This window comes from Urocitellus parryii, chromosome 2, assembly GCF_045843805.1.
Source record: "Urocitellus parryii isolate mUroPar1 chromosome 2, mUroPar1.hap1, whole genome shotgun sequence".
Taxonomy (NCBI): Eukaryota; Metazoa; Chordata; class Mammalia; order Rodentia; family Sciuridae; genus Urocitellus; species Urocitellus parryii.
The window spans coordinates 223164684-223269553 of NC_135532.1; the positions used below are offsets into that span (position 1 = coordinate 223164684).

General features: G+C 55.1%; 1 protein-coding gene across 1 annotated transcript; it reads left to right on the plus strand.

Annotated features, from left to right (window-relative positions):
• The first annotated feature begins 11521 nt into the window (after positions 1 to 11521).
• Umodl1 (uromodulin like 1) lies at positions 11522 to 63270 on the plus strand. Its single transcript, XM_026379429.2, has 22 exons — positions 11522 to 11597; positions 14199 to 14441; positions 20996 to 21157; positions 22533 to 22651; positions 23496 to 23682; positions 25239 to 25379; positions 31725 to 31979; positions 34672 to 34784; positions 36179 to 36398; positions 40001 to 40138; positions 41312 to 41532; positions 41674 to 41878; positions 43227 to 43484; positions 45237 to 45349; positions 47645 to 47858; positions 49983 to 50120; positions 51077 to 51396; positions 55497 to 55642; positions 56117 to 56353; positions 56567 to 56726; positions 58319 to 58403; positions 63089 to 63270. The coding sequence occupies exons 1-22, from the start codon at positions 11522 to 11524 to the stop codon at positions 63268 to 63270; spliced, it is 3933 nt and encodes a 1310-aa protein (XP_026235214.2).
• The last annotated feature ends 41600 nt before the right edge of the window (positions 63271 to 104870 follow it).

Below are 104870 nucleotides of genomic sequence, written 5' to 3' on the forward strand. Positions count from 1 at the left end.
CTCCTGGACTGAGCCCAAGCCCTCGGAGGACTGACTTTGGCCATCGTCCCCCGCGTGTTTGGATCTGTCACAAATAAACAGGTGCTGCGTCTGCACAGTGACCCCTCAACACTTGCCGTGGCCTTTTGTCTTCTCTGGGGAGCTGCTCCACGGGCAGCACCAAGTCCACTCCACCCTGCAGCCCCTGCCGCATGTGTCTGGTCCATCACCTGGGTAGACATCGGTCACCAGTCCAGGCAGGTCCACCAGCGAGAACTTGCGCTTTAGCTGGGGTTATCCTGTGGGGGAGGCTGCAGGGTGGGCATCAGGGGGCCCAGGCCTTGCCCATGTCCCTCCATGTCCCACCCTGTGCACATGGGTGTTTCCTGCTCCCTAGGGAGGAACCAGTGGGGAGAAGGAGGGGGTTGTGAGCCTGGGTGGCCAGAGGCCTCAGACAGGGGAAGGAGGAGCCAGGAGAGCCCAGAAAGAAACAATGGAGCACTGCTTGGTAGCAGGATGTCCATTGCACCACAGGCACGACCCTGAAGTGTCGCTGGAGCAGGAAGACACGTCAGGGCCTGGTGCCTGGGACGTCTGTGTGGGAATGCTGGGCAGCAAGCAGGCCAGATGCAGGTGGCGTGGGGGCTCTGCCCTTCCTCCCCTTGTGTGGTAGGTGGCAACACTCTGGTGGTTCCTAGGCATGAGGGCCAGTCACAGATGTCTCCACTGGAGTTCCGAGGTGCAAAGACAGTGATAAGCTTGCAGGACAAGACCCCAGAGTTGGACCTGTGGTTGAAGGCAGCCGGGGAGCTCTGTGAGGGACAGACGGGAGGCACAGACTGGCCCAGCCCTCCAGCTGGGCTGAGCCCACCGCCCCTCATTTCCCCTCTTCCTTCCTCTCTCCCTTCCTTCCTGCCTTCCTCCCTTCCCCTCTCAATTCCTTCCTAAAAAGATACTGCATTCCCAAGAGGATACAGTGGATGACCAAAGGCCACCCATAAAATTAACCAAGGGAGAGACTGAATCAGGTGGTGTCTTGCATCCCGAGGTTTCAGTTCTGGAATGCTCCACAGAGCTCGCTAGGACCCTCCCTTGGTAGGGTGGAGGTCACCATGACCTTGGTAGGGTGGAGGTCACCACGGCTGCAGTCTTGGGGCTGGCACGAGCAGAGCTGACCGGGCCAGCTGCCTTCCTCCTGCAGGCCAATGATGGCCCCAGGGAAGAGAGGCCGCAGGAAGACTCTCATCTGGGAGGCTGGACAGAATTTCAGACGGCCTGAGCTCACCTTCTTGCACCCCCAGTTTGCCCAACAGTGGCCTCAGAATCGTCTGGGTGATCTTGAGGGCCAGTTGCTTGATGTGTTTGCACTGGTTCTGGCATCCAGAGGTGGGGTCTTCCATGAACCAGATCTCGCTCTTGGCACGAGCATCGCTGTTCATGGTCCTGAGGGCTCCTTCTGGTCTCCTGGCTGCCAGTGGCCTTGGGTCCTTTGTGTGCAGTTGCCCACTCTCTGCCTGCTCCCTGGGCCCTTTCCACTCTCTGATCAGGACACTCACTGGGGGCAGGGCCCACCACAGTCCAGGATCACCGTCCTTACCATAATCATCTCTGCCAAGGCCCTCTTTCCAAATAAGACCACATCCTGTGACTCCGGGTGGACATGAATGTCCAGGGGACACTCTTCCAACCCACTGCCGCCCTCGACTGCCTGCACTCTTCCTTCTTTCTTCCCCCCAGTCTGTTGGTCTTCTCTTTTCTGCTGAGTGAGTCCAGCAGGCGACCTGCCAGTCTCAGCTCGGGCATGTGACCCCTTCCTTTGGGGATGGAAAAGCATTCTCTTTGGCCTCGCCAGTCAGCCAGACATTCCAAGCTGGTCTTTCCATTTGGGGCTTCTCATCAGTTGGTCTATTGTTTATACCAACCCCAAACCATGGAATGCTCTTGGTAAACACTCTCCCACTTACTCTGAAAATGCTGGCCCTGGGGCCTGAGACCCCCTTCCCCAGGAGAGCCGCGCGGGGCTTTCTTCACAGATTTCGGGGCTTTGGGAAAGGGCGTGTTTTTCCTAACTCACTTCAAATGCCTTTCTTAACAAACCTCTGAACCTTTGGAAAATGGAAAAGCAGTAGCTCATCTGGAAGGAAATTCCAAGTTTTAAGAACCTGCAACCAGATCCTTGGCATCCGCGGCCGTCCTTGGCGGGCATCTCTGGCCTCCGGGTGCGTCTCCAGCCGAGACTTCTTCATCTTGTTCCGTTGGTGGTCTGTGTCTAAATTCCTGCTCAGAATTTTTCCAGTGGGTCTTCTTCTCCTCCAGAAAAAGTCCCATGTGTGGTGCCAGCCCTGCGTCCGGTCCCGGTTCTCTGACGTCTGACCGTTCCGCGTGGCTGGAAACTCGGAGCAGGCGGTGGAGGGGAAGGCGGGCAGCGGCCGAGGCCGGGTTTGAGTGAGTCATTGCCAGTCTTCATGGCGTAACGGGGAGTCGTTCCAGGTTAGCGGTTTGTAAAGTGGTCAGCTCCAAGGGGAACAGCCACCCCTGAGGAATTTTAAATATACGATAACATGACATCGAAGACCAAAGGCGCCCCAGGGCATGGGTTTCTCAGCAGGGACCAGCAGGCTCACACTCGGATGCCCTCAGAAAGCAGGTGAAGAGACCTGCTCAGAGCCACTTTCCCCACTTGGGATCTCCATTGGATGGACACGCAGCCTGTGTGAGCCGTTACTGCCTGTCCCTCTGGCCACACTTGTCCTGGGTGGCCACGCTGTGGTTCGGCTGAGAACTCTGCTTCCTGAGGATGAGGAGAGTGGGAGAAGCTGCCTGGGGACATTTTTATGTGTGCCTGTCTCTGGGGATCCCCTAATGTGCTTGTGAACTGACCCCGGACTCTTTATGCAACATTTTTTGAGCACCTGGTGCATACCAGACCTGGGCTGGGCACCAGGAGATGACCTTGGGTCATGATTCCCCTTCCTGTGTTGTCCCATCCTTCAGGGCAAGGAGAATCTTGCCCAGGATGTTGTGAAGGACAAAGGACAAAGGGGACAAGGACGTGAGGAGCCATGTGCCTTGGGTATGGGGAAGGAGCACCTGTAGGTGAGGACATGTGGGCAGCCGGGAGGAGTCAGTGTTGGAACTGGGTTGATTGGATCAGCACTTGTCCCCTGTTGACAAGCCTGAAGTCCTTCGTGAGTGTTAGCCTCAGGTCGGGCCCTAATGTGAAGCCTGAACTTGGTCTCTGACCTCAGCTGGCCATGGACCTGAACCAGTCCCTGTGGCTCAGCTCTGCCCCTACTCTGGCTCTGTGAATCTGCCCCTTACCCAAAGATCCCTGGATGACCCTGGCCACTCAGCCTTCCAGGCTCGGGGATCCTGCCCCACCACCCTGGAGGGCCTCCCTGAGGCCAGCTCCTAACCCAGCCCTGCTTTCCCTCCATGCATCTGTGCTCTGAGATCCACACTGTCACACACTTACCACCACTGGGCCACTGTGAGCACCAACCTAGCTCAGGCCTAGTGTCCCCTGCTGTAGTCCCTGTGGAAACAGCTCCTGCAGTGCTAGCCCGCTCTGCTCTGGGTCCAGCGTGGCTCACCCTCGACCCCTCCTGCATGTCTTCCTGAAAGTTAGCTAATGGCAAGGCATCTTTGGCTGAGACTTCACACTTGGCTGGTGACTGGCATTGCACATGTCATAAGATAAGCATGATCATAGGAGGGAGCAAGGAAGCTGCTCCTCCGGGGAGCAGGGATGACACCGGGGTCCATGAATGATGGCTCCCAGTGCCAGCTGCCAGTGAGCCTCATGGTGCCTTGTTTGCAGACGAGGACCCAGGCCAAGACCTTCCAAGGCCACTCAGAACGTGAGAGGTGGTCAGGTTAGACCTGCATCCACGGGGTTGGCCGGTCCTGCTCTGTCCACACACCGTGGCCCTGCTGTGCTTCTCAGAGCTGGGTGATCACCTGTCCACCTGCTGTTGAAGTCATCAGGTCCTGGAGGAGCTGCCCTTCCTCTGAAGCTACCGTCTCAGGTGCAGAGGTTGGGGACCTTGGAGGGCTTCCCCGGGCAGCGTCCCTCGTCACAGCTTCTGGGCAAGGCAGTCCAGGGCTTAACAGTCCTCGCCATCTGACCTGAATTCCTCCTGCTGTAATTCAAGTCAACCTTCTCTGACTTGGCCCCGAGTGACACCGAGGCCTGGGTCCTTTGTCACTGCCCCCCACCCCCTCTCCCTAAGTGCAGCACCTGTGCACAGGCACTGGAGGTGACTGAGGCCTGCTATTGCTGGCACTCTGCCTCAATGTCCACTTCAAGAAAGGTGCAGCTCTCAGACGCCGCCTGGTCCTGGGGACCTGGCGGGAGGCAGGGGAGGGCTGGTCTAGCTTGGTAGTCTGCAGCTGCCCGAGAGCCTTGTGCTCCTGGCTCCAGCTCCGTTTGTTACTGTGTGGACCAGGCTCCCAGCCCCTGGGCCTTTGAGGCTGTCTCTCAGGAAGGCCCTGCTGACCCCGTTCCTGGAGGTCCCAGCTTTTGTGCCATGGGCTCTTGGGCATGTTGGTTGTGGAATTATGTTCATTGTCAGTCTTTCCCCTGGGGCAGCCACAGCAAAGTGCCAGAAACAGGGACCTAAATAACAGGGAGTTATTCTCTCCCACTTCTAGAGGCTGTTTTCAGGGCTCTGCTCCCTCTAGAGGTATGAGGGGATCCTTTTGCCCCCAGCTCCTCTGGTTGCTGGCCATTCTGCACCCCTTGGCTCTCAGCCCTGCTCCAGGCTCCTCCGGTTGTCACACAGCCTTCTGTCTGGGTGCTATGTTCCTACTTCCCTCTTCTATAGGAACCCAAGCCACACTCCCAGAGGGCCACCCTACTCCAGTGTGGCCTGGTCACACCTGAAGAGGCCCTGATCTCATGGAAGGCCACGTTCACAGGTACGGAGGTCAGGTCACAGACACATCTTTTGGGAGCCACAGTTTGATCACCCAAGGCTTCCAGGGACTTAGTGAGCCCACCCACGGCCGACTGCCCGGGAGTGCCCCAGGAAGGCGGGCTGAATGCTGAGGAAGGCGTGAGCCCCGGGGCAGAGCGCTGACCCCCCCACAGGTGGCAAATCAGCTCCTCATCCAAGAGAAGTCCCGCCGGTGCCGCCATCGCCCCTTTTCTGGTGTATTCGATCTTCCAGTGTGGGTGTTCTGCATCATCGTCTCCCCACCGCCACCCTTCCTCCAGCTCTCGCTTCCTGTTTTCTGCCTCTCCTCTGAGCTGTTCCAGAAGTTGAAACTGCCGGGGCTGAGCCGACTTGAGAAGGTGTGCTTTCTTCTTTGAGTGAGAATCAGCGAGGGAGCAGTCTCCTCGCTCCATCCCACACGCCCTGCAGCGCGCACAGGGCACAGCTCCTGACCACTGCGGGGGCGGGCGGTGTCCTCCTGCCAGCCCCCTTCACTGTGGGCAGGATCAACCTTCCCAGCTGCACCTCCAAGGCGGCTCTGGGCTCGTTGCAGCAAATGCACAGGATTGGTGTCACTCTAACCACATCAATTTAGGCTCCCTGCACTGCTGTTTTGCAGGACCCGTTGCCTCTGCCCACGTGGGGCCTTGGCAGGCAGTGGGCAGACGGGGCAGGTCTGGCTCTGGATTACCCCCAGAGTTGGGCTTCTGGCATTTTCTCTCTGGCCTGCTGAGGCTGCTGCCCCAAACCCTGGGACCACACCACAGGGATAAAGGCTTTCAGACTCAACTAATGTTCCCCAAACCACTCACTGTTGACGTTACAAGAGGCAGACTGTGAGAGACGGTCCAGATGGAAGTGGGGGAGGTCTCGCAAACAAGGGGTAGGGCTGTGCTCGGCACCGCAGGGACCCTGAGCCAGAGTGGCCGGGATGGTGCTCCAAGCCCCATACACACCTGTCCTCGCAGGCCAGAGGAGGGCAGACACCCTGGATCAAAGGGAGGACCTCACAATGTGGCTGGCAGAGAGGAGAGCTGGGCGGTCAGAGACTCCAGGGATCGACTCTCTGATAGCCCGTGGAGATCTCTGCTGAGGCAGCCTGCCACGCACACCACAGCCCCAGCACCCCCAGACCCAAGGCCACGGCCAGGTTGGTTCAGATCAACGCGGGTCCTGATACACCTGTCAGCCCACAAGTCCCACAGGCACTGAGCATCTCCCATTGTTCACCCCAAGTGAACTGTCCTGGAACTGGGGGCTGGCCCCATGTGGAAGAGGGGAGGTGGGGCTGAGCCAGAGGTCATGGTGGGAAGACGCCATCCCAGGGTACCAGGACTGAGAGGAGGCCACGCCTCTGACCAACAGGGAAGCATCCTGGGGCCCCATAACAAAGCACCACAGAGGCTTCAACAACAGAGCTCTGTTCTCCCGCAGGCCTGAGACCAAGGTGTGGGCAGCGCTGGTGCCCCTGGAGGCGCCAAGTGCATCTGTCCCTCTTGTCCCCTGCCTTCTGGAGTTGCCGACCCTCCTGCCTTTCATGGACTGCGGACGCACCTCCACTCCCTGCCTCCTGTCCCTTGTGCATCTCGTCTCACTCTCCTTTCTCCTAAGAGGACATCCATCATTGGACTTAGGGTCCACCTTAATCTGGGATGGATCACAAAGACCCTGTTTCTAAATAAACTCACGTTCACAGGTGCCCAGAGCTAGGGCTTGGACATTTTTTTTTGTAGGAACTATTGTTCATCTTGCTACTTAGGTGACCTTGACCAAGGGCGTCTCCCTTCCATTTTCCATTGCAAACAGTCCTGGGTTGACTGGGCCAGGGCTCTCAACTTGCAGGCCTCTAGAGTCCCCCCAGATGCCACCCTGAGATCCCCAGGGCTGGGGCTGGGCATTGGTATTTCTTAGAAATCTTCTCAGTTGTGACTGCTCCATCCTGGTGTCCACAAGACTCTCTGGTGTAGGTGGTGAAGGCTCTTCATTCTAAGAGACGCCTGAGTCCAAGGCGAAGTGGGACAGTTAGTCACCAAATCCCATCCATCCCCAGGGCAGGTGGATGGAAGCTTTTGGACTTGACCCCCGTGGAGATATTCGTACCTCTCAGACCAGAGGCTGGGGCATGGTAAGCCTGCTTTCTATTGCTATAGCAAAATACTGGAGGTTGAGTTAAAAAAAAAGGAGGTTTATTTAGCTTACAGTTTGGAAACTGAAATCCCAAGGCCAGAAGCTCCAGGTATTGGGCCTCTGGTGAGGATCCTGGGCCACACACAGCATGGTGGGTGGCAGCACTTGGCAGGAGCATATGCAGAGGAGTCACATGCAGAGACAGGAAGAAAGGAGGGGCCTGGGAGTGGGCGCCTCACTTCCACAAGAGCCTGCTTGGTAGGGCCTAGTCCCTGACCTGCTTCCTGAAGACAGACATGAATCCCCTTAGGGGTGGAGCCCCATGGCCCAGCCACCTCCCACCAGGCCACTCCTCTTGGAGATCCACTGCCTCTCAACACCAGCCCCCAGGGACCGAGCTCCAGCACAGGAACCTCTGGGGGCACAGCTGGGCTGAACCACTCCATAGACTCCGTGATTCCCGCCTGGCCACTCGCTCCCCCTCTCTGCAGCCGCAGGGTGGCCTTGTCCAGGTGGAGGGTGTGCGCCCAGCTGGGTCTCAGAGCTACATCCAGAGAAGGAGGGTCTTTCAGAAGCCGTGGGGCACCCCAGCCTCCTCAGGGCAGAGGAGAACACATAGAGAAAGTCGTCTTACCCTCCCGTGGCGTGGGACACCTGCTCCAGGCAGCCTTGCCTTGCCCTCCTCCCTCAGGTGCCTGGGCCTCTCCCTGAGTGGCTCTGAGGGTGCAGGTTCCCTCAAGAGCCTCTGGAGGACACAGCCAGGGCAGGTGCCACAGCTGTCACACCAGGGCCCGGGCTGGCATCTGTCCCCCACTCCCTGTATAGGGGATAGGGACAAGAGGTCAGGAAAGAGGCAAGCTGACCCAGAAGGGAGCCTGCGTTGACAGGAGGATCCCCAGGACATCTGTGACAGCCTTGTGGAGGGGCTGGCGGCTACCTCCTAGGTGGCCCCCATTGTTCCCCAAGAAGCCCCGTCTTGGTGCCTGTGATCGCCGGGGAGCTGCCTGCGGTGGGCGGGAAGCCGGCTCAGCTTAGTCCAGGCCTCCTCCGAATCCAGACTTTTCCAGTTTCACGAATCTGCTGTCTGGCTTGTCACTGCCACTGTCCTATCCTGCTAGTGCTTCATGGAAATGAGCCCCGACTGCTGAGCTCTCGGAGAGGGGACTTCTCCTGCCTCCACCTGCATCTCCCCTGCTCCCGGACTCCAGTGGGACAAGGGCATCTGCAGTCAGGACAGTGCAGGTGTCTCCAAGTCCCCACTTCCGCCAGGACACTCCCTCGCATGGAGCTGCTGCCGGCCCTGCCTCTCCTGTCCATTCCTCCTTCCCTCCAGGCTGGCGTCCCCCACCTCGGCAGCCCTCCCTCCTCTCCCAAGGGAAGATGGCTGTGTGGTGGCCTGGTGACAGGATCCCAGAGGAGGCTGCAGGCTACTAGTGGTGCCTCCTCACCCTCCCAGCCCTGGACCAGTGGGAGGACTTCACGTTGGCTGTGCTCGTCTGTCTCTGGGACATGGCTGCCATGACCTGGAACCACCATCGGGGCGGACACACTTGAGCCACAGGGTGACGACACATGTGCCATTTTGCATTGGTGTGTGGAACCTCCGTGAGCACACACAGGTCACAGCACTCAGACCCCAGGGGAGGAAGGGCCATCAGGGAGTGGGACCCATGCTCTCCCTGTAATGGAGGAGATGAATCATGGCAGCCTCTGCTGAGGCTGTCCAGGGCCGGCAGGCCCTTCCTCACGTCTGTGCGTGTGTGCAGATGTGAGCGAGCAGCATGTGTGTAAACGTGCACGAGCTAGCATGAGTGCTGAGTGTGAACACCTGTGTGAGCTGCGTGTATGTGAACATTGGTGGGTGTGAAAGTGAATTGTGAGCATGTGTCAGTGTGTGAGGGAGCTGGTGGGACCGAGCCTGTGTGTGTGCATGGGTGTGTGTGAACCCTTCAACTGCACCCCGTGGCTTCCCCTGTTCTCCTGTGTGTGGACACTGGGTCAGCAGGACACTGGGCTGTCTGATGGACATGCTGCTCTCTGATGGACACATCCTGGCCGTGCTGACTCTAAACAAGACCATCTTTCCCTGCTGGCCACACGGTGCAGCTGCTTCACCTAACAAGGCAAAGTGGAAAGTCCCCGCGGTCATCTGTGCCTGAGCATGGACTCACCGAGCACAATCACACCCTCACTCACACACGCTCACTCACATATCCACACCTTGCACCTGCACACACACTCAAACATGCTGACACTCATGTATACTCACACACTCACAAACACACACCCATACAGTCACACACGCATTCTCATGCTCACTCATACCCCTCACACCCACTCACTCACGATAACACTCTCACGAATAACACTCACTCAGTCACGCACACACCCAACACATGTGCGCACACACACACACACACACCTTTTGTTGTACCTTTATGGAGCAGTGATTGACAGGAAGACCTGTTAGTCAACAGCTAGAAACTTAACTTGGTTCTATTTTGACGACAGGCATTTAACGATAGAGAAAGCATGAGGACATTCCAGACTCCACCAAGTCCTCAGTGCCACGTCCTGCCCTCCCTGTGCTGGGCTGGAGGGTGCAGTGCTCTCTCTAGAGGGACCGGCAGGCCGTGGAGTGGAGTGGGGTCCCCTCCCTCACCATGTGCCTTCCTGAACCGCGGCCCCCTTCCTGGAACCCACCTGGTGAAGGACCTGCGCTGTAGGGTGGTAGAGAATTGCAGGGAAAAGGAGTTTTACACTTTAATGTTGTCCCTGATTCACCTCCACATGCTATGGAGACTTCCTGTATGGTACAAACTTCCCGAGAGAGGGTAAATGTGGTATTATAAAGAAGATTCAGCTTGTGCATTTTAAATGTCCAAATTTACTCAGATTTTAATTAATTTTCATTTTCTTTTTTTTTAAAGATAGAGGGAGAGAAGAGAATTTCTTAGTATTTATTTTTCAGTTTTTGGTGGACACAACATCTTTTATTTTATTTTTATGTGGTGCTGAGGATCGAACCCAGCGCCCCGCGCACGCCAGGCGAGCGCAATACCGCTTGAGCCACATCCCCAGCCCTAATTTTCTATTTATTCTTCTAATGCTAATCAAATTAATTTCCTCGAACATGAGAGTTTTAGGATCGATTCTTTCTTTATTAAACTCTTTCTTTTTAACCTGTATTGCAGCACAGTCTACGGGTCGGTCCTCACGAAACTCGGGTCTTCTGTAAAGGGACTTGCTGTCCTCCAGGGAACCCCTGTGCAGGGCCCTTGGCTGTGGTTATTTCCAGCTTCTCTTTAAAGTTCTTGCCATGGCATCTGACACTCAGCCATTAGCCATGCAAGCGCAGCAGTGAGTCGTCGGGGAGATGAACCTACAGAGAATAGAAGACATGGCAACGTGGGCATGGGCATCAGGTGGAAGGCCCCGGGAGAGGACAGCTCTGTATTTAGGACACAAGGGAATTATGAACTGGACAGCCAGGGGGCCCCTGTACCTACCCTGTCGTCTTCTCCGAGAAGCCAACAGCTTTCAATACCAAGTTACAAAAAGCTCAAAGGCTTTGTGGGCTAGAGAGAGTTTGACACGAAATCTAAAAATCCATCTCACATGTAACATGACAGTTACTGAAATAAAAATGCCTCCTACAATTCCACCACCTCAACAGGCTTTCTCTTCTCCCCTTGATCTTCTCTGGGTTTCATCCACTTTCATATAAGGTTGGGGTTGACTTCTTTCTGAAGGCAGTTGTATGAACTTTTGTTTTGAGTTTACAGTGCTCATTTTATCTTAATACTGGTAAAACATCTTCATGGTGGGCATTTCCCGATTCTTTAATATTCCATCCTCTACAATAATTCATCCCCCCCCCACTTGTGGCTGTTCCACGGGTGATTTTCCATTCCAATCACGGGTAGTGAGCGTCTCTGTGAGCACAGCTCAGCGATCCCCAGGAGAAGGGGCTGGTGAAGTCCCACTCATGACTTCTGAGCTGTATTGTGGAGCTGTGTGAAGGGTGCCTTTCTGAGTCTGATGTACCACTTTGATTTGACGCTGTTTTCTCCTGCCAGTTTGCAGTGATAGGGTAAGAGAATACTTTGCAATTGGTGGGGGGACACAGATTTGGGTTTGCAATGCATTTTCTGGGTAACAATGAGATGGAACTCAGCGATGAGATTGGAGATGTTGGCCGCTCACCTTTCCTAAAAGATGCCATCTGCTTGGAGCAAGAATAGTCTGTGACATGCAGGAGCCCCCAGGGAAACAGCGGTAGCAGGCCGGCATTGATGAGCCGGCATAAGGGACTGCTCCCAGCAGATGCTCCCTCTGAAGCCATTGCCATCACCAGCAGCACAGGGGACAGAAGGCCTTTTCTTGGGGCCCAGGCGACGCAGGCCCTTAGTGCCCCTCCAAAGACTCAGACTGCTGCGTTGGAAGCCCTGGGTCCTGCGTGGCCCCTGCCCCCGAGGATGCCCATGACCCTGGGGCTGGCCCTGCTGGCTTTGGCCAGTGCTGTGGGTCTGAGCCAGGCCAGCAGCTTTACAGGTGAGGCATCTGGGCTCAGCGTGGGTGATTCTTGAGGAAGGGGCTCCTTGGGAGAGGGTCTCATAAGGATGGCACCTATGGGGACACCGTCTCTTCTCTGAGGGGTAGACCTGCTCCTGGATGGCCAAGCTGCATAAGTCGGGGAGCACCCTGCAAGCTTCCAGAAGGACTCCTTCAGTGCCAGGGTGCCTCTGGGGGTCCCGGGGATCCCTGGGGTTAAAATGTGGATTCAGAGCTGGCAGGGGGCAGGGTGGGGCCGGAAACTGCATTTGTGTGGGTGATGAAGGTGTGGTAGATCCGTGGACCCAGTTGGGGACAGCAAGCTCTTAGAGATTATCCTGGACCTCGGGGTATTGAAGTCCTTGATCATAGGTCAGGACCCAGGAACCAGAGATGTTAGGGCTTGCCCTTCGCCACCCAGCTCCTAAGTGCAGAATTACTGCCATGGAGTGAGGGGTGGGTGAGGGCACCAGCAGGAGCCTCAGGAGACACAGGGTTTGTAGAGCTGCAGGGCTGGGGTGTAGCTCAGGGCAGAGTTCACAGTTAGCACACTGGGTTCCATGCCCAGTACCGCAAACAAACAGAAACTTGTGGATTTCTGAAACCACAGATTGCAAGAAATTGAGATTCCAAGCTTTAAAATTATTTCCTCTTAAAACTCTCTCACTCAGTTGGGAGTCTAAAGAGACCCACGCTGTCTCCAAATCAACTACAGCTTCCCTGCAGACAGGAGCGGGCACGTGTGTGTGTGTGTGTGTGTGTGTGTGTGTGTGTGCATGGTGAGAGTGTGTGCACAAGTATGGGCTTGTGTGAGCATGTGCATGTGCACACACATGTGCCGGCTGGAGGGCCCTCCTGGCCATTAGCTGGGACCCATAAAGAGCAGGTGGAGCCAGGGGGCTCCCTAAACACCACGTACTGTGGCCTCGGTGGACATCTCCCCGTAGGTGAAGGTGAAACCCTCCATAGCCACCTGATGCTGGGCACCTGGGGCTTCGTCCTGCTCAGCATGGCCACCAAGTTTGAGCCCGGGTTCCTTCTGCCACTCTCTCACCCTCTCCTAGTCATATCTGAGCTTTTGGCCAACCGCCGCCCCACGACCCCAACTTCTCCTGTCCCATCCCAGGTCACCAAGGCTCTGTGCTCTCCAGAGCAGACTGGACCTACATTTGGCAGAGGAGCCACCAGGTCGCCCCCGACCCACAGAGTCCCTTGAGGAGGGCGACTGGGATGCAGCATCCCCCAGGAAGGTGGCAGCTTGTCTTCTGTGACTGGAGAGGCTTCTTCTCCGCCCTGGGGCTCCACCCAGAATAAGGCTGCACCCCTTCCATCAGCCAGTCCACGGCCGGCTCTGTCCAGTTTCTTACTGGTTCTCACTATCTGCCTGTTTGTGAGTCACCCAAAAGTCCAGGGCAGGTGTCTTCAGAGGTGCCATCCTGGGGTGGGGACAAAGGCAGTGGCTCTTCTTAGGATTATTTCTGCCCCTGTCTGTGAGTTCCTCCCAGCCACCCACCGCGTTGCTCTGGGAGGGAAATAAGTGGTGGCATTGGCCCTACCTGCAGGCTGTCGTCTAGTGGGGCGGAGAGCTTGGGGCTGAGCATCTGAAGGTGCGGCCCCGGCCAGCCCCTCCTTCAGCCCCTACCTGAGTCCAGCACACAGAGCCCCTGCTGGGAGCTATGGGAGTTGAGGGGACCCATCTCCAGTTAGGCTCACCTCTTGAGCTTTTGGGGGTTAGCACCTGAACATATTTTGGAGGAACACAATCCTCCCCAAGCAGCTTCAGTGACATGAGGTGACAGAGGCTCCCTGGGAAGAGGGGAAGCCCCAGGAGCCACCTGAGGGGAGACAATGACAAAGGGGCAGAGGGCTGGCAGATGTCACCTGTGCCTAAGTCTCAAGAACAGAGTACTCATATTGACAAAGGATGGATGGGCGTCACGTCGGAGCCAGGCTCCAGGGCAGAGATGCTCAGGGCCTGACGGGGTCAGCGGGAGGCTCCATCTAGAACAGGGTGACGTGCCCTCCGTCCTCCATGACAATAGTGACAGTTGCAGTGAGCTTCATCATCTGTGCACTTTTCACATGTGGCTCCATATTCGTTATTTATCTTATTGGATTTTATTGCACAAAAGTTGTCACTGTCTTCTGCCTGGCCCGAGCAGGCCCCTGGTAGGAGGGAGTCGCTGCCTCTCCGGGTCCCACATGCCCAGCCTGAGGCTCACGAGTCAGGTGTGCACGAGATTCTACACTGCAGAACCAGAAATGTGCAGTAGACAATGGGACGGGACCTCCTGGTTCTGCTCCTTCAGCATCTTCACTGTCGGAGCCCTGGCTGCGGGAGGTGGGAGTGGCCCCGGTGGCGGCTCACTCTCAGGAGGGAGTTTTAGCCTGCAGACAGGTGTTGATGCACCCTTCCTTTCAGTTTGGTGCAAACCCCATGTCTCTCGGTGCACAGAGGCCAAGGCTGTGGTTGGGCAGGTGGCGGGACATGAGCGGCCCTCGTGTGGCGATCCTATCCGCTGGCTGTGGCAGAGGTGGCCATCCATGTAACCCACGTTGATCTGACGCTTTGGTCCCACCTCTTTGCCCACTCCCTCATAGAAAAAGGCCTGTCCTTGCTGAGCTACCAGCTGTGCAGCTACCTGGAGACCCGAAGCGTCCCGAGAGTGGAGGCTGTCCAGACTTCCCACGTTGTCCACACGTCCTGCGGGGGCTGGATCCCATGGAGGTGGTGCCCCAAGACTGTTTACAGGACACAGTACCTGACAGTGGAGGTCCCCGAGTCCAGGAACGTGACCGACTGCTGCAAGGGCTATGAGCAGCTCGGCCTCTACTGCGTCCTGTGTGAGTCCAGGGTGCAGGGGGGTGGCAGGGCAGAGAGGGAGTCTCCGGGACTGTCATGTGCCTGCTGTCAGCACTGAACTGTTTAGGTCTTGTGCATTAGGGTCATCTGAAGGGGGTCACAGGCCCACCCCAGAGCTCCGAGTCTGTGGGTCGTGATGAAAGGCAAGAGTTGGCCTTCCCGGCCTGTTCCCAAGTGGTACGGAGGCTCACCCAGGGCCCTCGAGCTGCAGACCTGCCCGAGCTCGGAGGCTGTGCAGGCTCCTCCCCAGCCGCACAGTCTTCTCCTTTTGAAGGTCATGGTTAGGTGATGTGAGTTCCAGCTCACGTCATAGCTTGAACCCTACGGTGGGCCGGAGGGCCAGAACTCCCCCATCACTGCCCAGAGGCCACGTCCTCCTGCCTCCACCCTGCAGTGTGAAGCTGCTGCTGTGAGCAGAGGTGGCTGTTGCCAAGGCGACCAGTGTGGCTGCCAGGGCCACAGCAGGGCCAGGCAGGGCTCAGATGACCTCTTCCGGGAGGCAGTGTGAGAGGCAGGGTGCGTGGGTGGTGCTGCTCGCTCTGAGTCAGGATCAGATCAGAGTGAGCCTCCGTACAGTCAGAAAGTCCTCTCCCGCCCTGGGGAGGGCAAGTGGGAAGGGGTGCTGGCTAGGTGTCAGCAGGGCACCCAGGACACGAGGGCAGCAGCCCAGGGCAGAAAGCACTAGCTGTGGGGGCCCCGAGAAGGGCCCCAAGGGACCAATTCCTGTGGCCCAGGCCAGTATGCCAGCAGGCTGGGAGCCCCCCAGTTCCCCAATGCAGCATCATCAAGGGTGGGTGGTGGACACTTCCCCATTGTCCTGTTCAGAGGGCCAGGTGTAGAGAGGGCTGAAGGCTCTGGACAGATGCCTGTCAGACAGGAGCCTGACGAGCACCACCGCCATCAGCCTCCTCTGCAGAAGAAACAGGGCCAGCTGACTCAGGCCAGCACCAGGCAGCGACAGGCTGTCCCTGTCCATTCACTAAGTGATGGGGTCTAAGGAGTCCCTTTGTGCCCAGACCCTAGCCCTATTTCCATGTTCCTGTCTCCAGGGCTCGTGGGCAACTGTGGCCAGCCAGTCCCACCACAGTTGCTCCTGCACCACCTCCCGGGGCTGGGGTCACCTTGCGTTCCCAGCCTGTTGCTGCGAAGGCCTTGTGGCTCAGAGCATCATGGCATGGAGCTTGTGATCTGGCCATTGAAGGCTGGCACAGGCCTGCCCCGTCCCATCTCAGGGTGACAGCTACACTTCTTCTGACTTGTTATTGCTATCAGGACGAGTGAGGTGACACAGCTGGAGGGAGGGATGCAGCCCCAAGGGAGGCCGATCCTCAGCCCCTTCCCACCTCCAGCCCTGCCTAGGGCACCTGCGGCCCTGCTCTGCTCCACACGCTAATCCCCATGGAAGAGAAGACTGGCTGCTGGTGGCCCTCCCCACCACCTGCCCCCACCTTCCCTCAGCAAACCAGCATCTAGAAGGGCCTCTTGTGGGGCCTTGGCCCCCTTTTAAGAGCATGAGGACCTTTAATTAGGGACTCACCGGGGTGAGGGAAGGGTGCAAGTGTTCTAGTTAGAGAGTCTCAGGTGAGCACAGTGCTGCTCTGGGGAGCTGCAGGTGACCCTGTGGCAGGTGCAGGCAGGGTGAGGCAGGTAAGGGGTGGCTGGGGGAGAGGGAGAGAGGTGCTGTGAGGCAGGACAATTCATGGTCCCCTTGATTCCTGGAAGTGCGACTCTAGTAGCGGGGGACCCAGAGAGGCAGACAGGACCCTGGAAAGAAAGGAGAGGAAATGGGCATTGGTCAGTGGTGTTGGAGGGTCAGGCCAGATAGGAGATCCTTGCTCCTGTCACTCAGGAATAGCTCTGCCTGGTGTGAACCCAGCCATAGAGAGGCCAGGGACCTGACCAGGACTGGCAGCTAGTGGGCAGGCTGGGGATGGGGCCCCAAGTCTCTGCCCTCACACCATCGTTGTCTGGTTCACCAAGCTGCACTTGCTGTTGGGGAGCATTTGAGGTCAGTGGCCATGTGATGGTGGGAGGGGAACATTTCAGGGCACCAAGGACACTGGGCTCTCCCTGGGGAAGGTCCCTGCTGGTGCCAGGGCTTGTCATATAGCATAACCCATGGGGCCGCGGTGGCTCCCTCTCTCTGTGCGGGACCATCGTAAGCCCTGATCTCTACCCAGCTCTTGTTCAAAGGCAGGCCCTGGCGGCCTGAGGCTGCCGGTGGGCAACACATCTACACCATGGATGTGGATGGGCAGCCCAGCCTTGCCCAGCGTTCTGGGTCACTCCATGACGGTTTTGTGAATGCCCATTTGGAGCCACCCATGGTGGGTTGGCTGTGTAGAGCTCCAGCAGCCCAGCCAAGACCCGCAGCTCGGGTTTGCACAGGATGAAGCTGGTGCAGAGCTGGACCCCACGGGTGGACCGTGGGAGGGACAAAGAAGCCCAAAGACATTTTTTCCTCTGGCAAAGCCTCTTGCCCTGGTGCCTTTGCATCAGTACCTTGTCCCCAGGCGGCAGCAAAACACCACTTTCCCTTCTCTTCTCTTCCCTGGAAGCCAGCATCCAAAAAGTCATTAGCACATGGGATGGGACCTCCCTGAAGGCCTCTTCCACCTGTGGGCCCAGCACTGCTGGGAAAGGATAAGTCACATTTTTTGATTTAAACTTTAAAAAATGTAATAACAAAAATGAATACACGGCCATTGGCCATTCATCAAAAATGAACGCACAGATAATTTGGAAGCACAGTCGGAAATTACCCCAAAGCCCACCACCCGAGAATAACCCCAGTTAGATTTCTTCTGGTCTATATCCAGGGCGGGCATCTTATGGAGGATGGTGGCCCCAGACAGGGATTTCTGAAGAACACCCTCACCCCTGGCCAGGCCGCCCAGGCGTCTTCATGTCAATAAGTATTATCTACTGCCTGACTCTATGGCTCCCACACACCACCTCCGTGGACGTAGCAGTGCTTCTTATGCACTGCTTAACATTTAGTTGTTTCCCACGTTTTTATTATCATAAGTAATGCTGAACATCATAAGGGACACACACTGCTCCCCACAGTAGGATCACTATCAGGGTACCTCCTGAGAAGTGGGACCAAGCGTCTTGCCAGAGCTCACCATGTCCAGGGACTCCTGGCTTCTGCATGGCTCACTGTAGGGGTTCAACACCTTGGCAAGCTCCCCTCCTCGGGCAAGCCAGGGCCCCATTGGACCAGGAGGTCCCGTAACTCCCATCCCTCCCTGATGATAGCCAGGGCCCTGGAGGAACAAGGCAGGAAAGGATGCTACCACAGGGCAGTGGGCTCCGCAGCCCCTGGGATGTGGCTGCCTGGATGGAAATCACAGCATCATCTCGCTGAGTCAGGACTACCTGGGCTGCCGGGTGCCCGGTTTCATGGTTCGCCTTGAGTTAGGGAAGGAGAAGGAGATTCTTGAGTTCTGACCAAGTTGGAGTCATTGGTGTTTCTCTGATGGCACTGGGTGAGCCACCAGTGGAGGCAGGGAGGGGATTCCCAGTAGTCAAACGGAGGCGCAGAGCCTGGACCGAAATATCGCTGTCGTGATCAGGCGGACGAGGCTGGCAGCCAGTTTTGGGGGGTGGGCTGTATTTTCTTTAAATTTAAATAAACATGTTAGCTTAGGACAGTTTAAGGTTGATGGAAGCGGGGCAAAGAAGGCACATAGCTCCCTGCCACGCCTCTGAGCTTCCTCGTGTCACTGGGATGGTTTATTCCAGTCGAGGGTCCGGGCATGGGACTCCGTGTTTGCCTGGACTGGTCGCCCACCTTGCCTCGCCTCTCTTCTGTCCCAGGAGCCCACCTCACATTCAGACCTGGCGTCTTTTGTCCTTGAGGCCCTTGCCACTCACCGCAGGGATGAAGCAGGGAGCCCGCTCTCCCTCCTTGGCCTGTGCAGACAGCCATTTCTTTTTTCTTTTTTTTTTTTTTAATATTTATTTTTCAGTTTTCAGTGGACACAACATCTTTATTTTATTTTATTTTTTTACGTGGTGCTGAGGATCGAATCCAGTGCCTCGCGCATGCCAGGCGAGCGCGCTACCACTTGAGCCACAACCCCAGCCCCCAGACATCTATCTCTTATGCCCCAGAGCCATTGCTGGCCTGGCCCTCTCTCTGGGACCTGGAGACATTAGTGCAGTCACCTGGATGCCGAGGACACCAAGGTACAGCCAAGGACGACTCAGAAAGCAGGGAGTTACTTCAGCCATTTGAATCCCACAGCAAGAAGTGGCTACAGCAGCTTCCTGGGTACAGAGAGCCAGGGGACCCCCGTACATTAAGAGTTTCAGCTGCCCTGCTCTGCCTTGGCAGACACAGCCACCCTCGGACAGGTGTTCCCCACAGAAGAGAGGAACAGGGTCTTCTGTTCTGTCAAACATCTGTGGGGCCCCAGGAGAATGGGCCTGGGCCACAGCCCCTTGAGGCCTCCCTTAGGCTTGGCCCATCGCCTGCCTCCCACCTTCATGGGGACAGCCTCAGAGCCTGGTTACCAGTGGGACTCGCGGAGCTTCGCGGCCCTTGAGGGGCTCATGACAGTCCTGTGGGCCACTGGCGAAGACACACACCTTCTGCTGCCTCCCGGCTTGAGCCGTATGGGCTGGGGCAGCACTGCAGGGGGCATGGCCCCTGCCCGGCTGCTGGGTGGGAGGCTGAGCTCCCAGCCCTCCTGGCACCGACACTGCCTCTCTCCTGCCTTCTGCTGCCCTCCCGCTGCCCTTTTCCTCCTCGGGCTCCCATCTCAGTTTTACTCCTCCTGGGAATGAGACGGTGCCCCCCAGCCTGGCCCACCTTCCGGGCTGGCTGGGGAGGTCTGTCCCTCTGCATGTCCAGCTCTCCTGGACATCAGTGCGTGCTCCACTGTCTCCCTGCAGCGTCTCCTGGAGCTCAGCCCCTGGGCTCCAGATTCTCCCCTCCTCCCTCTCCCACTTTCCTGTGGCTGGAATGCCATCTCACTGGACTCCTGGCCCTTGCTAGGACCCCGAGAAGCCCACCATGGCCACCCCACCCCATTACTGAGCTCCTGGTCACTAGGATCACCAGTCCTTGCAGGTGGCTCCCTCTGTCCCTGGCCTCACATCACCTGTGTCCCCACAGCAGCTCCCTCCGTCCTGGCGATCCCACTTCTGCCAGGAGTGACTCCCAGGCCATGTTCACAGCACACGCTGTGCTAACAGGCCCTGGGCTCTGCAGCCACCAGCCTCAGCTGACCCTTGCGTTGATGGGGTGGGGTGTGCACTGCTAGGTGCGTCTCCACACAGGTGTCCAGTAACTTGTCAGACTTCACATGGACAAGGCTGGACTCTGAGGTCCTGGCCACTCTTCCTGCAGCATCCCCAGCTGAGGACCAGAGACAGGTGGGTGCCCAGGTCCGCAGCCTCGGGGGCTCCCTGAGGCTCCTCTTTCTCTTGCACCCCACCTTCTGCCCTGTCTGTTGGCACATCCTGGAGAGGCTTGTAGCTGATAACTCCGGTCTGACTCCTCACCTTCTCTGCCACCTGGCCTCTGCATCCCTCCTGAATCATCGTGACAGCCTTCCTCCCTTCTGAGGATGCTCCCCAGCAGGCAGAAGGGCCGCCACAATGTGGACCAGACCAGCACGTGCCCTGTGCCCCCAGGAAGCAGGAGGACAAAGGGAAGGTGCAGCACACAGGGGCTATTTCACGGCATTGGCCATAAGCGGAGAAGTTGGCTGTTGGATCTCCAGGCACCTCAGGTTTTCACTGAAGCCAAGCAGCTCCAGCCTCCAGGGCAAACTGAGGGTCACAGGAGATGGGGTACAGAGCAGGCCAGAGTAATTAGAGGGACTGGGGGTACCAATAGTGTCCCCATCATCACTAGATGGCTCAAATCTCCAGGGCCCCCACTCATGCACAGGGTCTCTGCCCCCGCTGAGCCTCCTGCCCAGCCACAGACAGACCCTCGCCTCCTGGCGACGGGGCTGGAGTCACTCTACCGGGGTCCTTTGGCTTGCCAGACGGAGGCACTGCATCTCCCTCCAGAGCCTTCCCTGACACCCCCCGCCTACCTTATCCCAGGCTCTGCTCCTGTGTGACCTTTTGTAGGTTCACTGCAGATTCCGTCCCCCTGGAACACAGTCTCCAGGGTAGATTGTCTGGGGCCACAGCTGGGCCAGGCACTGAGCACCATGCCTGGCCACAGCAAGTGCTCGGTAGATGTTCAGTGGCTGAATGAGCGAGCGAGTGGAGCAATCGGGAGAGGAAGCCATATGGGGTCCTGGAAGAGGGTGTAGAGCCACCGTCCCTGGACTCTGCAGGTCAGAGGAAAAGGAGGCCCCAGGACCTCCACCAAATCTGCCCTGGCAGCCCTATGGCCAGGCAATGGTAGAACCAACCGGGCTAGAGGTGGTCCCAGGCTCACAGCCTGGAACCTCTGGGAACTACAGGAGGGGCTCAACTCTGCATGCAGCATCCACAGCTCACTAAGGGCTTTCTTTTTTTTTGAGATTCCAGATCATTAATTGTCTCCGTTCTCCTTTCCCCTTAGCCCTGAATCGGTCTGGGGAGTTTGCATCAAGACCTGGTGTCTGCCCAACAGCAGGGCCACAGCTACCCACCTCACAGTGCAGCTCGGACACTGAGTGCCCTGGGCTTCAGAAGTGCTGTCCCTGGTCAGGGGGCCACCACTGTGTGGCTCCCACACCTCACGGTAGGGCTGCTAGGAGGAGGGTCTCACGAGGAGGGGTGGGCGGGTAGGCACCTAGCAGCAGCAGCCCCAGTGCGGGCAGGGTGGGCTCCTCCCCGGATCTGCTTGCTGGAGCACTGGGCAGAGCTGGGCTCTCGGTGCCCTGGAGTGGCGAGGCACTCCTGTCGGGCAGAGACCCAGGTCTCCTGGCAGCTGCAGGTGGGCTCCTGCATGGGAAGCTAGGCTGGATGCTCAGCAGATGTGTCAGCAACCCAACACCAAGAGCAGGTGCTGACTGGCCATGTCTGCTGGTCTGGAAAGTTCTGTCCTAACCACAGGTTATACCTAGAAGCATGGGTGGGCCAGTGTTCAGAGCTAGGGAAACAGGTGAAATAAATGTATATAAGAATCACATACAATATATAGTCATATTAGTAAGTATATAGCCATAAAGGAATAGTATAAACAGTATCAAGTATTATTAAATACTTTGTGTTCACTATACCTCTCAACGATATATTGTGGTATTTATAGTATGGTTTACATACAGTATTATATAGTATATTATGTAATATATAATTATGTATTATGCTGGTTGATATTAATAGTATAAATAGAATCCACAAAATCATGGCCCAGTGTATAATAACCCGATACATCAGTGCAACATTATACTAGCGAGGATCGCAGCATACGCTTGCATCCTGCATCTCTTTTCAAATTCCACGGCTTTGGCTCCCAGGCCTTCTGACCTGTCAGCCCCTCCCAGGTCGGGGCCAGTGGTCTTCATGGCCAACGGGAGGGAGAGGAGCTGTGGGCAGGTGATTTAGGGAGGGAGGGGTGGGCAAAGGTTGGCCTCCTGCCTTCTGGCCTTCTGTCCTCGCCCTACCTGTTTAGTCAGCTATTGTGATGCTATGAGTTAAAGACTTGACCAGAATAGCTGCAGAGAAGGAAAAGTTTATTTAGGGGCTCACGGTTTCAGAGGTCTCAGTCCATAGAAGGCCAGCTCCATTCCTCGGGCTTGAGGTGAGCAGAACACCATGGCAGAAGAGTGGGGCAGAGGGAAGCAACTCACATGATGATCAGAAACAGAGAGAAAGTCTCCACTGGTCAGATAGACTATATACCCCAAAGACACGCCCCCAATGCCAGCCCCCTCCAGCCACACCCACCTGCCTCCAGCCACCACTCAGATTCCCATCAGGAATCTATTCACTGATTAGTTTAAGGCTCTTGCAACCTAATCATTTCCCCTCTGAACCCTCTTGTATTGTCTTACGTGTGAGCTTTTGGGGGACACCTCACCTACAAACCCCAACACCACCCCACAGTGGCCTCTGGTGGCCAGCCCTGCCCTGGTCCTAACTCACTGGCATTCACCCTCCAGATGCAGGTGCAGCTCCAGAGAGGAGCTGGGTGAGCTGGTACAACGTGACCATGCTGGTGAAGGTGGACTTTGAGGACCTGCAGCATGTGGACCCTGGGCTGCAGAACCACACGCGCCTTCTGTGCTCCTTGGTGGGTGGTAGGCGGAGAGGAGCTGAGGGCGGGACAGGGAGGGGGACGTCTCATGAGTGGTTCCCAAATGACTGGCTCTGAACCAAGATGGAATTCTCAGTTTAAAGATACCAGCTTCAAGCTGGGCATCGTGGTGCATGCCTGTAACCCCAATGGCTCGGGAGGCTGAGGCAGGAGGATCACAAGATGAAAGCCAGCCTCAGCAACTTAGTGAGGCCCTAAGTAACTACGTGAGACCTAAATAAAAATAAAATAAAGGGCTGGGGATGTGGCTCAGTGGTTAAGTACTCGTGGGCTCAATCCCTGGTACCCAAAACAACAACAACAAATTACCAGCTTCAGAGAGATGCAACCTACCTGCCATCAAAGGTCTATCGAGAAGCAAAAGGGGTCCCACCTCTCTGGGCACTGCAAGGGTTCCAGGCCCCTCCTGGGCTGTGTGGCGTCCTCTCCAGGGTTCCTGGGCACCGCCTTCCCTCTGTGTCTGGCTCTGGGCTCAAGTTTCCACTGTTGAGGAGGACACCAGGATTACGGGATGGGGCCTGCCCTGATGAGCTCACCTTCACAAGTGACATCTGCAGCAAAACCATCTCCACATCAGGGCACAGTCAGGGGCCAGGGGTGCAAGTTGGAGGGCACCATTCAGCCCACCACCACTGCTGTTGCGAAGGCCGTGTGAGCCTGGTCTGTAGGGCCTTCACTGGGAGGGTCACAGTACAGAAGTCCTGCCGCAGCGCTCTCTGTGGAGCAGAACGGGGGATGTGTGTGCATGTGGTTCCAACTCCTCCCACCTCAGGTTCCCTGTTGGGCTGAAGAGGATGTCTCTCTGATGCTCTGATTCCAGGTCACCAGTGCCTTGCAGCTGCTGGACCCCGCTGTGCACTACCTGAGCTCAGCCAGACAGGACCCCTCCACCACACTGTCATGGCTGCTGCTGGGTCTGCCTCAGCTGCTGCCGGTAGCCAAGGTCTCCTCTATGCTGAATGACATTGTGAAGCGTGTCTATGAAGTGGTCAGCATCCAGGTGCAAGGTTGGTCTTCTTGCCCTAGTGGCCCAAATACAGGCTAGCTAAGGTCAGAGCCAGTCCTGCGCACTGGCAGGCAGGGATCCCCATGCCCAGTGTGTTCCTCCTGCGGGGTGGTGGTGGGCGGTGGTGGGCGGAGGTGGGCGGTGGTGGGTGGTGGGGCCCATCTGAACTCCTTCTGCCTAAGCCAAGGTTAAACTCAGGTCCCAAGCACAGGTTCTGAGACCTTCCCTCCCCGCTCTCCTCCAAGCCTTCCTCTTCCCTGGGAGGCTTCTTCTTCCAGGGGCCCCCGAGTGCAAAGCCTAGAGCACACTCCAGGAGTGTGCTCCTCCAGTTCTTGGGCTCCTAAGTCTCCCTCTGGCCTCCTTCCCACCTTCGACAAGGACGTCTTTCCCCCAGGAGGCTCTATCAGCAGAATTTGTGCACAGTTGAATTTTCACTTGCTGAGACCCTCAGCTGTGGCCTTGATTCCAGGATAAATGACAGGGTGCTTTTTAGTTGATGACAGAGGTTGGCAAAGTGTTTTCCTGAAAAGGGATACAGAGTCAATATTTTTGGCCTCGTGGGCCACATGGTCTCTGTCTCAGCTGCCCATCTCTGGCCCTACAGCATGAGCAGCCGCCATGGCACGGAAGCAAAAGGCAGGGCCAGTCCAACCCTTTCTGAGTTGGGAGCAGGCGGCATGGCCCAACTGACAGGTCCTGGGCGGGGCTGCTCCCCTCGACGAAGCTTGGTCTGGGTCGCTGAAGGTCAGCCTGAAGGAGCCATGAACACTCCGGGGATTGCACTACCTTTCTTTGCAAGGCACGGATGTTCTTGGAAACCAAGCCAGGCTGGCGCAGGGCCAACAGTCCGAGTGCTGGGGTGTCGTGCCCACGCACTCAGCTAGTGGTCACGGGAGCACACCTGGCCAGCAAGTGGTTTACCCCGCTAGGCTGCAAACCTACTGCAGGATGTGGATTTGACTGGGTGGTTTGGGGAGGGTATAAGGAAGCAAGTTTGTTCTAGACTGAAGTGGAACAGTTGTACGACTGGGTAGCTCAGTAAGTCTCATCTGTGGGATGTGAAGAAACTGCACAAAGATGAGCCTTAGAGGGAAAGACTAATGATCCCCTAGTGTGGCCGAGAGAGGGGGGTCTGCGCTTTGTGGGTGATGCGTGAGCTAATACCTGTTGGTGCTTAGAGACTCCAGTGAAGGGGCCCAGCTCTGCCTGGCTTTGTCCTGGGCACAGAGCGGCCTTGCCTGAGGTCAGTGTTCTGGGGGATGGTGTCTGCCTGATGGGAGGATAACAGGGCCACCGTGAGTGTCAGGCCCACTCAGAACATCCAGGGTGGCTCCAGTTTTCTTCCTCATTCAGAGAACTGCCCAGGCACGTGGTTTATTCTGGGGTCCATCATCTCATGACCACTCACTCGTGCTCAGGCCACAGAGGCTGCCCAGGGCTTGAGGTGCCTGGTGAGGGTGTGAAGCCCTGCCTGCAGTGGGCAGCTGGGAGGACACGTGTGGAGCCCCACGGGAGGGCGGAGGTGTGTGACGGGCCGCCCTGACCTCTCTTTCTCAGACGTGGACGAGTGCTCCTACAATGGGCTCCATGCCTGCTCTGGAGAGGAGCTGTGTGTGAACGGGGAGGGCTCCTACCAGTGCGTCTGCCCACAGGACTCCTCGGCCTCGGCTCCGCAGAAGCTGAACGGCACGGGCAAAGGTAAGACGGGGCTCCCCAGATGGCGTGCGCCAGGCTGGGGTCTAGGGGAGGGCTGAACCCTCCCTGTGCTGTCTCACCTGCCCAGGTCTCCTGGCGGTCACTCTTACAATCATTCCTTGATCTAGCAGACGACTGTCCAGTGCCACCCACTGCCCCGTTGCTGGTGAAAGGAGCAAGCACCAGCAGGCAGTGGTCGCCCTGGGGAAGCTCCCGAGGTTGGCAGGCGCGGGCTGGTGTAAGTGGGATGGTCTTGAGTCCCTGGAGAGTGAGGGCATGATGAGACTTAGGCTGGACCACAGGCAAGAGCTGGCACTGACCCTGGCTTTGCCTGGGCAATCTAGGGGCAGAAAGTGTGTGGAGTGCTGGCAAAGACACTGAGAAGGGACAGCCTGGCTCTGTCCTGTTGGGGACATTGGAGGCTGGGGTGTCCCAGGTGCTGTCTATGTGACTGGCTTCTGCCAGCCCAGGACTTATAGTAAGAAATAACTGTACACAGTGGTTCCCCCTTATCCTTGGTTTCACTTTCAAGGGTTTGCATTCACCTGTGATCAGCCACATTCTGAAAATATTAAGCAATTCATAAATGTTAAATTATGAGCCTTTCTGAGTAGCATGATGAGCCCTCCATTCCACTCCATTCCACCCAGGACGCGGAGTGCCTCTGTCCTGTGTCTCCACATCGTATGCGCTACCCACCCATGAGTCACTTGGCGGTCCTCTCCGTTCTCAGGCCTCCTGTCACAGTACTGCACTGTTTGTGCTCAAGGGATCTCATGTAACAGTCGAGTGACATCACAAGGCCGATGTCACTCTCCCCCGTTCATCCCACATGGCACTGTGCCATCTCACTTCATTCCAAGAAGGGCAAATACGATGCAGTCAGACATTGTGATGAGACAGAGAAAACATCCCAGGGTTTATCATAGCGTGTTGTTAGGGTGGTTCCATTTTATCAGTTGATCTTACTACATGGGTTCTGGAGCAGGAACCCCCTCCTACTGTGCCTGGGCTCCTTTGTCCCTGCCATTCCCTCTCCCTGCGTGCTGGGTGGTCATATCACTCCATACCAGGAGGGACACCAAGTGTCCCTTGGGGTTCAGGAGGGCTGCTGAGAGAGTGTCCCCTGTAAGAACATGCCACACGTGGCCAAGGCCCTGAGGCCTGGCTGACCTCCTGGTGGCTAGGGAAGGAGGAGCAGAGATGAGCCTGGCTCTGAGATGGGCCCCAGGGCTGCTGGCCAGGGCTGCCGTCCCTGTGAGGAATGACCTGAGGGGCTAAGGGCCTCTGGCCTGACCTTCCCTGGGCTGCATGGCTGGAGGGTGTCCCTGAGTCTGTGGCCTGTCTATTTCTGTCTGAGCCACCACTCTGCAGTCCTGTAGGGGTCCAGGGACAGTCCTCTTGAGCTGGAATGTTCTACCCACTGACAGGAGGGAGCACAGGGGAAGAGGCCTGAGCCCTCTTCATTGCTGGAAGCGTCCTGGTGCAGGGGTGGCCACTGCAGTAGTTCTGTGCCACTGCGTTCTAGTAGCATCGTCAGGCGATGGCTTCAGGGTGAGGCCCTCACACAGCCCTCAGCTGGGCAGCTACGTACCCTGTGGTACAGCCCCTGAAGTAGGTGTGGACGCTGTTGACCCAAATGTTGATAGGCAGGGCACAGCTGCATTGGCTGTTTCCATTAAAGGAAATTTGGAGTGGTAACCAATCCTGGATCTCCAGGTGAAAGAAAGAAAGGAAGGAAGGAAGGAAGGAAGGAAGGAAGGAAGGAAGGAAGGAGGGAAGGAGGGAGGGAGGGAAGGAAGGAAGGAAGGAAGGAAGGAGGGAAGGAAGAGCCGACCAGCCCAACTCTGGCAATCAATCACTCCTCTGCCACTGCAGCTCACGACTTTGGGGATCCCATTAGACCTGCACCCCACAGAGATGCACCCCACACCTTGTGTGGAACCGCAGACTCCGCAGACTTCCCGGTTGTGGACCCCAGGTCAAGAATCCCCCCTTTAGTGAGAACACAGGTTGAGATTCGGTTATTTTTACTCTGGGCAGTAATCTGGAAAAATATTAGGCTCTATTTACAGTTAGCAATGCTGCCAGCCCAGCTCCGCCGAACCCGCCAGCATAGAGCGTTGCCAGAAGGCCGCCAGCCCCTTCCCTTCCAACAGGGCAGGACAGACAGCTCCAGCACGTCCAGACCAGAGTCCGGGGAGTTCCAATGGCGCACTGCTAAGGAATCAGCATGTGTTTTAAATTTAGATGCTAATCTGAATGAGCAATCCCCTGGAATGGCTAAGAGGTACCGTCCTTGGAAAATACAGCACAAATCTCAGATATTTTTCTTGTGAAATTCGTCACTCAATTAATGACACAGGGCAGCTGTATTCTTGAACTTACCAAAACCCTTGAGGAATGGCCACAGTCCACACTTAACATTCCAGGAGCGGGGTCCACTTTGGGGAAGGCATCCGTCCCTCTCCCATTGGCATCCATCCTCAACTGGAGCCCACCAGCTGTCCAGCTCCCTGAGGAGGGGTCTCCTGAACCTGGGCTTGGCTGTCAAGGGGGTCAGTGGCAGCAGCAGCAGAGTTGGCCAGGAGCGGCCGCCCAGGCTTGCCCCAGCCAGGCTCTTGGCTCCAGTCAGCTTTCCGTGGCGTGCTCAGGATTTCAGCCCTGATCCGTCCCCCCTGGTTCTGTATTCATGAGGGTCGGGTGCCAGGCGGGCAGGCCCAGGGGGAAGGGAACTGAGTCTGACACCCACCATGACAGGCTGGAGGGTAGGGCTACTGGGAGCAATGAGAGCCCAGGCCCACAGACAGGAGTCTGAAGTGCCCCACTGAGAGGGGGGTCAGGGCCAGGATATGTCCCCAGCTATGGGGTAGGGAGAGCCCTGCAGCAGGGACCTCGCTGGATCCAGGTTGCCCCTGCCCACGGACCATGCCCGGAGTCAAGGACTGAGTGGTGACATTTGGGGTCACATTTTAAGAAGGAAAAGCTGGAATAAGCAGAGGAGGGTGTCCTGGCTAATGAGGGACCTCAAACCCAGTTCCAGGGGCTTATCCCAGAAGACAGAAGGCCAGGTGCAGAAGGAGTAGCCTTAGGGGAGAGCGCAGAAGCACGCTAGCTCAGGATGTCAGGAGTTGGTCATTTTATAGCAAAATGAGGAACTTTCTCCTGTGTGCTGTGCCAGTCACGGGACGGCTGCCTCAAACACTGCTGGAAGCAGAGTCAGGAGGTTCCTGAGTGTCCTGTGGCTGCTGTGACAAAGTACCACAAGCTAGGTGGCTGACGCAGCAGGAACGAGGTCTCCCACACTTCTGGAGGCCTGAGGTCCCAACAGGTAGCAGCAGGGCTGGGCGGGGCTGTGCTCCTGGGGAGCGTCTCTGCCTGCCCTCCCACCTTTGCCTGCTGCGGCCAGCATTCCTGGCCTGTGGTCACGTCGCCAGCCTTCAGGGCCACTGTCTTCAGGTCTTTCTCTGCTCTTCTGACCGTCAAATCTCCCTCGGCCTCTCGTAAGGACACTTGCAGTTGCATTTAGCACCACCCTGGGCAATCCAGGACACTCTCCCCATCTCTAGACCCTCAGCTTACATCCACCTGCAAAGACCTTTTTCCAGAGAGCTGGCAGTTCCTCAATCATCATCTGGCAACTGTGGCCAATGGCTTAGGAGTCAGCAGGGAACTGTCAGGTCAACAGCTCTGCCACTTAGGGCTTGACCTTTCTGGTTACCTCTATGAGATGGTGTCACAGAAGAGCCTCTTAGCTGGGATGGTGGCAAGAGGTACATGGGGCACCATGTCTGGCCCAGTGACAGCTTGGACCGAGTGTGGCATGCCTGTGTTGTTCTACCTCACAGGCTTGCAACCGGAGTGAACTCCAAGCTCCATGGCAGTGTCCCTGCACCCCTGGAGGCTGCCTGGGGAGGACCCTTCCTTGTGCCTGCCAGGCATTGCTGTGGCATCACGCTGTAGCTCTCCCTGTGTCTGTGTCAGTGTGGGTGCATAGTAGATGCTCAACAAACCTAGAGCCTCTGAAGCTGCCTCTGTTGCTGGTGGAAAGCATTTGAACGGGGGATATTGCAAGTTTCCCAAGGCAATAAATTGGAGAAGGAGCTGCACAAATATTCAGAGGTAGCATCAGCCTTAGGGGCTGCATTTCTTTGGGTGGGAAGGGATTCTCTTTCTCCTAGTGCTCATTTGCACACAGGAACACAGAAGCTGCCATCTGTGGATGCCTTGAGGTCTCACAGCCTTCAAGGTTCCAGGTTTGCAGCCTCAACCCAACAGTCCAAGAACCCTTGGCTTTTCACTGAAAGACTGAGCGTAGGTTATTAGAAGAGGCGCCATGTGCATGGTCTTCCCAGACCTCTTCCCAACACCACCCTCTGAGTCCTTTGCAAATGTTCACGTCATCTTCCTTCCACCCTGCACGGAGACACTCTCAGAAGACACTCTAGGGTGCCCTCAGTACAGGTAGGTCATCTTCTGTTGCATGTCAGTTGTGATTTCCCAGCAGCAACAAGGAGACAGGGACTGTGTGCTGCTGCTCAAGCTTCCAGACTGGCCCTGGGCCCCCACTTTCCTGTTTATCAGGTCTCAGGCCGCACCTGGTCCCCCAACCACGTGGAGGAAAAAGTGCTTGGTGCCGCCTGTCTTGACTGTACCAGCAGCATGTGCAGCAGATTTTCAGAAAAGAAGTCGTGGCCCTTCCCCAGTCTCTGAGTGAGACACGTGCTCCCAGGGCACAGACTGACGTGCAGTGCAGTTGCCGGAAGCTGGGCCGGGGCTCCAGGGACTGTGGATCTGGGGGCAGGCCTACACTGTCAGGACCCAGGCTGCAGGGAAGCAGTCAGGACCCTGCCCTCGGGGAAGCCTGCCCTGCTTCTCCCGCTGCAAAGGAAGACGTCATCAAGGGTGAACCTCAGTGTCTACGTCGACTTCTGTGGCCAAAACGCAGAAAACCACTGGGTGATCCAGTAAAAGAAGAGTCAGGTCTTTTAAAAAATATGCTTCCTGATTCTAGGAATGTCATGAGGAAGCAGTAAGAGTCTGGGAGGGTCCACTGATCCTGATCCCAGGCACAGGGAAGGGAGGCCTCGCAGCCATTTGTACCCACCACTTGGAGGAGGGTCTGTGAGGCTCCCCGAGGGGAAGGACCCACACGCAGGATTATGAAAGGCAGCCTGGTGCTTGGCTGGAAGGAGGCAGCAGGGCCATGTCACAGGACTATGACGGGGCACTAAGCTTGGTTCTGGGCTTCTTGGCAGCCAAGGAAAAAGGGGAACTGGGTTGTATTGGTTTGTTGTTTTGGTTGAGAAGAAGCGTATGCATGTGTTGGGAAGGACAGAATTTTTTCACGATACTAGAAAGTGTATATTCTATGAGTCCTTACACAAAGGGCTTTGAGGAATCGCAGAGCTTGAAAATTTATTTTCTTTACTATGGTTTTACAAAAAAATTTTTTTCCAAGTGTCCTCCTTGATGCTTTTTATAGAACTAAAATTCTGACCTGAAGACGCTGCTGCCTGCCTGCAGGCCACCTACTCTAGATGCAGTTCCCACTCCCAGATGGCTGCTGGAGAGCCAGGCTTTTCCCACCCAAAATAGAGCTTTAATTCTAGCTGAGGACCAGAATAGATGTCGGGCGGCACGTTGGCGTTTTGCTCCCTGAAGCTTGGATTTCGATAGGAAAGCACAAAGGGGTATGGAGCAGACTCCGCTGGACCCCTGAGGGCTGTGTCCTGATGGGGCCGTGGTCCAATGGATGACTGGCTGGAAGCAGAAGTCCTGTGCAAGCCATCAGGCTCATGGGAGTCCGTGTGGCCTGCAGCCCTGAGTGGGTGGAGGCAGGGTCCTGGCCGCAGCCCTGTAGCCTCGCCGGCAGTGGCCTCAATGAAGACGGTTTCTGTCTGTGCCACCGTCCCCACGGTGCTCTGCCTCCTGATAACCACCAATTCTGAATCACACTCGAGCCACACGCGCAGAGCCGTGGTGTAGACCGCGAGCAGTGGGTCGGGGCCCTTTAGCTTGGCTCAGTGACATGGGGGCTGCGACGTGAACCTCAGGCTTCTATTTGCTTTCTCCTTCCTTCATCTCAATACTCAGCACCATGAGGCCATCCAGAACTACCTTCCCCAATCCCTGGCAGGGCCTGGGCCCTTCGTGGGACGTTTCCGAGGGAGAGGGTTGCTGCCTCTTTTTTGAAGTAACAGGTTTGATTCAAGGTTGGGAAAAATGCCCCGGTGGTCCTGCCTTGGCCCACTGGACTCGGCCCTGGGCTGAATGGAGGTGGGCCTTCTTGCTGCAGGGAAGGTGGACCACCCTCCCTGAGGCTTGTGCACACCCATGCTGCCCTAGATTGTCCTCCGATCCGTGACTACGTGGCTCTCAACGTCACCAGCAGCAGTTTCCGGGTGTCCTGGGGTCTGAATTCCACCCAGAACCACACCTTCCACGTCCAGCTGCAGTGGGGTGAGCTGGTGCTCAGACGCGCCTGGACCAGTGACCTGGGCCTGGAGGTGGCTGGGCTGGAGGCCGGGGTGCTGTACGGTGTGAAGACCAGCTACCAGTGCTGCGGGGCCAACGTCTCTGCCTGGCTGACCGTCAAGACAGGTAAGGCCGGGCCAGAACTCCAGGTGACCTTGCGGACTTGTATTGCTATCCCAGTTCCGCAGTCCCCGCACACGGTGTTGTTCTTCCTGTAATCAGGCCACCAGAGGTCACTGCCTAACTGCAGCCTCCCTGTCCCCCTGAACTTCCTAGAGCTTGGCAGGCTGCCTCAGGGCCCTCCACAGGCTCCCCTGCTCCCTGCGTGTCTCCTCCAGGGCTCACTCTGACGTCCGAGGGGACGGCCCGGGGCTCTCTGGGGACCACCTTTGTGGCACCTGTGGGGTCAATGAGTGGACAGGCCAAATGCAGTAACACGAGGACGGCGGCCGTGGGGAAGCAGGCAGCTGTCCCCACACTCGCTGCCACAGGGCTGTCTACAGGTCTCCCCACCATCGGAGCCCAGCTGCACGCTCGAGTCTCCACAACCACACGTGCCCCGCTTCCCATGTGACACACGTGTGCTGACACAGTGCATACCCCTGTGCCAGGAGGCCACTTTCCCCATACCTAGGTGACACCCTCACAGCTAGAACTCAGTGTTGGGAGGTGGCTGGTGTGGCCTGCCCTGCTCTGCCTGCTCATCCTCACCCTGGGGGTCACGGTAGTATGCAGACCTTGGTCTGGCTAGGTATCAGGGTGGGCGCTCTCCCCCAGGCTGGCCTTTGTGGCTGTGGGTTGTGAGGTGAGGAGTGCATCCGAGACATTCTACTCCTGTGTCCCATGTGTGTGCCCTCATCCTGGAGCAATGGGAGCTCCAGGCTGGGGGTCAGGCTCAGAGCATGGTGAGCACTGAAATGACCTCATAAGGAGCCTGCTGGGGTCTGTCCAGTGCACAGAGATCCACGCAGCGACCACAGCTATGACTGTGGGTGAACAAGCGGCCCTGATGACTCGGCCTATGCCCCTGATGAACAGATTCAGGGCCAACCCCATGCAAAGTCATCCCAGCACACAGGGTGGGCACCCAGAGGCCCCCAAACCCCAGCACGCAAAGCCTTGACTTGGTGCAGGGTCTCCAGTTTCCCAGGACCCCCCTCCATCTCTCCAGGGACAAGGGGAGGGGCCTCTCTTTTCCCTGGAGGAAACCGAGGCCTGAGAGATGGTCACTGACCAGGGAATCTTTTCGTATCCATCTGTTATCCACACTCCTTCCAGTTCACCTGGGATGCGCCACCCATGGCCGCCCTGTGTGATGCAGAGCTCTCTCCACTGGGACAGATAGTAGGAATTTGCAGCTCCACCCACCACCCCAGGCCCTCATGAAAAAATATCTATGTGCCCATGCTAGGGAATGGTAATTCAGAAGGTTCTAGAAGACTTCTGAAGAGTCAGCCTCTTCCACTCTCCAGCCTTGATTTCTTTCTTTCTTTATGTTGCAAAATGCCTTTTGTCGGTAGAGGACTTCTAGAGTGCTCTCTTTGCTTAACGTTGCATTTCCAATGTGGCCTCTATGCCATCTGCACGTTGGGTGGGTGAGACTACAGCAGCAGTCACCCAGAGCCTCTGGATGCAATCTGGCTTCCAAGGCCCTGGGGAGGCTGAACATCCTCAGGGCTCAGCAACTGCATCTTGTGATGCTGACCAGGCAGAGGTAGGAGGGGCTCGCGTCAAGGCCCGAAAGCCAGGGCCAAGCATGGAGGTCTCTTGCTAAGATGGGGGGCCCAGCCTGGAAATATCTGGGGTTTCACATTTTGGGTTTCAGTTACCTGCAGTCAACTGTGGTGTAAAAATATGAAAGGGGAATATTCTAAAAATAATTTGCAAATGTTGAATAACTTCTATTACAGCATGTTGTTATAATTCTATTTTATTATTAGTCATTGTTCCAGTTCTTCCTGTGCCTGATTTGTAGCCTAAAGTTTATCCTAGGAGTGTGTGTGTGTGTGCTTCGGGGGTGCACTGGGCCTCCTGGGAGTTCTTGTTTGGGTCAGGGGTCCGTTCACATCCTTGGTGAGCTTTGCGTGCCCTCAATCCTGGTGTGCACAGGTGATGGAGAGCGTGATGACCTCGTTGGTCTTAAAGCTTGCTAACCGAGCTGAGCCAGGGCGGAGTCAGCTAGCCACTGTCCACACTCAGCAGCACTCAGAGAGGTAGCAGGCCTGTTTCGATGCTCCTGACCTTTTGACTGTGCACATGTCAGTTTTACTCTCATGATGAAAGTGACATGAGTCACCCTGTCCCATCTGGAGTATTTTTCCCAGCATCAGAGTAACAGCAACTTTTATTGCCCTCAGCACTGAAACCGGGAAGATTCCAGCAACCAGGGCCAATTTGTCACCCTAATTTTGGGGGCCTGGGTGGGGATGCAGCAAAGAACCTGGTTGGGCCTTGTGGTTCTGAAGAGGCAAAGGGAAGCAGCAGCCCCCTGGGGAAGGATAGTTGAAGGGGCCTTCCTACCCCACAGGTGCTGGTTGACCAGTTCCTGTTGGAGTGGACTGTGGGGTTTGCACCTGGCTCCGCAGTGTTCCTATCCTGGCCATAAGTGTGGCTTAAGTTAATCAGTCCTTTCACTCCATTGCAGATATAAACATGATAAATAAAATTTCCCAGTTTGAGCTCAATCTAAGGTTCATGCCTTGATCTATTTAAAAATATTCTTTCCTCATCAAAAAATAGACTTTCTATAAAACTGACAGAGAAGCAGGTGACTTTGAATCCCAGGATTTCAGCTATTCTGCACCACTGTCTGTCTCAGATGCCCAGGTTTTTGGACTTACAATAAGGATCGTGAACTGCAACCTGACGGAGCAGCTACTCAACTGTAGCAGCGTGGAACACAGGGACTTCTCCCGACAGCTGCTGCAAGAGGTAAAGCCAGATGTGGTCCCAGACTCCTCACCTTGTGTCCTCTGGGCAAGGACCACCCATGGGAGGGCCTTATGCCCAGTTCCTCCCCTGTGGTCATGGCAAAATCACATGTCACCGTAGCCTTAGGCAGGCAAGCCCAAATCACACAGTCATGGCTTACCGCACCCAACCCTGTCCCTGAACAATCTGTCTTCAGAATCTGTGCTTTGATTGCAAGGTGTACACCACTTGAACACACAGCTGGATCTGCTGTTGAAGCATCTGCTTGGGAACCTGTCTTTCTGCAATGGCGTAGCTTCACCAGGGAAGCATTTACCAATCATCTCAGCATCCCTTCCTCCTTGTGGCTAACAGGAGATGTCTAGTGCGCAGCCTGGGAGTCAAAGCCAATGTTAAATACTGTCTATCCGTAGATGTTTAGCTGGAGAGGAAGTGGCTTACTAAATCACCAAGAATTATGAAAGGACTGAGCTTTTACCTTTCTTGTGAATGAATAGGCTGCTGCCACAGTGTCATAAAAGACAAGAGATCGCTAGGTCAGAGACAGAGCCCTTGTCATTCCCAGAACTGCAAGTGCCTGAGCATGATGTTGGCCCCTTTTGGCTCTGTTGGGTGTACAGGTGGATGGATGATGTCCATCAAGGGGGTCCAGGTCACGGCTGAGGAACCCCACATTTAGGGAACCCAAATCTTTTATAATAGGCTGCACGTAAAAATGCCTAAGCCTTTCTTCAGAAGGAGATGTTATCTTTGTTATACTGGACAGTAAACAGAGGGAGCCACCATTACTGTCTCCCAAGGCTGCTCATAATATAAACACCCTTGGAAAGACAGTCTGGAACAAAAGAGCAGTTAGTGCCTCTGTTTGCAGGATGTGTGGAAATTTGCAAGAGCCTCACAGGATGTTGCTTCCCAGCATGCGTCTGCAGAGGGAAATTAGCTTTTGAGGGTTCTTAGAAAACTCTTTTCCAATGTTAATTTCTTTGAGCTCACAGGAACTGAGTGGCAGAAGGTAGGAGGTAAGGCTGGTGTCTTCTTTGATAGAACATAGGTGTCCCTGAGCCCTTGGCTCTGTCTGTGTATTTTCTGGAGATACAGCCCAGTAATGAGGGGAACAGCTCCAAATAGCCATGGAGACTGTTCCTTGGTATTCTTCTCTGTCAATCGATCAGTCTATCTGACTCTCACCCACATATACAAATTACCTGCATGCCCAACTTCAGAACATCCAGAGTGGATGGTTCATCTGATGCTGCAGGTCTGGAAGCTTGACTGTAGAGGTCACTCTGGGTTCTCCAACAAGACCAGGTCAGGCTCGACTGACTCAGGGAAAAACATGATTTGAGAGGTGTCTCTGCTGCCCTGTCTGAGCCCTGTCACCTCTTCTTGGCTAGGTCGAGAACTCCTTCCCACCAGCAGTTTGTGACCTTTACCGACGTGGGAAGCTGAGGATGCAGATGGCGTCTCTCCAGGTGGGGAGCGTGGTGGCGAAGCTGAGGCTCACAGTGCAAGACCCCGAGTTTCCAGTGGGTGTCTCCACTCTGGCTCCCCTGCTCCAGCTTCTGCCTTCAAGCACAGTGTTCCAGATCGACCAGCAGGGGACGGCCGTGCAAGGTACGCACGGCACTGTGCCGCCAGGATGTCCCTCTAGTGTGGTTGTGGTCTAGGAGACTTTATTTTGAGTCAATCTTTCTTTATCCAAAAGGAAATAAAGTAAAGGAAAGCAAATTTTTATCTGTTTTTCTCCATAAGAACCAGGGGCCGGGGCCAGGCCCCCCAATCTGCACCCCACTCCTCATGGCTCCAGGTAGGAGGAGGTGCCAGGGGAAGGCACTCTGAGACAGGGCTTATTCCCTCTGGATGGTGCCTCTTGTTAATTGCAGGCCCAGAATATTGAGGAAAATGGGGCCGGGGGTCCACCTGGGGGCAGGGAATGGGCATTCCCTGTGTCTGGTCAGGGCCCGCGTTGCAGGTGTCTGTGGAAGTTAACTCGTGGGCCTATTTGATTAGCTCACAAGCATTTCATTTTACTGATGTTGCCTTGAAGCAAGAGAAACAGACACACAGAAAAAGTGTCATAAAGAGAGATGAAGACAGACAGAGACATAGAGCCTCACAGAGAGAGGGAGAGAGACAAAGATAGTGGTAGAGACAGAGAGAGACAGAGACGGGGAGAAATGAAGACATAGACATGGAGCCAGTGACATAGAGACTGGAAGTGGAGGCAGATACAGAGACACAGTCAGAGACACACAGAGAGAGACAGGGCAGAGACAAGGTGTCGACTGTGAGGCCAGCTTTGCTGTTTCCCAGCAGGGCCTGGCTTTGACCCACAGTGGGACACAGTCTCTGCACCCTGGGCCTCAGCTGGGCATCAACCATGGAATGGTATCCCCCGGTGGCGCTGGGCCTAGGAGGAGCAACATTACCCCCTTGAGCTCAGTGGTGTGCTGGCCGCCCCAACTTTCCCCTGCCCAGGAGTGCAGGGGGCCATGGCACATGTACTTGAAGCCACTCCTGGTGTCCCGTGCTCAGTCTGGGGGTCACTCGGTTCACTTGGTGCCCTCAGAGATGGATGTGCTGCAGGGTCCTGCCAGGCTGGGCTGTGGGCTGAGGGCCAGCAGGAGCAGGAGTCCCGTAGCAGGGTCCTCAGTGCATGCCCTGCCCCTCCCTGAGACCAGACCTTCAGCTGAGCCAGCCCTGTCTCCCCTGACTTAGGCACCAGGGCCAGGCTACTCCAGATCTTGGTCAGATGGACCTTGAGTGTGAGGGACATAGTGGTCTGAACCATGCCCCCAGGAGTCATGGCTATTGGAACTTCAGAATGTGACCTTGTTTAGAATAATTGTTCACAGACGGCCTTAAGGCAAGGAGCTCAGAATAAGATCATCCTGAGGTTAGATGTAGGGTGGGCCCTAAATTCAAGAACAAGTGTCCTCAAAAGAGACAGAAAGCAGAAACCCACGCAGGCTGGGAGGGGGCCATGGGAGGACGAAGGCTGGAGGGCGTCCCCCGGTGAGGGGGACTCCTGGAGCCCGGAGAAGCTGTGCCAGGCAGCAGGAGGGTCCCCTAAAGCCCAGGGTCAGCTTGGCCCTTGCTGACTCCTGGATTGCAGGCTTCTGGCCTCCAGAATGGGGAGATGAACTGGAGCTGCCCGATGGGTGATTGCTGTTATGGTGGCCACAGGACACAGGTGGGAAGAAGATGGGCCTTGTGTTTCTGATATCCCCTAAGTCAGTAGAGAGTGCCCCCCCAACTGTTCCCTAGAAGTTCCAGAAGCCCCTGGACTTTGCTAAGGGCCCATGACAGCAGGCTGCTGAGCCAGCATTTCCTGCTGAGGGTCACTGTGGGGTGTCCCCCTCAGTTGTCTCTTTGGTCTATGGATGACGAGGCCGCAGGCTGTCTTTTGTCAGGGGAGGTGGCCCTGCCTTGGACAGAGTCTTCTGACTCGGGAACCAGTGGCTTCCCTGGACACGGGAGCAGCAGAACAACTAGAGGACACAGTCTCCTCCCCAGGGAGGCCAGAGCCCACTGTGGAGGTCGGTCTCCCCACCCTGAGAGAGCCCCACCGCAGGCCAGGAGGGGCACAGACCGTGCCTTCTGGGACAAGACCTGGCACTCCTGGGAGGAAGACTGTGTCTGCTCAGGTTCATGAGGAAGTAATCCTGGTGGAGTGGCCGGAACGTTCCAGGTCATTTTGGAGCACTTGCTGCCCATGGGTCAGCGTGTCCCAATCCTGATCCTGGAGGCTGACAGGAGCCTACGTGGGGCCATTAGATGTCAGGACCTCTTCTTTGCCCTTAGCCTGTCCGTCCTGAGTCTGCCACGTCCTGGGCAGGGCGATGGAGGGGAGCAGAGTGCTGCCCCTGCTCGGGCTCCTGCCCGGTCCTCACCTGCCCAGCCCACGGGTGCAGAGCCCCACAGCTCCTTCTGCAGCACACCTGCCTTCTCCTCTGTGCCGGGAGCCGGCTGGCCTGGCTTCTGTATGAGACTGAGTAACACTGCCCACGTGTGGCTCTGGGCTTCCTGTGAGCCACCAGCAGTGGGCAGCTGTGCTAGGTGAGTCACTGCACACTAAACATAGATCCAGGTGCTTGGTGGTCTGTCTGGACTGGGCCTCCGCTCCCCTCCACAGCCTGCTCCCGTCCAGCCTGGCTCCGCCCCCAGCCTGGTGGCTCAGGACAGTAGCACTTCAGTAGGCATGTGGCTGTGGCAGTACCGTGATGGCAAAGTCACCCAGCAGGCCACATGTAAGTGGTCTGTAGCTGCACAGCAGGTGACCACCTGGCTGACCTCCATGAAGACAGCATGAGGCAGACCTGAGACACCGCAGCTGGGCTTCCCCAGCCACACAGCTGCCGGAACCAAACAGTGCCTTTTCTTGGCTCCAGCCCCTGCCAAGTCGGAGCTCTGGCAGGTTGGGCTGGGTCGTTGCATTCCTGGGAAACTCCACCTGCGGCTTGATAAGCATGCACAGACCCGGGGCAGCTGGCCCTCCCTGGCCTCTGCTCAGCCCACCTCCACCCCGGGGGCACCGCCTACTTCCTGGTCTGGCTGCCCTTCTAGGAGAGGTGGCTCCTCTCAGAGCCCTCCCTGGCCAGCAGGCCCCATCCCCAGCTGACCTCTCAGCCCAGAGGTTTCCCTGTGGGCAGTGACCCACAGAGAGGCTTCTGGACTGAAGGACAGACTTGTAGGGTCATGGGGAAACTGCCCTTGACCCCAGCTCTTCCTGGCCACAAATCCAGGTGAGGGTTTGCTCCTTAGGATCTCCTCCGTGCCCGTCTGGGCTTGTGTTAAAGAGCAGGGGACCAGCACATTCTTCACTAGAGCAGGTGGAAGATGGGGTGGCAGCCCCCGGGTGGAAAGGAGGAGGTGGGAGAAAGAGGAAGGATCCCAAAGGGATATCTAAGAGCAATGCATTCACACCTACCTGAAAGAGCCACCATTCCCTGACCCCTCCCCAGAGAGCCAGCCCAGGTGAAGGCCAGCAAGGCGTCCATCTGTCGGTCGGCTCGTCAGGCTGGAGGTCAGGCTTCCAGGAGGGGCTCTTGCTGGAAGGGGCCAGCCATGCCTGACATCCATGCTGGACTCCGTGGTGTTTGGCAGACTCTGCTCTCCCCCAGGAGAACAGTCTGGAAGTGTCTGGCCCTTGTCCTCCTGATTCTGGGCCTCTCTGGCCCTCTTCTCACTGGCTCGGTCTTTTCTGTCCCCGGCAGACTGGGACGAGTGTGCAGACAGCTCGGAGCACGACTGCTCCCCCGCCGCCGACTGCGTCAACCTCGAGGGCTCCTACACCTGCCAGTGCCGCACAGCCAGGGACGCCAACCCCTCCCGGGCTGGCCGCGCCTGTGAGGGTGCGTGTCCCCAGCCCCGCTCTGGGACCTGGGGGAGGAGGGCAAGCTCTGCAAGTGTCCATGGAAATGTTTTCATTTTCTTTTAAAAACCAGAAGAAAGAGACTAATATGATGCTAAATATAGACAACAACAAATTCAGCCCGTTCTGTTCACTTTTATGCCAGCGTAGTTGTAAAATTTAATTTTAATAGATTTTTTAAAGGAAGGGAGGCAGGAATCCACCAGTCACCATGAGCCCCTGGGAAGGCAGAATCTTTCCTGGGAGGCCTCAGACTGGAGAGGGAGTAGAAGCCCAGGTGAGCTGGATGAAGGCCCGTGGGGCCTCTGAGCCCTGCTCCTCCACCTCTCGGCCCCAAGTCTTGGACAGGGGCCACCAGAGTGCTGCTCAGGGATCAGGGGGAGCCACCTGCAGACTTTAGATGCTGTGGTGATTTGCCACGTCTGCCCTGCACAAGGGTGTGGGCAGTGGAGGGGCCAGCCACGCCTGACATCCATGCTGAGGCCTGTGAGGCAGGAAGGAGGAATGGGAAAGATCCCGCATTTTTAACAGACTTGGGACACCAGGCTCTGGCTTGGTCACCTGAACACACACGGGCTGCCAAGTTCCCACTGGGGTCTCCATCCTCAGACAACTCACCACAGGCAGGGGGCTCCAGGGGGACAGGAATGGGGGTGGAGGCCAGGTCTAGCCAGGGGAAGCTCTCCTGAGACATTCAGTGTCCATCCTGCCTTCTGAGATGTCCACTGCTTGTCTCCCACTTCTCTTACTTATCTAACGTGGACATTAGAGTTGAGAGCAACTAGCACCAAGTCCCACTCTGAGTACAAACTGGGGAAACTGTCCTGTTCCCCTGGGGGTCCAGAGCCCTGGGGGTCCATCTGAGGCCTGTGAGCACTAGGCCCTGCCTCCGGCCCTGGGTCTGCAGCCCCCAGGTGGGTTCCTGTCTGCTTTGGGGGGTCTCAGCTTCCTCTTTGCAGGCAGAAAGCCCCATCTTGCTGACACAGCCCATTAAATGCCACAGAGCCAGCCTGTGTCCCTTTGGGGTCCCTGGGGAGGCAGGGAAGTCCTGTTGGATGGCCGTGTCTTCCCGCAGAGAGGACTCGGGTTGTGGGAGGAACTGGGGGGCTTTGCTCAGAAGTTCCTGGTGTCAGATGGCAGATGTGTCTTGCAGGTGATGTGGTGAGCCCCGCGGGAGGTGAACTATCTGCAGCAACAGGAGTGACAGCCTCAGCCCTCGGCACAGGGACAACCACCCTGTCCCTCAGACCCAGGCATCCATGGGACACCCTGGCAGCAAGCCAGGCCCAGACCCCAAGACCCCCACCCAGGAGAGGGGGCAGTGGCACAGTCGGGAACAACAGGAACAGCACAGGGCAAGGCGTGGAGAAGGAGGCGCCCAGTATGGCCCTGGGCCTGGGGACCAGCCAAGGGAGCACCAGCGTGGTGGCCAGCACGTCTTCCTTCAGGGGTCCTGGGCCAACCCATGTCTCCCCTCAGGGGGACACGGACAGCCCACTGGACCCCCCTGGACACTTACGGGGGAGCCCCACCATGGATCCACTCTTCTGGCCTGTGCCTGCGGAGGACCCCACGGGCCACAGTGTGTGGCACACCAACCTTCCCACTCAAAAGACATCACTGAACGCCACAAGACTGCAGGACAGGGACCCTGGACCTTCCCCCTGGATAGACCTGGTGTCGACCCCCATTCCTGCCCCCCTGGAGCCCCCTGCCTGTGGTGAGTTGTCTGAGAATGGAGACCTCAGTGGGAACTTGGCAGCTCATGTGTGTTCAGGTGACCAAGCCAGAGCCTGGTGTCCCAAGACTGGCTAAAAATGCTGGGCCATCTCTCTCATCTTGTGCAGGAGGAGACCCAGGCCCAGAGCAGTGGGACCTCAGTGGTAGTGTCTGGTCTAGTTAGGAAGGGAGATGCACCCCATCTCCAGCCTTCCCCTCTCCTCTCCTCCGCCTGAGGCCCCCGTGTGCAGCAGCTGGGGCAGAAGTCAGCCGGGGAAAGAGCCTCTGTGGCGTGTGTAGCCCTCCAATTGCTGGAGCGACCCTGAGTGTTGGGTGCCAGCAGGACCACCATCCCCAGTGTCTGCTCCCCGGCTGGCTAGAGCCCTCAGTGTGTTACAGCACACCACACTCTGCACCCCGGCTTTCCTTCACCCCACACTGTATATGCCCCAGTCCTGTGGAGCCTCCTAGCAGTTCTGCACCCCCAGCTCTTCCTCACCTGGCCATGCTGAGCCCCAGCTCTCCCATACCCCCAGCTGCCTGTACCACCCACCAGCTGTGTTACCCCCCACCCCCAGCAGATCCACACTGTGAGTAGAGGGTTTAGTCATCACAAAGCCAGCGGACAGCCCAGGAGAGAAGTTGCTCCCTGCAGTGAATAGGCCTGGGTGGTGACAGCCCCCCAGAGGCTACACTGGCATCTGCATTGTGGGTGTGCAGAGCTGGTTCAGCCCTGGACCCCAGCAACCTGGACTAACTGCTGAGTGTGAGCTCTGCCAGGTGTTTCCTCCTCTCCGCCACCTGAGCTCCTGGTGGAGCTCACTCTCAAGCTCACGTGGGCCAGGATGGTCCCATCAGGAGCCACAGGCTCCCTGTTGGAGCAGCTCTCAAGGTCAGCAATGCCTCCAGGGATGTCCACCTGGGGTCGGGTCAGGTGTGGCAGCCTTGCTGAGGAGCTGTCCAGCACCTACTGAAGAGGCCTCATTGGGGCAGTTACAGACCAAGGGCTGTGGCTGAACCTGGCTCTAGAACAGAGCCGAGCCAGGACTGTTTCCTATCATCCCGGGGGGCAGGGGTGCAGTTCTAGGGAGCCAGGCTAGGAGGCCCGGCGAGGACGCCCCAAGGGGTGCTGGGTGGTGTTGGGACGGACACTCCCCCTGCTGGCTCTCAGGGGACAAGCGTCAAGCATGGAGAAGAGGAGAAGCCCCTGGCATACAGCAGGCGCTCCACAGGTATTCAGAGAAGGACCGAACGAGGTCGGAGACGGGACTTGGTTCTGGGCGTCGGAGGTCCTCCTCTCTAAGACGCCTGGACTGACTCCACTCTGGCCTTTATATCCCACTTCCCAGCCCCTGTCCCTATCCAGAGGGTCACCGTCTCCAATGTGACCAGCACCAGCTTCCACCTGGCGTGGGTGGCGAACCTTACCTTGCACCCCACCTTCCGGCTCTCCCTGGCCTCCCCACAGAGCCCTGCCGTGGGCCTGGAGACCCGAGGCACAAGCATGACTGTGTCGGGGCTGGAGCCTGGCATCCTGCACCTGGTGGAGATCGTGGCCAAAGTGTGTGGGGAAGAAGGTGCCCGAGCACACCTGAAAGTGAGGACAGGTAAGGGCTTCAGATCGCCTGTCGCCAGGTGTTTTCACCAGGGCACCGTCGTCAGGGGAGTGGGCCCAGCCCTCGCCATTTGTCCTTGCCATTTGTCCCTCTCACTCCACTCAGTCAGCAGGACAGGAGTGGCACCTCAGGGGCAGTTGGCCTGACCATGGCCGGGAGGTGGCTCTGCAGAACGTGCCCAGTGCTGCCCATCTGTGCCCTCTGGTACATAGCAGGGAAGTGCTCGTGGTGCTGGTCTGTCCCCTCCCTCGACTCTGTGCGCTTGGCTTTAGGAGAGGTGCCAGTCACCTACCAGTGGTCCCCAGAGCCCAGTACCACAGGCGGAGGGATGGGGATAGAACTGAGATGTGCCCAGCATGGACTCCAACATGCGGGAGCAGGTCCCTATCCATAAGCACACAGTCAGATGACCTTCTTCTCTGTTCCTCATTATCCTGTCACCTGGATATTTTCGGAGCATGTGACTCACCTGTGTGAAGCTGCAGGTAGTCCTCACGTCTCAGAGAACTTCCCAAGCATTGATGCGGGGTCTCCAGGTGGGGGGGTCCCATCTTTGGGGGTGCTACAGATGACCTACTGCTGTGCAATTAGAACAGCTTAGCACTTTTTTTGGTCTAATTCAAAACGCTAATCAGCCTTGGGCTGGGAAGTGAGAGAGCAGTGTGGTTTGCAATGGTGCTAATTGTGGGAGTTCATGGCCAGCAGGAGAGGGAGGTGAGTGTTGGTTGGATGGCCAGGCAGGGTGTCCTCTGAGTCCGAGAGCTGAAGCTGGGTCCGTAAGGTTCTCCCTTTCTCTGGAGGGACAAAATGTACATGGGCCTGTGACCCCGTGCCTGAGGATGGGTCCACATCCGTTTTCACCTGTGTCCCTGTCCTGCGTCTGATGGCTTTCAGATCAGCTTGCATATGCCACCTGTCACAGCTCTGGATTCATGGCCTTCAGGTGCAGTGACAGCAATGGCCCCAGGACATGGGGCTTGGGGTTCACCCAGGAATGTGCAGCTGGACAGCTTTGTGGTGTGTATAAAGACCCAGAGCTCTCAGGGGACACACTTTAAGCCCTCAAGAGGAGAAGCTTGTCCTGTCTCACTGCCATTCACCCTGGCGTGTCGCGAGTGCTTCACAAGTATGTGGTGATGGCCTGAACAAGGAGGGATGCGTCCGAGTGCTGAAAGCCAGGATGCCTCTGGACAGTGCTCCTGGGCGCCGTCATGTCCGGTGTACTCCTAGAAGGCCCATGGAGGGCAGAGATTCAGATGGCACCACAGTGGGACTGCCACACACCTGGAGCCAAGGGGCTGTGAGGGGAGGGGACACTGACCAAACCAGACCTCGGCTCCCTGCCATGGAGCAGGCTCTCATCAGAGGCCTAGCAGAGCCCTGTGTCCTGGTTCCCTGGGACACCAGTCTGCAGAGTAGCCCTGGCCTAATTATTTGCTGGAGTCTCCCTTTGCTCTCAAAGCTGTCCTGGCTTGCAGGTGACAGCCCTGAGGGAGGCAGCTGTGCAGGAAGAGTGGCAGGGCTGAGCTGGTCCTGCCGCCCCGGGAGGCTCTCCCCTTGTCCCACGTACTCTGGAGGCCCGTGGGCTGTGTCTGCAGTGTCGGGCTGGTTCTTTCTTTGTGGAGCACAGCTTGGCCTTGGCTTGGTGTTCTGGCCAACATGGAAATATGGCCACGAGACGGAAATGACAGTCTGCGACCTGCAGCATTGCTGTTCCAAATATGTCTTTTCTCCATCCTGCAGCCGCCCAGAAACTCAGCGGCAAAGTCAGACTAGCAAACGTCAGGTTTTCAGAATCCTTGTGCAATTCAAGCAGCACGGAGCACCAGCGCTTCCTGGAGCTCTTCTTCAGAAGGGTGAGTGGGCGGCAGGCCCTTCTGTCCTTTTGGGAGGCCAAGGGCGCTCCAGCCTCATCCCACCAGGAATCAGACTTGCAGGGGACCTTTTATATGAAGGTGGCTGGGACTCTAAGCTTTGGCATGGCCCTGGTGTCCCCCAGACCAGCACAGGCCCATCTGGAGAAGGGAGACACACTTTGTCCCCTGCACATCTTGGCTTCACACGGTTTGCTATTCATTGTAGGACCCCGTGGAGCAGAAAGGCCCTCCCCTGCTTAAAAAGAGCCACACAAACCAAAAACTTTAAAAATTGAGATCTATTTCACATACTTAAAATTCACATTTTCAAGCGCACACCTTAACTATATATGCAAGATTACCTAGCCATCACGACTATCTAATTCCACATCATTTTAACATCCTTAAGAGAAACGCTCTACCACTGTGAGTCACTCCCCTCTGCCTCCCCCTGCCTCTGGACACCACTCCTGGGCTTTCGGTCTCTGGACTGCCTGTTCTGGACTCTCTTGGAATGGAAGCTCACAACCTGTGGCGTCTGTGTCTGCTCCTTCCCCTTAGCGCCACGTCTCCAAGGTTCATTCTTGGAACTCCTTTCTGTGGCTATATTGTCCCATTGCATGGAAGGACCACATCCTGTTTGTGCAGACACCACGTGGTAGACCCTGGCTGGCTTCCACGTCTTGCCTGTTATGACTAATGCTGCTATGGCGCTAGGTCACCTGCATTTGCAAAAATTATTTCTCCTACTCTTTCTTGTGCTTCATCCCTGCTACCCCCAGAGTGTTCTTTTTTAAGGGCGTATTGTTCCCACTTAGCAAGGGGAGAGATCTCCATAGTTTTGGTTAGGGTTACATTGGTTTGAAGGAATGGTGCAGCGCTCACCCTCTCCACTCGTCTCCTCCCCCTAGTGGCAATTGGATCGGAATAGAGAGGGGTTGGCAGCACCACCCAGTGGTGGGTGTGACAGGTGATTTGGTTCAACCCTCTGCACCCCAGCTGGTAATGAGTGCTGCTGCCTCTGGGAGCTGGCCCTGTGGAGCTGTGGGGACCTGGGGTCCTGCCTCCGCTATTCCGGGATTCCAGCTCCTGTGGTGGCTCCATGGTGAGCGTCACCACCTCCTCTAGGTACAGGGGTAGTTATAGACACTGACCTTCCAGGTGGCCTGGTGGCCCAAGGAGGGACAGGCAGCCACATCTCCACCCTAGCTTTCTTGTTTAATCTTTCCCCCTTAAACTATTTCCTTCTTTGCCTGTGTTTGAGGATAATTGTTTTTTGGTTTTTTTAATCTGGAATCTCAGGATAGCAAATAATTGTATGACAAGATGTATGCAGAACATGGAAACCATGGGTAAAAGACTCATCATCCTCTCCTGGGAGGGCCTGAGATCCGTTTGGCATGGTCACAATGACTCAGGACTAAGCAGACGTCCCCACGGAAGCCAGGGGCCGGAAGAAGCCCACTGTTACATCCATATCGATAGTGACAACAGCTATTCGGGCCACCAGGCAGATGTGGGGACGGGCTTTCTGGGGGAGTTGGCCTCTGATAGGTGACAGTGGATTTGCATCTTGGGTGGCTTGGAGGTGGGGAAGTGAAGCGATGAGCTGGTGTCTTGGGCTCCTGCACTTCATGGTTCTCCGAGGACGGTCCCTGGGGTGCTTCTCCAGAGGCTGACACTCCATGAACTACTAAAGCATAATGTGAGGCTGTGTGTGTCTCTCTGGGCATTTTGACCATGGTGAGCTGGAATGGGAGAACACAGTGTGTGACATGTAATTTCACCTAAAATAGTGGAACGTAAAGGCAGCTTTTCAGAGGCGGAAACTGCGGGTCCCACTGGGAATGTTGGAGATGCGTCTGCTTGGGCTGTGGGCTCACGGGGAGGGAGAAGGAAGGGGAGGCAGCCCACAGTGTCAGGAGCAGAAGGTTGGTGGCTCCTGTGACCTCTCACTCAGGCTCCTGCTCTCTGTGTCTCTGAGCTGAGTTGTAGGTTTCTGTGTCACCTTGAACCCCATGTTACAGGCAGGGTCCTCTCCTGTGTTCCTGCTCCGTGCTTGACCTGTCCACCGGGTCTGGGGGAGTAGCAGGATCCTTCTCAGTATCACAGACTCTCCCAGGTGTTCGGGCTGGCTTGGGAACAGGAAAGGAGCGCAGAACCAACCTGTGGCCGTGACAGTTTTGCTGTGAGCTGGCCGTGCAGCGGGGCAGGACCCCAGGAGGAGCTGCCCTTAGGACCAGTGACCCATGTCCTCAGCAGGCCACTTTTCTCACATGGCTTTTACATCTCCAGGTGAGGGACCCCTTGCCAGCCACCCTGCGTCAGCACATGGACTCCGGCGGGATCAGAGTGGACGTCACGAGCATCGCCAATGGCAGCGTGGTGGTGGAGTTTGATCTGCTGGTGACCGTGGACCTGGATGTCAGGGAGGTGTCTGTGGCGTTCCTCTGTGCCCTACAGAACGCGTCTCTGCTGGAAGCGAGCAGGGACAGTGCCTCCATATGGGGTAGGTGAAGGCTAGGCACCGTGGGACCTCCCCCAGGTTCAGAACTGGGGCAGCAAGAGCCCGGCTGCTGCCTTTGGTTTGGGGGGATGTGCCCATGAGCCTCCTCTGTGGTCTTTCCGCCAAACCAGCTGGGAGTGTGGGATAGATGGGCCCCTCCTCATCTCTCTCAATGCCTCCATGACTGCTAAGGCTCAAGGGTTGGAAACATCCTCAGGTGAGCCTGCAGAGACCCAGGGATGGGCTACCTTCAGCAGTCGCTCTGCCCTGCCCCTGCTGCCCATTTTGGTGGACGGAGGGAGATGCGTCCCTCTGCGCCAGCCAGATTCCTCCCAGGCAGTCTCCCAGAAGATCCGAGTGGGGGCAGGGGGCAAGAAGAGCAGAGAGAAGAGACAAGAGGTTCTTTCCTCTGATCATGCCTGAGAAGAAATGATAAACTGGGGGCGGGGGTTCATGCCTATAATCCCGTGGCTCTGGAGGCTGGGGTTCAAAGCCAGCCTCAGCAATTTAGCGAGGTCCTAAAGCAACTCAGCAATATCTTATCAAATATCGGATAAATAAAATATTAAAAAGGGCTGGGGATGTGGCTCAGTGGTTAAGCTCCCCTGAGCTCAATCTCTGGTACCAAAAAAAAAAAAAAAAAAAAAAGAGAGAGAGATATTAAATGGCTATGAGTTACATGTATGAAAAATTGAAGACTTCTTAATTGAGGATTAATATTTTCTGACTTTTTGGAATGAGAAGAATTTACCAAAGAAAATTGGATTTCCAGAAGAGAGGCTGAAATCCTTGACTACATAAATACACAATTCTTTTTCCTAAGGTGCTGGGGGTTGAACCCAGGGCCTTGTACGTGCTGAGCCAGGCTGTATCAGTGAGTCGTGCCCCAGCCCTGAAGACCCAAATCTTCTACATCAGAAAAAATAAAGGCACCATTATAAAGCAAGCAAAATATGTTCAGTAATCTGATGAGGAATAATATCCTAAGTTCAGAGAGACCACACAAGTAGACGACAAATAGCAAGAACCCTGTAGATAGGTGCCCCAGGGTCCCAGAGAGAAAACAGAGAAGAAGACGCAAGCGACTGACAAAGAGGGTCACCTTCAACGACACGTAAAGAATCTTCATGATGTAATGTGTGAGTTCCAGTGAAGGCGCCGTGAGCAGGGGTGAGGGGTGGCTGGGGGTGGAATTTGCTCCCCTGCTCAGAAATCAGTCAGCTGTCGACACCAAGTGCTGCACAGGGGTCCCTCCACCTTGGCGTCGGAGCATCACTTCCAGGACTCTCAGGGCTCAGTTGGGACCATGTTTTTGATGTTTTTTTGGTGCTGGGGATTGAACCCAGGGCCTTGTGCATGTGAGGCAAGCCCTCTACCAACTGGGCCAGGTCCCCAGCCCTCATTTTTTTTTTTTTACAACATATTCATCTTCAGGGTCACTTTAAAAGCAGTCCTGGGGTAGGACGTGTACTAAATCATGTCCCTGGCATATGCCGCTGTCCATGATGAAGACGAGGCTTGCTGGGGTGGAAGGTGCTGGAAGGACAGGGGAAGGAAAGAGGTGGAATATGCTTGGTGTCGGTGGAGGCTGCGACCCAGGGCCTCACCCAGGCCAGGCAAGTGCTCTACCACTGGGCTGCGCGGGGCCTGGAGTCTGTCTTAAGAGACCAGGTGGAAATCAGCCAGCTCGCAGAATTGGGGGCGCTGGGTTCTGTGCTCGGCTTTCCTGTTTCCCCCATCTTCTGCAGCAGGCCTGCTGCTGGGTAGCTAAGTGGCCAAGTGTGGGGAGGAAGGGCAGGAGGCACAGGCCTGGGGCGCGGGGAGATCGGGGGCCTGGCTGCTGGCTCTCTCCAGAGGTTGGGGGACGACCCTGCCTTGCTGGCACCCTCCCCCTTTCATGGCAGCCTCTGCAGATGCACCGACAGCAGCTCCCCACCACCCCAGCAGCCTGTGCCCTCCAGAGCTGGCCACATGCACGTGGTGTGCTCTCCTGGGGTCGTTTCAGTTTTGCCTCTGAGGACCTGCTCTCCCCTCGGGGCCGTGGTGAGCCATCAGCCTGGCGATGTCTCTCCTACCGCCACCCGCGGGCCCACGATGTTTCCTGTTCTGTTCTCTAAACTCTTGCAGATTATGACGAGTGTGAGAGGCAGGAGGACGATTGTGTGCCGGGGACATCCTGCCGGAACACCCCTGGGTCTTTCACCTGCAGCTGCCAGGGAGATGCCCCGGACTTCCACGTGGAATATTCTGGAAGACCTTGCGAAGGTGACAGTGTCATGATCCCCTTTCCAGAACACCGTCCCACAATCTGTTCTTTCAAGGACTCTCATGAGTGGGCTTGTTGTCCTGGGGCGAGTTTCCTGTGTGCACGTGGGGTGTGTGTGCAACATGCTCCGCTTGGGGTAGAAGCAGGAGGCACAGAGACCGAGTTGTCTCCGACCAGAGCCTGCTCAGGAAGGGCTTGCGGAAGAGAGTCTTGGGGCTGGTCTTAAGGAGCAGCTAAGGAGGCACCTGACAAGGAGGGCAGCGTGGCAGGGTGTGTTGGGGGGTCACTGAGCAAGAGAGGCTGTTGAAGGTGGGCAAGGTCCAAGCACATAGTCGGGTGGCTGCAGGACGAGGTGCTGGGGTGTGTGGGGGGCTGCTGGAGAAGCCGCAGCAGTTTGCTCCACATCCCGGGGGAGAAGCTGCAGAGCACCAGGTGAGCCCCACCGAGGTGAAGGAAGGCGGCCCCCAGGCCAGCAGGGACCAGCAGGGCTGGGAAAGAGGCTGTGAGGCCGCTGAGTGGAGCCTGGGGCCTGGGGTCCACGTGAGCACAGGGCACTGAGGACGATGCACGCCTCGGAGGCCTGACGTGATTCCTGGTTCTCGTGGGTGTTCCAGTGGAGTGTTTGGGGCAAGAGGGAATCCAGGCAGGGGTGAGGGGCATGGGGTCCTGAAGGGAGACTTCAGGGCCCATTAGTGGCCAGCTTCCAGCCTCCGGGGACAGGTGACTTTCCCTGCCACAGGCTTGGCACCTCCCTGCATTATCCCCTGAGGTCCCCAGCCACAGGCGCCCCTTGTGCCAAGTGCAAAGCTGGCTGGCACAGCATGCCGTGTGCCACTGTGGCTCAGCTGGCTGTTCCCTGTGTGGCTGCTGCAGGGTGTCGACTCCCCAGCTGTCTGCCCACCCAGGTCAGCCCCACAGAAGCCCGCCCTTTCCCTTGGTCTCCTTGTGTCTGCAGGAAGCTCTCCTGGCAACTTGACCCAGGCCCCCAGCCCAGAGCAGCTGCCCACACCAGCAGGGACCAGGGCTGCGCTCAGGACAGGTGACAGGCCCACCCCCCAGGACCTGCGCCCGCGGCTGAACCTGACGGGTGCAGTCAGGGTGCTCTGCGAGATTGAGAAGGTGGCCATCGCCATCCAGAGACGCTTCCTGCAGCAGGAGGCCATCCCCGAGTCCTCCCTGTACCTGGGACAGCCCTCCTGCAACGTGAGCAGCAGCAACAGCACCCACGTGCTCCTGGTGGCCGGCTGGGGAGAGTGTGGGACCCTTGTGCAAAGCGTAAGTTCTGACATGAAATGCACACTTGGGTGCAGGGTCTGTGAGTCAGCGGGTCCTCAATATGGGGAGGGTTGGCGTCTGGTCTGGGGAGCCAGGCAAGACCCTGGCTGCTGAGCTGTCTGACTCTAAGCAAGGGAACCCAGCAATGGAGGTCAGGATCAGCCCAGCCTGCACCAAAGAAATAGGAAGGAGATGTGAGCTCCATCCTGCAGGGTTCTGGTGCAAAGGGCCTGGGGTCCATCTGAGTCAGGGTTCAGAGAGTTGTCCCACTGCAGGCAAGAGGGAGAGGCAGGAGTAGAAGAGGCAGGACAGCCAGGTGTCATGTGGGAATGTGAGTGTGGACAAGTGCCCGTGGGTCTGAATACACCTATGTATATGTGTGAGTTTACAAGAGTGTACATATGCACACAGTGAATGTGCCTATGCACATGCACAGATACACGTGTGCATGCATGTGCATGTGTGCAAATATGCCTGTGTATATGTGTGAGCATACAAGTGCATGAGTGTGCGCATACAGTGAACACACCTATGCATGAATATACACATGTGCCAAGCATGTGCATGTGTAAGAATATGCCTGTGCATGTGTGTTTGTGTACATGAGTGAACACGTGTGTGCATACATGTGAATATGCTACACATATGAATGAACATCCCTGTGTGCAGGTATGTGCATGTGTGTGGGTGAGCCTGTGTGTAGTGGGAACATTCACGAGTGTACATGTGCATATGAATGTGCCTATGGACATGTATGAATGAGTGTATGTGTATTAGTCAGATTTCTGTCACTGTGACAAAATACACGAGATAAATCAACTTAAAAGAGGAAAGGATTACTTTGACTCACGGTTTTGGAGGTTTCAGTTTGTGGCTGGCCCCTGTTCTTGGGCGTGTGGCGAGGCAGAACACTATGGTGGGGGCGCGTGGTGGGGCAAAGCTGCCTCGTGGCAGCTGGGAAGCAAAGGAAGAGAGAGTAAGGGGCTGGGTGCTAACACCTCCTTGGAGGGCACACCCCACGTTCTGCCTGGGGGCCCACCTCCTCAAGGTCCCACCCCTTCAGGTGGCACCGTGGGCTGGCACCTGGCCTTCAACACATGGACGTTCCAATCCAAAATGTAGCAAAGTGTGCAGGCACTGACTGTGTGTGTGAGAGTGTGTGCATGTGTGTGGTTGTGTTTGATACATCTGTGGGTGTGCACAGGTATGTCTGTGTGTGAGTGGCTGAATGTGTGTGTGTCTGAACACATCCATGTGTGAGCATGTATCTGTGTGCATGTATGTAAATCTGCATAGCTGTGTATGTGTGTGTGCAAATGTGCATGTGTGTGAATGTAGGAGTGTGTTTTGTGTGTGGGTGTGTGCATTACATGCATGTAAACATCACAAGTGTGCATGTCTGTATGTTTCAAGGCAGCGGGTAAATGTGTGCATGAATCTGAGCATGAATGGGAAGATAGGTGTAGGTGGGTCCATGTACAATTATGTGTGTGTGAGCTGAACATGTCAGAGTGTGTTGCTAACATGAGTGTGTGTGTGGTTTATGTGTGGATGTATCTGTACACATGTGTGAGTGTGAGCATGGCAAGCAAGCTGAGCTTGTCAGTGAGTGTGTGTGTGTATGGGTGAGTGTGCATGTTCACTGTGTGGGTGTGTGTGTATGGGTGAGTGTATGGCCACTGTGTGGGTGTGTGTGTATGGGTGAGTGTGCATGGCCACTGTGTGGGTGTGTGTATGGGTGAGTGTGCATGGCCACTGTGTGGGTGTGTGTATGGGTGAGTGTGCATGGCCACTGTGGGTGTGTGTGTGTATGGGTGAGTGTGCATGGCCACTATGTGGGTGTGTGTGTATGGGTGAGTGTGCATGGCCACTGTGGGGGTGTGTGTGTATGGGTGAGTGTGCATGGCCACTGTGGGTATGTGTGTATGGGTGAGTGTGCATGGCCACTGTGGGTGTGTGTGTATATGGGTGAGTGTGCATGTCCACTGTGAGTGTGTGTGTATATGGGTGAGTGTGCATGTCCACTGTGAGTATGTGTGTATGGGTGAGTGTGCATGGCCACTGTGGGGGTGGGGCTGTGGTGGCATTTGTCAGAGTGACTCCGTCAGAGGAACATGGCTCCAGGTCTTCCGGGGACCTCAAGGCTCTGGACTGGGATGTGGTCTGGGAAAGTGTCCTCCTGGGCTGCAGACCTTCGCATCCCTGTGCACATTGCCCCTTGGGTGACTCTGGGCCAGGAGGTCCTGGGGTCCACGTGGGCACCTGGGCCCAGGTCCTGCTTCCTGGAAGGCGGTCTCCATGTCCACGTGGGCCCCACTCTCTCCCTCCTCCCTCCGTTTCAACACGAAGCCTGTTTGGGGAAGGGCTGGGTCCTCCTGAGTCCAACCAAGGGCCAAGCCCCAGGCACGAGGTTGCCCCCTGGAGGAACGTGCCATCTGTGGCAGGATCTTGGCCACTCAGAGAAGATGCAGTGGGGCAGGGACCCTCTCGGGTGGGCTGGGGTACAGGGCCACGCCTAAGCCCTGTGGAGGGCCACCGTCTTCATTGGGTGGGAAAGGGGCCTCTGGCAGGGAGGGCACTGGACAAGGGGAGCCCTTCAGGAAGGGTCTCCTCTTAGAAAGGGAAGGCCCAGGTAGTCCCATGGGGTGAGGGGAGATGGCCGCGATGGCATTAAGGAGACCGAAAACTCTCAGGGGAGTTCAGCTGTGGCTCAGACCAGCGGCTGCTGGGCCTGGCTGGCAGCAGGCACGTCAGGGTGGACAGCTGTGTGAGGGGTGGGACGGAGGGGACAGTGGCAGGGGTGCGGCAGCTGATGGAGGAGCTGAGGGCTGTAAGGATGTCCTTGCCAGGGAGACGAGAGATGGCGGTTCCTGACATCAGGGCAGGAACCCAGGGTCCTGGGCTTTGTCCTTGGAGGCCTGGAAAGCCATGAAGTAATGCAAGGTCTTGTTTCCTAGAAGAAAGGGTGGGGAGGGCCACATGCCCTGATCCTCCCAACACCTGAGCAGAGTGGGTGTTGCAGGTGCACAATGACACTTAGTCCCCTGACTCTGGGCCCAGGAGTGTTAGCCAGTTTAGGGCTGAGGTTGGTGGCTCAGCAGGTCTGTGGGTCCAGTGAGGTGGACCCTGGAGGCCGGGCGGGGACAAAGACAGGAGAGGTAGACTCAAGGGACAACATGGTGGTGGGTGTGGAGTGGGCTGGAGGGTCAGGAAGGCGCGGTCAGCCGGGAGAGTGGAGGCCACTGCAGAGTGCGCATTGTGTGCAGGCTCGGTGTCTGTCCAGCACGACTGTTTTCTCAAAGCCCCCGGTAAGGAGCCACCTGCAGGATCCCACCCCCCACGCCCCCTCCAGCCCTCAACTCACACACTCAAGAAGACTCATCTCGGGGGGGCTCGGAGGGAGGCGAGCAGCAGCCTCAGGGCTGCTGTGGGGAGTGGGCCGCTGAGGGGAGCCCGGCAGCTCTCGGCAGCCCCGTCCTGAGCCAGGACTCTGCGTCCTGTGAGCGGGGGGCCCTGGCAGATGGCGTCCGGGTTCTCAGGCCCAAGGTAGCACTGGCCACAGAGCAGGCATTAAGGTGCCACCAGCAGAGGCCTGCTTCCACCTGGTGTGTGGGTGTGCTTTATATGCCAGCTGGTGCCCTCCAAGTCAGTGTCTCTTACGGGGACAGTGGAGGGGCCTGGAGATGGAGGCCTGAGTTCTCAGTCGGCTGAGCACCTGGTGTGACAGCTGCATTCAGCAGGTTCAGGGCCCGCTGAGGAAGGGAAATCCACCACCCCTGCCTGCTCCAAGCTCAGGACCTCTCAAGGGGTTTTGAGGGTCTTCAGGAGCCAAGCTTTCCCTGGGGACTTCTCTGCACCAATGCCGAGGACTGTGTGCCGTTGGCGGGTCGTGCCTCCTTCTGGGGGGACGCGGCTGGAGGCAGAAGCCAAGGCTTCCTGCTCTCTTTGGCAATCTACATCAGGAAACGGTCATCAGGGGTTTTACGCTTTTGGGGGTGAGCTTTAAAAAGAACCCCAGCAGCACCCAGAGCCGAGGCCTACAGCTCAGTCAGGAGCCTTCTGGACCCTGGGAGCTCACTTACGTCCCTGTTTGTCCCCAGAATGTGACAAACACTGTGGTGAGGACCATGCTGAGGAATGACCTGTCCCCAGAGGGGATCATCCACCACCCGAAGATCCTCAGCCCCATCCACTGTGCCTTCCAGAACGACCTGCTGACTTCCTTGGGCTACGCCCCAGAGTGGGGGTGAGTGTCGGGCCGCTCTGGCCATCCACGGCGCCAGCTCCTCCCCAGCACCTTGATCTTAGGGGTCTTTATGGTTCCAACCATTTGAGACCCTTCTTTGAGGTTGACTATATACATAAACAGTGGCTGGGGCCGGATTAATACTGTCACTTCCCCAATCCTGTCTCAGTCCAGTTTAGGATTGACCAGAGGAGCTAAGTATGCACCCCTCGTCAAGCAGCAAGGAGGCCCAGCCTCCCCGAGGCACCCCTGGGGCTCCATTCCTGTGAGGCTCTCTGCCTGCTGCCCCTGCCCAGGAGTCTCTGCCAACAGAGGTGGGGGGTCGACCCAGGTGGCCACTCTGTGCCCACAGCCCCCATCTGCTCTACTGAGGGGTTCTCATCGATTCCCACACTTCCTTGGAGTTGCTTTTGGAGGCGGCATGGGTCAAGGGTGTGGCAGAAGGACGCTCCTGAGTGCCGCTCCCTCCTGCAGCGTTCACACCATCCTCGAGGACCTCCACGGCGCTGGGAATTTTGTCACCGAAATGCAGCTGTTCATCGGAGATTCTCCCATCCCTCCAAACCACAGTGTGTCTGCCAGCGAAGACATCACCATCGAGGTGGGGCTCTGCAGACAGAACAGCCAGCTCAAGGTGGTCCTCACGGAGTGCTGGGCCACCCCCTCCAGCAACACCCGGGACCCCGTCACTTTCAGCTTCATCAACAACAGGTAGGGCTCAGGGGGTGCTGCACCCGCTGCCTGCCTGGCCTGTCACCTGCTGGGGACTCCTGGAATTCCCAGGCCAACACTGATGTAACGTGGTTCAGAGGACCTGGTGACTCCCATAGGGCCTGGGGGACGCAGACAGACACAGTCACGAGGGAGCCACCTGAGAGGCCAGCAGGGCCTGCGTGTGCTGAGACACCCCGTTTCCCCCCTCAGCTGCCCAGTCCCCGACACCTACACCAGTGTGATCGAGAACGGCAACTCCAGCAAGGCCCAGTTTAAGCTGAGAATCTTCTCCTTCATCAATAACTCCGTGGTCTACCTGCACTGCCGGCTGCGTGTCTGCCTGGAGTCCCCCAGAGCCACGTGCAAGATAGTAAGTGTCTGTGCTCCTTGACTTACGGTTGGCACAAGTTCGAATTGTTATGAGGAAGCAGCTCTGTTAATAAGAGCTGGGGCTCAGGGGCCTCTGACTGGGGACACTGGGCTCTGCAGGTTGGTATTGGAAGGAGGCAGTACAGCGGAGGCCCAGGGAGAGCTGGGGCACCTGGGGTGTGTGGCTGGCTGGACAACCTTGAGGCTGTGCTGTTCACTAGCTGTCCCAGCAGCCCAAGCCCCTCCCCCAGGTGGCCAGCTGGACACTCAGGCGCAGAAGTGCTACTTAGCCTGGTGTGGATTCTCAACATCGATGAACATGACCAAATATCAGACGCAGTGGTCGATTTTTCCTTCCCGGTGCCCAACATTCTCGCAGGGAGTGTGAATAGCTTGACGTCTCCCTTCCTCACACCATTGAATTCGCAAGGTGCTCTGCCATCCTGAGTTTCAGAGCTGTTCTCTAGACCAGTCATAGGCAGAGTGACCCATGTGTGGTCACACGCTGTCCGAGGAGGAGCCGGCTCTGCGGGCCTTTAGTTCAGACGTCGTGCGCGGGCGTCTCTCCTCTGGAGGATGTGCTTGCTCCTGGGCTCCACCCATGCTGTTGGCAGGTCGTGGATAAGAGAAGAAGCACCATGTGGCCCACTGAGTTAATGCCACCTTTTCTCAAACAGTAGACTGTCCTACGGGGAACAGACGATTCCCTGTGACAGGTGCTGAGGGGTACACTCCTGTGCCCACCTGGACCATTCGGTCCTCAAAAGTCACGAGAAGGTCACAGGCACAAGTTTCCCCAGGCAGGAAGCGCCAGTCCTGTGCTCTGTGTGGTCTGACCTTGACACAGGTCTCCCCTAGCTCCTCAGAACGGGCATCCATTCATTTCCAGGGGTGCTGTCACAAGGTGCCACAAACAGGACAGGGGACGAATCAGAAGCCCCCTGTCTCAGCCGAGGTCAGAAGGTGTCGGCAGGCCTGCTCCCTCCTGGGCCGAGAGGGAGTCTGCCCGGGCCCGCCCAGCCTCAGCCTTTCCTTGGCCTGGAGACTGATTCTTCCTCTGTGCATGTCTGTCTGTGTGTCTAGGTGTCCCCTTTTTATAAGGACACCAGCCACACAGGACTAGAGCCCTGAGCCACTGGAACCTGAGAAGGTCTCAGGGACATGCGCTGGGCTTAGGAGTCAGCGCTTTTGGAGGACACAGAGCCACCATGGCAGGCAGAGTGCGCCGACTGCCCAAGGCCCCAGCGCAGGCACCTGTCTGTAAGGCAAAGGCACTAAGAGGAGCCATGGTGGCAGCAGCCTTTGGAGGAGGCATGGGGGACTCAGCCTCCCCTGAGGCGCGGTCACTTTGGTGGGAAGGTCCCAGGGCCAGGGTCCTCCACCTCCCTGGTTGGTGTGCTCTGCTCCTCCTGTCCCAGGCACGTCCCACTATCTGGTCTCCTGCTGCTCCCATGCCCCGTCTAGACTTACCCACCAGGGACCTGATGACCAGAGGACAGAACTCTCCCAGGTGACCGCCCTCCCTGAGAGGGAGTTAATCCCCATGGTGTTGCACCACCAATTTTGACCTTTTCTCCTTTAAACAAACCACAGAGCTGCAATGAGTTCCGGTCACCGAGAAGCAGTCAAGGCTCTGCAGTGCAGCAGATGTCCTGGGGGCCCCTCGTCCGGGCACAAGGTGAGTCCACAGGAAAAGACCCCATTAACCAGCAGGGAGCTCAGGGAGCAACTGCTTCCAGACGCGGAGCTTTGCGTCTCCTAACAGACCCGTGGTCACAGAAACCGCGGTGGCTGAGCTCGTCCTTGGGTCCCGTGAGCCAGCAGGTGGCTCTCTATGTGTCACTAGCCTCCGGGGAGGCTCCGGGGAGACGGAGCTCAGAGTCAGACGCCGCTGAACAGGGCGGTTTTCAGCTGGCCCTGGGGAGCCAGGGAGGTTTTCTGGCCTGGGTAGATACGGTGGGTGAAGGGGAAGGGGCTCAAGGGGGAGGCTGTAAACAGGTGGTGTCCAATTCTTTGTGTGTGTGAAAAAGCTGTTTTCTTCAGAAGATGCAAAAAAAGAAGCCCAGTGTTTCCGTTCTCCCTCAGTACGAACCTTCCTCAGCCAATTACATCTCACATAGTCTCAGAATCTGGTTTTCAGGAAAATGAGTTCTTTTTTAATGTGATCTATCAGATCTTTTTTTGGGGGGGGGTTTACGGGGGTTTGAACTCAGGGGCATCTGACCTCTGAGCCACATTCCAGCCCTGTTTTGTATTTAGAGACAGGGTCTCACTGAGTTGCTTAGCACCTTGCTTTTGCTGAGGATGGCTTTGAACTCGAAAACCTCCCGCCTCAGCCGCTGGGATTACAGGCGTGGGCTAATGCACCAGCTTGATCAGCTTGTTTAGAAAAAGTAATGGTTTTGTGGTTTGAAGACATTTGACAGAAACAGCCAGATGTCCCCCACTTTCTTCTCTTCCCTTCCATAGTGAGAGAGCTCAGGTGGTAGCTGACTCACAACTCCCGGGAGGGAATCTGGTTCCCAGCCTCCCTGGCAGCTAGGTGTGTCCATAGGAGTGAGTTCTGGCCAGTGACAGGCCCAGGGACAGTGGTGGCAACTTCAGGGACACCCTCCTTAAAAACTAGTATGAAACTAGTAACTAGTATGAAAAATTTTGAACTTGGAATTAATAGAACTGAGTATGATTGTTAGGCTATGATGTATGAGTTGGGAAGTCTTATGGAAATTACTAAATCTCCTGAATCCCATCTGTCCATCAACCTATCATCTATCTACCCATCCATCCATCCATCTATTCATCCATCCATCCACTCATCCATCCACTCATCCATCCATCCATACATACATACATACACTCATCCATCCATCCACTCATCCATCCACTCGTCTATCCATCATCCATCCATCTACTCATCCATCCACTCATTCATCCATCTATCCATCCATCCACTCATCCATCCACTCACCCATTCACTCACCCATCCACTCATCCGTCCATCCATCCACTCATCTGTCCACTCATCCATCCATTATCCATCCATCCACTCATTCATCCATCTATCCATCCATCCACTCATCCATCCACTCATCCAACCACTCATCCATCCATCCACTCATCCACCCACTCATCTGTCCACTCACCAGTCCATCCATCCACTCATCCATCCATCCACACATCCCATGGGGCTGTAGGAGAAGCAAACCTTTGTGTGAGGCTGATTTGTGGACTTCCTGACTTTGGCCCCTGGTGATGGGCATGCTGAGCCCCATTTTCCTCACCTGTGCACTGGGAATAATAACAACTCCCACTTCACACCGAGACTGGCCGTCTAAGTTGCTGGACAGCGGTAGCTGTTGGCCATTCATAACTGGAAAGCAGGGCACTGGCACATCCAGCACAGAGAGTGTAACAGGTCAGCTCAAAAACGAGGTCTCGGACGGTCCATTTTGCTCATTGTTCTTGTTCTTTGCAGTCTTAGTTTCCCTTTGGTTAATAACTGTCACAAGACATACAGAAGATAATTTAAGCAGAATCCTGCAGCAGTGGGGACTTTGCCACCCAGCAACAGTGCATGTAGCGGCAGCACCATGGGGGCCTGCAGGGGTGAAGAGAGCCCAGAGGCCAGATGGCTTCCGGAACCTTCCTCCGTCTCTGCCTTCACCATCACCTCCACTGCTGGATCGGGGCTGTGTGAGCTTGCACCGCTGCTGCCTAGATGGGCTGCCCTCTGCTGCACCTCTTGGGCCACCGCTGCTCTCTGCTCCCAAGGAGCGGGGCTGGCTCCTTAGCAGGTCCGCTCCACTCTGGCCCTTCTTGTGTCCTGGGTTGCTGGAACAATCTCCACTCCCGGGTATGGGGGCCTAAAAACAACCGAAATCCTCTCTCAGTGCGGGGCCAGAGGTCTGGAGCCACAGCACCAGCAGGGCTGCCCTGAGACCGGCAGAGGCGCAGCTGCTGCCCGTTCCTTGGCTGGCCTTTGTCCTTCTCCCTGTGCCTCTGTCTCCACGTGGCCATCCTCTCAGCAGAATGCTCCCAGAATGGGGCTGGGCCGCCAATCCCAGTGTCTTCGCCTTCCCTAGTCCCATCTGACCTGCAGACCAGCTCACCCTGCGGCACTGGGACTCAGAGGTGTCTTGTGGTGGCACAGTTCAGCACATGGCACAGGGTAGTGATCGTGTAAGGAAGAATCCATTCTGTCCTTCCCTAGGTGTGTGCTACCCACAAATAATCTCTCACCATCAGAACTTTTGGAAATTGTGATGGCCATTGCTTTAGTAGATGGCCGACCTGTTTCACACTCGCTAGAGGTGGTGGACAGAGTAGGAGGCTGATAGTCACAGCATGCACACACAGCCCAGTGGGAGGTCTGGAACAATTACTGAGGCTGCTCGGAAGTGAGGAGGACTCTGAGCTCTGGGAGAGGCCTGTCCCTCCTGGGCCTGCTCGGGAAGGTGATAGGAGGGTCTTTGACACTTTCCCTCTCTGTCCCCTTTACAAAAGCCCTAGTAGTTCTGTGTCTTTGCAGTTACTTGAGTTCCTCATGCACCCTGCACTGACACACGCTCTGCCTGCATGGCCCACGTGCCGCTGAAGAGGTGAGGACAGGACCCACTGCCGAAGCATGTGCCAGATTGGGATAGACATTCCTAAGGGCTTGCTCTCCCCTTCTAACGTACCCTGCACGGACCCAGAGCCCTTCTTCCTGAGCTGTGTCACCAGGGGCAGCCTGGCCTGAGGACCCCACTCTGAGCAGCCTGACTTAGTGGGTCAGTCAGGAATATTTGGGTGCAGGCAACAGAAACCCAGCTGGGCGTGGAGTGGAACAGGGGCTACTGCTGGGCGGACACTCTAGGCTGGCTCTGGCCCCACAGCTTCGCAGGAGCCTGTCTCCTCTGTCCTGGTCTACAGCATCCTTGGTGCATGTGGCCCCCTTGTACCAGCAAGAGGAGCCCTCACTCCTGGCCCAAGAGGAAGGAGGCGCCCACTCTAGTGCCCCTGGCGTCTGAGTGTAGGGCCAGCTCTGCAGTTGTCCAGGGAAACGGCTGGCCAGGGCCTGGGAGCCTGGGGGTCCTTGGGAGCTCAGGGCCGAGGCAGGGGGCAGGAGGTCCCAGAGTGTTCCTGTTCCTGGGGGTATGGCTGTCATTTGCAGCTGGCTCGCTGTCCGGGGACCCCAGAGGGGGCCCTAGCAGCTCAGTGGGACAACTCTGCCGACAGCAACACACCCCACTGTGCAGTGGGAGCCCCAGAGCAGCAACCGCTTTGGGCAACGGCCCGAGATCACCACTGGTGGGAGATGGGATGGTGAGCCCCTGGTCTCCCAGAGGGCTCGTCCCCAGCCACGCCGTCCAGCTGTGCTGCGGGGGCACCCGGCAGGGTGGGGGGAATGTGGCCGCGGCTGTGACCCTGCTCTGGGCACCTCTGACTCATGGCGTGCCCACGGGCTGGGCCACCTCGTGGCGGGTGGTCAGGTCTGTCCCTGGGGAGCTGGAGTGGCTGAGGGCTGGCAGAAGCTGGCATCTTTCTCAGGCAGCGTGGCAAAGTCCACAGAGCACCGATCAGTGGTACTGACATCACAGTGCGGTGGCATGTGGTGCTTTGACCACGCGGTATAGCCACCTCCTCTCGGGTTTCCACCCAGCTCCACCCTGAAGCCAACTCCTTGCCCACCAGCTGTCTCTCTGCGCTCTTGCTCGGGGCCCTGGCTTTCTGCCTGTGGTCTGGCCTGTTCAGGAGAGTTCCTGTGGCCGGGCGGTGTGACGTGTGGCCCTGGCCTGTCACTCGTGTGACCTGTCCCACTTCATCTCTGCTGCAGCGAGTCAGCTTCCCCTCTCCATGCTGTGTTCCCTTGTGGGGATGGACCACCCTGGCCTACCATTCATGTGCTGAGAGACAAGAGGGCTCTTTCTGCTTAGTGGCTACTGTGACTGGTGCCACTGCAGACTTGGGCGTCTGAGCACCCTGAGTGTGTGTTCTCCCCTCCTGGAGGAGGCAGGTGTGTGAGAGGCTGCACCTCTCCTCTGGCCTGGAGGATCCAGGCAGGCCCAGCGCAGGCCGGCCAGCTCCGCCCTCTCAGCCAGGGTATGTCCAGGAGGCTGGGCTGGCTGAGCTGTGCTCACTGCACTCACAGGCTTTGGACCCGCCTGGTCGTGTGTGGCAGCTCATGGCACCCACAGGCCTCACCTCTGCCAGCTTCGGCTCCATCAAACCCAGGTCATGCTTTGAGAAGTGGCGGACACGGGCAGCACTTGCCGTTCGGGCCGCGCTGGACACACCTTCACCCCCCAGCAGTGCTCAGTGCTGGGCCACAGGAGCCTCCTCCGGGCCTGGCGGTCTCTCACCCGTGCCTGTCTCACCCCACAGGTGCCTCTCCAGGTGCAAAGCCAGGCCTGGGGACCGGCCACGTTGTTCTCATTGCGGTGGCCTGCTTGGTCATGGTGGTGGGGGCCGCAGCCTTTCTGATCATGCGCTACCAGAAATTGACTGGAAGATACAGCTTCAGCACCCAGGTGGACAACTTCAGCTACCAGGTGTTCTCTGAATAGGAGGCCCGCAGACCTGCAGGTGGGTGTGGAGCAAAGCACCCACGGCCGGGTCCTGCCCCCATGACCCTGGTGACGACCACATAGGCCTGGCAGTGGGAAGGTCTGTGCAGTTCCCATTTGGGGCTCCCTGAGGAGACACACCCTCTCCTCCTGGAAAAGCAACCTTCAGTGGCCAGGGAGAGGACATGGACTAGGACATCAATGATGGGCTGGACTGATGGCGCATCACTGCCCCCAAGAGTCCAGAGGCAGCACCATGCTGGGTGGTGAGAGCAGCCCCAGGCGCCAGCCCCAAATCCCAGTGCTGCCACTCCCCCGCTGGGCCGCCTGGGGCAAGCTCCCAAGCCTCTCTGTGCCTCATTTTCCTCCTCTGTAAAGGAGTGGGGTGAGTCCAGTCGCACCAGGAGCTTGAGAATTGGAAGGGAAACAGCCCAGGGCCTTCCCCAGGGTGGGTCGGGGGCACCCCAGGCCCACCAGGAACTGTTCTCAGTGATGTCCCTGGAAACTTGTTCTCACAGGGAGCAGGCTTTGTGCAGGGACGGACCCCTGTATGACCCCTGCTGTGGGACACTGGTGACTTAAACATTCAGAGCGTTGAGGAGAGGATGCCCTTTCTACTCTGTCACATGGACCTCCTCCTGGGCAGGATCTGGACACAGCTCCACAGAGCACAGCATCGGCAGGCAGCCTGCGCACCCCTGCCTCGTGCTGGGGCTGCCCGAGGGCACCTACGATGCCGAATGCAGCAGCAAGCCGGGCAGAGGGTGTTCACTGAGTTCTTTAGGGAATAACGATCTCAACAGCTTGGGCATTTTCAAAAGAATATTCCACCTGCGGTGGTGTGGAGCCTGCCGACTCCGGGGCCACTCTGTGAACTCCTTCCCTGCATGCAAGCTGACCAGTGTCCTCCTTTTCACGCAGGTCACTGTGAGTCAAGCATTAGCAGGCGTGTACTCCGTGGGGTGCTCTGTGCCAGCGTTAGGACGAGCCCCGACGGGATGACGGCCGGCCCTTCCGCCCTCAGGAGGCTGTCCTGCTGGAGATGTGGGCAGAGCGCTGGGAGAGCCCTGGCCCTCACGCCCAGCCCAGACACCACCCCTCCATCGCCCAAGCCACCTGCACATCCCTAGCCCTCCTGGGCCCTCACCATCCAAGCTGCTCCAAGTGACCTTGGCTCACTGAAGCCAGTGGCCAGCATGCTGTCAATCACAAGGCTCCTCACATTTCAGAGACACTTGACAGTCCTGGCGAGGCTCTTTTACAAATAGCTCCATCTTTTAAATGCATTGCTCATGCTATTTTTAATAGCTGTATACACACTCTGACATTTCTTCCGCCTTCCTAGCAGGTCATTTTTATTTACAAAACAGTAACGCAGAAGGTACTCTATTAATATGAAAATTGTCCTAGTGAGTAAAAACGTTGTTACATACACACACGTACACACACCACTGTTTTATGTTTGCAACGTACTCCTAGCCATGTTTTCATGTAATCCACCCTGGGGGGAGGGGGAGGTGTGCCTGTTACTCTAGGAGGAGGCAGAGAAGGGGTAGATAGGTGTGCACTTAGGGTATAAGATGCATAAAGAAGGAAATGGGTCTAGAATGTAAGTGTATTCGTCTAGGTTTTCCCCTTCACCCTCTGCTAAGAGACACTGCTTTCCCCCTTATTTGAAACAAAGTAGAATTGGCTGGAAGGCTAACATCTAGAAGTTCCGTGTTTTCCTTCCATGAACTTAGAATGATAACAGGGTCTTTGATTTCAATTCTTGACAGTAATTTTGCTGAATATAATCAATTCTCACTCCTAAACAATATTTGGGAAAGGAGCCTTTGGATTTATTGGGTATTCTCAGAATAAGAGGAACAGTCAGTAACTAACGGGTGTGGATGACCGTTTGAGCAAGCAGGATGCATTGCCTCAACGCCGAGACCTGAGTGACGGTGTGCTGGCCTCTCCATCTCAGCTCACCGGGTGTGCTCTGACGGCCGGCTCCTGGCAGACCAGGAGCACACCTCTGGTTCTGGCAGGTTCTGGCATGACCACAGTCCCTGCCATTTGCTTTTCTTGGGAAAGAGCGTGGAAGCCAGGTATTGAGCTCTGTGACTGGCTGGATTTCAGATAAAGTAGTTGGCATATTATTTTAAAACCCCATCCTTCATCTTCAGTTTTTACTTAATTTCAATAAACAGGCTACTTCGTTTGTTTGTGTTTTCTGTAATAGTGAAAACTCCATCTCCCCTCTTCTTACTTCCCACACTCAAGTCTCTGACAAGTTCTTCCTGAGCAGTCATATTGCAGGGACAGACAGGCAGGGCACCCAAGACAGCAGGAGACAGTTGTATTTGGCTGCAGCCAGGTTCAGAGGGCACAGCTTTTGCTGTAACCAATTAATCCCCTGAACCCCGAGTTCAGGGAGTTTCAGAGTTTTATGCCCAGCATGTAAGGGGAGGGGCTCAGAAGTTCAGTCTGCAGAAGTTCACATAAAAACAGCTTTTTCTCTCACTGTTCTGGGCAAGTTAACCCTTCAAGGACCACACCTGAGAAGGGGAGAGCTTCTTCTCCCCTCTCTCTCCTCCCCCTGCCAGCTGTTACCATGGAGCCCAGTTGTAACTTATCTTAGAAATTTAGACATCTCTGTGAAGCCCAGAGGCCTTGTTTGCACATTTCTACAAACTACTATACTGGATACGTGTTTGTGAAAAGCTAGTAAGGGGTGTCCAGCACCTGGAGTGCAGGTATCTTCCCGGCCAGTGGCCAAGTAAAATAGAGCAACAGGAAAACAGGAAGTTTATCTACATTGAGTTCTTTTGCAGAGACTCTTTTGCTGACAGTCCTAAAATCAGCCATGGTGAAGATTTCTGGAGAGGCCCAGTTAAGACTTTTCTGTGGAGGAGGGGGTGCCACTAGAGTCACAGTGTCCCAGGCCCTGAGCTCAGTGTTCTGGACAAAACAGTGAAAGCAAGACTGAGCCCTGCCCTCAGAGAGCACAGGGGAAGGGAGATGCTCCACCAGCAGCTGATGGGAGCCTGGGAGGAGCTGAGAGGCGAGGGCAGGATGCGGTGGGGTGTCCCTATCGGGTCCATCCACTCATCCATCAAATGATCACCCATCCTGTCCATCCATCCATGCCCCATCCATCTATCTTGTTCAACTGTCCACGTATGTGCCCATCATCGAGCAGTAACAGGGGTCTCTAATCCTGGGGCCACCCACCCACCACTCACCCACCTACTTATCTTCCCATCCACCTGCTTGTCCATCCATCCGTCCATCCGTCCATCTGTCCATCCATCTTTTTGTTCTACTGTCCACATGTGCCCATCCCCAAGCATTAAGAGATGTCTCTGCTCCTGCGACCATCCACCACCCACTCACCCACCTACTTGTCTTTTCTCCACCTGCTTGTCTATCCATCTATCCATGTTTCTCTCCACCCACCCACACACCCATCTAGCTAACCAAGGAACGCTTACCACATCTCATTCTTACACTGACATCGGGAAGAAAAGAAGAATGAGGTGAAGTCCTCGATCCCAAGTGTTCACACCCAGCAGAAGAAACCCCACCGTGACCACGACGTGCAGTAAAGCCAGGGAGGCCCCCGCAGGTGGGAGGAAGGGGAATAGGGAAATGCTCATGTGCTCAGGTGACTTCCACACGGGAGGGTCTGGGACCATCGAGTCACAGAGGCGCTGCAGGGATATTCTCAGCTTGTGCATTGCGTTTAGCTTAAAGCCTCCGGTTCAAGACTCTGCTGTCATGGCTCAAGGGACCCAGTCCAGAGAGCACTGAAACAGAGGGAGGAGGAAGGTTGGGTGTCTCTGATGCAGACATCACCCTGGGTTGTGCAATGAAACGCCATGAGACCAAACTTCAGGGCCTTGGAGACTCCCCAGATGATGCCCTCCCAGAGTGAGTGGCCCTGGGGCCACCCCATAACAGAGTGGAGATCGTGTGGGACCACGCAGATATCTTCATACTCAACCCTGTGCTAATTCCTTGGGTATGAGCATTCTCCCTTAATGGCTGAGGACTCAGAGATGTTATGCAGCTGTTATGGTTCACACATGAAGGGTCCCCAAAAAGCTCCCACGTGAGACAATGCAAGAAAGTTTAGAGGTGAAAAGATTGCATTATGAGAGTCTTACCTAATCAGCACATTAATGGTGATAGGGATTAGCTGTAGGCAGGTGGGGTCCCTGGGGGTGGACCTTGGGGTGTATATATTGTCCCTGGTGAGGAGTTCTCCCTCTGCTTCCTGGTGCCATGTCCTGAGCTGCTGTCCTCCTCCACCTTCCCGTTTCTAGGAAGGGAAGCCTGGTGAAGTACCAAGATTTCCTGTCCCTGTCCCCCTCTGCCCTGGTATCCTGCCTCATCTTGGACTGAGACCTTGGAAACCATGATCCCCAAATAAACTTCCTCCTCTAAAATTGTTCTTGTCAGTCTGTTGATCACAGAGGTGAAAGAACTGACTAAAACAGCACTTTTCCCACACACAGGACTCTGGTGGGAGTGGGATGTGCGGCAAACCCCTGTGGTCATGAACACTTGCTATCCCTCTGGCCCGAGGGAAGGGAAGGAGGCCCTCTGTGGATATTACAGTGCAGAGTACCTCTGAGGCGTGGAGGTGGTCCTCAGGCTCCCTGAGGCTGGGGGTCTTTTCCTGCTGGGTTCTGTGTCCCTGGAAGTCCTGACCCTCAGACACCACCTGGGGCCCAAGATCTCAGGCTGTGACCCACTGGGGTGGCCAAGGGTCTGATGGAGATGGAGTGTGATGGAGGTGGAGTCTTATGGAGGTGAAAGGTCTGATGGGGTGGAGGGTCTGATGGCAGAGGTTCTGCTGGAGGTGAAGGCCCCACAGAGGTGGAGAATCACTGGAACCTTCCGCTGTCCTCTGGCCATGGTGGCAACTCTCCACGATGACCACTAGATGGAGCCCTAAGCCAGGGTCTGCATCAGGGCTGCAGGGTCCCTTTGTTTCTGTAGCAACCACAGCCTGGGTTTCTCCTTCTTTTTTGCCTGGTTTGAGCCTCTTGTCTGAATCTGACATTGTTCCTCAGGCCTGCTCGGTGCTGGGCTTTGTCTCTGCTGGGTGGCGCCTGGGAGGCCTATCCACAGCTGAGAAGGCCATGCTGGACTTTGAGGGTACAACTGAGTCACCGTGAGTGACCAGGAGCGCATGCCTGGGCAGTGCCAGTGGACTCTGCTCTCCCACCTGGTTTCCAAGCGAAGGAACCTCTTCCCTCCCCATTTCTAGGAAAGGGCAGCCTGGCGAAGTACCAAGATTTCCTGTCCCTGTCACTAGGTGACAGACCTGGCCAGGGCGTTCCTTCACCTCATGCTCCCTCTCTGAAAAGAGAAGTCTGCTCCCCCAGGCAGAGGGACGTTATTAAAGATGCCACAGCAGGAACACAGAGGCTGGCCCCGGGGGCCTTGGTGCAGATCAGCCCAGAACCTGCCCTTGTTCCTGCACCCTCGCTGCTGGGGGCTATGACAGGGCTGGGGTCTTCTGGGAAACTGAGGCAGTTCTTGTGACCAAGTCAGAAAGATCAAAGGTATGTCACTCAGAGTGACAGGCATGGGTTTACCAAAGGGGTGGGAAAAGGGAGCGGGGACACTCTCCAGGGAGAGAGCAGGTCCTCTCAGAGAGGAGGGGGATGCATGCCCCTCCTGCACTCCAGTTTTATCGGGGATCCCAAAGAAGGTTCCAGAGAGTCCTGCCAGGTCCACCTCTTGACTTTTGACTGACAGCAGCATGACATCAGGCCTTCAAGTCCCCATGGCCATGGCAACTCTGGGCCACTTTGGCCTGCGCTGACGGGTTCTAACTGAATTCTTAACCACACATTCTTCCAGATTTTGTGTTGGAAGGAACTATCCTTGTCTCCCTGAGTTCCGGGTCTGACCTGTGGAAAGGGTCACAGTAGTGGACACAGGAGAGGTCACCACCCTCATCAGAGCGTCAGGCCATCAGGAGCTTGTTGGGGTGACACTGTGGTGCCAGTCCAGCCTCCTGGTGCAGGCTGAGCTTACTGTCTGGCAGCCCTGCCCTTCCCCGGACATCAGCCTGGCCTTGTCCCCTGCTTACCTGCCCTAGAGGAGGCCAGGTGGAACAGCCCTGTGAGGAAGGCCTGGGGATGGCCTGACTGTAGGCAGAGCCCAGTCCTCAGCAGAAGCCTCACCCCAGTCAGAGGGCACATGGGGGCACTGCACTGGAGGGGTGTCCTTCAGAAAGTGTCCAGGCGCCCCACCTGGTAAAGAGCCAACAGCAGAGTTTCTGGGGCAGGCAGGTGTCAGGGACCCTGTTCAGAGGCAGCACAGTCAGCTGCCAGGTCTGCAGCTGGGATTGGAGAGTGAGACCCAGCCTTGGCGGGGGCACAGGCAAGATTTCTAGCGCTAACATCTGGTGGCCTTCCGTGTGTGCTGGGCAGCTCACACACACCGCACATGGAGGTGCAGCCTCCTGTGACCCCACCCCTCATCCAGAGAAACAGCAGAGGAAAGGAGTTACCAGGTGTATTGGTCAGGGCTCTCTAGAGGGAACGAAGTATGATTATAGCAGGGGGACTTATTAGGTTGGCTCACACGATCAGAAGCTGGACAGTCCAGAGTGGCCGTCTGCAGGCTGGAGAGCTGGAGGAACCAGTAGCTGCACAATCCAAGAAGCTGAAGCTGCTGCAGTCTGGCTGGGCACAAATCACGAGCCTCTCAAGCAGGAACAAACTTTATTCCCGAACTCCACCAGCACACTCCACACACGCTCCCCAGGAATGCTCCAACTCCACCCACGGGCTCCTCCAGGCACACACCACACCAACCCGAAATCCCTCCTGCGGACCTTCCCCAACCAAAGCAAACCCTCCAGGAATCCCCAAGAGAACTCCAAAGGACAGGTTACAGTCAGCAGCTGAAACGCTCACAGGGAGGAGGCCAGGACAGACTCGGCCTCCAGTCCCTCTCTAGTAGGGCCCTCAGATAGCACTTGATTGTCCCACAGTGACGTGTGACAACCCAGAGGGAGCATTGCCAGGCAAGCCCAGGTTTACTCTAGAGGCCAGCTTCTCAGACCCCAGACACCAAAGAGGCCCAAAGCCTCAGGCATTCAAAACCACGTGATCCCATCAATCCTGTTGTCAGGCTCACCACCTGCGGTGGCTGGACCCAGTGTCCAAACACGCTCTTATCAGGCTTGGAGGTCAAGTCCAGGACCCTGCAGGAGCCAGCCCTTTAGAGGGGCAGGGTCTGAGCACCTCACCTCTCTGAGTGAACCCTTTATTGCACAGAGGTCATGAGGCCAGGCTGCGGGGAGCCAGAGCTCCCAGGAACGTCCCTCTGCTAAATTTCCATAAGGACATGTCCTGGCTGCGGGAGGCCAGTCCATCCCTGTTTCCAGTTCTGCTTCTCCTTTCAGGGCAGGAAAATCACCCCCACCCAGATGCCTAGGCAGAGCTGGACTGAGGGTCCAGGGTGGCCTGGGCTCAGGATTCCCATGACCTCTGACTATCCAGAAGCAATGAGCGCCCGCAGAGAGGCCAGGGCCCTCGGCTGCCCCAGACGTCTACCCACCTGTCACTCCAGCCACCTCATATTTCACGCCTCTCTGACTCATAAATATTGTTTTTGGAGAATCATAAATTGCCCTCAGCTCACAGAAACAAACATGCTGGTAACCCTGGTGACGGCTCTGGGCTGAGCCGACCTCAGGGGACGCAGGGGTTCATCCGCCCTCCAGGGCTTGAGCAGTGGGGGACTCCATCAGAGGACACCTCAGGCTCTGCAGGCTGGGATTCCTGGGCTCTCTGGGGATGGGTCTGTCCCCATTTCACAGCCTCTCGAGCCCCCAAACCAGAGTAGACTGCAGTGACTAGGCCCAGGCTGGTCTCCCAAGGCGGGGCCTTCAGGACCCCTGGAGTCTGGGCAGGTGAGCCAGGGCTTCCTTTCCCAAGGCCAGCCACACCTCCTTGGGTTTCTGTGTCACAAACTTGGTGCTACAGGGCCCCAGCACTGTAGGTCTCCAGACAACCCAGGCTTCTCTCCATGGAGTTCACAATGAGAGGTGGTGGGGTGGGGAGAAAAGGGGGGAGAGAGGGGGAGAGGAGGGAGGAGGAGAGGGGGGAGAGGGAGGGGTGGAGAGGGGGAAGATGGGAAGAGGGGGAGGGGGGAAAAGGGGACAGGAGACAGAGGGAGAGAGGAGAGTGGAAGGGGGGGAGAGGAGAAGGCAAGAGGGGGAAGGGGGAGAGGGAGAGGGGGAGGGGGAAAGGGGTGAGTGGGAAATGGGGAGAGTGGGAAAGGGGGAGAGAAGGAGAGGGGGAGAGGGAGAGGGGGAGGGGGCAGGGTGGGAGAGAGGGAGGGGGAGAGGGGAGGGGGAGGGGAGAAGAGGAGAGTGGGAAAGGGAGAGAGAGGGAGAGGGAGAGGGGGAGGGAGAGTGCAGGAGATAGCACAATAGCACAAACTCTCAGAACACCCAAAAGGAGAGAAAATACAATTACTGTGCAGACTCTCAGGGGAAAGTCACCCTAACCCTAGGATACACCTCCTCACAGGTTTGGGACCTGCTTTGGCCACACTCTGTACAGTCACTGGTTGGTGCTGCCCAGGCCTGTTCAGGGTAGTACTGGTCACAGAGCAGGAGTGGACACCCACGTCCCCATCAAGGCGAGAGGCTGTCTGAAACCTCGGCCCTGTGTCAGGAGACCGGGGCAGGGGGCAGGGGAACTAGTGGGCCAAGAAGCCACCAGACCTGGAATTCCACAGACCCAACCCCTAGATGGCTCACGGTGTATGTACAAATATCCCAAAATAAGAAAAAATCCCAAATCCAAAAGCAATGCTGGTCCCCAGCACTTCAGATAAGGGATATTCAACCTGCAGCACTAAAAGCAATCGTTTAAGATTCTTGGAAAACCAAGCAGCGAGCTCTCATCCTGTTTCCTGTAGGGTTTGATCCTCACCAAATGGAATCCAGAAAGTTCTATGGTCCCAGTGACCAGATGGAGGAGGAGGCAAGAAGCTGGGCAGTGAGAGACAGGACTCCTGGAGGCTGAGGGAGACAGGCAGCCTGCCAGCTGCCCCTGGTGTGGGCTGTCCACCCATTAGGCCCCTGGTTGGTGGCTGGGGACTGGGAACGAGGCGGGCACCAGGAGGCCTGGAGAATACTACCTGGTGAAGTCCAGGGAGGGTCTGCCCTCCACTGTCCTGGAGGCATTCGACAGTCGCCATGGAGATGGCACTGGGTGCCCTGCCTTACCTGCAGCAGCTGAGGGAGGCTCCCTTCCTGGTTTCGCAGGGTTCGGGCAGGACACCAGGCCACACTGTGGCCCATGCAGGCTCCCTGGTCTGGGGAGTCAGAACGGTCCAGTCATGACATAGGGGACCTCGTGGAGGACCGTGGGCTCACTGTCCACTCCATCACCAACCTTCACAAGCATCAGCATCATGGAAGGGAGTGGGGTGGGGTGGGAGGGCTTGTCAGGCCGATGCTGGGGCCAGTTGCTGGGGTTCTGAACCAGAGGTGGCCCTTGTCCTTTCAGAGGCTCGGGGAGTGCTGCCTGCAAAGCCACAGTCCTCTGCAGATTTCGACCTTGGAGGTGCAGCCTAGTGCCCCGGTGACTTAGATGGCCTGATCACGCGGCCAAGGGCGAGGGTCAGGCAGTGGGCCGGGGCCGGGATGTCAGAACCAAGGTGGAGCTGCTGTCCGCCCAAGGGAAAAGCAGATAGAGCCTGACGCATTCTTACTTCTGATTTCCTGACAGTGACCACCAGAGTCACCAGCCTGCGTGGAGGCCACCGCAGCCTCCCAAGGACGTCTGCCCAGCCTCTGCCTGCTCAGCCGTAGATGGACTCCACGCTGGGTATCGGTCACTGTGGCCCAGGAGCACGGTTCAAGACATCTGCTGCCGGCTCCTCATTTTTGTCTTGGAAAACGTCCCCCTGCCTGGACCTCTTGAGGGCACTCATAGTTCACATAGCCCACGTGTTCCCACGCCAGCCCCTGCTAGTCCCCAATAAATATTCTGTGGGCAATCTCTCTCTCTCTTTTTATTTTTTTAAGATCGACAAAGTAAGTATCTGTTGAACATCTGCTGTGTCCAAAGCAAAGACAGCATTCTAGGGAGAAACGGGAACAAGACAGCCCTGTGGCCGAGGCCCCTGGACCAGGAGGAGGAGAGGCAGGAAGCCTGCCCTCGCCCGGGGAAAGCTGCCCAGGGGGAGTTCCAAGGCACATCGGGCCCCGGCCTGCCCCAGGTGCCCAGTGCCAGCAGCAGGGACCACCTGACAGCAGCCCCTCTGCTCTGTGCCTGGACCTGGTCCCCGCCACCTCCACAGGCGTCCAGGACACTCTGGGGAATGGCGACTCCCCTGCACCCTGTCCTTCAGGCCCCCCGAGACGCGGGGGCTACGGTTGAGGGGGTTTTGCTCCTCTTTCCTCAGTGAGCCTCTGTGACAGGTCCCTGGCCCCTGCCATTCTGGGTGACATTCATGAGCACACCCAAGCCCTGGCCAGCGTGATCCAGCAGTGGGACCCAGGCGCTCACCGCCAGCCCTGGGCTCTCCACACAGCTTCCCTCTCCGCAGGGCCCTCCTCTCCCCCGGAAGCCACCACCTGACCTGCTGGCGGCAGAGCGGCCTCCAGCTCCTCACTCATCTCCACCCACTGGAATCTGTGGGGATGCCCCTTAGACTGGAGCAGCAGATCAGGGAGGTCAGCTCAGGAGGGGGAGGGAGCCCGAGGGCACGGGAAGACACCTGTGGGGGCACCCCTGGCCAGCTCTGCCCTCAGCCTGCCCTGCTGGCAGCAAGCCTGGTCTGTGGGTTTCTCTGGACTCCCAGGCCCCGGGTGGGGACTATGGGATGAGGACTGGAGGTGAAGGTATGTGGCAGGGGTGGTCCTCGGTTTCTGCTCTTTATCCCCCACTTGATGACAGTTTCCTTGTCCTTGCCCAGCTTGGGCCCTGTGGCAGTGGTACCACCTGCCTCCCCCACCTGGCCCAGACCAGACACAGGTGAGGCAGAGGCAGGCCCTGGAGCCGCCTCCTAGAACCTGTGCGTGCCTCCGCCTGGCAACCGCGATGCACTCCTGCTGCCTGCAGGCCTGCTATGGCCGGGAAAGAGCCTTGTGGGCAGGGACCACACCCCAACATGGCCTTCCTTCCCCAAGTCACTGGAGGACAAAGGCAAACACACAAACACCAGGGCCCTGCTGGCGCGGGGCCACGGTGCAGGCGGGAATCAGCGGCTCTGCAGGCCGTATCTGTGGGACACAATGCACATGTGCTGGCTTCAGTCCCTGCTGTTTCTGGGAAAGAGCCCCTGGTCCTCCCGGAGCCGCTGGCTTACCCAGGCCTCTGCCTGTGCCTCACGGCTCGCTGTCACGCCCCTGTGAGCCCTTTTCGATCTCATTTGGTCCTCAGGGTGATCTGATGGAGTGATTCTGCTGAGCCGTTTCCAAGAGGCAGGAACAGAGGGGCGTGGGGTGGGGTGGCCCAGGTCCCAGGGCACCTTCAGAGCCTGCTCCAAGCGGGAGAGTTCAGGACGTGAGCAGGGCGGGCTGGGGACCAGCTTCCCTGGCTGCCACTGAAGACTGCACCCTGGGGACTGGACGCAGCGCTCACACATGGCCTTCAACCTCTGGGGTCAGCATCCAACTCGGCCTCCCTGGCCACCGTCCAGGTGTCCCTGGGCTGAGCCTCCTGCAGGCACAGGAATTGGGCTCCTGGCTTTCCCCGCTTCTCCAGGCCACCCTCACTTGGTTCCCGGCCCCGTCCTCACCTTCAAAGTCAGAGGGAGCGGCCTCCTTTCTGCCTCCCTGTCCACATTTAGGGGTGCTGGTGATACGCTGGGCCACCAGGGCGGCCTAGGACAGCTCCCTATGCCAATGTCAGCTGACGGACTGTTCATGTTCCTTCTGCACCTGAATTTCCCAGGCCAGGTAGGACGCCCAGGCCAGGTAGGACGCCCAGCCCTCGAGCTCCAAGATCAGGACACGGAAAGGGCTTTGGCAGGGGGTGATGTACTCAGGTCAGTGCCCTCGGTGGCCTTTCACTCTGTAATGACCCCCAGGCCCAAGTCTGGCGGCAGGGTTTGCTGGAACCAGCTCACGTGGGCTTGTTTAGTAACAGCTCTTGCTAAAGATTAGACAAAAGTTCGTAAATTATGTTAAAGCAAAGGGAATGATTTCCAATTGCCTCTGTGCTCTCAGGGTCACCCTGCTCTGTGCCAGCTGGAGTCCTAAGGGTTTGTCACGGGCATCTGGCCCCCCTCCCCTCCCTTCAGCTACATCATATCGACAGCTCAAGGTCGGATGACCTAGGAATATTTACACCACAGAAATCAGGACGAGCTGCCCATGGAGGCTTGACTGATGATGGCTTAGGGAGGGTCAGGACTCAGGAAGTGAGGGTGAAGACATCTGGTCGGGGCCCTTCCTCCTGAGAGCGCCCGCGCCTGCTCGGGTTTTATGGTGAGCAGCCCGGCACACTCGCGGGCCACAGTGGAACGGCAACTGCAGCTTGGCCACAAACAGAGTTCGGCAAAAATCAATGAGAGCATTCTGTGTGAATCTGTTGGTTCTATGAATGTGTAAGAAATGCATTCAAAGATTTTATTTTATCATTTGTAAATTGCATGCTTCCTTTATATCAATAAAAATCAGAGCAGCCTGATGAACGTCTGTGGCCTGCACATCTTTTCTGCAGAGCAGGCTGTTGAACGCTGACCAGCACCCCACCCCTCACTCCGGTGCTTCAGCCTCCGTGCCCTTGCCTTGCCCAACCACTGCCATGCTCCAGCACCCCCTCTGCACGCACACCTGCTCCTGCCCACCCTGCCCACCCTCCCCCACACCCGGCCGATGCCTCTTGTCCTTCAGGCCTGGCCAGATCTTCCCAGGAGGCTGTCCTGGCCCCAGGGTGGGTCAGTGCCCGTCTGTGCTCTTGGCTGGTCACATGCTGCAGGGATTACGTTCACCTCTGTCCTTATCTCTGGGCCGGCTGCCTCCAGGCTGAGACTTGTCCTTTGAGGCCCCCAATCTAGTCCAAGGCACAGAATAGGTACACAATCTCCATACTCCATGGGATGGCAGAATATTCCTGTAAGCAGCAGAATACAGCCTTTGAGTTTCCCAGGACACAGAAATAAAAGGGGGCTGAGAAAACACTGAATTCTGTGCGCTCCTGACAAGCAAGTCTTCTGAGCACATGGAGGGGCAGCTGGGACGCCGTTGTCAGCTCCCTGTGTCTGCAGGAGGGCCCCTTGGACTCCTGCTTCAGGGCAGCAGCTGCCTGGCACCAGGACAAGTGTCTCTCTGCAGGTCCACGGGTGTGGGGACAGGACTGGGAGGTCAGAGTGTCACCAGGGGGACCCAGGGAGCTGGGATCCTGCTGCCAGTTCTGCTGGAGGATCAGCAGAACAGGCAGTGAACTGGGAGGCAGCCTCCTGGGGAGGCCTCACACAGGCAGCCCCAGTGTGGAGGCCGGGTGGGCTGCCCGCCCAAGCCAAGGCTTGGCCTTCCCATTGTGGGATTATGGGAGAGAGGGCTGAAGGAGAGGTCAGATGGGACCCAGAGATGCCAGTCAGGCAGCAGTGCAGGGCAGGGCCGGCCGCACCCTCCTACAGCAGTGCTGGGAAGGCCTCCCTGTGCATAGTCTCCCGTGGTCGCTTGAAGGCACCTTTAGGATGATGCAGGCTAAGGTCTGACTGAGGTCTGAGGTCTGCACATGAGGCCAATGTCAGTGTCAGGACAGCTCAGACCCAGGCCCTGGAACTCCCACAAAACACTTCCTGACCATGTCTACACTATTGGGCCATTTGTAAGTTCCCCATCTGCAGTTCCCAGGCCCAGGCTGCCTCTAACTCCCCCTGTGCTGCTGCTCGCCCCCTCCAGAATCCTGGAGGCCCCTCTCTTGCCCCTGCCTGTACCAGGTAGTGGCACTCATCCTCGCCTGTTCTCCTGCCCCTTGTAGTTTTAAAGAAGGGGAGACAGGCTGGGACAGAGTGCAGCTGGTCCCTTGTGTACACTCATAGTGGGCACAGTGGGGAAAGGGCAGGAGGGCCAGAGAGCATCTGCTAGCTCCCCCCCAGACACTCTCTGAACAGGCTGCCGGGCTGTGACACGCCTGCTCTGCCCTGGTTCCAGGGCCAGACTGGGGCAAGGGCTGAGTGCAGGGTGACTCTCAATGACTCCCAGGTCTTGACTTTCTCAGCAACATCAAGTCACTGCATGTGCCCCAGGAAATCCTAGTGGCCCAGGGCAGGAAGGGAGGAAAGGTAGAGGAACCCCCCTCCCGGCAGCTAGCCCCCGCTCAGTGCTCTCCAGAGGCTGGAGAATTCACCAGGACCCTCCCTCACATCTCTTCTGGGTCAGCAGGGCTGTGAGGACTCCCATCTCCTAAGTCTGGAGAAATCCAGGACGATAAACTCCAGGCAGGGCTGTCCTGGCGTGGCTGGGGGCGGGGGCGTGGGGAGCTTCCCAGACTGGCCCGGGGAATCGGTAACTTCTTTAAAAGGACTTCCAGAGAGAAGGGATGGGCAGGAGGCGGTGACTCACAGGCGAGGGGACCCGAGTGCCAGCTGCTCGACCTTGGCCAGTTCCGTGTTTAATATCCATGCAGACACACGCATGCATACGCAGAGACCCGCAGACAGAAGCAGCCACAGACACCACCCTCAGGGCCAGCACCTGGGCAACAGAGGCCACTGCCCTCCTTCAGCAGTGCCCCCATTGGCAGTCACTGCTGAAGCTGCCCCTTTGTTGGCCCACTCCAGCTGTCTCTGGGGGAGGCTCCATCACCCTGGTTTATTCTTCAGATGAGGAAACAGCGCCCAGCAGACTCCCTGGGGAGAGGGGGAAGACACAGAGCAGGAGGGGGCAGGGGTCCTACGGCCCAGAGGAAAGGGTTGAGGGGAGGAGACTCAGGGTTCCCCAGTGCAGAGGAGGTGGGAGGGCGAGCGGATGGCAGCAGAGGCGTCAGCAGGGGTGAGGGTGAGCAGGAGGAGCAGCCCCGGGTCTGCAGTGCACTAGCGAGGCTCCTGCTGGGCGGGCGCAGGGGGCTGGCAGGTATGACGGGCAGAAGCCAGGGCGAATTGCCTCCAGGGAACTTGGTGGCAAAAGGTCAAGTGACGCTGGCTGCTGCAGAGGCGCCTGGTTTAATGGACCGATCCTGCTCTAGCCTTGAGCCAGATGAGCAGGTTCCCGGCCTGCAGTCTGGACAGGGAGGAGAGGGCAGGTGGGGCCCACGTGGGCACTGACAGCTCTGTGACAGCCGCAGCCGGTAGAGGACGGAGATGAGCAAAGGGGGGCAGCGCTCGGGTTCCATGGGAGGGTGGACACGGTCGCAGAGCAAGAGACAGGTCACCTACTCAGGACAGCAGGAGAGGCCGGGGGCCTGAGATTGTGGTGGGAGTTAGTGATCCGGAGCCCAGTGGCCTTCGGCCATGAAACACTTCTCATTCTGAGGTGACTGTGGAGCCACTGGTAGCTGTAAGCAGGCAGGACCCACGCCCCAGTGGCCGCTCTCAGCTGGGCTCTCCCAGCCTTCCCCTGCCTTCCTGCTGGTGGCCATGCCGCCCAGCTTCTTGGCCCTAACCGCTCAGCCATTTTGCCCTAATTGGAACACCTGGCCACCGGCCTACAGACTGCCAGGGTGAATCCTCCGCCTGCCCCTGCCTGGCACCAGGGCAGAGTTGGTGATCAGCCAAGTTCATCAGGGGCCTTTGGTTGCAAGCAACAGGATGTGGGTCTGGCTGAGAATCCAAGAGGGCAGCACACGGGGAATTCAGCTGGGCACAACTGAAGAGCCACATCCAACAGGCACCCTGGGGACCCAGGCAGCAGGGTTTCTATAGGTCACTGCAGGAGGCTCCAGAAGTTTCACCCAAACCTACGTCTCCCTGCTGAGGCACTCAGTGGCCTGGCCTGTGTCCAAGCCGAGGGGGCAGATTCCTTGATTGACAGTCCTGAAAAACTCATGCCATGGTCGAAGCCAGTCCTGCAGTCAGGCAGCTGTTGACCAAAGGAAGGAGAGAGGGACATGGGCCCCAAGATCTTAGTTGATCACAAAAACCATAGCTGGAAGCAGGGCCCAGAGGTTGCAGGACACTCACATGGAACCTTTGGGTTGGCCACAGGGCCTTTGAGTGTGCAGGATTCTGGTGTGCAGCTATCTGCTGCCATTGTGGTTAAGTGGAGAGTCGAAGTCAGTCACAGAGAACACAGAGCCCTTGCTACCTGGGACCATATTTAAAATTAAATCTGCTTGAGTGTGTAGCTGGCTGTCTAGAGCTGTGTCACTTGTTCACCAGGAGTCTCCCCGTGAGAGCCTCCTTACCCCAAGATGGCTCCCTTTACATGGCTCCTCGCCTGGAGATGGTGCTTGTTTTGCTCACTTGTGCTGAGAAACTGTGTTCACTCCTTTTCTGATCATCACAGGAAACTGGACCCACCCACCGCCTTCTTCCCTTTAGCCTGCGAACCCTCTTGCTCTAACAACCTGAACAACAACGCAGGAGGAGGGCCTTAGATTTTCCTTCAACAAGAGACACGTCTGTTTTCCTGAACAGAAGAACATGCAGTAGATCTGTATGATGGTCAGGGCTGACGTGGAACGCAGTGGGAGACTTTTGGTTTAAAAATGGTGGCAGGGCCCACAAGGAACAAGAGGGACGAGAACAGCAAGGTGACTCCATCTCTCCTAAAGTGAGCTCCCTGAGACCTCAAGTCAGAAGGGCAGCAGCAGGAACAGTGGTCCTGGGCAAGGGCCTGGGAAGGAACAGGTCAGACCCACAGCTGCACATCAGGAGAGGCCTCGGAGGGACAGAGCGCTAAGGCAGGGTCTCGTGCCAGGGAAGACGGAGTCCACGTGCAGACAGAGGGAGCCTCCTGGCCAGCGGCCACCATCACTGCCAACGTGCTGAGGCAGCAACCAGCAAGGAGGAAGGCTGATTCCGGCTCATGACTCCAGAGGTCCAGTCTGTGGTCGGGGACTCAGTGCTTTTGGGCCTCCAGTGGGGGAGCAGTGGCAGAGCAAGCTGCCCACCTCATGGCCAGGAAACAAGAGAGCCGTGGGAAGGGGCTGGGGTCAGGAGGCTCCCTCAAAGGCACCACCTAGGGACCACGTCCCACCTCCTTGAGGCTCCGCCTCCCCACTGCACAAAGCTGGGGGACCAAACCTTTAACACAGGAGCCTTTGGGGGACACTGAGAATGAGTCCCCACTTCTCTGAGAAGTGAGGATGGGGAGCTGTGTGCATTACCTGGCAAGCCACAGTACCAGGAGCCGGTGCTGTGGAGCTGGGTGACAGGAAGACAGAGCAGGACACCAGCCAGGAGAGCCAAGACTGGACCTGGCAGGCCACCTGCTGCGCACAGGAAACCGTGGGTCGAAAACCATCCTGCACCTGTCCAGAAGCCCCAGGACTGAGAAGGCTGACCCTGAGGATGGGCAGAGGGCGGAGCGCCAAGCAGAAGTGCCCCCGCTGCAGCTCCTGGGTGCCAAGGCAGGGTCCCGTGCCAGGGCAGACAGAGTCCATGTTCCTACCCAATGCTGGCTTCGAGGTGTGGGAGAGAGTGAGGTCTGCGCAGGATCAGGACACGATGTGGACTTTTAAGGACATACTTAATGTGGTTTACTTGTTCACTGCTTTTTGTCTTTCTATCTTTTATCATGAAAAGATTTTTAAGGACCCAGAAAAGTTGAAAGAACTGTGCAGTGAGCAGTGCCCACCCTCTCCTAGACCAGGGCTGGGGAACCGCAGCCCGCAGTCCCAACCTCGCTCCCTGCTCATTTCTGCATGGAGCGCCAAGGTTGTTAATGTTTTTAAATAGTTGGAAAATAACAGAAAGAAAGAAGATATTTTGTGGCATGTGGCAATTATATGGAATTCATATTTCAGCATCCATAGTGAAGTCATTTTGGAACGCGGGCTCCTGTACTGGTTCAGATGCTCACTGGGTGGCTTCCTGCCGCAGTGGGTGAGTGACGGTTGTAGGAGGCAGAACCTAGAGTGCTGGGGGGGGGGGCGCACAGCGCTGGCAACTGTACACCGGGCAAGCTGGTTGACAGAGGCTGACACTTTGTCCCTGAGCAAGGGAGAGAGTCTTACTAACTTTTTTTGTCTATTTGTTCCAGCAATTACTGAGGAACATTCAAACTCCAACTTAGGTCAATTGTTTTCTTTGCTGATGAGGAAGTTTCAATACACAAACACATTGTGTAATGATGAAGTCAGGTTGGACACATCTGCCCTCGAGGGTTCAGAGCTCCAGCTCTGAGGGCTCCTTAACTGTTTCGCCTTGTAGATCTGCCGGCTTCTCCTTTAGCTGATTCTGAAGCTCCTTAATGGGGCACGTAGACATTTGGGATGGTTACACCCTCGTGATGAATTTATTCCTTTATCACTCTGAGATATTCCTCTGTCCGTGTAGGGAATTTGGACTGCATTTCTTGCACACCGTGTACATTGGGATCCTCGGCAGGTTCCAGACGCTCTGCTTTTTAACCGGAGAGCTCAGCCCATTTATAGTTGAGGTCCTTTGGGGCGTGATGGAGTTTAAATCGACCATCTTGCTCTTGTTTCATTTTCCCCGTCATCTATTTGTTCCTCTTCCCTCCCTTGCTTTGCTCAGTGATTATTTATTTTCGTTGTGCATCAAGAGACCTGACCGAGGCTGAGCCTGAGCCCTTCAGTGGAGTTCTTGTTCCGTGCTCCCGGGCCTTGTTAGCTGTGGTTGCTCGAAGTCTTCTGGAGTCATGCTCTCTGTCCTTCTGAGCAGGTCCCAGCCAGCCTGTCGCCACACTCCACCTCTCCACCTCTCCATAAGAACCTTTTGCTGCCCGGGCCCTTCCTTTGCCTCATCCTCTGCCAACTTTAGGAATCCACAGCAGGGGCATCATCCTTTTTTTTAAATTTTCATGTTAAATCAATATTTAATTTGGTTGATTGATTTAACAAATAATTATGGAGCTATTTTTGCATTGCACCATGAAAAAAAAAGAGAGAGATTAACAAGTGGTGTGTAACTTAAGTGCACTACAGTCCAGTAGTTCTTCCTGGCAAATATTCTGTGGTTGAAGATATGAGTTCCCCTATCCATAGGGGATACATTCCAAGATTTCCAATGGATGCCTGTAACTACAGATACTGTCTGACCCTATGTAACTATGGTTTTTCCTACAGCAGGGGCATCACTTTTTAAGCAGCTCTTTTGAAATCACAATGTAGTGGGAACTGCTTTTGATTACACCTCTCATAACATCAAATGGCACAGGGACATACCCAGGCAACGCATGGCCTCTTCCTCCTGCTTCCAGAATGCACTGTTTGTACTTTGATGGCAGCATTTTTTAATACTGTTGTTATTTATTTGTCTTTCTCCTGAGTTAGACAATAAGGTCCTTGAGAGTGGGAACAATATCTATTCATCTAGTAACCTTAGCACAATGCCTGGCGCTGGGCGAGTTCACAAATGTGGGATCGTCACTCACTCCCTGCCTGTCCAGCTGACTGACCCATAGGGGTGATGGGACTGTGGGACCACAGAACCTAGACACAGGTTTGGGGGTGTCCCAACAGACAGAACCAGGGAGGGACACTCAGGGGCACCTTGTCCCCTCTGCCCGCCTCTCACCAGCAACCTCCCCTTCAAGGAGGAAGTGAAAAGTACGTGCATGCTTCAGAGAGACCTGACTTCTGAAAGCCCAGGTGGCTTGGTGGACAGACTTTGGCCAATGTCCAGAAGGTACCTCATTCGTCCTTGTGACTCTGGAGGCCTGGGATTTGGGTGGGGAATAGCAATGGAGACTGGGTCATACCTGGATCCATGTTCTAGCCACCCTGGAAAGTGACCCAGAGCCCTGGGCTTGCTCCCAATCTCACTGACGAAACTAAAGCATTTTAACAACTTTATCCAAAGCAAAGAAATCTCTGCATCTGAGCTAGAGTTGAGCATGCCCAGTGATGTGCTTGGTATTAGTCATCTGGACGTGGAAGGGCCCTGCCTAAAGCCAAGGTTCTGTGCCTACTGCCTTCTAAGTGGCGGAGCAGTCCAGGGCTGGTGGAAGCCACTCACAATGGGCAACAGTGTCCCTATTCTTCTGAAATTGAGGATGTGGAAATATTTCTCTTCTAGCATTTTGAATTCAGAACAATTATAGCATTATGGTTTGTACATGCTTTGCTGACCTTTCTCTCACTTTCTAAGCCTCGAAATGTTGGGATGGAAGGAAAACACTCACAATGTGCTCTAGTGAAAGCACATAAGTCAATAAAGAGCCCAAAATAATGTCCCCCCTCCAGTTAGTTTTAACCTAGAATAGAAGAGAACTTGTTTCAAAGAGAAACCTCTAAAGAAGACACAAAGCTCTTTAAAAACCTAAAAGATTTTCTTTCACATGGAAAAATAAAATTAAGTCCAACTATCTCCCTGCTTCATATTTTATTATTTGCATGTACTTACCAAGTCTTTTGGGTGAGGGGAGTCATGTTACCCATGGCTGTGGGAGAAAGCTCATGTGGTTCCACATACAAAGAGGGCAAGGACAGTTCCCAAGGGATTGCCAGGTCACCCAGATTTCCTTTTGGCTTTCCCATGCACATGGGGATGAGCGATCCACTGTGTCACAGAACAGCAAGGCCTTTGGGTCATGTGCTGCCGTGTTTTCCAACCTTTCTTTCAAGGAGCACGTGTCCCAGGGCGCTCCTGGAGGAGATGTGCCTGGGATGGGGTGCTGCTGAACATCTGAAAACCACTGAACTCCCTGAATTCTTCATTTAAATATGGTATGCTGCTCTGAGAACTCACAAGTACAGGAAACAAGGCAGGCATCACAGTCAGAAGACCTCTTATGGATGGACCTCTCCGGTCACAGATTCCCCATATTTAAGGCACTGGGTGACAACCCAGCAAGGAGATCTGTGATCACCTCAGTCAGCAGCCAGGGTCCCCAGCATTCAGGGACCAGAACATTCCAGAACCTCTCTGAACCAGAATGTGAAGGCCAGAATCCAACAGAAAAGCCCATTCTGTGTCCTTAGGCCATTCTGATAGGGTTGCACTGTCCAGCTGAGGTCTGGGACTTTACTATCATGAACAAAGAATTAAGCATGATACACAGAAGGAACAGGCAAAGCAAGGCTTACTGCAGGTGAAGGTGGAAGTGGTGCTCTGTAAGGTAGAGCAGAGTGGGCCCAGCAAGACAGAGAGGCTCAAGGCTCAGGGTCTGGAAATTGGGGTCTTATATGCTGAGCTGTGGGGCCTTCTCTTCCCGTACGGACCTGACTGAAGACCTCACTCCATTTGCCCCCATTGGTTATTTTATGATACCTTATTAGAATACTGTCCAATTTTCCCTCTTGGTGACTTAGAAAACCTAATAGAATACTGCCCACTTTACCCTCACTAGTCATTTTAAAATGAGGAGATGTCACATGGTAAATCCTCAGTAGCAGGAGTTGTCATGGTAACGGGACTTATCCCAAACAGGGACATGACTTGTCTCCCTGTCTTGCCCCCAACGTTATCCTTCTTACACCCGGACTTTACCATCTTCCCTGAGCTCCTACCTATCAGCTCCAGTGTGCAGGTTGCTGGGTGTTGTGGCAGGGGCAAGGCAATCTGTGATCTGGAGGTTGCCAGGGACTCGGGGAGATCCTCAGGAGGACCGGCAGGGATTTCTCCTCAGGAAACACCCACTGGGCCTCCTGGGGGAGAAGCAGCAGCACAGTTGTTCCAGAACATTCCAAATCACTAGAAAGACCCCCAAGAATTCCACCTCAGAAGGCAGGGAGGCTTGCATCCCTGGAGCTTAGAGTTTTCTAGAAATGTTCAGCTTGCTGTAACCAATTCAAAACCGGCTCCAAGAAACCCAGCCAGGTGTTATTTCAGGGGCTTGGTCAACTCTTCCAAAATGATCAGGTACCATTTAGCAAACTGCTACTTAGGCGTAGTTAATGACATCTCAGAGCCTGGGAAAACCGATTTCACCTGATAAGGCCCTCCGAGGTGGTTTGCGTGGCAGGGGCGGGAGCGGGGAGAGAAGCACCCCTGACATGCAGCCCTCCTGCTCAGGCCTGCCTGCACCCGCGGCTCCAGTTCTCCCTGGGGCTGCGAGCTGCAGCCTCCTCAGAGCCCACCTACTGCCCACAGCACGTGTCTGGGCTGCGCCTCGGTCTGCAACCTCGTCCCCCAGCTCTGGGGACAGGGGTCCTGGGGCTCACGGGGGTGGGACCCGGGGCTCCAGGGGCCTGGCAGGCTCCCACGAGTCGCCATGCTTTCCCCTTCTCTTCCAGTGCTGCTGGCATGGGGCCGACAGGGGAGGGGGCTGGCGGACCCTGGGATGGGGCCTTGACTTGGGGTTACCCACAGCAAAGCAGGGAGAGCGCTGTTCCCAGGAGCTCCAGGGCCAGAAGCCCGGGGAGCTCTGATTGGCCCAGCCTAGGTCACATGAACACGCCCAAGCCAAGAGCGAAGGTAGGTGGGGAGCGCTGATTGGTCAGGGCTGGACCCTGCGCTTGGCAGGCGGTCAGCCCCGTGGGAGGGATGCCTCCAGGAAAGGGGCAGGCTGGCTCCTGCAGGAAGGCAGCGCGGTGCCAGAGGCAGACCCAGCTGCGGGATCCTGTGGTCCCTGGCCTCGGTTCAGCTCTTGAATTACCTCGCTGCGGACAGGTCCACAAATAGCACGTAGTAGGCCAGCCTGCTCCTGTCTGGGGCAGGCTGGGTCTCAGTCCTTAAGTGCGGAACTGTACGTTGTGTACTATTTTAAACTGCGCTGCGGGCTGCCTCGGTGTTCAGCCTGCTTCGTTTCTTCATAGAGAGCCCGTTTGTTCTAGAATACACTTAAAATTTTATTTCAAGAATTCTGAGCGATTTGGCAAAGTCATCTCTGTATGCTACTATGAGCTTATAATGCTGGAATGTCTTTGCAATTTGTACTTTTCCATCTACTGCCCTTGGCTATTTTAATTCTTGAGCAGACTGACCTTCAACCTGCCAGGAACGCCTTCTGCAGGGGAAGCTCTGTGGCTATTCTGGCTTTTCCTGGCAATTGTCTTAAAAATGTCCATCTAGGCTCCCAGTAACTCTCAGACAGGTGTGGAAGCCTTCACCCAAGACCTCTGCCTGCTGCAGAAGCCTCCCCATCTACCCAGGTCACAGCTTCTCAGCTTCTTGGGTCCTCATGACTTCACTCCGCTGTCGCTTGGACAGTTTAATCTGATGATTTTTAAAATGACTCAACTCCTAGTTTTGAGGTTGGCTTTTTGAAGAGTGCCAAACTGTTTTAGGTCTTTAGATCTAGGGATACTGTCCTTGTCAGTTGGCCATACTAACTATGGCTACTTCCCTGCACCCGACGGGCAGTGATGTGAGTTTAACTCCAACACCGCCTGACACTGCCTGCTTCCCTCTGGACACTGTCCTGCTGCTTCATCTCCCAGAAAGCTCCTTCTCTGGACTTCTACAAAACATCAACTTGACCAACTGCTGCTTTAATATTTATTGTTCTGGATGCATGAATGTGCACGTTCCAGTGTGCGTGGGCTAGTGCAGACAGCTCTGTCAGGAGCCTGTAAAACTCGAGGTTGGAGACCAAGGGTGGACTTCTTGCAGTGCCTGCCTGGCAAAAGGGCTTGCTTCTGAGTAGATGCTCAGTGAGAGCTCTTAAATAGACTCAGGACCTGTTTCAACATTTACAAACATGTTTTCCAGTTTTCAACTTTCATTTCACTCGCACAGATCATAAGCGCAGAGTCCTGCAACGTCAGCCCATTCTATGTCCAGAAGCCCTTTGAAGATCAAGATATAAATACACAAAACCAGACTTGAGACTTCTACCCATCTTCTGGAAGGGCTCAGTTATGGAGCTTCCCTCCCAGGGATGAAGATGTGCTAAAGTAGAGAAGGATCCCAAGGGAGCCCAGGAGACGGCTAAGCTCTCACAGTGAAACCAAACACATACCTGGAGGTTTTCTTCATCTGCAGAACAAGGAGACTGGGCGCCATGATCTCACGCTCCTTCCAGCCCACACCCCAACTCTCAGGAGCCTGGTACATGTGTGCAGAACTGATGAGGAATTGCAAAAGCCGTCCCTCACAGGAAAATCTGGTTCAACTTCTTAGAAACATGGGTTTTCTCCGGCAGATCTGCTTGGATTCTTTTAGAAAATGGGCTATTTCTAGGTGGTTGGAACCTTCTTGGAAGCATTCTCACATGACTGCACTGAATGCTTCAAGCGAACATGAAAGCTGAAAATACACCCCCAGCGTGTTCTCTTCTTGCAGTTCTGATATCCCTTACACTGAAACGCTTAAGGGGCTGGCGCTTGATGGTTAGATTTTCTATTTGGATTTAACATGTTGGAAGTTGTTTTGTTTTTCAGTTGCAAGAAAATCATTAGAGTGAAAAGAAGTTTGGACTTGTTAAGATTTTCTAAAGCCAGCACACAGTCATCACATCCCATCATTAATTAATCCCTTATTTTGGGAAGCAGGGTTGCCTAGTGGTCGAGCAGGCCCCAAGGTGCAGGTGGGCACTGCCACGTGCTACCTAAGTTACCTGACCACTGGGTGCTTACCAGATAAGGCTGACCGTGTGCCTCTTTCCCTTTCAGAGAATTGGGTTACAGAGGAGTCACCTCTTCAGATTTACCAGATGCTGCCAAAGTGCCCTCCAGGGTGGCTGCTCCATCTCAAGTGCCCGCTAAGGTGGGGGCAGAGTCTTCTTTGTCTGTGTGCTTGTGGACACTTGTTATTGGAGACTTGAAATTCACCAGCAGGTGTGCCATGGCCTGGGTCTGGAATGTCCCCTGGAGGCCCGTGTGCTGAAGATGGGCTTGGTCCCCAGATCGGCCTGATGGGGAGGGTGTGAAACTTTTAAGAGGTGGGGCCAAGTGGGAGGTCTGAGGTGCCCTTGAAGGGAGTGGGAATCCAACCCCTTTCCTGCACCCTGGCCCGTGAGGCTGCCATCCTCCTGCCATGATGGGCTGGTCCAAAGCAGTGCGGCCAATCAACCATGAATTGAAACTCTGAAGCCATGAGCCAAAATAAGCCTTTCCCCTTTTAAAGTTGATTATCTCAGGTAATTTGTAACAATAGCAGAAAGCTGGCAAACGCAGTGTGAATGAGTGCGAGATGGCGTGCCTTTGCTTTAACTCCTGGCTCCACTTTTACTGACAAAGTTGAACATCTTTTCATGCATCTGGTGGATGTTTGAGTTTCTTCTGTGAATTTTCTGTGTATGATCTTAAGTATCTGCTGGCTTTTGTGTTGCTTTGTAGGGTTGCTTTATACGTCCCAGACACGTAGCCTCGTGGTCAAGGTGTGCGTGCGCACTAACACAGTCTGATTCCTGTCTCACTCACCCCCATCGCAACCTTACGCCAGCATCTGAAAATGCTGCTGTTCTTTTAAACAATTTGTGTGTGATGAAGATTATCTACGTCTCAAGATTTGATAAGACTCCTTTGGAAATCTATCTGGGATCCCTAGGGAGATGGGGGAATTTTGATTACCAATGCATTTTGTTATTTCTAGGTTTATTGGGGTTTGGGATTTTTCTTAACTCAACTTTGGTGATTTTCACTTTTCTCAAGATCATCCATTCCACTGCTATTTCCAGATTCATTGGTTACACATGCTCAGACATTTCTTCAGTGTGTTTCAGTTTCCACCGTGATGAGTCCCCTTCTCCTTCTTGTTAGTCTTAGTTGGTTCCCTCCCTGCTTCTCATTCTCTCTCTGTCCCCTGGTGTGTGGCTGTCGCGACCCCTTGCCCGCAAGGAAGACGCAACTCAGGAATCTTCTTTCAGCAGTTTATTCAGGTCCTTGATACTTTTTCTTCTTTCAGCTGTTTATTCAGGCCTTTGTATTGACATGTCTTTTAGCTTCTACTGCTACTCCTACTACTACTTCTACTGCTACTCCTACTGCCACTACTACTACTGCTACTACTACTGCCACTACTACTACTCCTGTGTGCCCCAGCCTTAATAAAGCAGATAAAGCCCCAATGCACAACTGCCACGTGGACTTTTCTCATAGGGTGCCAAGTCACAGCGTGCCAACTCATTCTGATAAGGAGTTGTTTGTCACAGACTACAGGGGAAACCAGCGCCATCTTGTAATGGCGGCCACAGTTCACAGAAACGGCTCACCACATGTGGCGAGTGTGTTGTGTGTATGAGGAGTGTGAGTGTGTGTGCAGGTGTCTGTGTGTGTGTGTGTGTATGTCCCTACAAAATGAGGAGGAGCTCCCTGAGTTAGCAAGGCTGGGGTCCTCTGGAGAACTGCCCTTGTCATTTTTAAAACCTTCCAGGCCAGAAGCTGGGCAAGTGACTTTCAAGCCACAGGCAGAGTCATGCCGGTGGGGAGGGGCCTGTGTGGACCGGCCCCTGCTCAGGAGGCCTCCACCTGGGAGGAGCAAGAGCCCAGGTCCCGATGAAGCCTCAGGGCCTGGGTGCAGCGAGCAGGGCCAGCTTCTAGTGCTCACCGGGTTAGACCCACTCCTCACTCCAAGCTAAAACCAAGTGACAACGCTTGACAGTCACTTGTCACATTATCACATCTGACCAGCGCTGAGTTCTGGGGCTGTCGCCGCCAGCCGTGCCTGTGTGGGATCGTGCTTGAGGAGGGTTGCTGCCCACTGCTCTCCCAACACTGTGCCCAGTGCCAGTGCTGCCAGCTTGAAACTGAACACTCTAACTGTGTGGCCAGTGTGGACACCGTGGAAATGGGTGGGCCTGCAGGCCAGGGCACTTACCCAGCAGGCCACAGCTTGAGCTGATGGCCTCTCTGTGGACCTTCTGGCCGAGACGGTCCAGGAGCGGGCGGCGTGGCTCCTCCGTGGCTGTGCAGGCGCAGGGGGTGGCCTGGCCACGCGGGAGCTCTCCGTTAGTGAGCACCGCAGGGTCTCGATGCAGGGCTGAATGGACACTCAAATTGTCTGCAGGAACAGACCTGTTTCTAATGTAAGAGGAAAACCTGGTGTAGAAGGAAAATTGTCCATATCTTAGAAACCAACTCCGAGTTAGGAAAACCAAGGCCAACGAGAAAGAAGGAACGTGACGCCATTGGCCATTTCCTGAATCAAAGAAGGAAGGAAAGCTCAGGTTGCCTGCACCAGGAACTACGCCTGCAGCCGAGGCCACATTCAACACAGGGAATAAGTGTGACGGGGGTAGGAGCGCGTGTGCCTGGGGCGCTGGCGTGACGATTCCACACGGATTGAACTGCCTCACACCAGGTCACACTCAGATACACGTGACCTACACTTTGTGACTGAAGAGGACACCGTCATCTCCTCTGCTCGGGCTGCCGTGACAGGCTCGCAGCTGGGTGACGTAGGGACGGCTCAGTCTCACGTCCTGGGCCCACGTTCTTGGTTGTCCCCTGTGCATGCTTTCTTTTGTTTGCAATATGGACAAGCAGAGAATATTCCAGATCTTTGGGTTCCAGGTCCCTGTTGCTTAGCGCTGGCTTCTTCAGCTCACCCCTCTCTCCTCACGTCACCACCAGCTGTCGGAGGGGTCAAGCCACCCTTCAGCACAGACCTTAGAGATCTCAGCTCAACAGCCGCTGCTCGCAAGGCCCGCCCTCCATGCCACACGGAACGGGTGCACCCGTCCCTTGCTCCCTGTCCCAGGAGGCCTCCTCTCCAGTAGCTTGTGAACGTGGCACATTCTCTAAGGAGAGGCGGCTGTCTGCCCAGCCCCTCCAAAAGGGCCTTCAGCAGGCCTCTCATGGCCACCTCACCTTTCACTAGTGTTGACCTCAGCGCTCCTCCAACCTCTGCTCAGGGTCCAGTTCAGAGCTGCTCCATGTTGTCAGGCATCTGCCGCAGCAGTGACATGGCCCCCAGGCAATGTCAGTCAGCTCGGGCTGCTGCTGACCTGGTGGACAACAGGCATTTAATATCCCTCACTCCTCTGGAGGCTGAAGGCCGAGGTCAGGTGCAGCAGGGCTGCGTCTGGGGAGGCCTCTTCCCAGCTTGCCCATTGTGGCTCCTTGCAGGGTCCTACAAGGAGGAGACAACAAGCTCCCACCACTCCCTCTTCTCCTAAGGGCACCACCCTCCAAACGCCGTCACGCGGGGACTCGGGCTTCCACACTTGGCTCGGGGTTGCAGATACGCACCTGACTGAACACTGGCTTCTCCGGTGTGTGCTGGGAGTGAAGCAGAGATGGGCACCGGTCTGGTGTCTGTCCTGTAGCAGGGTGACTCCAGTCGACAAAGCGCGGTGCATATCTTAAAACAGCTAGAGAACTGGGGCGGGGTGCACTGGAGACTGAACCCCGGGGTGCTCTACCACTGAGCTACAGCCCAAGTCCTATTATTTTTTATTTTGAGATAGGGTCTCGCTAAATTGATGAGGCTGGCCTCCAACTGATGATCCTTATGCCTCAGCCTCCCGAGTCCCTTGGATCAGGTGTGGGCCACCACACCTGGTGAGGACTGGTTTTTGAATGTCATCATTACACTGACTACCTGATTTGGTCTCCTTTCTTGGCTTTTCCTTTTCTGTTTTGCCGTTTGGAAGGGGCCCCAGGGCCTTGCACATGCTGACCGAGCACACCACCACCGAGCCACACCCAGCAGCCTGAGTCGAGCTTCACGCAGGTGTACCCCTTTCAGAATGGCATGTTGCACCCCACAAATGTTTACAGTTATTGTGTCAAAAACAGGTTTAAAAAAGAAGCAACAGAAAACAGAAGGCCATCAGCCTTTGTGTTGTCTTTTTTCGTTATAATAAGTTATCATGTATTTCTAGAGGTCTTCCTCTTCCCTTTGTTTTCTGAACAATCAGCTCCAAAGTCAGGTGGGCTGAGCAGGGTGGGTGGCTGCCCCAGGGCAGGTGGGCGAGCTGGGTTCACAGGGAGGTGCTGAGGCCTGAGCAGGTGAGGGTCTTCCTCCTGGAGTGGACATAGGGGTCACAGGGAGGGTGTAGGGGTCACAGGGAGGGTATAACTGACAGGGGCTCGCTGTCCTAGGGAGCAGCGGGGTGCCCTGCAGGAGGGCTGCGGGGCAGCTCATGCCTGTCCCTTGAGTCTTCAGGATGAGCGTGAGGAAAGCTCGAGTGTAGTCACTAAGAAGGCTGTGCAGGAGGAACCTGTGTGCAGTGGTCAGGAGCCCAGGCCCCGTCCCCTTGCCACTTGCCCTGGACAAGCTGTGGCCACCTCTGTGCCTCAGTGGCCTCAGCTGTAAAGGGGACATCAGGGTGGCCACCCTGTCCACCTTGTGATTTTCCGAGGCATGCTCTTAGATGGGAGCAAAGTTCCAAGCACAGGGCAAGCACTTAGTGACCGGTAGTGACCATTTTCATGGGTTTCCAGAATGACAGAAACACTTGGCAGACTCCTTCTGCTTGGGAGAAAGTGTGAGCTGTGAACGTCCAGCTTACAAAGCATAAGCCAGTGAGTGGCTGCAGGGTGGCTGGGCTCTGCCAGGGTGCCCTCCGTCCCTGCAGGCACCTCCAAGCCTCTTACACCAACAGAATGCAGCCACACAGCTCCAGGAAGGTGCCCTGCCACCTCAGGGTCTAAGGCTGCGGGGCCTCAATGCTCCTGTCCTCTGCAGGTTAGAGGAAGGCTGCAGAGAGTTCCTTGTAGTGAGACCAGAGTCCCCTGTGATGTGGTTGGACACCCTGGGCACTGACCCCCAGGCTGCCAGGGTCAGAAGTTGGCTCTCCACTGCTGAGCAAGCCTGCACCAGCAGGAGCCCCCGCCAAGGCTGGAACTGAGACTCAGAAGAGGAGGACAGAGGAGTCTACCAGGAAGGGCCCTGTCCAGGCATTTCCTCATCTTAGAGTCTAACTCTGCACAACCACATGTCCCTCCTTCCCTCCTTCATTCAAAAAGGTGTCCTGAATGTGTTTGCTTCCTACAAGCTGAGCTATCTTGGAAGTGACTGTAAAGATGCCCTTCTTATATAAAAGGCATAAAGCACTGGGGTGGAACTCAGAGGAGAGCTGACATATCCAGGTCTGGAGCCACCCTGCCCACCGCGGCTCCAGGCCCTGCATGGGCACCTCTTTAGGTCAGCTGGCCGCAGGCTGTGAACACTTCGAGTCACCAGTGCTGAGCAGAACATACCATACAGCAGTCTTGCAAGGGGGTGTCCTGCATGTTGAAGTCACCAAGATTCACAGTACACCGCCTTCAAGAACTTGAAGTGCCATAACCCGGCTGGGCACAGAAACACAAGCCGCTCAAGCAGGAAACAAAGCTTTTATTTTAAAAAGGCCGCCAGTACCCGTGTGCGCCCTGCTAACAAGCCGGTTGGCACACGTGTGTGTCCACCGGAACCGGGGCCGGACTTCCCCCGGAAGTTCCCTCCTACTATCCTTCCCCAACTAATGGGAACTCTCCCATTACATGAGTAACATGAGTAACATGAGTCCCGTAACAGGCTGAGGTGAACAGCAGGAGTCCAATTTCCATATGAATGTAAAGCTTAACATAATCATATCATCTCAATGGCTAGCTGGCAGTCACCTAAACCAAAGGTACCATGTATCATAATACTTTTGCTGTGGCTCCTAGCATCTGCCCCCTTCTGTTTAATTAAACAACAGGCAATGTGGCTAGGGACTGTGCCTGTTAGGTATGTCCAATTCAACATATGGTTCTTACCCGTCATCAGAAAACTGACCTCTATGCGTCAGCCTCCTGGCTTAGGTTGATACCACTGCAATCGAATCATACCCGTCACTGACTACCGGTCCAGTATATAGCCATACCTGTGGATAGGCCTATGCACCAGTGGGGGGGTGAGGTTCTTTGCCTCACCTCTGTTGGCCCCCAAATTTGGCCTTGGTGCCGGTGGGGGGGTGAGGTTCTTTGCCTCACCTCTGTTGGCCCCCAAAATTAGACCATCACTAGTAGAAGGGAGGAGGATACAGAAATGCCACGACATCAAGTCAATTGATGGCTCCTTAGGAAAAATAGTAACACTGGTGACACATCAGCTAAGATATTTCAGCACTACCAATTCGCTGTATCAACAAATAGAGCACAATGCATACAAGTGATACATAGTCCAGGCAAGTTCTGTAAGCAGTTCAAAGTGGAGGAGTCTATCAATATGTCCATTTCCTCCCAAAGTAAATTAAGTCCTTGATTGAGCATTACTTGTTGAGTTATAGAAGCTGTAGTCTGGTTTTATCTTAGTCTTCACCGGCACTGGGATGGAGATGGGAATTCTGGCCATGATGCTAAAGAGACATTATCCTGAACAGAATTATTAAATATAATGAAAAGGAAAGGTGAAAGTAAACAAATAGATCTGTTAACCACCTTTAAAACAAATTTTTAACAGCTGTTTACCTAATTTAAATTAAACCATTTAAATCACGTGAATAAAAAAAAAATTTTTTTTGGATCCATATATACATGAGCACTCCTCATAAATGAAATATGGACATACACACATACAGACATACAACACAAAACAGTGCATACATAACATACAACACATAAGACAATAGTAAATAAAGGCCTTGTAGCTATACCTAGGTGAAATCTCCATTGCAATGTTTAAAAACTCCACAGTCAAAAAATGAAACACAGTCAAAAAATAAAACTGATCAGAAAAACATTAACCTAGGTTTGTATGAGCTCAAAAAAATAAAATAAAATAAAATAAAATAGAACTTTATGATGTGGGAAAAATGCAAATAATAAAATAGATATTGAAAAAGGCACCGTGGTAAATCACTGTCGCAGATGCAAGAATAGCCAGGCTGGAACTCTGGATATCAGCTGTTATGGATTTGAGTCAAATCATCTTCTTTTTCTGTAGAAATTGTTTTAGTTAATCTCTCTGGAATCCAAATTGGTTGCTGTTCCTCCTGTGGAAAAACACAGACGGAGGCCCGACTCCAGACTATTACTGGGTCCGGGCCTTTCCATTGTCCTGTTAGAATATCTTTCCAAAGTACCTTAGGCTTATGTACATTTTTTGGATACATATGTCTTTCCGCAGCACTAAGTCCTGATGAATCCAAATTTAGAAAGTTTAGAGTAAAAAGGGTTATTTTAAGTTTATCTTTGGGGGATATATACCCCTTTCCAATTCCCTCTTTTTGCTTTAATAAGTACATTTTTATAGTTTGATGAGCTCTTTCAACTATGCCTTGTCCCTGTGGGTTGTATGGGATTCCTGTTATATGAGTAATGCCAAATGATGAGCAAAATTGTTTAAAAGACTTGGAGGTGTAACCAGGACCGTTATCAGTTTTTAACTGTTTAGGAACACCCACAGTGGCAAAATTTTGTAAGCCATGAGCTATAACATCTTTAGTTTTTTCTCCGGATGAAGGGAGCCCATCAAAAATCCAGAAGAAGTATCAACTGTAACATGTAAATATTTTAATTTTCCAAATTCTGGCAAGTGTGTGACGTCCATCTGCCAAATATGGTTAGGTATCAGTCCTCTAGGATTGACTCCAAGATTAACTTGTGGTAAAAATGTCACACAATTTTGACATTGTTTTATTATATGTCTGGCTTGTTATTTAGTTATTTTAAAACGTTTTTGTAAAGTATTAGCATTGACATGGAACCTTTTATGAAAATTTATAGCTTCTTCTATTGTGGAGAAAATATGTATGTCATGTGTAGATTTATCTGCTAGTTCATTACCCAAACTAAGGGCTCCAGGCAATCCTGTATGTGCCCTGATATGTCCTATAAAGAATGGATCCTTTCTGTCCCAGATTAGACTTTGTATAGCAGAAAACAAAGAGAAAACAGTAGAGGAAGGAGAAATCCTACCAGCATCTTCAAGGGATACAATAGCATTAACTACATACTGACTATCAGAAAATAAATTAAATACAGAATCTTTGAACATCATAAAAGCTTGTAATACTACATTGAGCTCTACCTTTTGAGCTGATTGTTTGGGTACTAAAAATGTAAAAGTTTGATCAGGAGTAACTACTGCTGCTGTACCATTGTTTGACCCATCAGTGAATATATTTGGAGCATTCATGATAGGGGTTTTTATTGTCATTTTTGGAAAAACTACAGGATGCTTAGACCAAAAAGACAACAAAGGATTAGACAGCAAGTGATTATCAAATGAAACACTAGATTTACACATGATTATTGCCCAAGTATTTAACTCATTAGTTAACTCATCAATTTGATCCATAGTATATGGAGTAATAATTTTATTGGGAGAAATCCCAAACACTCCCTTTGCTGCTTTTATTCCTTTGAGTATTAATTGCCCTACAGCCTCAGGATATCTAGTAAGAATAGTATTAGGAGAATAAGATAAATGTATCCACAATAATGGACCGTCTTGCCAAAATACTCCTGTAGGAATATTTTTTGTTGGTAGTACAATAAATAATAAAGGCAAACTTATATCAATTCTATCCAAATGCATATTTTCCATATATGTCTCAATGATTTTTAATGCCTTTCTTGCTTCAGGCGTTAACATGCGGGGTGAATTTGGATCTGATGGACCTTTTAGAATATCAAATAAAGGTCCCAATTCTCCTGTTGGTATGCCTAGATAACGCCTTATCCAATTTATGTCTCCCAATAACTTTTGAAAGTCATTAAGTGATTTGAGTTGATCTACTCGTATTTGAATTTTTGGTGGACGGACCATGGTTGAGGATAATAGAACTCCTAAATAATTAATTGGAAGATTTAATTGTACTTTATCTATTGCTATCTCTAGATTATAATTTTTTAATAAGTTTGTAAGCGTGGCATAACATTCTAGCAATGTGTTTTTATCTTTATGTGCCAATAACACATCATCCATATAGTGAAATATCTGTAGTTCAGGATTTTGATTTCTAAGTGGCTGGATTGCTTTATTAACATAAATTTGGCACATAGTTGGGCTGTTAGCCATCCCTTGAGGGAGTACTTTCCATTCATATCTCTGATCAGGACCTTCATGATTTAGTGCAGGGATAGTAAATGCAAAATGTGGACTATCCTCAGGATGAATTGGAATTGAAAAGAAACAATATTTAATATCTATAGCTAAAACATGCCAGGCTTTTGGTAGAGCAGACAATTGGGGAATCCCCGATTGAGCAGGTCCCATAATGACCATTTCATTATTAATGGCTCTTAAATCTTGTAATAATCTCCATTTACCAGATTTCTTTTTAATGACAAAAATGGGAGTATTATGGGGAGATACGGAAAGTTGTATATGTCCTTCCGCTAATTGTTGTTTGACCAGGTCATGGGCTACTTGTATCTTTTCTTTAGTTAGGGGCCACTGAGGAACCCACACTGGTCTTTCTGATTTCCAAGTAATTTTGATTGTCTCAGTGGCCCTTTTTGAAAACCCAATCCATGTTTATTTATTTCTTGATCTATTTGAATTGGTGCTGTCATACCTTGTTCTTGTTCTCTTAACCTTTTTTCTTTCCTAAAGCCTTGTTTAGCCCTAGGAGTGGGCGCGTTAGGATTGACGTTATTTGTTAATGTCAATCCTAATTGATCTAGGACATCTCGCCCCCATAAATTTATGGGAAGATGGTCCAATACATAGGGCTGTATAGTCCCTTCATATCCTTCAGGATCCCTCCAATCTAATACCATAGCACTTCTATGGGGATTTTTTGCCACTCCTAGGCCTCTAAGCGTTTGAGTGGCCTGTTGCAATGGCCAATGCTTTGGCCATTCCTGGCGAGATATGATGCTGAGGTCAGCACCTGTGTCCAGCAGCCCATTAAAGTCATGTCCTTGAATATTTAATTTTAGCATAGGGTGAGAATCTAAGTTTAAAGACAGCATAGCCCAATCTACACCTGTGGAGCCTAATCCCTTGGAACCTCTTTCTACATTACAACTGGAAAATTTTTCATGTAGGCTGGGTATTATTAATAACTGTGCTATTCTATCTCCTGATGAAATTACTGATATACCTCTTGGAGAACTAGCTATCATTTTTATTTCACCCTCATAATCGGGATCAATTACCCCAGGACTTATCATAAGTCCTTTTAGTGTAGAAGAACTGTGTCCCAATAATAAGCCTACTGTTCCTTGGGGAAGAGGTCCTTTTATTCTTGTGGGAATGATTTGAACTCCCATCTCTGGAGTTAATACTGCTCTGGCAGAGGCACAGATGTCCAACCCTGCATTCCCTCTAGTTTGTCTGATGAGGGATCTAATGGATAATGCGTCCTGGGCACTACCTTGATGGTGCTGTTGGGTTCCTCCATTGCCCCGTATATTTGTGGTTTTGGGCCCCTGGGCATTGGGCCCTCCAATCCGTTTTTTGGCAATGGAGTCTGATACCTTTCTCCATGATATCGTGGGTAAGCACTTGGTCCTTGCCCATTTTTTGATAATGGAATACCCTCTATGGTGGTTTGAGAACGGCATTCATTAGCCCAATGTCTCCCTCTACAGCATCGTGGGCAAATACCTGGGATTCTATTCCTTTGATACCTAGCTTTGTTAAACCCTCCTCCTATGGGGCAATTCCTTTTAAAATGTCCTGTTTGATTGCAATTATAGCATGTTTTTGGCTTGGCATCTAAATCCTGTTGTACTGCTGCTAAGACTTGCCCTTGTTCATTAATGTCTCTACATAATTTAATATATGTGTTTAAATCTTCATGTTTCCATGGTCTAATGACCTCTCTGCAACAACGATTTGCTTGGTCATAAGCCAGTTGTTTTATAAATGGCATTGCTTGTTCTGTATTTTCAAATATCCTAGAGGCTGTCTGAATAAGTCTATCTACAAATTCAGCGTAGGGTTCATTAGTTCCTTGTATTACCTTAGATAGTTGACCTTGTAAATCTCCTTGTCTTTGCAAAGTTTTCCATGCTCTAATTGCATCTATAGCAATTTGTGCGTATACACCAGGGTCATATCCAATCTGTTGCCCCTGACCCTCATAAGGTCCTTTTCCTAATAGCATTTGCATATTTCTTTCAGGGTAACCGGCTACTGCATTTCGCCTAGCTGTCTCCATGCAGAATTCCTCATTGGCAATTTTCCATAATAAATATTGCCCTCCATTTAGCACAGAGTGACACACGTTAGCCCAATCTGCTGGTGTTAAGTCCCAGTTGGTAATAGATTGGACCATGCTAATTGTAAAGGGGGCTTGAGGGCCATAGGTTGCTACAGCTTCCTTTAATTGCTTTATTATTTTGAAATCTAAAGCACGGTAAACTCGTTGCCCTTCTGCCCGCTCAAGTACAGGGCATGCTAACTCTTGGGGTCCTGCCTCAGGATTCCGTCCATTAACTATGGAAGCTGAGGGCCGCTCAGCTGCAGGTGGGGCTGTTGGTTGAATTACGCCCTCTGGTGGTGGAACGGAGTTAGTAGCAGCCTCCCTATCTAATGACCGTTTTTCCCCTGAGCTTGCTTTCTTCAAATTTCCCTCTGTGTGACTAGCTTGAGGGACCTTTTCTTTTGCTTGACCTAATATGTTTTCTGCCATGGCCTGGACCTCTAACAATTTACTTAACAGTTTTTCGGTTTGTTTTTTACTAGATTCTAATCTACTATAAAGGTAACGTAACCCAATAAGATAGGATAGAAGAAAGCCAAAACAGAATGAGACAAAAACGGAGAAGAGAATGGTTATATCAATTTTCTCTCTCTCAGGGCCGAATAACTTCAAACCTTGAGCCAACCATTTTTACCAGTTCGCCTGAAAAAATTCTAAGGCTAGGGAGCTTGAAATAAAAGCAAAATAAATCAAAATAAGAATACCCATTCTGTCGCCTTTCCTCAGCGGTGAGCGAATACTCACCTCTAAGCTTCGGGCGTTCCCTGTCGGGGCCACCAATTGCCGTAACCCGGCTGGGCACAGAAACACAAGCCGCTCAAGCAGGAAACAAAGCTTTTATTTTAAAAAGGCCGCCAGTACCCGTGTGCGCCCTGCTAACAAGCCGGTTGGCACACGTGTGTGTCCACCGGAACCGGGGCCGGACTTCCCCCGGAAATTCCCTCCTACTATCCTTCCCCAACTAATGGGAACTCTCCCATTACATGAGTAACATGAGTAACATGAGTCCCGTAACAGGCTGAGGTGAACAGCAGGAGTCCAATTTCCATATGAATGTAAAGCTTAACATAATCATATCATCTCAATGGCTAGCTGGCAGTCACCTAAACCAAAGGTACCATGTATCATAATACTTTTGCTGTGGCTCCTAGCATTGAAGCATCTCTGGCCCCTCCAAAATCACACCTGATGCTCCAGGGTGCGGTTGCAGATAAAGAACATTCTCTAACGACGTTTTGAGACAGCACATCTCCTGAATTATGCTGTAAGTCAATCAATAAAATATTATATCAACTTCCCAAAATATACTAATGTCTATTCAACTTTGAAAGGGCTTAAAGCTCAGCAGGGTGAAGTTGTAGCCAGGGCTTCATGGCTGCGTGTGTCCTGGGTGGCTGAGTTTCTCTGGTCTTAGAAGTCAGGCACATACAACTGTCCAACCCTGGTGACTTCAGCCTTCCAGGACACCCCTAATTTCATGCACAGAAAAGCAAAACCTTTTCTTCAGATTATGACTCTGTCTTTCCCTGTGATACTGTATAGTCATGGTTTGGTATAGAATATTTTAAAATTTGTGAGCCTGGTTGTAGAATCTTTGACATGAATGTTTCTAGGATGGAGTTTTGAAAATGACCCCAGGATCTGCTGCATCGGAGAGCACATTTTTCCTGGGGTGTTCTAGAAACATGGCAGGTCCTGATGTTCCCAGTGAAAGTGAGACGGGTTTGGCAAACACCATGCCCATAGCCCCTGCCCCATCCCGTGGCAGACTTCACTGATGGGCCAGAGCGTCGAGGCTTGCTGAGTCTGGACTTGGCCCAAGTGGCAGTCCTGCTGCTGGACCTGACTGGGGTGTGAGTTGAGCTTCCTCCTTCCCTGGATGAGTCCCTTATGCTGGCCAGGAGCTCCACCTGGGTCCAGTTCTCCATCCCATGCTGTGGGGGAGTTTGGAACCAGCACCGCACTCAAGGCTTCACCTCCAGAAGTAGCTGTAATAACCAAAATCCTTCAGCTGCAAAGGCTGCCTGGCCCAGGACTCAGCTCTTTTCCACTTTCCCTTGCCACTCGGCCTGCTCCCTGCACCTGCTGTAGAGGCCAGAGGGTGTGCCCGGCCTTCCTGGTCCCCCCACCCTCGCTGTCTCAGCCCCAATCCCTGCGTCCCTCTGTCTTCCCATGATTCACCACGCTCCCCTTTCATGACACCTTCCTAGTCTCACTCTCTGGAGGGGACAGTCTGTGGCTCTTTCTCTTTGTGAATTAAAAGCTACATTAAAGCCAGCCTCAGCAAAAGACCCTGCCTCTAAATAAAATACTAAATAGGGCTGGGGATGTGGCCGAGTGCCCCTGCCTTCAGTCCCCAGTCCCCATGAAGAAAGGTACGTGCAGGGGAGTCAAAGCAGACCGTTTCCTAAGCTCCCAGCAGGGCCTCCTTCCTGTCTCTCCTTATTCATTACCAAAAAAGCCTCCAAACCTCAAGCCCTCCCTTGGCCCGCTCTCACCCCTCCCTGTCCCCCAGAGGTGTTGGCAATATCCTGCTCTCTGCAGGGCTCCCCCTCTGCCCCAGCCCAGAAGACTCTGTGGAAGAGACTCAGGAGAACTTTAAAAACAGAGCCCAGAGGTTTGACAGGTGGCTTCGGAGGACACTTCTTTTTGTGCTAAATACACATTAACACTGTTTTTCTTCTTTCATTGAGCTCTGGACACAGGGAGGGTTGTGTTTGCTCCGGGTTAGCAAGGTGACTTCCCACATTGGTCAGCCTCCCTTGCTGCTTCTGCTGGGGTGGAGCTCCCCGACAAGCGCCCCTACAAGGTGTGAGGGCAAACAGCCCACCTCAGATGCCCAGAGCCGTTCTGGAAGGTAGGAGAGAAGGGCCAGCTCTAGACACCAGAGAAGGCAGGGAGAGGGGTGGACAGCCAGGTCCAGAAGGCAGGTGGGGGAGGTCCCAGGACTCGGCCTCCACCTTCCCAGGGTGGCAGGGAGCTCTCGGGAGTGGGAAGGCTCTGCTGGCCCATCACACAGCTGGACCAGAGCCCGCTGCCAGCTTGGCCTGGCTGCCTGGGGCTGTAAAGTTCTTCTCAAGCCCATGTACCTGCTGGATATCAAGAACATATCCCCGGGCTTCCTAAACAGGAGTGAATAAGGAAGTAGACGTGGGCTCAGGTTTGCTTCTCATTTCTTATTCTGGTCTCCCCCAAAGAAAACAGAGCCAAGACCACACCCTCATGTCCTTGTGGGACCGAGCAAACATGTCCTGGTGCTCAGTGACTTGGGACAGGCATGAGGCCTGGGCAGCCCCACGATGTAGACAAAGGACCAAGTTAGAAAGGACAGTTGTTTCCGGCAGGGTGCAGAGGGTGCAGGGGGGTGGGGGTTGACAAAGGGCTGTGAATCAGGGGCAGGCAGTCCGGTCCTCCACCTGGGCCACCTCAGGTGGTTCTGCTCAGCTGCCCACTGCAGCCCCTGCCCTTGGACCCCGGCCAGCTCCTAATGTATGTTCTGGGGTGCTGTTTGGGCATCCCAGGTGACTGTGTGGGGCACCAGTGACACCACCGTATTCAAAATGAGTATGAAATGCGCAGACCCCTGGCTCTGAGGCTCTGGCCGGGCCTGAGTGGGGCAGGGTGTCTGCCAGCTCCTGGGCTGCACTCTGTGGGTGGGCACGGGGCATTGTTCCTGCTGGAGGGTGTTGCATTGATGAGGAACCCCCCAACTTGGATGCTCAGACCTCACTGGGCAGAAGCTCTGAGGGATCCCAGGGCCAAGGGGAGCTAGGTCACCAGGAAAGGGCAGGCTGAGGTTCCGGGAGCTGGAGACCGTCCTGTGTGGGCTTGTGGCAGTGGAGACCGGAAGCAGGATCTGGACAGGACGTGGCACACGGCCATCCTCCCGGTTCCCAGGACAATGATGATGCGAGGGGGAAGGAAGGCACGGCCTCTGTGATCCCTGTGTCTGGACTCTGAGGCGCCTGGAGCGCTCACCGACCCAGGGTGTGGGGTGGAGAGTGGCCTCTTGGCCTCTCTCAGTAGTGGATCGTGGACACATGAAGAGTCCAGGCAGCTAACTGGTGCTGGCCACAGCCTGGGCAGGTCCACGCTCCATTCTCTCCCAGCCAAGGTGCTGCAGTGCCCAGCCCGGGGAGAAGGGCCATGAGCAGGGCAAGGTCAGGACCTGCGAGGGTGCGGGGACACCAGAGGATGAATTGACAAGGATTCTCAGGCTAAGCCAAGGGAGCCCCTCTGTCCTAGGCTGCAGGAGGGGTGTGGACTGCTGGCTTCTGGGTGGCTCTGGCCCTCAGGAGAGCTGGGCTGGCTGCTTCTTACAGGAGTTCCAGGAATCCAAGTGCATCTGGAGCAAGGTGGCCAGAGTGTGACCCGTGCAGGTGGACAAGGGAGTCAGGAGCACCCTCGAGTCAGAGTCGCACAGCTGGCAGTGTGCAGACGCCAGGGTGCCAACCCATGGCAGGGGCAGGGCGGGGCGGTGAGTGTCTCAGTCTGTTTGGCGTGCTGTAGCAGAACACCTGAGCCTGGGTCACAGGTTCTCACAGTCCCATAGACGGGAGCCCAAGGTCAAGGCCCTGGCCTCTGCCGAGGGCCATCAGGCTGTGTGGTAACCTGGCAGAGGGCATCACCAGTGGGAGAGGGAGGGAACCCCCTCAGAAGGGCAGAGCCCTGAGGACCTGCACACCTCTTCAAGGTCCCGCCTGTCAACCTGCAGACCCAGTTCCCAACATGTGACTTGTGGACAATTCACTTGAATCACAGCACAGGGGACAGGGTTGGCCAGCAGCATGGGTCCAGGAAGGCTCAAAGGACAGCGAGTGTCACCAGACACCCCAGGGCATCCTCGCAGCCCTAGTTCCAGGACTAGGTCCTCGGGTGGCTTTGAGTTTTCCTGTTTGTCCCCTCCCTGGGCTCAGCCACAGGCAGCCCTGCAGCTGCCCTGGTGCTTCCCACGCTTCAGGTTGACAACTTGACATGACTGCGATGACCTCGAGCCATGAGAGGTGCCCACCCACACCGAGGGGCTCCCAGTGTAGGTCCCACGGATCTCTGCTGCACACGCAGGACGTGTCCCCGACAACCACAGACCCTTCAGGAGAACCTGGAGGCCTTGCTCGGCAGCAGGGGTGCAATCTCAGGGAAGTTGTCCCAGGCCTCACCGTCTCAGCTGACACAGCTATCCATGTGTCTTCATCCTGAACACAGGATGTTACATGCACGTTAACCTTGGGAAGGAAGAGTCTGTCACTCCCAGAGCATGGCCACTTTTAATTGCCACTCAGGTTGATTTTAGGTCATTTTTAAAACAAACATTTTTCTCCACCTGTGGGTTGGCCATTGACACATTTGGGCCAGTTCATGGCAAATGATGAAAGTGATTTGCATGGCAAGACCTGGTGTTGCCCAAGACGGCTCCTGAATCCTGTTCGGGAAAGAAAGACACCCCAGCTTGTGGTCACAGGCCGGTGACCTCAGGGCAAGAGGCGATTGTCTTGGTGCTGTTGTTGAAGATGGGCACAACAGCTGGGCCCAGGCTCGTCACTGGGAGAAGGGCCACAACACCCCAAAAAGGGGAACACCCAGACGGCCGTAC

What these genes read in the sequence shown, in the direction of transcription:
- Umodl1 (XM_026379429.2), top strand. Translation starts at nt 11,522, where the DNA reads ATGCCCATGACCCTGGGGCTGGCCCTGCTGGCTTTGGCCAGTGCTGTG. An exon ending in GCAGGGGACGGCCGTGCAAG is followed by an intron (nt 36,399 to 40,000) that starts GTACGCACGGCA and finishes TGTCCCCGGCAG; the next exon opens with ACTGGGACGAGTGTGCAGAC. An exon ending in TGGAGCTCTTCTTCAGAAGG is followed by an intron (nt 45,350 to 47,644) that starts GTGAGTGGGCGG and finishes TTACATCTCCAG; the next exon opens with GTGAGGGACCCCTTGCCAGC.